The sequence below is a fragment of the Phyllostomus discolor genome, chromosome 1 (assembly GCF_004126475.2).
Source record: "Phyllostomus discolor isolate MPI-MPIP mPhyDis1 chromosome 1, mPhyDis1.pri.v3, whole genome shotgun sequence".
NCBI lineage: Eukaryota > Metazoa > Chordata > Mammalia > Chiroptera > Phyllostomidae > Phyllostomus > Phyllostomus discolor.
This window is the reverse complement of record NC_040903.2, coordinates 135,750,918-135,858,377: the sequence shown is the minus strand read 5'-3', so window position 1 is coordinate 135,858,377 and position 107,460 is coordinate 135,750,918. Positions and strand designations below refer to the sequence as shown.

At 35.4% G+C, this 107,460-nt stretch overlaps 1 protein-coding gene and 1 pseudogene across 4 annotated transcripts; one reads left to right on the top strand and one right to left on the bottom strand.

Moving 5' to 3' along the window:
* The first annotated feature begins 5,850 nt into the window (after positions 1-5,850).
* ARHGAP5 (Rho GTPase activating protein 5) lies at positions 5,851-90,008 on the top strand. Of its 4 annotated transcripts, none has more exons than XM_028505467.2 (7): positions 5,851-6,004; positions 18,481-22,371; positions 45,276-45,423; positions 78,585-78,662; positions 80,816-80,947; positions 82,778-82,883; positions 86,574-90,008. In XM_028505467.2, exons 2-7 carry the CDS (start codon positions 18,652-18,654, stop codon positions 86,857-86,859), a joined length of 4,470 nt encoding a protein of 1,489 aa, XP_028361268.1. In that variant the 5' UTR covers positions 5,851-6,004; positions 18,481-18,651; the 3' UTR covers positions 86,860-90,008. The 4 variants fall into 4 exon arrangements, with proteins under 4 accessions (XP_028361268.1, XP_028361270.1, XP_028361272.1 ...); XM_028505469.2 differs by having other exon boundaries at positions 5,993-6,381; XM_028505471.2 differs by lacking the exon at positions 5,851-6,004 and adding an exon at positions 6,151-6,381 and having other exon boundaries at positions 45,279-45,423.
* Positions 90,009-97,523: 7,515 nt separating this feature from the next.
* On the bottom strand, positions 97,524-97,640 carry LOC114493511 (annotated as a pseudogene).
* Between the last annotated feature and the right edge of the window lie 9,820 nt (positions 97,641-107,460).

Here is a 107,460-nt window from a genome sequence, read left to right as displayed (position 1 = left end):
AGATATATAGACAATACTACTGACAAAATTACATAATTAAAATAGTCATTAATATAGTAAAATGTTCTTTGCTTAATATGTTTTGGTCTGTAAAAACTTAACAAAAATAATCAGACAATACAATCCAGTGGTAGCAGTAATATATTTGCCTAAACCATTTCTTTCCATTACATCAGAGGTTGCTGCAGATAGAAACAGGTAATGACAAGGTAGCCTGTAAAGAAAGGTCTAAGAGATAATTAAGACAGAAGGGAAAGAACAAGGAAAAAAAGTAAAAAGAAAGGAAAAAGAAAGAAATATCTAAAGGAGAAATAAGAGAGAATAAAAGAGAAAAGAAAAGGGAAGAATAAAAAAGAAAATAGAGATATACATGGTAGGCAGTTCAATATCTTTAAGACAATTTACTTCATTCTGCTTTATACAACCTAAATTTTCAACACCACTATAATCCACATTTTTATTGCACAGTAAATATGTTCACCATAAAAAATTTTTAAATACAAAAAGCCCTGGCTGGTGTGGCTCAGTGGATTGAGTGTGGGCTGTGAACTAGGCATCGCTGGTTCAATTCCCAGTCAGGGCATATGCCTGGGTTGCAGGCCATGGCTCCCAGCAACCACACATTGATGTTTCTCTCTCTCTCTTTCTCTCTCCCTTCCCTCTCTAAAAAAAATAAATAAAATCTTTTAAAAAATTTTTTTAAATATAAAAAAGCAAAAAGAAGAAAATAAACATCAGCTATAATCCCACCACCTAGAATAAATCTTTATTAATATGTTGGCCAATATTGTCATCTTGTTTTTAAAATATTTTATTTTTACAAATATAAAACTAAGCACTTTTATTTTTTTGTGGCCTGATTTTTTTCACAGAAAGTATTGTGGATGTTTTTCTACCTCAATACATATATATGTTTAAAATATTTTAAATATTTGCCTCCATTTAATTTTATAAGACTTTAATTTATAGGATACATATAGCTGTCTATGAATTTTTGCTATTTTACTTTTACTCTGCTATCATGTTTGTAAAATCTCAGAATGTCTAATGTAAATGCTTTTTTGGGGAAAGAATGAAAAAGACATTCAATGTCTATTACTATGGGAAGCAAAGCTAGAAATAAATGAAGTGTATGTTACAGCCTGAAGAGAGATGTGAAGCCTGTTAGGGGAAAGATGAGTATTATTATTCCTCACCATGTAGATGTGTTCAAAGAAGCTATGTGTCCATCAGAAAAATCAGATTGTTATTTGAGGATCTTTTTGAAGACAATGCAGAAGCATGATTTGGCAAAGCAAGTATCCACTACTTATTTCAGCTTATAGTGACAGGAAAAAATGAGAAAGCCTTCATTTTGAGGTTATTAGACACTTTATTATTGATTTCAGAAATTCTAAGGCTTCACTAGTCCTTTAGAATGTTCCCTGATGTTTTAGATCCACAGTTATTTGTTGCTAATGGTTCACATTTACGTACTAGAGGGATGTTATGTGGAGAAGTATGGGTTGTGCTTGGTGAAGGACATCTAACTTGACTTTCACAGAATAATTCAGCGATTTCTTTAAATGATTTGTATTTTCCAAGTGATTATTTTAGCTGGTACTTCAAAATATAATCTAAAGCCTTCTGTTAGTAATAAATCTACAGAAATCCATATAACCTAGAGTGTTTCATATTATTATTATCAAACATTTATTGAGCTTTCTACCAATGATATTCTAGTTATTGTATAGGTTCAAACATTAATTTGTGATCCCTATCTAGAGGGGCTCACAACCCAAATTTGACCTAAAAAAAGTGGGAATAAGGGATATCCACAAAAATTATGTTCTGTGGTTAAATAGTCAAGCAATATATGTTCCTGCTACCCATTGTAATGGTTTACAAATGACAATGGTAACAACCTCGGAGAATTCAGTTAGTGGCCTTTCCTTTGTAATTATTTTTTAGCTTTATGGGGTTAACTGTATTGAGATTGATTAAATTCAAGCTGTGATCTTTTATAAAAACTCAATGGAGGGTCCAGATGGCCCAACAATACCTCCTTTCGTGAGAGGAAATAACTTGAAATTTTTGTCTAATTAAAGTATTTGTGCTGGTGGGACCTGAATGAATTGTTATCCCTTTAAAAGGAGTCTACATTACAAATAATCTTTATAAAATACTAATTATTCAAAAATAGAGGTCTACTTTCATTATTTCGGTTATGTCCTAGGACCAGAAGGGCATGGACATGACATTTTGAAGCTGGACTCTGATACCATCTTTGGGATTTCAGTCTGAAAATACAATTCTGGAAAATCAGTGGAACAAGGCTCTGTGAAACAAAATGCAATAGCCAGGAATGTCAATGTATTAACTTTCCTACTGTTCTAGACCCTTGCTCACAATTACCTAACTCTTGTCAAAATATTTTCTACAGTAACAGCCAAGACATAATTAGCACCTTTTCTTCATGCTGAAAATATTACTGGTAGACATAAAGTAAGTTTGGAGAAAACCTTTCAGTAACTTAAGTCAGCAAATGACCGCTATGATTATTGGTATATCTTGATTTGCCTCCTATGGGAATTGCACCCTATCTTACCCTGCTTGTTCTCCTCCCATCTGTACAAGATAGGGAGAAAGAGAGAAGTCTAGGCAGGAGGTGGAGTGGGGCAGGGTGGGGTAGAAATGAGTTGTGAAATTCAATAAGAAATTAGACAATGAACAACCATTCAGTGCTTTATTTAGTCATCTTCATTATTTTCCAATTTTGTATACTTTGTCTGTAATTAAGGTGGTATTCTGAGGTAGTCTGTTCCCCAAAGTGTATTTTGTATCAGACAGGCAAAATGTAATGGTCAATTTTGTCATGAATGAAAAGTCTATTTGGCTTTTTATACATTCTTGGTTGAGGCTACAAAAGCCAAAGTAGTTATGATCAGAAATTTCCAGCAGGGGGTGTAATTGCTCCTATAGGGTAAATTTTTTTGCAGCTAAACCACATCAAATACCAGAATCTCCCAGTGTTACCACAGATGGTCAAAGCTGGAATTTTGATTACATTTATATGGTTCTCATCTTTTTTGAGCCCCAAAAAGCCTGAATATTAATACTTTATTAGATTGTGTTAAAGAATAGAAATTTGTGGAGGATATTTAAAAATGTAAAATACCTGACTAAAGTCTTTACTAATTTTTTCAAAGTAACTAAGAACAAAGCTTCGGGTGATTTTACCTATCCACTACAGTAGAACAAATGCTTACTTTTTTTTTTTTAAGATAAGACTAAGAGGGCTTGGTAATATTTTTTCTCTCGTTTGTGCATAATAAACTATTCTCTCAAAATCTTTTTTTTTTTTTTTGGATGGTGAGGGAGGGTATTTTTCAGAAGACATGGCTCCTAATCAATTTAAAAAGATGCCATCTTATCCTTTGGTTTTTCTTATTTTCTGCTCTTTATTTCCTTTTATTTGTAGATACTTGAGCATTTTCAGCCATAGAACTTTGCCTCTCCCAATTCCTACTTTCAGATTTTTATTTGTACTGAAACTGTGTGCTTCATTTTTTTAGAACACCAACTAACATACAAACAATAAAACTGTTATCCTGTTTGTACTGGTAAGCAGCTTTAGACTAACAGTATCAACAAGGAACAAAGTCCTAAAGTTCCAGGTTGATTGAATCCAAATGGATAATCTAGAATGACTGAAATGTCAGTTATAAAAATTATTGCTCAAAAACCATGGCTTTTTTTTTTTTTACATTTTCTGGTGTCTTAATTATAAGAAAATAAATCTTCTCCTTTCTCCATGCCCCTCCACCCCCATAATATCATGTCTTGATTCTTCAGCATCATGTGTTTTAGAGGAAAGGTTAAAAGAAGGTGAATACTTTCTTTATATGTTAATGTGTCCTTGAAAAGCCCCAATTTGACTTTGCTTTATGTCTATACATGTCCATGGTTATGAAATTTCTGATTTGGGAAATAATTTTTAAATATTCTAGAGATGCTAGAATACTTAACATTTCAAAACCAAAGTTATGACTTTAAATTGGCTTCTTACATTTTCAAAGGCTTTTAATACAAAGGTCAAGAAATGCATTTAAATTCTTGAACATTCCAACCTATACAAGCAGTATGAGTACTAGTACCACACTTTGAAGTTTTCACTCCCTCTCCCCAATTTCCTCCCCTCTATGGTTACTTTTATTGCAAGTTTTCTTTAGCCTCTTCTTCCCTGCCTATGGCTTGTAACCCAAAGAAAGAAGTACCTATAGACCTTACTTAACCTATTAGTTACCATTCAGATAAAATGGAGTAGCTGCAACACAGAATTTTAGTGATACCTTTCTAAAATTAGAGAGTAAGAGACATAGAGAAATTAAACATCCCTCTCTTGCTTTTGTCTATTAAGATTACCTTTGAGAAATACAGAGAGTAGAGAGGTTGGGGTGGGGAACAAACAAACTGAACTTCTGCTGGAATTATGAGACATTTACTAAAAAGTATTTTCTACCCAAAGGCAGATTTTTGTTTTTCTTTACTCAAAGACATAACTGTATGTGGTTGGCAGCAGCTGCATCCTAACACTAAAAAGCAACCTTGACTAACTTCAGTACCTTATGTAACACAGAAATAAAGAATAACCTCAATGTAACGGACTTTTTATATGTTTACTGATGATGAACTGTTTTCAATGTAGGAAACCAATCTTTCCCCACAGAGAAATTCTAACCTAAATTGCTTTTCTTTTAGAATTAACGACAAATTGGGGTAGATTTATTTTTGCTCATTCTTTTATCCGTTGGCAACTATTTTGAGACTTCTAAATAAAAGATTCTGTTGACCTTGGGAAAGTCACAAGACCTCAGTTTCAATGGCAAAAGGAAAGGCGTTTTCTGCTGTGGTTTCTTTCTCCACCATTCAATGCCAATGCCCAGATGAGAAATACACCGAAAACCCAGGAGCCCAGGTGCCCCCAAAACTTGTGAAGTTTCAAAAAATATTGAATATATGTAAGGCAGTATAATAAAATCCAGGTTGAACTGGTAGTAGTGTGTGCAGGGGTCTTTGGGCCACCCTAAAACCCACCCCATTTGGCATCGCGCTCAATTTCCATGAGAAAAGACTAAATCGAGGGCCTGAACCTCTGGGTGCTGTAGGGACAGAGAAAAGGATTCTTCTGGCTCCCAAGGAGTTTTGCCTTCTGGGTGAGTACGTCACCAGGTCCCAGGCGGGTGATGTCTGTAGTTGACGAAGGATCCCCAGAAAGAAGGCTGGCTGCTCACGAGCAAGTCTCTGCTAAAGAGCTTGGGCGTATTCCTCCTTCGAATTCTTGAATGCTCTCATACTGTAGAGGGGTTTATCGAGAACCAGTCAGCGCCCTTGCGATGTGTTGCAAAGGCTAACACAAAGTAAGGTTCCTTTGCAGTATTGTTTGCTGTGTTTCGGCCAGAAAACGGAACAGAAGGAAAGGGAGAAAGCAAGGGAGGGTTCGGAGGCAACCTTGCCCTGGACTGCACAGTCTGCAGCTTCTAAATCGTGGAGGATGGGACACAGAAGGAGCACACTACCGAGACAGGGGAAAGCTAAGGAAAAATACTCTCGCCAATGGGTAAAAGGGAAAAGGTGAGAAGGAATGGAGTAGGAGAGGGAACCAATGGATGAGAGAGGCGGAGGAAGAAGGGGGAGGGGCAGAAGCCAATGAGGGAGCCGGGACGCGAGCGAGGACGGAGGACGCGGCCCCGCGCTGGCTCTCCTCCCTCCGACTCCAGAGCTCGCGCTTTCCCCAGCTCCCGGGAGACGAAGGCAGGGGCGGGGCCCAGCCCAGCGCGCAGCGCGGGAGGCGTAGCGAGGTGAGGACGGCCGGGGTGGGTGGGGGGATTGTGGAGAGGGAGGCGCGGGTACGCGTGCGCGTACCCTGTCGAGATTGCTCGGCCGCTCCACCCCCGGCCTGGTGTGTGGCTGCGCGCCCGCGCGCGCGTGCGTTCCGGCGGTGCGCGCCGGGAGAGATGCTGAGGTAAAGTTCGGGAGAGAGAGAGAGAGAGATCCGTCAGCTTGAGGGAGCCCGAGTGGCCGCCATTACTGAACCCCGCGCGGCGGCAGGCGCGGGGAAGGGGGGAGGGACGGGGCCGCCTTTGGTGGCTGGGAGGGAGGGTGGGTTACCCGGTGGCGAGAGCCGTAGGGCTTAAGGTTTCGGGGCGTGTGTGCTGGAGAGCGCGGGGGAGGTGGCTGAAGGGACGCGGAGCTCAGAGAGCGCGCCGGGGAAGAGAGGCGAGCAGAGAGTGGAGGAGGAGGAGGCGGCGGCGGCGGCGGGAGCGCTCCCCAGGAATGTCGCTGCCGCCGCCACCTCCGGGCCGCTGCCGCTGAGGAGACGGAGGAGACCTACTGTGTTAGGTAGGACCATGCGACCCCCCTTTTTCGCTCCTACAGGCCTGCCCTCTCGGCCCCTCCCCACCCCGCCAGGGACCCTCGCTGCCCGGCTTAGTCGCCGCCACCGGTTGTAACCAGTTCAAGGGGCTGGGGCCCCGCAGCCGCGGAGAGAACCTGGCGCCGCGCTCCGTCCTCGCGGGCGAGGCGGGGGTGGGGGGAATACCGTCGGCGTGAAGGGCAGAGAAGCCGGGGGAGGGGGTGCTTTCTCCACAGGTGACGGGCTGGGGTCGGCGAAGGCCTGGTGGTGGCCGGGTACGCGTCGGCTCCGCCAGCCGTCCGCTCTCTCCGGTCGCCTTGACTTGCCCGGGTAAGTAGGGTTGTGTCTGTGGGCTGGGTTGCCTCTAACGAGTTCCACCTGGAAGGGGGAGATGGGCGGACTCGTATTCGCGGAAACACGATCTTCGTTGCAAACTTAAGCGCCTTTCAGGGGACTCAGCCCTTTCACTTTTCCCTTTCTCCCCCACTCCGCCTTGGGTTCTCTTCACCAATTTCCCAGCCGCTGCTAAAACTCGGGGTACAATGCGAGAAGTTGCACTGCGCCACCAAAACAGAGTCCTATCGATTGACTCAGTGGGTTAAGGCTTCGATATTGAGTTTTCGCTAGAATGATAGTCTTCAGATTCTTCCTCTGTTTCCACTAAAGAAAAGTATCGGGGTGGGGGTGGGGGACCGCTCGGGAGCGCGCGCGCACTTATCCACACAGAAATACACTCACTCCCTCACACCCTCCCTCTACAGCGTTATTAGAAATGCAAGTAAGGTGAAGACTCGGTGTAGCTGAAGCTGAAAGGTGCTCAGAAGTAAAAGCAAACTGTTAGGACGTTTAATGAAAATGCGAGAAAGTTGTAGGGGAGACGCTTGTACTTTGGCCATATGACAGAGATCCACTTTGGGCCCGTGCTTGTATATAGGAATTTAAATCTTTTAAAGCTAGACCAAAAGAGGCGTGTAGATGGTGTGTACGCGCGTTTTTAAGTTTAAATACCCAATGATACCATTAAAAGAATGTTCAGAGGTAAAACAGTGAAATACGTCGCTGTATTTACTGGTCTTTGCTTATGCTGCCTTCTACAGGTGTTGGGGGTGGGGGTTACTGGTTCCATTTAACACTAATGCAGAACCAAAATTCAGTCTGAGCAGTACATTAGGGGGTGTTTGTTGACAGTGAGGATCTCATTCAATTCAGGGAATATTTCTCTAAATCTCCATTTTAAAATGGTTCTTTTAACAAAAATGCTGTATTTAGATGCAACTATTCAGAAAAACATTTGGTTAAATAAGATATTATATGTTTGGAAATATTCAGCTGTCAATTCCAGTTTGACTTTAATGTGATAGGATTGTGGTCTGTTTTTAGATATATATACGGACCATATAGGCAACCTACTAGACTGCTTCCATTTTTAATTGTTTTCTCGTTTGTGGATCTTACATATATTCTTTGTAGTTGACCCACATTTCTTGTATCTGTCATAGAGTAAAGGAAGAGAGTGTTAAGTGACGACCAAAAACTTATATAGGCCTTGGAGAATGTATGACTAAACATAGGATTGATTGAAAAGCTGGTTATGCCTCTGCATGTAACTTCCAAGAAATAGAACTACTGATCTGATTGACTTAGAGCAGAAATTAGAGTGGCACTAGATAACAATTGATTTGGCTGTCATGTGAAAGCCACGTTTTTTAACCCACTCTAGCAGGTCTTATGTTGTCATTTTTCGTACAAGAGCTTTGTGGAATGGGGTGGGTTACACTTTGATAGGAGAATTGTCAGAATTCTGATATTTTATCATATTTTTAGCGCTTCCATTTAAATTACTGTAGCAATTTAAAAAATGTATTGCAAAATTACTATCTTAATTCTGTCACATGGTACTTATCCTGTATGTTTTAAAATTCTTTCCTCCTCTCCCTTCTGTTTGAAAGGCAGATTTTAATACACTTAATCTTTTAGAGAAAATAAATTATTTTGACCTTGCAAGTTAAAGAGTTTTTAAGGAGTAAAATACTGTATTTACATCCCTTTTTGGAATTTACCCATTGTGGTCCATCTTAGAATAATAGTTTTGTAACTCACTTATTTACAATGAAGAAAAAGTTATGTCCCATACAATACTTTTATAGTTACGCCCCATACTAAACTGTTTCAACATTAGCAGGACTTAAGGTGAAGTGTTGCCTTTAGTATTTACTTTTTTAATATGAAATGGCATGATAGAGATTTTTTTGGTAGCTACAGAAGTTTTAATTGTCATGATTTCAGTTTTCATTGAAACTATTTTGAGTTATTTGGGCTGTGAGAACCATGATTTTTTTCATTATGCATCCATAAGTTATGCAGATAATATAAATTGACTGAAGAAGCATTGTGAAATATTCTGCTTCAGTAATGTTTATGTTCCTAAAAGATGTTTGTGAAACAGATTTAAAGTACACCAGGGGAATTTAGTTTTTAGAACTGTGAAGAAACTTTTGATAAAGTGATCTATCATTTGGTAATTTGAGTAATCAAGCTCCTATTTGTTTAACTGAAGGTTGTTACAGATCATTTTATCAAACCAGGAAAAGCCATATTAGTAAGAAAAATAGTTACAATGGTAAGAATTTTAATTTTAAATGTAAATTATTTGTTTCTCTGACTGTTTGTTGGACCCATTAAGGATTTTTCCAGAGTATCTTGAGACTTCCTCTAACAACCCACCCTCCCAAACAAGGGCAGCTTCTACTTTTCCGTTAAATGTATTGTACTTAAATATAAGAATTCCTTTGAAAAAAGAAATCACCTGCACTAAAAAAATTTTAAAGCCTTGGATTTGTTATACATTAATCCATATTACCTTTATTTAGCACTTATCGTGTGCCTGACCTTGATAAATTAGAGATGGTGTAGCTCAGACTTACTTAGTTGAAGAGGTAGTTAACTATAGTTACAGGAGTTGAAGAGGTAGTTAGCTGTAGTTATAGGAGTAAATAGTTACAAGTACTAAGAGATGCAGAAAAGAGAACAGCTATTTCTCTCAAGGCCTCTTTGGGAATCCTGTAACAGAAGAAGAAAAAATTGAATTTGGATGTTTTAACTGCAGAAGTTTGAATGTAAAAGACAATAAATAAGGTTGGTCTTTCATTATATTTTGGAGGTTGACTGTCCACAACATTTGCAGTCAAATAAAATAGGTTGTTAATGTTTGGTCATGTTTGTGTGTTTTGTTACTTAGAATTAAAACTATTACTTGTGAAAAAGAGTTATGCATAACTATTTTTGGGGTTAAATGTGACTAATGTGTCACTTGGTTAGTGTTTCAAGCTTTTCATTATGAAGAATTAATGATAAAAAGTTTTCATTTTTCTAGCTTCATATTAGATTTAGCTTATTTTATTATCCTTGACCAATATTTTGTTAAGAAGTTGAGCACTGAGTGATACAAAGCAAATACAAATTATTACTCCCTTAAGAGAACGTATAGTTTGGGGAGTTTGACAATTTAGGAATTATTAAATGCCATTTCAAGGTAGAGTAGAACTATGTACAAGGCAGTACATACCGATTTAAAAATCAGTGCTAAGGAATTTAGATAAAGGAGATAACATTTGGAAGTTTCATAGGATTGGGATAAATGAGGTGGAGAAAGGCTTTCAGGTAAGTTGGTGACATGGGACAAAAAGCAGAGGGAAGTGAAGGATAGGTTGGCAGTTGAGGGGAAAATATAAAGTAAAAAGGTAATAGCATAGATTTGTACTGTATGAGCCAAATTGAGAGATTTGGAGAAAAATATTAGAAGTATCAGGAGGAATGATAGAGAAATAAATAATGTTTGCGTTACTATCTGGTCTCTGCTGGATTTTGGCATTGTTAAACAGCCTTGGAAAAACGCCTACCATGGCTGCTTCTGATTAAGAGTATAGCTCATTTTCTTCTTGTTGATCCAAAATTTTATGTTTCTTTTTCTACACTTAGCTTTTTAGAGCCAAGATAATTTATCTACCTACCTATTGGTTGACTACAGAACTAGTGAAAATTAACATTCCTGTGATCTGTGAAATTGAAAGATTCATATTTTATTCTTTTTTACTATGTAACCCTTTGGATGTTTCTTTAGAGTATTAAATCAAATGGTCCCTTAAATAATTTTCTAAAGTTTCTGTTCTTTATTTGTGTTACTAATCTTCACCTTGCCTCATTTCATTAAGTGTATTTTCATTTGTCTTCAGAAAATAATGTTGCCTGAAAGTCAAGTGATACCACTACTTATTGCTAAAACTGATTAGTTTGTCATAAAGAAATACTGACTTTTTTGTCTTTATTTCTTGTATGGAGCAGCTGATCATCAAGCTCTTTGCCTTGATTTGCTCTTTTTAGTTCGGTGATAGTTTAGGTGCTTTAAACCTCCAGTATCCGTCCATCTCTTGAACCTTGTGCCCCAGCAAATCTAATTTTGTATTCCACGTCTAGTCTATAATGTCTTATTGCTTATTACAAGGTCTAACTTGTTTTTGTTCTTGAAGACCCTCTATAGTCATATCTTGTATCTTCAGAAATAAAAGAAATATGTCTCTACTTTCCAACATGGCGATTGTGCTCTACCAATCTATCCTAATCACATACCTGGAAGGACTTCTGTTTTAGATCCAAATCCAATTTATTTTTCAAAGTTTACTCAGATCATTTGTCTGAGTAAACTTTGAACTGAAACTTGGTCTGCAGATTACGGCCTCTGGGCAAAATTCCCCCTTCTGCTTGCTTTTGTATAATGGGTTTTTACATTTTGAAATGGTTAAGGAAACAATTAAAATAATATTTTGTGATGTGTTAAAGTTACATGAAATTCAAGTTTCAATGTCCATGAACATACCATGGTCATTTACTTATGAGGTATTATGTATGGTGGGGTGGTTTTTTTGTTTTGTTTTGTTTGGCTCTGTGAGTGCAGATTTGAATAGTTGTAACAGACATTGTATGGAACACAAGACCTAAAATATTTACTGTCTGGTCTTTTACAAAAAGTTTTCAAAGCTCTGATCTATTTCAGTTAGTGCTGATTTTTCATTTATTTGAATTACTATTGAATTTATCACTTCTATTACTTTTGTTTTCAGAGCTTCTTAAAATTAGTGGGTAAAGTGTTTTTGAGCCTATTTTTTAAAAAAACCTGTACCACCTATTTAGTCTATACCTCTTCCCAAGATTCTTATTCGACTTGTTAGTGTCGCCATCATTAGGAAAATTTGTTAAACTACTTAATGTAGTTTGTTAATGAAAGTAATGGTTTCCCTCCTGTATAGCTTTGCACTATTGAATGTCAGGTTACTGTACATCCTTTTCCCTGCTTCTCATTTCTCCAAAGTGAGGGAAAGGAAGGGACTCAGTCCCTTGGAAGGGAGGTGAGCATGTTGATAGCACTGGTTTAGTGGACTTCTCTATACATACCTTTGTACCCTCAAAACCTCTTGACATGAAGCTAAAGAGAGATAGTGGCTAAGCCCAGTAAATACTTAATGAGTTGTTTACATAGGTTGATAAAAATGAAGTGACCTTTGGTTCACCACAGAATAAGGAAGTGGTCTAGAGAGTTTAGAATAACTTTCACACTAAGGCCTGCCTCAGTGACAACATGTTGAAGCAAGTATTGATTAAATAATAAGGTAGGCAGTTAATCTATTTGGGAATGGTTTAGGATGGTCATTGGTTCTCAAATATTTTGTTAAGTGAAACTTTTTTTTAACTAGTACATTTTTAAAATATTAAAAGGTAAAAATGGGTAAAAACAGGATTAGGTTTGTCAAGTAGGGCTTTTGGGGAGCTTCTAGGGTACTCCCTGCTTACAACCTCCTGGAAATCTTTCCATTGAACTGTGAGACATACAGTTTATAAATCCATAATTCGAGTTAATGAGCAGACTGTAGTTCTTGGGAAAAAGCTGGACTTTTTATCAGAATATTCTGCTATACCAGACTTTATGGGCCCATAGCAGTATGTGATTTTTGTTAATTGTGACTAAAAATACGAGTTAAGGATTGCTTAGTGGCTTAGGATCTAAATCTGGAGATTGATTCATTCAATCACCAAATATTTGAGCACCTGCTGTGTGTCAGGCACTGCTCTGGGTTCTGGGAATATGGATAAAAAACAAACAAACCAAACTTTCATCCTAAACGTTTAATCATAAATCCTAACAAGATATGCTTCCAGGTTATTTAGTTACTATGTAAATTGGTAAAATTTTTAATAGATTCTCTCTTTATTCACCTGATTATAGTCTTATCTAAAGATTAATTCATAGAAATGATGACTTTTTTAGTGTTTCTTTCACCCTGAAGATTGTGTACTTATGTACCTTGGTCAAAAAAAATATTATGGAATGCGATCAACTCTCTTACAGGTATTACATTGTTTGTTTACTTAGCTACCTTATATATGTTAAAACAGCTTCTTCATCTCCTCTTCTAATTTTTCACAGCATTGATGGATTTGTCAATGAAAATGAACAACATTAAGAGAAGTAACAGTATGTCAATATTACACCATATTCATCTTTTAGTACCATTTGACATTTTTGTTCTTAAACTGTTCTAGATAAGTTTACCTAAGATTTTGGGATGTACAGGGTCTGGCACAAATAACACCACTTTTTATTACAAACTCACGAGCATGTAATTCTGTAACATAACAGTGTCGCAGTCAAGTACACCGTATGACATTTTAGGTGAAATGTTCAAATTAAAACTATAAATTTTTATACCTATATTATTACCCTATGAACCACACTCAAGCAAGCCTTACTTCTGTTGGACCCTGTATGATAATCTTTGGGCTTGGGTGTTTCTTCTCTCTTGGATATCTGTTTATATAAGGGATATCTCATTTCACTTAAAGAATATGGAACACATAATTATAATTATAAAATTACACTTTCTGTGTAATTAGGTCTTAAAAAATGTAATTTCCTATATGAAATATTTGACTTTTAAAATGTGTCAAAAATAAAAATTAGATGATTATTCTGGCTGAATTAATTGTTATAGATCATAGTCTTCATTCTGATAGTTTAATTTTTTGACTAAATTTTTAGTGCCTTAAAATTTGTACATATTTCCTCCATAGTTTTAGAAAACATTTTAGATTAATAAATTATAGCACTTATTTAGTAAACATAATATACTTCACTTTTTGTTTGCCATGGAATGAAGAACATTTTTATTTTAATATATGTTACAGGATTCATGCATTTATTGAGTAGTTCCTGTGTGGGAAGACCCTTTTGTAGGCTCTTAGGATGTATTGATGAAATAAAAATATGCATCTTTGTGAATTTTTATTAAACCTGAAGTAGGGTGGGGAAAGGGATAGAGTTAATAACAAATAAAATAAGTTGTATAGTGAGTTAGGAGGTAAGGAGTTAAGTGGGGGTGGGGGAGTTTGGTGGGGGGTATTAGGAAAAGTAAGTGCAAACATAAGAACATGCTTAATGTGTCAAGGAACTGTTCCGTGTTCCTCATTGTGCCTGGAGCAGAATGAGAGTGGGGCCAATAGTAGCACACAGAGTTGGGGAAGGAAGATCTTACAGTAAGTCATTGAAAGGACTTGTTTTTTCACTTTTAGGAGCAACTGGAGAGTTTTGAGCAGAAGAATGGGAAGCTCTAACTTATGTTTTAAGAGGAACAGTCTGGATGTTCTGATGGGAATAAACTGGGGAAGGGGAGAAGGAGTGGAAGTGGGGAAGTTAGTTTAGAAGGCTTTGGAGTATTCTGGGGCCAGAGATGATGGTCAGAGTTACAGCACTAAAGGTAGTGAAAAATGATAGATTATGGACATATTTTGAAGAGAGATCCAGTAGGAATTTCCTGACGCTATAACTTCAAAGGTTAAAATATTTTTTAAATTATAGTTATTATTAATGAATGTAGTTTTGAGGAAAGGTACAAACAAAATTTTAGTTTAAATCCAAAATTACTAATGATCTGTCTCTTTTTTTCTTTTCTTTTTTTTTTTTGGAGTTTCCAAGATTCCTTATACAACTTCAAAAAAGGTTGTGTTTTTTTTTTTGCAGAAAGCCACTTCATGTTAAAACTGCAATAAAAGGAGCATGTTACATTTGCATGGCTTAGTAAAAATGTCTTAGGAAACTTAGTTGTAGAGATAGCTTTATTTCAGCAGACAATTCTAGGACAGTTCCACTCAAATTATACATTGTATTCATTTCTTTAAGGATAGTTAATCTAAACATTTCCTTGAAATAAGATTATCTAAATTATCTAAAGGCAAAATGAGAAACTGCATTGCAGAGTAAGTAAAAGCTTAGTAACAAAAATGTTCTAATCTTCAAGTAAAAATTATTCATTGAGAGATTCTTAACTCTAACTTTGAGTATGTCATTGCTCCTCTTGTCTTGGTTTACTCGAGTAAAAATAAGCATAATGCTAGAAGTTAGAAAATGAGGTTTTATTAAAGTTATATCAAATGTAGAAAAGAAATATGTGATTGACATACATATTACCATTAAACATATTTGAAAGGAATTTTCAAAGTAAACATCCCGCACGTAGACATTGGCCATTAGTTTATTACTGGTGGACATAACAAAACAATGGATTCTTTCTCTGCATGGTAGAAAAAATACCTTGGTTAGTGAGTAGAGGGCAATTTTGACTTGGATGTTGAGGGCCAGTAAATTCATGTATTTATAAAACTACCCAAGTGTCTGAAATTAAACTCCCTTTTAATCTACTAACAGCTAACCTCATGAAAGCTGTCTTTCTCTGTGAGGTGTAGTACCATACTCACCTAAACAAATGACAGAATATTTTTGAGGGCAGGGTGGTGGCAATTTTTTTCTGGTCTGGGGTTTCTAAAACCTTTTTAAAATCTGAAAACACTTTGAGTTAAGTAAACCTATAAATCAGATAAAGAAAGTACTGCTCTTTTGAGAGTTGAAAGGAGAAAGCAATACTATTTGCTCAGTATTCTTTCCTACCCCTAGGTGAAAGAATTTTTCCACAGTTTGAAAATCACTACCCGGTGACTCATGACATAAGCTCTTGGAGCTGACTTTAGAATACCAGCAGGTAGCCCACCTGTGAGAGCATTGTTAGAAAGGACATGGATGTTCCTTACTGTATCTAATTGGTAGTTTATTGTGAATTTTCTGTGAAAACCATAAATGTCATGCAGATCTAACTTATTTTAATTAAAATTTTAATATTCATGATTCAGAGACTGCTGCTATCCAATTAATTGCAGTCTGTCAAAGCCTTAGTATTAAAATTTGTTCTCAATATAATACAGTTTTATTTCTCTTTTAGATAAAAAGCCTCCTAGTTTTCAGTAACCAATGAAAGGGTGATGACTTCATGACCCCATTCATCTTTGTTTTAAAATACATTTTGTGATAGTGTTTTGTTTCTGCTCTTATAATCTTAAGATAGAAAGCTATCTCATTATTTTGAGGTTTATGTTATAGGAGAGCAGAAATGAGTTTTAATGTGTTTGGATAAGCATAAAGAAATATTAATAAAAATATGACTGGCAAGGATTTGATTTATAGTTGAAAAGTGTCTGCAGTACTCAGGTCTTTATGGGATAGTCTTATTATATCTCTATTAACAACTTCATCTTCAACTGTGGAAAAGGGGACTGTCTTCGAATTGCTCTTAATTTTTAGAATAGGTATTTATTTAAGAAAGGGTTTTATGTAGTTCTGTTGTATTGTTTAATATAAAAATTCCCTAAAGTAATCACTAGATAAGTTTTCTTTCGATGTACATTTTAAAGTGTATTGTCTGTAGTATTTTGTTTTTCTAGTAAGGAAAGCTAGACCTCATATTCTACTGTTTTCAGTTGTTTTCCTTGTTAGCTATCGATTCATGCTGTTTTCACCAACTAGTTTCCCTTTTTATCACTGTGTAACTTTGTCCAGTTAATTCACTGTTTTCTTTTTGGTCAATATCCATAAATAAAGTAGTACAATTGTTATTTTATTTAGGTTTAGATAACCTAAAGTTTAGGTAAAGAATGTTAAACTTGTTGCTAAGTGCAAACCCCAATTTGACCAGATTAAGATTTTAAAAAATTTTACTAAAAAAAAGAAAGTTAATGCAATTGGATGCGATAGTCCTAATTTTTTAAAAAAATTCTTCACCCAAGGATATGTTTATTGATTTTAGAGGGGGAGATTAAACACCATTTTTTTGCTAGGCAGTTAACATTTGAAAAAATTATTTAGTTCTTAAAATTTGTATAGATAATGTAACCCCATTTTATAGATGGGGGAACCATGCCTCAAGAGATTTAGGTCTTTACTGTTGTCATAAATGAGGATATAATAGTCCTACTTGTAATTGGTTGTATTTATTTGTAGTTTTCTACTTCTTTTTTTGCTTCTTCAACATAATAATCTATTTATTACAGAGATGAACCTAATAAACATTTTGTTTGAATATCACATGGCTGATATTAATATTTAGTTGAGGCTAATAAACTTCTGAAATACAAGTATAAGGCTGAAGTTTTATTTTTAAATATTTTACCTGAAATGATAGTCAAAAATTTAAATTACGAGAACAGCTTCTCTCTATCATTTGTTGTTAGTATACCAAATATGCAGCATAATCTGAATAGATGTTTACTTGAAGTTGAGGTCAGTGGGGAAGCGAGGTATTGGGGGCCAGGTGGTAGCTCTTTCCTTACGTTTATTTTTATTGTCATGTTCTTTATATTCTTTACGTAGATTAAAGATAACTTTAACATATGTTGGTATATATAACTGGATATTTTCCCTATCCTGTAAAATTTTGATGTGGTAGAAATGATGTATTGCTTTTAATTCAACATCAAAAGAATGTGAAGACTCTCCCAAGTAAAATTACTTGAGACTGAGTCATTGCTTCCATATAAATAACCTAAATTACATGGAATTCTTAAAAGTTATTTAATGTTGCTGCTATATAAAATACTTCTAAAAGATTGTCTCAAATGTATACTTTTAAAATTCTTTGTAGCTTGGTGCTACTCAAATGTGGCTCATGAGCTCTTTGTAACTGAAAGAAAGAAATGTAGAAATCAAGGACATTTAGAAATAATTTGACAGTAATTTTATGTCTCTTGGATCTAACAAGAAATTGGGGCTTAGATTTTTAAAAAATGTTATTTATGCCCTGGCTGGGTGGCTCAGTTGATTGGAGTGTCATCCCATACACCAAAAGATTACCAGTTCAGTTCCTAGTCAAGGCACATACCTAGGTTGTGGGTTCGATCCCTCGTTGAAATGTGTAGGGGAGGCAACTAATTGATGTTTCTCTCTCACATTGTCTCTCTCTCTAAAATCAATAGGCGTATCCTCAGGTGAAGATCTTTTAAAGATGTTACTTATTTTACAAAAGTGAGCTTATAGATAAATAAGTAAAAAATTGATTCTTATTTACCTTAGTGTGAGAAGCATTGATCTAGTCAAATATTGTCATTATTTGCACTAACTGTCCATTTATTTCTATTTCCACTTGTAAGTATTTGAATATATTAATTGTCTTTGGGCATAATATTTGATGGACTTCAAAGGAGTGTTGACATTTCTTGAAAATTTTTAAATTCTAAAATCTTGGTAATAAATTCATATGAAATTTCATTTTAGGGAACAAGTTGTGAGAGATCAGGTTAGAAAGCATGTTGTTTAAAGGTTGTGAGGGAGTTGTTAAAGCAGTTACTAAATATACTAGTTAGTACATTTTAGTTACAACAAAGCATAATCCCTAGTCATTGAAGGTAGGGGAAAGGGCTAGTTGTTTTTTTAAACTATAGGAAAGACTAGAGACAAAATGCACATTTGGTTAATAGGGCTTATTTTAAAGATTGTGAGATTAAATTTTGTATTAGTTATATTAATTGTTAGAATTGCCTTAAATTTTGAGGTCGTTTTCCATTTATAACAATATACCACAGACTCTTTATGATGATTTTTAAAAAATACATCCAGTGTTAACTTGCATGGTGCTTTGTTGTGGCTATCTTAATATGTATATAATTTAATGTGTGTAATTCGTGATTAAGATTTGTCCTTTTTCTCTTCTTTCTAGGAAGATGATGATCTATATGATTTTGAAGACCTTCCTGCACAAAAATGAGGGAAATACAAAGAACCAAATATAGTTCTGAAATTCAGGATCTATATTTTGAGATGATTTTATTTTCAGAATGAGAAGTATATCTGGTTACCTTTATGAATGTAGAGACATGAGAAGAGGGTAATGATGGCAAAAAACAAAGAGCCTCGCCCCCCATCCTATACTATCAGTGTAGTTGGACTCTCTGGGACTGAAAAAGACAAAGGTAACTGTGGAGTTGGAAAGTCTTGTTTGTGCAATAGATTTGTACGCTCAAAAGCAGATGAATATTATCCAGAGCATACTTCTGTGCTCAGTACCATTGACTTTGGAGGACGAGTAGTAAACAATGATCACTTTTTGTACTGGGGTGACATAACACTAAATGGTGAAGATGGAGTAGAATGCAAAATTCATGTCATTGAACAAACAGAGTTCATTGATGACCAGACTTTCTTGCCTCATCGGAGTACAAATTTGCAACCGTATATAAAACGTGCAGCTGCCTCTAAATTGCAGTCAGCAGAAAAACTAATGTACATTTGCACTGATCAGCTAGGCCTGGAGCAAGACTTTGAACAGAAGCAAATGCCTGAAGGGAAGCTCAACGTGGATGGATTTTTATTGTGCATTGACGTAAGTCAGGGATGCAATAGGAAGTTTGATGATCAACTTAAATTTGTGAATAATCTTTTTGTCCAACTATCAAAATCGAAAAAACCTGTAATAATAGCAGCAACTAAATGTGATGAATGTGTGGATCACTATCTTAGAGAAGTTCAGGCCTTTGCTTCAAACAAAAAGAACCTTCTTGTAGTGGAAACATCAGCACGATTGAATGTCAACATTGAAACATGTTTCACTGCACTGGTACAAATGTTGGATAAAACTCGTGGCAAACCTAAAATTATTCCCTATCTGGATGCTTTTAAAACACAGAGACAACTTGTTGTCACAGCAACAGATAAGTTTGAAAAACTTGTGCAGACTGTGAGAGATTATCATGCAACTTGGAAAACTGTTAGTAACAAATTAAAAAATCATCCTGATTATGAAGAATATATCAACTTAGAGGGAACAAAAAAGGCCAGAAATACATTCTCAAAACATATAGAACAACTTAAACAGGAACATATAAGAAAAAGAAGAGAAGAATATATAAATACCTTACCAAGAGCTTTTAACACTCTTTTGCCAAATCTAGAAGAGATTGAACATATGAATTGGTCAGAAGCTTTGAAGCTGATGGAAAAAAGAGCAGATTTTCAGTTATGTTTTGTGGTGCTAGAAAAAACACCTTGGGATGAAACTGACCATATAGACAAAGTTAACGACAGACGAATTCCATTTGACCTCCTAAGCACTTTAGAAGCTGAAAAAGTCTATCAGAACCATGTACAACATCTAATATCAGAGAAGAGGAGGGTAGAAATGAAGGAAAAATTCAAAAAGACTTTGGAAAAAATTCAGTTCATTTCACCTGGGCAGCCATGGGAAGAAGTTATGTGCTTTGTTATGGAGGATGAAGCCTTCAAATATATTACAGAGGCTGATAGCAAAGAAGTGTATAGTAGGCACCAGCGAGAAATTGTTGAAAAAGCCAAAGAAGAGTTTCAGGAGATGCTTTTTGAGCATTCTGAACTTTTTTATGATTTAGATCTCAATGCAACACCTAGTTCAGATAAAATGAGTGAAATTCATACAGTTCTGAGTGAAGAACCTAGATACAAAGCTTTACAGAAACTTGCACCTGATAGGGAGTCTCTTTTACTTAAGCATATAGGGTTTGTTTATCACCCCACTAAAGAAACATGTCTCAGTGGCCAAAATTGTACGGACATTAAAGTAGAACAGTTACTTGCCAATAGTCTTTTGCAGTTGGATCACAGCCGCTTACGGTTGTATCACGAGAGTACCAATATAGATAAAGTTAACCTTTTCATTTTAGGGAAGGATGGCCTTGCCCAAGAACTAGCAAATGAGATAAAGACACAATCCACCGATGATGAGTATGCCTTAGATGGAAAGATTTATGAACTTGATCTTCGACCAGTTGATGCCAAGTCGCCTTACTTTTTAAGTCAGTCATGGACTGTCGCCTTTAAACCACATGGGTGCTTCTGTGTATTTAATTCCATTGAGTCACTGAACTTTATTGGGGAATTTATTGGAAAAATAAGAACTGAAGCTTCTCAGATCAGAAAAGATAAATATATGGCTAATCTTCCATTTACATTAATTCTGGCAAATCAGAGAGATTCTATTAGTAAGAATCTACCAATTCTCAGGCACCAAGGGCAGCAGTTGGCAAACAAGTTACAGTGTCCTTTTGTAGATGTACCTGCTGGTACATATCCTCGTAAGTTTAATGAAACCCAAATAAAGCAAGCTCTAAGAGGAGTATTAGAATCAGTTAAACATAATTTAGATGTAGTAAGCCCAGTTCCCACCAGTAAGGATGTATCAGAAGCTGACTTGAGAATTGTCATGTGTGCCATGTGTGGTGATCCATTTAGTGTGGATCTTATTCTTTCACCTTTCCTTGATTCGCATTCTTGCAGCGCTGCTCAAGCTGGACAGAATAATTCCCTAATGCTTGATAAAATCATTGGTGAAAAAAGGAGGCGAATACAGATCACAATATTATCATACCATTCCTCAATTGGAGTAAGGAAAGATGAACTTGTTCATGGATATATATTAGTTTATTCTGCTAAACGAAAAGCGTCAATGGGAATGCTTCGAGCATTTCTTTCCGAAGTTCAGGACACCATTCCTGTACAGCTGGTGGCAGTTACTGACAGCCAAGCAGATTTTTTTGAAAATGAGGCCATTAAAGAGTTAATGACTGAAGGAGAACACATTGCGACAGAGATCACTGCTAAATTTACAGCGTTGTATTCTTTATCTCAGTATCATCGGCAAACCGAGGTCTTTACGCTGTTTTTCAGTGATGTTCTAGAGAAAAAAAATATGATAGAAAATTCCTATTTATCTGATAATACAAGGGAATCAACCCATCAGAGTGAGGATGTTTTTCTGCCATCTCCCAGAGACTGTTTTCCTTATAACAACTACCCTGATTCAGATGATGATACAGAAGCACCACCTCCTTATAGTCCAATTGGAGATGATGTACAGTTGCTTCCAACGCCTAGTGACCGTTCCAGATATAGATTAGATTTTGAAGGAAATGAATATCCTATTCATAGCACCCCCAACTGTCATGACCATGAACGCAACCATAAAGTGCCTCCACCTATTAAACCTAAACCAGTTGTACCTAAGACAAATGTGAAGAAACTGGATCCAAACCTTTTAAAAACAATTGAAGCTGGTATTGGTAAAAATCCAAGGAAACAGACTTCCCGGGTGCCTTTGGCACATCCTGAAGATATGGATCCTTCAGATAACTATGCGGAACCCATTGACACAATATTCAAACAGAAGGGCTGTTCTGATGAGATATATGTTGTCCCAGATGATAGTCAGAATCGCATTATTAAAATTCGAAACTCATTTGTAAACAACACCCAAGGAGATGAAGAAAATGGATTTTCTGAAAGAACCTCAAAAAGTCATGGGGAACGGAGGCCTTCAAAATACAAGTATAAATCTAAAACCCTGTTTAGTAAAGCCAAGTCATACTATCGAAGAACACATTCAGATGCAAGTGATGATGAGGCTTTCACAACTTCTAAAACAAAAAGAAAAGGAAGACATCGTGGAAGTGAAGAAGATCCACTTCTTTCTCCTGTTGAAACTTGGAAAGGTGGTATTGATAATCCTGCAATCACCTCAGACCAGGAATTAGATGATAAGAAAATGAAGAAGAAAATCCACAAAGGAAAAGAAGATAAAAAGGTAAATTTTATTTATGGCCAGTAATGTTTATAAAGATATTTGTTTTTACCTTAAAAATTTTTTTTAAAGATAACGGAATTGGTGTCAGTGAGAACTTAAGCTGCATTTTTATTGTAAATAAAATTATCAGCTCTTTAAATTTTTCTAAATGTTTTATGAGGGTATTTTTTTGTTGCTGGTTGTATTGAATTTTGATTATTTGTGCTTTATCTTATTTGGTGTAGTTTTATTTCATATTCAGCATGAAAATTCTAGTTGAATATATTCTTTATAGAAATCCATATATCCACAGTAATTTTGTTCTTTGTTTCATTTTGTAAGCATCCCATTCGTCTTTTTTTCCTGCTGACCAGTTTTGCAATATTAATTTCATATACGTGTCTCACTCAAACATATTAATAGTACAATAAAACTAAAAATGTATAGACTTGGAAATTTAATATCTTATCCAGAAAGCTTCTTTGGATAGTGGTATACTGCCTAAAGGCTTGCAGAAAGGTTTCTTAAATTTGAATTACAGAATTCTGTCCAAATAGCAAGCTTTTTCTATTTTAAATAGTTACTAATTTATCTGATATTAAGCATTAGAAACCTAAGTGTGTGTGCTATTAAAGTTTAATAGTTTATTTTTATTAGATATTTTTCACAGTGCTACTTAAGCAGCTTCACTTTTTTAAAGTGTATTTTAACGATTATGCTATTACAGTTGTCCCATTTTTTTTCTCCGCTTTCTCCCCCTCCTTCCTGTAACCACCCTGCCTTCCAGCATTCCTCCTGCTTTGTTCATGTCCATGGGTTGTACGTATAAGTTCTTTGGCTTCTACATTTCCTGTGTTATTCTTAATGTCCCCATCTATTGTGTACCTACCAATTATGCTTCTTATTCCCTGTACCTTTTCTCCAATTCTTTTCATTCCCTGCTAATAACCCTCCATGTGAGCTCCATTGCTGTGATTCTGTTCTTGCTCTAGTTGTTTGCTTAGGGTTTGTTTTTTTTTTTACGTTCAGTTGTTGATAGTTGTGAGTTTGTTGTCATTTTAATGTTCATAGTTTTGATCTTCTTTTTCTTAGATAAGTCCCTTTTAATATTTCACATAACAAGGAGTTGGTGATGATGAACTGCTTTAACTTGACCTTATCTATGAAGAATTTTATCTGCCCTTCCATGCTAAATGATAGCTTTGCTGGATAGAGTAATCTAGGTTATAGGTCCTTACCTTTCAGGACTTTGAATACTTCTTCCAGCCCTTTCTTGCTTGTAAAGTTTCTTTTGAGAAATCAGGTGATAGTCTTATGGGAATTCCTTTGTAGGTTAAACTCTCTCCTTTCCTCTTGCTGCTTTTAAGATTGTCTCCTTATCTTTAATCTTGGGTAATTAATTATGATGTATCTTGGTGTGTTCCTCCTAGAATCCAACTTCTTTGGGACTCTGAGCTTTCTAGACTTGGACATCTAGTTCCTTCACTAGATTGGGGGAGTTCTCCATTATTTTTTCAAATAAGTTTTCAATTTCTTCCTCTTCCTCTTCTCCTTCTGGCACCCCTATGATTTGGATGTTGAAGCACTTAAAGTTGTCCCAGAGGTTCATAAGCCTCTCCTCGTTTTTTTGAATTCTTGTTTCTTCGTTCTGTTCTGATTGAACGTTTATTTCTTCCTTCTGTTCCAAGTCTTTGATTTGAGCCCCAGTTTCCTTCCCTGTACTGTTGGTTCTCTGTATATTTTTCTTTATTTCACTTTGCATAGCCTTCACTTCTTTATTTTGCAGCTGTACTCAATCATTTCTGTGAGTATCCCGATTACCAGTGTTTTGAACTCTGCATCTGATAGGTTTAGCTATCTCCTTATCACTTAGTTCTTTTTCTGGAATTTTGATCTGTTCTTTTATTTGGGCCATATTTCTTTGTCTCAGCACATCTGTTAGGTTGTAGGGGGAGGAGCCTTATGTATTTGCCGAGGTGGGGCAACCCACTTGACTGCATTGTGGTGCTATGTGTGGCAGGGGGCGGGTCAGAAAGGTAACAATGTCACTTGCTTGGTTCTTGCCCTGCCTTCAGTCACTTTCTTTGCTTCCCAGAATCGGATTGTGCCCCTTCAGTTGCTGATTCCCAGGTAGGTGGACTTGTGTATGTTCTAGGATCCTGGTAGGCCCTTCCAAAGGACTCTCCTGTGAAAATGAGAATTTCTCCCACTACTGTAACCTTCACAGGTTTTTACAGCCAGAGGTTTTGAGGCTTTAGTTTCATGTGCTGGAACCCTGGGTTGTATGTGTTTTGTCTCACTTCCTAGTTGTTCCTCCAGGCTTATTCCCCATGTGAATGTGGGATATCCTGGTCTGCCAGCTGCTGCCTCAGCCACTCCCTCACCTGCCCCCTGGACCACCCAGTCTGCCCATCTGCAACCTTGTCATGTGTCCTCACTGCCTGGGCTTCCCATCTCCGCCCTTTCTGCCAGTCTGGGTGAATGTTTCTTTAAGTCCTTGGTTGTCGGACTTCCATACAGTTCAATTTTCTGGCAGTCCTGGTTATTTTTGTTTTTAAATTGGTTCTTATCCTTCTTTTGGTTGTTCTAGGAAGCAAAGTGTATCTGCCTACAACCTCCATCTTGGCTGCAAGCTGTCAGTGCCTTTACTTTTAATGCTATTGTATTTGACACTGGAGTGTACATAAACTTTTTTTCATTATATAATACATATGATTTTTTTTATTGTCATTCTATTATAGTTGTCCTGATTTTTCCCCCTTTAACTTTTATTCAAGGTTTTTACGATTTTCAGATGGCATTCAGTAGTCTTTTATTCTACGTATTGCTAATTTCTTCATTCAATAAGACCATCGCCGTAATATTTACTCCAGCTGTCTGCTGTTTATTAAGCCCAATTGAAGATACAGATATTTTGAGTGAGTTTTCTTACATATAATAATTGCTGCCCCATAGTTGGGTAGACCTCATTTTACTTTCTAAATTTAAGTTGCAATATTCCCTTATTTTATCGTTGTTTTTTAGATTAGGTATTTAAACTGTTGAAATAAAGCTCATCTAGATCTACACCACAAATTCTGACTCAAGCCACACAGTTAACTAAATATCTCTGGCATTTTTTCACCTTATTATCACTAGACCTCACTATATATATTATCACTGCCAAAAGACTTCAGTGTTTTTCTTTTAATTTGCTTATGTTATTAAAATTACTTAATGTCTATTAACAAAAATAAAGCATCTACAGTCTTTCTATTTTACATTGCTTTTATTTTTCCTTTTTTTAATAGTATTTATTTATTTTCAGAGAGAGAAGAAAGGAGGGAGAAAGAGAGGGAGAGAAACATCAGTGTGTGGTTGCCTCTCGAGTGACCCCTAGTGGGGACCCGGCTCATAACCTAGGCATGTGCCCTGACAGGGAATGGAACTGGTGACCTTTTGGTTTAATCCACTGTGGCTTAATCCACTGAGCCACATCAGCGAAGGCTATTTTTCCATATTTGATCACAACTCTACTTAATTGTTTTGCTAACTTTTTATCTTGATATAATTTCAACTTAGAGAAAACTTGCAGAAAGAGTAAAGAGTTTAATTTTGTATACCTTTTACCGAGATTTGCCAATTGTTTACATTTTGTCCTACTTTCTTGAGCTGTATGTGAGTTTTGGGGCAGGGGGGTGTTTTTTTCCTGAGCCCTTTAGCATCAAGTTGGAGATATTGGACTTTTTTTTTTAACCGTTAACTGCTTTATTGTGTACTTCTTAAGAACAAAAATATTCTCTTAAGTAGCAACAGTACAAATACCAAATTCAGGGAATTTAACAATGAAACCACACTATAGTATTCCCCTTTGTCTGTGAGGGATGCATTCCAAGACTGCCAGTGGCTTCCTGAAATTGTGGATAGTACCAAATCCTATATATTGCCGTGTACATACCTATGATAAAGTTTAATTTATAAATTAGCACAGTGAGAGATTAATAATAACTTATTATAAAATAGAACAATTATAATAATATACTGTAATAAAAGTTATGTGACTATGGCATTATTGAGTAAAATAAAGGTACCATATTTTTTCGGACTATAAGATGCACTTTCTACCCTCCCCCCACCCCCACCCCCCAAAACTTGGGAGGAATAATGATTGTTAATGCTGCTGTTGAGTTCTGTTTACATTTACATTGATGAAATATTACATTATTTATGTTATTAAATATTTTACCACATTTTTTGTTTCAAAATTTTTTTCCCTATTTTCCTCCTCTAACACCTATGTGCATCTTATGGTCCGAAAAAAATGTGGTACTTGAAAATAAGCACTGTGATACCAGGATACTTGATCTGCTAACCTAGCTGACTATAAGTGAGGAGTGAATAGGTGGCATACACAGTGGAGATGCACTGGACAAAGGGATAATTCATGTTCTAAGCAGAATGAAGCAGAACAGTGAAAGGTTTCATTACGCTAGTCAGCACCTGATTTGAAACTTATGAAATGTTCATTTCTGGAATTTTCCACTTAATATTTCTGGACCAAAATTGATGAAAGTAACTGAAACTGCATAAAGGGAAGCTGTGGATGTGTGTATGGGGTGGTCAACTACTATATTATTTCATCTCCAATCTATGTTCAAAAAGATAAAAACATTTTTGGAACATAGAGTTTTGACATTTTGAACCTATTTTCCAATGATCTTTTTATCTTCCAGTACACCTAATTTTTATTTAGTTCGAATCATTGTATACATATATTTTTTTCACTTAATTGTATTTTGCCATATCACTTCTTAGTCTTTCAAATTATACTTTGTCATTACATAGTTCTCCATTTAGCAAATTATATCAAAACTGGATGGTTAGGCTTCCAAGTTTAAAATTTTGCTCTCTTTTATTTAAGTGGCTAATTAATTTGCTTTGAAGTTTGTTCCATTTGGATTATATCTTTAGGATAAATGTACAAAAGGCATGAGTATTTCCATGACTTGATATTATGACTATAGATCTTTCATTGTTAATTTCTTTACTCTGAGCACTGTGAGGGGAAGGAATGTACCAAATTTGTATCTATAGTCTGAAATTTCAGTGTAGTTCCTGGTTCCAGTCAATTAATGATAATGTTCTTTAAATTGAATTAAATCTCTTTCCATCTGATTTGTCCTATCTAATTAACTATATTTTATGAATTCTAAAATTTATTTTTCTAACTTTTTAAAATCTCAAATCTGGATATGTCTAACAATTGATGGCGTGCCATAATTTAAGTAACAGGTTTGGTGGGGTTTTTTTTTTTTTCTTTTAGAGGAACATAAACAGTAATGGGGTTTTTGGTTTTTTTAGAGGAATATAAAACATGGTTTTGTTTTCAGTCACTGGCATCTTATATTCACTTATTTCAGTAATTTGTCCTTAATTTTTATAATTCCTAGCCACATTTACAAATAGGAATTAATATCAGACCTAGATTGTCTTTCTCTACCCTTGCAGATTGTTCTTATATTTGATTCAGTGTGTCATATAATATACTTCTTTTCATTTGGTGTCAGTCTTTTCCTTGTTTGTATTGAAGTGGTAAGTTGACTTTGAGTTGTACTTATAATCTGCTTTCTGTTGATTTTACTCTGAGTAGTCTTGGCTGTCTTTTAGAGCTGTTAGAGAATCTCCTTGCACTTTTGTGTACCATTGTTTTAATTTTTAGAGTCATGTGTTATGATACTGGAACCCTAAGGAAACTGGAGAAATGATATTTTAGAAACTTTTAGGTTTATAAGTAATTTTTAAAATCTGCAGATAAATTATTAATATTGATATGAGTTAGCAAAATAGCTCAATATAAGATCAGTAGTCAAAAGTTGACTGCATTGCTATACATAGCAATAAGCAGCTAAACACCGTTTACAAAAGTAAGACAGAGAGTATCAAGTTCCTGGGAGTAACTATAACATCATGTTCAAATCTGTGGGAAAGTATAAAACTTTATTGAAAGACATTAAAGAGGAACTAAATAAATGGGGAGCTAGTGCCTTTTTATCCATCAATATGGCATATCATAAAGAAGTTCTTAAAACTGATGTCTAAGTTCAGTGTTTCATTCAAAGTGTCAAGGGTTTTCAAGAAATATACACTTATTCCAGTCTATATATGGGAAAGCAAAGAACCTAGAATAGGCAGGACACTAATGAATAAGGAAGAAGTGGAGTGGTGATGATGTGTATGTACTTATTCAATCAGATGTAAAATTTAATATTTAAGGCAATGTGGTATATAGCATTGGGATAGGTGCATTGACCAATAGAACAGAATACAGAGCCCCCAAACCACAGACCTCTGGCTTGAAGCTGTCCTTCCAACATGGTAGCTAGATGAGGTCTTGGATTGAGATGTACTGGTCTAGAAGGTGAGAAAAGGCTTCCCTGAGAAGTGTGGTTTTAAGTTAGATCTGATAGATGAATGGGACTTAACTAGGGGACTATTTCATTGGCTGGAAGACGATTTAATGTTGAATGCATAGAATGTTCATGTGGTGAGAGGGAAATATGGTATGTGTTCTTAAAGGAGGTCACTGCATCTGGTCATTGATCTAAGGCAGTGTTGGCATACTTTCTGTAAAGAGCCAGATAATAAATATTTTAGGCTTTGAGGGTAATACAGCCATTGTTATAACTACTAAAATCTGCTGTTGCATTACAGTAGCAGCCATAGAAAAATTTTAAATGGATGAGTTATGGCTATTTTCAAGTACAGGCAGCAAGCTGAATAGAGCCCCCAGGCCATAGTTTTGCTGACCCATTATCTGTGGGAGAGGATAGTATAAGGAGAGATTTGAGAATAGGGACTAGACTCAGATCTTTTTTGCAATGTTAGGAATTTTTGTTATTTAGCCTAAGAGTAATTTGAAACTAGACAATGAATGGATTTGAAATCACTTGGTTTTACTGTGGAGAAGGGATTGAGTGATACGGAAAATCAGTTGGTGTATTATAGTAGTCTAAATGAACCATGATGAAAGCTTTGAGTGTTGGAGGGAAAATATTGGCAATGGATAGAATGGGGTGGATTGGAGAGATACTTAAAATCCATAGTATTTGGTGATGATTTGTATATGTGGGGGAAGGATGAGGATGATGAAAAAAGATAGGAAAGGTAGTTTGTTGGTTTCTAGCTTGTGCAGCTTCATCAGTGCTGATGCTGTTAATGATGTAAAGCATTGGAAATCTACCCAGTTTGGAGTTGGGGTGTGGAAATTATAACTTTGGTTTTAGAGTTCAAGGGGAGATGTCATTTTGGCAGTTCGATATATGAATTCTCAGAGGAGGGGTCTGAGTTGAAGATACATAATTAGGAGGCAGTGAAGGTAGTGAGGGCAATAGGCGAAATGACCCAAAGAGTGAATACAAAGAAGTGTGTATCAGAGCATTGAGGAACTGCTAGTGTTGAATAGACAAGTGGCAGACATGATTCTTAAGAACAGTAAGTGGAGAGTAAGAATAAACCACTCACACTTTCTTAGCTGGGTCCTTCACCTGTAAAATAGGAATAACAGGTAGACCCTGACTTACAATGGTTCAACTTGTGATTTTTTTTTCTTTATGAGGTAATACACATTTAGTGGAAAACATACTTCAGATTTTGAATTTGATTGTTTCCCAGGTTAGCAATATGCTGTATGATACTCCCTTATGATGTTGGGCAGTGGCAGCAAGCCACTGCTTCCAGTCAGGCACACAGTCACAAGGGTAAATAATCGATACTCTACAGTGTACTGTGCTTCCAGTGTTCTGAGCACATTTGAGGCTAACCTATGATGTTCAGTAGGTTAGGTATATTAAGTGCATTTTTGACTTGTGATATTTTCAAACTCATGATTGGTTTATTGGGATGTAACCTCATCATAAGTTGAGGAGGATATGTATAATTCTTGGAATTGTGCTAGAAATTGGAACTATGTGTTTCAAGTGCCTGGCATATAGCAGCGGTCAATATATGCTATTATAGTGTGCTTCAGGCCTGTAATATTTCCAGTATACTCTGCCTGTATTTTAGAATAGTCCTTTGTCCTTTTGCTGGATTAGTTTTGTGACTCATTTATAAAAAAATAATTCTGATTTCTGATCCTGAGTTTTTGTACTACTTAGCTTGTTTTCTCTTAAGAGAAAAATGATATCTTCATTGTATTATCTCCATTATTTGATTCTAAATTGAGAGCTGTAGTCAAGGAATTTTTTCTTAAACATAGAAAATCATAACTTTTGGGCATTGGTGGCATATAAGGAAGGCTCAGAGATTGTTTCTCTTCAACAGCTTAGTTGTTATTCCTGCCAGTCAGAGAGGGTCTTGTGCTTGATGGTCTTTGATTCTGTACTCCAAAGTGAGTTTAGTGTTAGTTACGAAAAGAAAACCTCTAAGACAGTTTCTGATCGCAACCATCAGTGGAAGTTTTTTTTAATTATGACCTATTTATACTTGTAAATACTTCCACAATAGATGAAATCTCACAAAACAATACTTAATCTCTGCTGTGTACATTATTTTGATTTTCTATTCTGTTACAGTGCGGGGGGGGCGGGGGGAGTGCTGGTTGTGACCTACCAAATTAATTTTGTAACCTGCTGTTTGAAAACAGTGCTTTAAGAGAATAGACTGAATGATACAAGTTTTGGAGATATTGATAAAATTGCCAGTGTTTAAACACATCCATTCATTGAAGTTAGTTATATCTGTGTTTAAAAAGCTAGTTTGTTTTTTCTTCAGGATCTGTTTCAGTGCTGTCAACTTGATTCAGATAGATAGTAAATAGTAAAATCCTTGATGATTCATGGTGCATTAGAGTTAAGTTGATATTCTGATGATTTTCATTTTCAACTTTTTAAAATTGTTTTCCTATCTTGTTTTTAGGTCCTGAATTTTTTCGTACTCTTATTTATATCAGCAACTACCAATTCCTGATTTAGTCTCAAATGTTCTTTCCAGTCTGTATTATTTTCTTTGTATTTTACTGCTCCCTTGTTACTAAACCCCAATAGTATATTAGAAGACTCTGCTGCTTTAGCTATTGTAATAGGATTTGGAGCATGTTTGGGAATGAATACTAAAATAGGCATGTTTTCTTTAAATGCTGAATATATATATATATATGTATATATTGAGTCACAAGATAGTTAATTTTAGTAAATAGTGAATTGATACCATGCTATTAATTTGGTAGGTCATTTAGAATGTAATAAAATCTTATGTTTAGAATTATTTGACTTCTGCCTGCCAGAACCTTAGTATTTATTAAGTAAAATGCCTTTTTAAAACACTGTTAACCCAACAGTGGTGGCTATAATTTTCTTTTGGTCCATAAATTGTTCATTTAGGTATAAAAGTAATTAGATATGAAAACATGTCAGTATTGAGCTTTTGTTTATACCAAAGTGCACTAGTTATAGGGTAAGTACTTTTCATTTTTAGTGTATATCACTTAACCTTGACAATCAATTTCAAGAAACTAGGTTCTTGAAAAAATTACAGTTAAAGCTAAATAAAAATTGTATACTAAAAACTTTGTGTAGAAAGAGCAATACTTAACAGATCCAATACAGATAGGGTAAGCTTGCACTTGCTTAATTGGCAAAGTCTTTTACAAAATCTTAAGCTGCTTGAAAGTTCTCAATTTTTTTTAAACTTATTTTTGGGGAATACCTTGGTTAGATTTCTTGGCAGTTGATATAGGATCTCTGTTATATGCATTACCTGCAGACAGTTCCTTTAGGGGAGAGATCTCTTGTGAGGGTAACTTTTGTAAAAGTAGTATGTTCAGAGGAATGAGAAAACTGCTTTCCCAGACCCCTCATCCAGTATCTTTATCAGCCTCTTTGCTTTGAGTTGGGTCCTGTATCCATCCATTCCTAACCAGTAAATTCTGGCCAGAGGAATAGAGTTATGCTGTTGAATGTAGACCCGAGGCTTTATCCTTGGGCCTCTGGATGAAGTTGGCTTTCCCCACATTATGATGAAATTTCTAAAGGATGAAAACCATAGTGTATACTATAGGCAACATTTATATCTTACTTATAATTGATCTCCATGGCCTAGCACAGTATATTATATTGTGATGAGTTTAAGTCAATATGAATATATAGCTTTGTTTTTGTACTGATAATAAAAGAATGGTTTCTGTGTTTGTTTAATAACTAGAACTTATTTTGATTCAAGAAAGCTCTGATTTTATATTCAGCAAGCATCTTACTGAATGCCCACTATGCCTAAACACTGTCTGAAGCTAAGGATGCAAGAGTGACTTAGTTATGGATTCTCCTCTCAAGGAACTCGGTACTCAGTCTAATAAAATTGATTTTGTTGAAAATTACACTTAGAAAGTATTTTTAGCAAGGTTAGCTAAATTTCTGGTTCTTTTTCATTACATTTGGATAGCATTTAGTGGGGAGTCTTTAAACCATTTCTATTTTTTACTGGCTAATTGGCTAACTTGGTCTGATTGATGAGTTCTTTGGTGTTTCTAAAATTTCTCATCATCTTAAAATTGGTTTCTTTGGTAGTATTTCTGGTGCTGGCTACATCAATTTATGGGATTATATAAATGTAGATACATAATGTAAATGTTTCTGCCAATATTTTACTATTCGCTATGTCTTCTGTGCTGTCTGACCATGATGTTTTACTTTTCAAATTATGATTGAAATGTGACTAAGTGGTCAATTTTTAAAGTATAGTTTTAATTCATGTGTTCTGTTGAGACTTAATTTAAATGATTGTGTCAGTGGTATGCTTTTTTTCACTAATTTAAAAGCAAGCGTAAATTTCTTAAGTTTGGCTTTCCATTCAAACTTTCTTTTTTTTTCTTTAGTTTTTATAGTACATTGAATATTTAGCAAAAACTGACATAGCACAAATTATTGAAATTACTCTTATTTCTGCATCATATTATTATAATTTTTAGAATATATTTAGTTCACATATTAAGGAGACACTTCTATAACAGCAGAGATTTTCAATTGGTATGCTGTAGGAGGCACACTGCTGTGCCACCAGAATTTTAAAAATGTGCAATACCTGACTGTGTAGTCAAGGGCACTGACCTCTTTTCCCTTAGATTGTTAAATTAAAAAAATGACAATAGCCAATGTAACAATAGCTGTCTGGTATGGATGAATCAAAATTATAGCAATTTTTTTTGTCAGATTGGCAAAAAATGTAGTTTTTGGTATACTGCAGAATTTCAGTAATTGGTTTGTGTGCCATGAGATAAAAACGGTTGAAAATTACGTGTTCTTGTGTTCTTATTATAATTTTATGTCAATAAACAATTGTTACTATTGCAAGACTTATAGGTACGTTTATAGGGTGGTCAATTTTATGTGCTTCAATATTTGGTACACTTACATATTGTTCCACTCAATCCAGTTAGAATTATTTTTACAATTGGTATAGTTTTATGATTTCTAGTTTTGTGTTTTCTTGTCATTTCCACTGATGTTGTGAAAGAATCCTCATGTAAATAGGGCTTAATTTATGTGACTATAAAGAGAAGCCCCAATAGAGAATTGCTTTTTAAAGCAGTAATTTTTGATGTTTTCAGTTCTTAGAGCAAAATAAAATGGCATGACCAAAGAGATCTTGTGATTTTTTTATCTTACTTTGTCCAAATAGAAAGGCACCTTCCATACTTTGTATAAAGTAATATGTTTTGAGCTTTTTGAAATTGTTCTTAGCCTTTAAAAATCTGAGGACAGATTTAGGTATTTTCCCTGGAAAAATGCACATTCACAAAATTTTATTGGAGTTTTAAGGGTTTAATATATTTGCCTAAGGTGTGAACTAACTTAAGAACCTCTGTTGATGTTAGGGAGGAGGAAGACAATTGAAATTTTTCTTCATTCTTTACTGATGTTCTGACTGGCAAGCATTAGAGTAACAGAAAGCACGTAACAGCTGAGATGGGAAACAAAGGGATCAAGAATGGTTTTAAGAATGAAATGCTAGGTATAATATAAAACTTACTTTAGTTTGAATATACTTTTAAAATATGTATTTGGAAGGCTGGGAAGAAATGCACCAATTATTCATTTGAATAGCTAGGTGTTTTTGCTAGGTCCCCCTCCAGATGACTTGAGGTTTATATTTTTGTTTGTGAAGTTGTTAAGGGCATTTATAAAATACTTGCCAGTTAGATGGTATATGTTGAAATGCTTAATGGGAACATGCTGTCTTAGAGATTAATTAATGCTAGGACCAGTTTGTCTGTTAATGTATACAAGAATCCAGACCAGATTTATTTACCCATAGTTATTTCTTTTCACTCTTTTCACCTCTGTTAGCTTAAAGGGTATGAAAGAGCCTTCACAACATCTCTGATTTTTGAAGTGTGTTTGTATTCTCATCCAGCACCTACATCCTTCGTAGACTTTTAAAAGGGGGTTAAGTAAACCTTTATGGAGTCCTGGCTCCCACTAAAGCCTTCTTTCTTGTATTGATATGTTATGCTATGGTGTAATAGTTGATTCCTCCCACCTGAAGTAATCACTTTATAGTTTTATCACTTTGTAGTTTAATGTTTTGTTTTTCTTACTGCATTGTAATCTTTTGAGAGCAATTATGATTAACATCAAGTATTAACCTAATTTAAAGTTAAAATTCTCAGACATCCCAAAATATATCTTTGGCTATCTCCCAAACATGGGTTTCTTGGTTTTTGTTTGTATTAACTTAGAACAATGGTTCTCAACCAGGGTCAATTTTGCCCTCTAGGGATCATCTGACAAGACATCTGGAGATATTTAGGGCTGTTAAAACTGGGATGGGGAGTTGCTACTGGTATGTATTGGGTAGAGGACAGGGATGCTGCTAAACCTCCTATAACAGTCCACAACAAATGATTATACAACCCAAAATGTCAGTAATACTGAAATTGAGACATCCCGTATATAGAATGTGGTCTTTAATGAAATTCCTGTGTAGTTCTAGAAGTCACCCATACAAGGCATGTTTGTACCCGCTTGTTAGGAAGAGAGGTTTTTCCTTCACAGGTCATAGATTTTACTTCCCTATCCTCACCATGATAGGGTAGAGATATGTTTTCAGGGAGGAACTACTGTAGGTCAAAGCTACATGCTATTGCTCTTATGTCCTACATAGCTGATCTGTATTCCACTGCAAAATATGTTTTAATTTCATTGTCACAGTTGGCAACCTCATTGTCACTTGAGGTTGCCATCACTTCTTAAATTATTGCAATGACTTTTGAAAAAAATCATTTTAATTTGAGATTGACATGCCATTGATTGTAGATTGACATGCCGTTGTAAGATAATGCAGAGATTCTATGCACCCTTTGCTTAGTTTCCCACAAGGGTAATAACACCTTCTAAAATTAGTAGTGGCAGAATTATAAGGGTGTTGACATTAATGTGATCCACAGATCTTATTTAGATTTCCCCAGTTTTACTTGTACTCATTAGTGTGTTTGTATTTAGTTCTGTGTAGTTTTCACATGTAGGTTGGGGTATCTACCATCACAGTCAAGATACAAAAGAATACTGTCACCAAACAGGTCTTTCCTGTTTCCTTTTTATATCCATGCCTTCCCATCTCATTTCTTTCAGTGCATAATCCCTGGCAACCCCTAATTGGTTTTCCTTTTTGTCATTTTATAATTTTGCCAGTTTCAGAATGTTCTGTAAATGGGATCATAGAGTATGTAGCTTTCTGTGGTTGATTTTTTTTTCATTCAGTGTGATTCACTTGAGATTCAGACAAGTTGTTGAATAAATGAATAGTTTGTCTCTTTGTATTGCTGAGTAATATTCCATGTATGAATATAGCACAGTTTTTTTAACCTGTTGAAGGTCATCTGTATGCCCTATTTGGGGCTATTATGAATAAAGTTGCTATAAACAATCAAGTACAGGTTTTTATGTAAACATAACTTTTCATTTCTCTGGGATAAATGCCTAAGTGCAGTTGCTGGGTCGTATGGTAATTTCATACTTAGTCTTATAAGAAACTTTTGTAGAGTAGGTGTACTAGTTTAAATTCCTGCCAGCAATGTATAGTGGATCCAGTTTCTTGGTATCCTCACCAGCATTGGTGGTGTAGTAACTTCTTAATTAAGTTTCTGTGTCTCCTGTTAACCCTTGTTTGAAACTATACTTTTATGTTGCTTTCTGGGAGATACTGTTAATGGGCATGCCTAATCTCTCTCTCTATAAAATACTACTTGTAGCCTCTATATCAAGTTCAGATTCCTTAGAGACCTAAAGCCATTTGCATTGTGGTTCTTGCCTACTTTTCTAACCTCATTATGTATTCCAATATATATATATATATATATATTTAGTTCCAGGTGTGTTGAAATAGATGCAAAATTGTAGCTGTTTCAGAGCTCTTGTGATGATTAGATTATGCATATACTATTACAAAGTACCTAATATATAGTAAGCAATAAATGAATAAATGATAGTTTTGATAGTTTCTAGTAATTCCTGAGTGCTTATGCTGACATATGATAGGCTCTCAAATGTTTGGATGAGTAAATGACCTATAGATAGATTCTCTGTAAATTCCTGGACTGTCCTTGACCTCATCTCTACTTTTGAAGTCTGGGTTTAAGCCTTAAACCTAATTATTTTGACACTTAATCATATACTGTCGTGTATGTGCTACTAATTAAATGACTGTTAGTGAGATGTTTACTCTTCGTAGATTATCTATTTCTTGAGGGTGTTTAACTTTACTTCCACTGATTATTGTATTCTGCACAATACCTAGCATACTGCACATAATTGCTCAGTTCTTACACACTGTTGAAAGTATCACTTTATATCCAAATGAATTCACAGAGTTGGTTGTTTAATTCTTCTTGTAATTTTATAATAATCATTATTTTGAATGAGTCCTGATTTTATTAGTTCAGATGCTTAAGTTTAGGCATACCGATACAGTGACTCCCCTAGGAATGAAGAATTAGATATAGTGAAACTGTTTGCAGAAAATGATAAGTAAACCAATAATACTTTGTGTATTTATTAACAAATCTTAAATGGTAAAGGCTTTCTCTGGTTCCTGTTTAAAATTGTGTTTGTTTCTGTCAATATTTACTGAGAACGTCTACTATATGCTAGATATTGTGTAAGGCACAGGTACCAAAAATGGAAAAAGTATACATATCTTAGATAACATTTACCACCAGGGCTTATGCATTTGTTTTGGAGTGGAAAGGAAAAGGGAAAATAAGGTTAACTGTTGTGGACTTATGCTTTAAGCAACTGGGTGGGTTTACTGAGATAGTGATGACTAAGGGTGAAGTGTTGCAGGTCAGATTGAATCAAGACATCTGTTTTGTGCCCTTTTTTTCTTTTGAACTTTGTTTGTTTGTTTATTATTTGGAGAGAGGGGATGAGGGAGGGTTGGAAACAGAAACATTGATTTGTTCCACTTATTAATGCACTCATTGGTTGCTTCCTATGTGTACCCTGACCGGAAATTGAACACCAGCCTTGGTGTATCGGGATGACGCTCTAACCAACTGAGCTACCAGGTCAGGGTTGTTTTGTGCCTTTTATGTTACATTTAAAATATGTTGACATCCCAGTGGAAGTATAAGAGATTATGAGTCTGATACTCAGAGGAGGAGTCATCAGGATGTAAAAGGATTTAAATCTGTGGGATTAAGGCTGCAATGAACATAGAGGTACATATATCTTTATGAATAAGTGTTTTCAAATTTTGGGGGTAGATACCCAGAAGAGGGATTGCTGGGTCATATGGTAACTCTATTCCTAATTTTTTGAGGAACCTCCCTGCTCATTTCCATAATAGCTGTACCAGTTTACATTCCTATTACATTCCTACCAGCAGTGTATGAGGGTTCCTTTTTCTCTGCAACCTCTCCAACACTTATTATTACTTGTCTTGTTAATAATAGCCGTTCTAACACATGCGAGGTGTTACCTCATTGTGGTTTTTATTTATATTTCCCTAATAGCTAGTGAAGTTGAGCATCTTTTCATATATCTGCTGGCCGTTTGTATATCTTCTTGGAAAAAGTGTCTGTTCAGGTCCTCTGCCCATTTTGTAATTGGATTGTTGGTTTTTGTGGTTGTTGGATTTGTGAGTTCTTTATGTATTTTAGCTATTAACCCCTTATCAGACGTGTTTGCAAGAATATTCTACCATTTGGTTGATTTCATTTTTATTTTGATGATGGTTTCTTTTGCTGTACAGAGGCTTTTTAGTTTGATAGTACCATTCATTTATTTTTGCTTGCAGTTCCCTTGCTTTTGAAGTCAGTCATAAATAAAATTCTAAGACCAAAGTTCATAAGTTTAGTACCTATGTTTTCTTCTATGTATTTTATTATTTTGAGTTAATTTTTATGTATGGTGACAAGTAGCCATCTAGTTTCATTCATTCGCATGTGGATTTCCGGTGTCCTTCAGTAGGTGATTGGTTAAAGAAGATGTGGTACATACATACAGTGGAATACTACTCAGCCATCAGGAAAGATGAAATACTGCCATTTGTGACAATATGGGTGGATCTTGAGGATGTCATGCTAAGCAAAAAATTTAGGTGGAAAAAGCCAAGAACCACATGATTTCACTTGTATGTGGTATATAAAACTGAAAGCAATAAATATATAAGACAAACAAAAACTCATAGACACAGACAACAGTATGGTGGTTACCAGAGGAAAAGGGGGCCGAGGGATAGAAAAGGGTAAAGTCACTCAAATACATATATAGTAACAGAAGGAGACTTGATTTTGGGTGCTGAACACACAATGCAATAAACACGTGTAATCTATATGATTTTATTAACCAGTGTCACCATAGTAAATTTAATGAAATTTAAAAAATAAAGCTGCAGGAATAGATATATTCATGTAAGGGGAGGGTACAGCTAGTTAAGAAGAGAGGGATCAGAACTAAGTTTGAGTAGACCAAGAAGAGTTGTTGGCAGATGAAACAAAAGGGAATCCTGGTAAGAAAGGAAAAACTAATAAAAGTAGTGACATGGGAGCCAGGAGAGCAAATATTTAAGAAGGAAGTAGTCAAGAAAGAATGTTGCTGAGAGCTCAAGAAGGAAGATGAGAAAAGTTACTTTTTGATATGATAGTACAGAAAGAAATACCTGACCTCAACAAACAGAACAGTGGAACAGAAGAGAAAAACTAGATGGAAATAGGTTGAAGAACAAATGGAATGTGAAAAACAGGAATAGATGTAGACAACATCTTCAGGAAGTTTTGCTGTGAAAGAGCACGAATTGGGGAAGAAACTGGAGATCAATGTGAGATCAGAAGAGGGTTTTCATGTTTTTAAAAAGGAGAGTTATTAGAGAATATTTACACATTCATAAGAATCATCAAGGAGAGGGACAAATTTATGCTATAGGAGAAAAGGGATAGGGAATGGGGGGGTTAGTTGTATAGTTGAAAGTTTTTTTGCCTTGAAGACATCTCCATTGTTAACATTGCTCTTTTAAAAACAAGAAGTCATTACTTATCCTATTATTTTCAACATTGGGAAACTCTTGTTTCAGCATGTGGTTAGTCAGGTTTAGTTTTGTAACAAGTCTGAGAACCTTTTGTAGCTGATATTCCATTTATATTTCTTTTGACAATTTTCACGTTTTTGTTTTCTATTTTTATTCATTGGTAGCAAAAAAAAAGAAACTATTAGTTTGTGTGCTCCTTATTTTTATTTCTAAATTTATATTGAACCCATATTTCAGTTTATTATCCTTACTCTCCCATAGTACATCATAATACTCCATAATGCATTAGTATAATTACATTATATCTTTTATTTCCCTCCCCACCCTTTAGAATAGGTTGAGACTTTTGGTTCTGGCCTGTTATCAAATTATTTTATATTTCGTAGCTTTATCCACAAAATGTAGATTATATTTTACAATATTTAACAGCTGTACCATTGTAACTTAGTTTTATGTTTAACTGTAATACAATTGACAGTATTTCATCGTGTGTTTTAAGATTTTTCAGGAGTTTGAGAGTGCTGTATTTTAAATACTAACACATATTTCAAATCTTTAAAAAATCTATAATTGTTTGTTATACACATCTGATGAAATACTGATAAGTAAAGAATTCCTGACACATCATTTTTCAAGAACGTTCCTGAGTCTTCTGCCGTCCCAGTTTTCCTGAGAACTTTGATGCTGGTCTGGTATTTTGCCTCCACTATTGGCCATTGTTTTCTTCTGCGTGGATGCATTTAAAATCTTTGAAGCTTACTGAGTCCAGCATGATGTCTGTAACTTAATGGTTCACATCTATTGTTTATCTTTCATAGTACATGGTGAGATCAATCTACAAATTAAAGTTTATTATTTCAGAAGATACCTCAAATATATTTCTATTTGTTTCTTGATCTTTGGAGTATGTTGATGAACAAAGCAGATAAATTTTTCTGCCCTTGTATGAAGCTTAAATTCTCCCAGGGAGACACTAAATAAAGTAACTACATGAGTAAGTTATGTAATGCAGGCAGAGAAATTAATGTAAGAGGGATCAGTAATACTGGCAGGAGCTAGAGGAAGACAGGCTATAAGATTGTAGTTTCTAATGGGATAGTCAATACAGACTTCATTTAGAAGGTAGAAAGAACAGCCACTGCAAAAGACCTAAGTCACCCTGGCTCGTGTGGCTCAGTGGATTGAGCGTGGCCTGTGAATCAAAGGGTCCCTAATTTGATTCCCAGTCAGGGCACATGCCTGGGTTGTGGGCCAGGTCTCCAGTAGGGGGTGCTTGAGAGGCTGGCACATGAGAGGCAGCTGCTGATGTTTCTCTCCCTCCCTTCCCCTCTTTCTAAAAATAAATAAAATCTTAAAACAAAAGAGTCCCAAGTCAGAAACATGTCAAGGCATGCCGAGATACATTTGTTTAATAGTTGGAAATAGGATGAAAGGGAAAAGAGGGGTCAAGGGTGACTCCCCAAAATTTTTGCTGAGCAACTGAAAAAAATGGAATTGCCAGCAGCTGAGATGGAGAAGGGTGTGGATAAAGCACATTTTAAGAAAATCACCAGGAGTTTAGTTTTGCACATGTTAAGAAAAATATACCTGTCTCATAGACATTCACAGGAAGATGTCAGGTAGAATGTTTCAAGTAAGTCTAGAGTTCAGGAGAAGCTGAACTGGAAGTATTAATTTGGTTTATTAGCATATGGATGGCATTGCCAAGAGGGTGAATATAGATGCTGAGATAAAAAGACAGTCAAGGACTGAAGACTGGGGTATTCACAACATTACAAGATGGGTGAGGAAGGACCAGCAAAGAACACTAATAAGGAGAGGGCGAGTGAGAGCTCCTGAAAAGTCCAGTGAAGAGTGACTGCTGAAAGTCAGGTAGGATAAGCTGAAAAACAGTCGCTGGCGATACTAACTAGAACATTTGAGGGTAATAGGCTAATGTGAATACATAGTAAGAGGGAATGGAAGGAGAGGAATTGGAGACTTCTAGTATAGATGACTACTGTGGAGTTTTTCAGCAAAAGTAAGTTATACATTATGGAGCATGTATCTAAAATGGAGAGGAAAATTGAGAATTCACTTAAAAGTGGGAGTAAAGAGGAGTTTTGTTTTGTTTTGTTTGTATGTAGCACAGGAATACAGGAGAAATGTGACCTCTGATGATCTTTCCCACTTTATTCTGATCTTTTCAATCATGTTGAGTCTTTTACTAAAGTTTTCATTTCTTTAATGGGGGTTTTTCCTTCCGTTTCTTTACATTTTACCTCCTGTTTTGTTTCTTTTATTTCAAGAATTTCATCTTGAGAGAATAGAGAAGTCTATATTATTTTCTGGATTGATTCCTTGAAAGTTTTGTCAACTGCTTTTTGCTACTTAAGGTTTCTTCAGGTTGTTGGTTATAGATGAAGAAGTTGAGTATTGTGTTTTGTAAATGTTACTGATTATAGTATTTATTTGAGGATTGTTGCTTAGGTGCCCTTGTGGTGGCTGATATTATTACATCAGAGAGCAATTTTTGGAAAGAGGTATTTATTTACTTTTTCCTGGTCTTGTTCACTTATGCTGATGATAGTTTTTAAATATTTGCTGGACACTTAATTGATAATACTATTTATATTATCTGTTATTGGGATGTTTTTTTTTACTATGGATATGCTTTTGCAGATCTGAGATTTACTTAAGTGACCAGAAAGACTGTGGGCATTTGCTTAGGCAAAAGTTAAGATACATGTGAATGTGGTAATGAATCAAAAGTTGGATTATCAGTAATTAGATCTTGTTTCCCCATAGGCACAGTTATTTAATTGGGGGCTGCCATTTCTGACTAATGGTTGATCATAAGCTATAAATATAAATGACTAAATAACTGTACTCATCTTTTTCTTGCATTTCAGAGAATCTTAATGGTATTTAATAGCAGTTGTAATCATCTAGTCTTAAATGGTTTAATTTATGAAATAGGTTTTCAATTATGTATATTATTTTGAATTGGTATAAATTTATAGCTATAGATCAGCAGCTCTTAACCAAAAAGTGGTGTATACCATAATTAGGAGAGTTATTCAAAATCCATATATGTTAAAAGAACTCCCTGAAGGGATTCTAATGCTTAAAAACTATTACTTATAGAAAAGAGGAATTGTATATATTTTTATTCATTATAAAAGGAATGTCTAATCCAAAACTGTTTTTCAGCATAGAATTTTCTTTTATCAGTGCCAATTAGTAGAAAAATTAGTAAACTCACATAAGTTTTTCTGTTCTCTCCACCAATATATGTGAATTATAACATTACTGTTGGGGAAGTTCTCTTAGTAAATTACTCCTTCAGAGTTTGCCAGAAACTCCATGCTAGAAGCAAGCCACTTAGCTTTTCATGATCTTAGATTACTAGCCCTGAATATTGATGTAACTGCAGAATTAAATAACTTACCCTTGTAACTTTATGGACCTTGGGGATATTTTTTGAGCATTTGCCAGAGAATCTACATTATTTTGCTTCCCTTTCTCCACTCCCCAATTTGAGTAAAAAATTTAAGGGATTCGTAGATAAAGATTACACTTTTCTTTTTCCTGTAACCCCAGGGTAAGAGTGGGATGATTTCAAAGTCATCTCAGAATTTAGATTGCTTCCTAAAAAGCATTATTAAAAAGAGGTTTCTGAAGAGTTCATTGGAACAGTTAGGACTTGATAGCTTATTTTTAAAACTTTAGGTAGCATTGCAAACTGTTAAAATACTTTTATTTTTTCATTCCTGTTGTTCCTGCCACAGGCTAGGCATTCCTATTTTCATTAATACTTAAGTGTAATATTTTCACCACTGTATTATCTCTCCAAAAAATCCATCTTTGCCTCCGATTTCACTTTTCTAATCAAATGGTGCAACTAAGTAGTTTGCAGGCTGGAAATAGAAAGTACCTTAGTGCTCCTGAGAAAGAGAGGACTTAGCCAACACACCCCTACCTGAGCTCTGAAATGATAGTCTCTTTATTTCCCCATCCTTGCACATGGTTCTCTTTTGGTGGTGGTGGTGGTGGTGGTGGTGGTAGTGGTAGTGGAAGGACCCTTTCAGGAGAAAGGATCCCCACTACTTCATTTTGCTGGGTTAGTTCTTGAGCCAGAGCAAATACTCCAATGCTCTGATGGCAGCATTCCAGACATCTAGTTATATTGTATGTAATCTGAATCACCGGAAAGTGATAGTATGAGGATTTAGAAATTGGATTTAAAGAGCTCTAGAGGATTGCTAGGTGGAACAACCTGAAACTGAAAGTAAGAAAGGACTTAGTTTAATTATTCAAGCTATCCAGAGACTTAGAGGAATACATTGGGGGATCCATCCAAAGGAGATAACTCTTCCAGAAAGAATGGGGAATTAAGATGAGGATTGTTGCTTTTAGGCCTTGGAAGCTCTGCCTGTGGTCCATCCCTCACCAAACTGCACTTTTCTGGTTAGAAATGGTATGTTTTTATCCTGTTTGTAAGTCAGTAATGATATTTATGACAAATATGAATAGGTTTGTTACTTATACCAGAGAAAATAAAAATTTGTGGATAAAAATTAGGCTGAAAAGGAACAGGGGCTTGTCAGTAAAGGTGCTCTAAAATCTATGAGTTTCTGAACACTCTCCTCATCTTTCTGTGTTTGAGATTCTCAATAGGGAGTGCACAACAGAATCAAATGTGGTGATGGTTACTATGCCCTACTTCAGAAAGACTGGCTCAGAATGTTCTCATCAGTTCAATTCCAGACAGTACTTCCTTAGGTTTTTGAGATGGTCACTCCCTTGTTAAGAATCCATTTTCTCCCAATGCTAGATTAAAGTTAAACCCTGAAACTTACTTAATTTTTTTTCTGTTGTGAAAATGTTTGGTTTATTACTTGTGAAAATTATCTTTAAGAAATAGTCAGTAAATAGAAGAGAATGGGAAAGTAAAGGACAAATGATTTGACTAAAAGTTTATGAAGTTATGTAACTTCATTGTATAATTGGTAATTAAAGCTTTATTATGTTCTTACAAATAGAGCTATGCACAAAAACCCCTCATGATCCAAAGGCCAAATAAAATTAACAGACCACACCTAAACTGAATTGAGCATTGCTTACTCCTAGTTTTTCCTTTGCATTGACATTGAAAAATGATCTTTTCTAATCTCCCTACCTATTCAGTTTCCATTATTTTCCAAAAGGGAACATATTTTTTTCTACTCAGCCATTTTTTTTCTGTATACTTTTTCTCTTTCCATTGTTCAAGCCACTGCTTCTAGCAGAATTTATTTAATGAGTCCCATTTTGATGGGCTTAGTTGAATGTGACGTTTTAGTATGTCTTTTAATACAAAATGTGTGTTTGCATTGCTTAATACTAATGTTATTCTGAAGGACATTAATTTTAACAGTTTTAACTTGAATATGTTTTCTTAACAGCAGAAGAAGAAAACTAAGAATTTCAATCCACCAACACGTAGAAATTGGGAAAGTAATTATTTTGGGATGCCCCTCCAGGATCTGGTTACAGCTGAGAAGCCTATACCGCTCTTTGTTGAAAAATGTGTGGAATTTATTGAAGATACAGGTAGGATAGACGTTATCATTGCAAGAGATTTGATTTAAAATTTCACTTTTGCCACCCCAACCGTTTGTCATGTTCATGATTCATTAAAGCTAAGTTTTGAAAGAGGTGTATAGTTCTCATTATTAGGATCATCTTGAGTATTAAACCTAGATGTAACATTTGAATATGCCTGTAGTCATCTGTTTTTCCTTCAACAAAATGTGTAAGGTGCAAATTTACTGTCTATACTTCTGTTTATCTTTAGCATAACAGAAATGCAAAGGTTCTTATAATGTTTGCTTCCTTTTTAAGCTTCAAGAATTCTCATTTTCTCTAGTAATATGATTAGGCCTTATAGATATGACTGAACAATTAGAAAACACTACTTTTTTATTAGAAAATAATAATAAGTAATAATTTAAAGCATTTAATATATTTTTTATAATTAAAAATACCCGTTTCTTAAATATTTTGGTAGTAGTTTAGTGATTTGGTTTGAGGATTTCCATGTGTAAGATAAAAAAAATTGTAGTTCAAATCTTAGCACAGTTTGAATTATTTCAGTCAACTGACAGATAATTTATATAATGAAGTGCTTTGATAGAGGCATACTGAGGTACCATAAGACCATAAGAATAGTTACATAGAAGTATAAAGCCAGTTCTTTGGTTGTTGTATGTTGTTTATTTTTATTACTTATTAATAATAATCAGTTTTATCAAAAATTCCCACTTAAGAGTTCATTATTAAATTCTCAATATAGATTGTAGCACAGCCATCTTCTAAGGTTCACCTTAAATAATGCAAATATATATTAAATACCTATTAATTAAAAATTATACATTATTGTTTATAAATCCTTAGACATAGCGGTATAAATGAGCAGTACTTTTGTTATAATCAACACTCTTGTTTAAAGAAGTAAACTTTTTTAAACAACCCCTAAGAAAATATGGTAGATTTAAAAAATCAACTTTTTGGTATAATTTACATATAATAAAATTTACTAATTTTAATTGTACAGTATGAGTTTTGATAACTCTGTGGTTATAGTCACATAAGGACCACCACAGTCAAGATACGTAAGACATTTATTTTCATCACTCCAAAAAGCATGCAGTGTTTCATCAATAAGTATTATTGGTAACTGTTGGTTTTTTGTAGATGTTCTTTATGAAGTTGAGTACTATTGTATGCCTGATTTGTTGAGTTTCTGTCTAAAATTGGTGTTGGTTTTGTTGTGTGATTATTGTGCATCTTTTGAGGTGATCATATATAATTCTTTTAAAGTCTGTTTTTATGGTGACGTATTAATTGATCTTCGGATGCTGTTATCTAATCTTGCATCCCTGGGATAAACCCACAATGTTTTCTCCTTTTTCTGTATTCTGAATTCAGTTTACTAAAATGTTGTGAAGGATTTCTGCGTCCTGAGAGATACTGGTCTGTAGCTTTCTTGCAATGTGTTTGACTAGTTTGGGTATCACAGTGAAGCTGGTATTATAGACTATTTTCTGGAAAACTTTGCATAGATTGGTAATATTTCTTCCTTTAATGTTGGTAGAATTCACCAGTGAAACTATGTGGACCCGGCATTTCATTTGTGAGGAGGTTTTTACCTATGGATTAAATTCTTTTAATAGGTGCAAGGTGGTACAGATTTTTAAATTTCTTTTTGAGTAAGCATTGGTTCTTTTCCTCTTTCAAGGATTTTGTCCATTTCAGCCAAATTGGCCTAAGGTTGTTGTATTCATTTCTTTCTTTCTTTTTTATTTATTGAATTTATTAGGGATGACACTGGTTTAAAAGGTTTTGCGGATTTCAAGTGCACAATTTCACAACACATCATCTGTACACTGTATTATGTGTTCACCACCCCAAGTCAAGTCCCCTTCCATCACCATTTATCCCCTCTTCTACTCTCTCTCCACCTACCCCCAGGTCTCTTCCACCTGGTGTTCACCACGCTATTGCCTGTGTGACATAAAGTTTTTTTATAGAATTTCTTACTCTTGTGATGCTTGTAGCACCTGTAGTGATGTCTTGTCTTTTGTTCTTGGTATGACTAATTTGTGTCTTTTCTTCCCCCTCTTGTTAGAAGTTTTTCAATTTTATTTGTCTTTTAAAAGAACCAAGTTGGTAGGCTTTTTTCTCATGTCCATTTTTTATTTCATTTAATTATATATTTTTTATTTCCTTACTGTTTTCATTGGGTTTCTTTGTAGTTTCTTAGAGTCCTAGGTTAATGATTTAAGCCAATCTTTTCTACTATAGTATTTAAAATTTTCTGTATGCATTGTTTTAGTTGCATACCACAGATTTTGATGTTTTTCATTTCCACTCAGATCAGAATACTTTGTAATTTCCCTTTTGATTTTTTAAAATTTAACTCATTGGTTATTAAATGTTTTATTTCTAAATATTTTTAGATACCTTTTCTGTTACTCATTTCTAGTTTAATTCTATTGCAGTTGATAAACAGTTTGATTTCAGTGTACATTTATTGAGATTTGTTTTATATCCCAAAAATACCCATTTTGAAGAATGTTCCATGGGAACATGAACAGAATGTTGATTAGGCTGTTGGTTGAAGGGTTTTATAAATGTCAGGTCAAGTTCTTAGAGTATTGGTCAAGTCTTAAGTATCCTTACTGATTTTCTTGTTGATTTGGGTTTTGTTTTGTTTTGTTTTGTTACTTAATGAGTATCATTGAAATCTGTAGTCTTGATTGTAGATTTGTGTCTTTCTCCTTTCAGTTCCGTTAGATTTTGCTCCATGTGTTTTGAAGTTCTTTTAGTTGCATTTACAATTATGTCTTTGTGAATTGACTCATCATTATGAAGCATTCTTTTTATGCTTTCTAGTATTTTTTGTTCTGAAGTCTACTTTGTCTAATATTAATATAGCTAATAGTATTTTTAGAAGTGTTCATGTGATAACATCTTTTCTTTTACTTTCAGCCTTTCTGTATCTTTGTATTCAAGGTAGTTTCTTGTAGACACCATTTTATTGAATTTGGCAATCCATTTGTTTTCGTTGGAGTATTAGATCATTGACATTTAATGTAATTATCAGTATAATTGGTTTTTAATTTCCCATCTTGTTTTTATTTTGTATTTGTCACATATGGACATAAATTCTATTTTAATTCCAATATCAAGTTATTTTATCTCAGGTTTTTAGTGGTGCTCTAGCTTTTGAAATATGCATCTTCAATTATAGTTCATCTTCAAAATTATACTACCATAATGTGTAGTTTAAGAACCTTATAACAGTATATTTAACCCTCCTATCCCTTGTTCTATTGTTGTACATTTAATTATACAGTGTTTTAAACATCATAGTACATGTTTATAATTTTTGCTTTAAACAGATAATTACCCTCATTTTTGAAAGATACTTTCTTAGGTTTTAAGTCTTTTATGTAACAACTTTATTGAAATATAATTCACATACATTATAATTCATCTGTTTAAAGCACACAGTCTGTTGGTGTTTTGGTATATTCACAGTGTTATGTAACCATCAGCACAGTCAATTTTAGAGCATTTTCATCATCCAAGAAAGAAACTCTACCCAGTAAGTAGTCACCCCTTGTTCCTCAGACCCACTCACCCTTAACTTTTCTGACTCTGTAGATTTTTACCTGTTTTGGTCTTTTGTGACTGCCTTCTTTCAGTTAACATACTTTCAAGGTCCATCCATACTGTAGAATCTATCAGTATTTCATTCATTTGTATTGTTAAATGATTTTCCGTTGATGATAATGTGGGTTGTTTCCACTTCTTGACTATTGGTAATAGTGCTGCTGTGAATATTTCTATAGAAACTTGTATGGACATGTTTTTCACTTCTCTTGAGTGAATTGGTAGATTATATGGTAACTCTATGTTTAACCTTTTGGGAAACTACCAGTCTGTCTTCCAAAGTGGCTGCACTACTTTATGTTCCCACCAGCTATATACAAGACTTACAGTTTCTCTGTATCTTTGCTTATTTTCCTCTTTTTTGATTATAGCCATTCTATTGGGTGTGAAATGGCATCTGTGTTATTTTAATTTGCATTTCCCTGATGACAAATGATGTTGAGCATATTTTCAAATGTTTATTGGCTATTGTATATTTTCTTTGGAGAAATATCTATTCAATCATTTACCTGTTTGTCTTCCTATTGAGTTTAAGAGCTCTATATATTCTAGATACAAGTTACTTTCAGATATTTGCAAAAAACTTTCCTATGTTTGGGTTGTCTTTCACAATTACTTGATGGTATCCTTTGAAGTACAAAAGTTGTAAACTATATTATTTGATTAAGTTTTTAAAAAGTGTTGATGCTGTATGCATGGTAATATATGTAAGAAGGTTTTGCCTAATTTAAGATCATTAAGAGTTATTTTTGAGTATTCTAAGAGTTTTACAGTGTTAGCTTTTACATCTGTGATCCATGAGTTAATTTTTCTCTATGGTGCAAGGAAGGGTTTCAGCTTGATTCTTTTGCATGTGCGTATCCATTGTCCAAGTATTATTTTTTTTATTGGCCTTGGCATTCTTTTGAAAATCATTCGACAATAATCATCGTTTCTGGACTTGGACTTGTAATTCATTGATTTATATACATATCCATATATATGGTAGCACTCTGCTTACAGTACTGTAGCTTTGTAGTAAGTTTTGAAATTGAAAAGTATTTAGTCCAACTTTTTTCTTCTGGGAATATAGTTCTAGGTTAATAGATTTTTTAAAAAATTGTTTTTTATTTGACTTTTTAAAGGCACTTCTTAACTTCTGCATGATATCTAACAAAACATTTTGCTGTTATTCTAATTTGTGATCTTTTATGTAATGTGTTCTCCTTTCTCCCTCAATCTGCAGGTACTTTCAAGATTATTTTCTGTTTTTTAGCAATTTTATTAAAAATGTGACTTAATGTGTGCAGGTTTTTAAAAATACTTTCACTTGGGGTTTCTGGGGCTTCTTGGATTGTTGGTTTATAATTTTCAAGTTTGGGAAATTTGCTGTCATTTACTCTCCTGTCTCCCATACTTCTGCTTCTAGAGTGTGGTTATTTGTGTGTTAAACATCTTAAAATTGTCCCACAGCTCACTGAGGCTGTGTTCATTGCGTTTCATTTTGATTAGGTTATATATTTATTGCTGTGTCTTATTGATTTATTGCTGTGATTTATTGTTTTCTGTGTGGTCAAATCTAGATGTTTTATTTAAGTCTCTTTTGTATTTCATTTTTCTACCCATTGTGTTGATATTTTTTTTTCCTTTACATCTTTGAATATACTTATAAAATTTGTAACAGCTGTTTTAGGATCTTTCTGTTAGGAATTTCGTCATGCTTCATTTCTGGGTCTGTTTCTCTTTCTGTTGATTTTTCCTGTTTGTGAGTTGTTTTTTGCTGCTTTGGTAGTTTTGATTTGATCACACATTTTGAATTTTACATTATTGAGTGGTTAATTTTCTACTGTTCTTTTAAGGAGTGCTGTATTTGTTTTGTCACGTGTTAAGTATTTTCTGCAGTTGGCTGATCCTTTTTTCTAGGCTTGCTTGTAAGGTTTTTGTTTGTGTGGGTCCACAGCACCTTTTATTCTAGTATATTTTTATTTAGATTTACAATATGGTATGAAGATTTGACCCAGTGCTCTTTTGAGAATAGAACCTGAACTATTCTCAGCCCCTGGCCTAAGGAAGTTTTCTCTCATACATTTGCAGTGTTCAACCAAATGCTTGGCTCTTTCTCCATGTTACTTCATCTTCTTTTTGAGACTCTACCTTATAAATTCTGGTCTGCTTGTTCTCATAGCAGTTTTTATAATAGGTCTTTTATAATAAGTTGTGCCAAGTTATTCCCATTGGGAAATGACCCTTGAAATATTAGTATAAATTTAAAGTAGACAAAAGAGGTAATGCAGAGGAGAGAGACTGAAAAGTAAGAGAACAGCCTTGACTGTGTGGCTCAGTTGGTTGGAATGTTGTCCGACACATCAAAAAGGTTGCAGGTTTGATCCCCAGTAAGGGGGCGTATACTGGAGGCAACCAATGGATGTTTAATTCTCACATTGATGTTCCTCTCTCTCTCTCTCTCTCTCCCCCTCCTGTTTCTCTCTAAAATCTATAAATTTATATTCTCAGATGAAGAGTTTAAAAAAAAAAAGCCCTGACTGGTGTGGCTCGGTTGGTTGATCATCATACCACAGAGCGAAAGGTTGCTGATTCGACTCTTGTTCAGGGCATATGCCAGGGTTGTGGTTCTGCCCCCAGTTGGTGTGTGCACCCGTGTGCGACAGGCAGCCAATGAATGTGTTTTTTTTTTTTCCACATTGATGTTTCTCTCCCTTTCTCCTGCTCTTGCCCTCTCTCTAAAAATAAAGAAGTAAAATCTTTAAAATTAAAATAAGAAAACAGAAGTTCTCTCTCAGGAATTTGTATGATAAACCTGATAGAGGGTTGAAAGAGGACTCAAAAATGCCTCTCTGATTGTTTTGTTAAGCTTTGTAGGTGGTATATCATTTATGAAATTAGAAATGATATTATGAAAAGCAGATTTGACATTTTGATATAATGGATTCCTGTTATATACATGTAAAACCTTAAGATGCCTGTGGGGTATCCTTATAAAAGCCCAGGACTCATTTGAATATGTGATAACTATGGATCTTTGAAAAAAATGGTTTGGTCTTAAGATTTTGGTCATTGGCATTGTATAGATATTCATGTAAGCTATGTGTTGATTAAGTTCAATGAGAAGAAAATGCAAAATGAGAAGAAAACTTCACAATGCAGATAGGTCATACAAAAGAGTGGAGCCCTGAAAGACTGAGAAGAATATTTTTAATAAGAACAAAGCATGGTTATCAGCATTGAATGTACATAGATCAGGTGACTTAGAATGATACTTTTTTCATATAACATGAAAGTAAACCATTTGAAAATATATACAACAATTAACTGGCATGCAGTACATGTACAGTATTGTACAATCACCACCTCATCTAGTTCCAAAGATTTTCATTACCCCATATAAAACTCTATATCCATTATGCAGTTACTGTCTTCTCTAGTTCCCTCTTGTTCTAGCCTCTGGCAGCCACCAACCTGCCTTCTGTATCTATGGATTTACTTATTCTAGCTGTTTCGTATAAATGGAATCATACCAATATGTGATCTTTTGTCTTCACATAATGTTTTCTTCACACAGTGTTTTCGAGGTTCATTTATGTTGGAGTATGTGTCATTGTTTGGATATACACCACATTTTATGTATTTACTCATCAGTTGGTAGACATTTGGTTGTTTCCACCTTTTGGCTATTGTGAACAGTGCTGCTATGAAGTTCATGTACAAATAGTTGTTCAAGTAGGAGTATAATGGTGGGTCACATGATAAATTCTGTGTTTAACTTGATGAATAACCGTCAAATTGTTTTCTACAGTGGATGCACCATTTTACATTTTCATAAGCAATATTCAAGAGTTAGATTTGTCCATATCCTTGGTAACACTTGACTATATTCTGTGGGGGGGTGTGTGTGAGTTTTAATTCTAGCCATCCTATCCCATTTGATAGGGATTGTATTTTGATCTGTAGATCACTTTGGTAATATTACCATTTTAACATTATTAACCCTTCCAATCCGTGAACACTAAAGGCCTTTCTATTTATTTAGGTATACTTTATTTTTTTTCTTTCCTGTTTTATAGTTCTCAGTGTACAAAGTCTTGCATCATTTTGGTTAAGTTTATTCCTAGGTATTTATTCTTCTGAATGCTGTCATAAATGGAATTTTTCCTTAATTTCATTTTTAGAGTGTTTGTTGCTGCTGTATAGAACTGATTTTTGTGTGATCTTTTAGCCTACCACTTTGCTAATTTTTAAAAAATATTTTATTTATTTTTAGAGAGGGGGGGAGGGAGGGAGAAAGTGAGGGACAGAAACATCAATGTGCGAGAGATACACTGACCAGTTGTCTCTCACTTGCCCCCAACTGGGGACCTAGCCCACAACCCAGGCATGTGCCCTGATTGGGAATTGAACTAGCAACCTTGGGTTCACAGGCCAGCACTCAGTCCACTGAACCACACTAGCCAGGATGCTAAGTGTTTTTTTATTAGCTCTATTTTTTTGTGTATGTGTCTGTTGTTTGGGATTTCTGTGTGTATATGGTCATGTCTTCTGTGAATAAGATAACTTTACTTCTGTCTTTCAAATTTGAATGCCTTTTATTTCTTTTTCTTGCCTAATTGCTCTGGCTTAAACTTTTATAATTTTAAATAGCTGTGGTAAAAGCATGTGCTTTCATTCTTTCACCATTGTGATGTTAATTGTGTTTTTCATAAACACTCTTTAGAGTGTTGAGGAAGTTAAGTTCCCTTCTGTATTAGTTTCCTGGAGTTGCCATAAAAAAAGTCCCACAAACTGGGTAACTTAAAACAATAAAAATTTATTTGCTCTCAGTCTGAAGGCAAGAAATCTGAAATCAAAATACTAGCTGAGTCATACTCCCTCAGAGACTAGGTATAATCCCTCCTTGCCTCTTGTTCTCTTCTGGTGGAGAGGATGTCAGTCCTTGGTGTTCCTTGGCTTGCAGCTATATTATTCCCATCTCTGCCTTCCCAGCTCTCCCTGTGTGTCTCTTATCATATAAGTATACTAGTCATTGGGTTAAGAACTCATTCTACTCCAGTATGACCTCATATATCTGCAATGCCCCATTTCCAAATAAAATCAGTTAGTTGAGTATTTTTTATTATGAGAAGGTGTCGTATTTTGTTAAATGATTTTTCTGTGTCAACTGAGGTGATAATGTGTTTTTTTCTTTCAGTCTGTTAATGTGATCAGTTACATTGATTTTTTTTTATATATATTGAACCACCCTTGCATTCCTGGGATAAAAATAGTTGGTCATGGGGTATAAACCTGTTAATATGCTATTGGATTCAGTTGGCTAGTATTTTGTTGAAGATTTTTTGCATCTGCATTCATATGGGACATATCTTTTCATGTCTTTCTCTTGGGCTTTAATATCATAGGAGTTCAGAAATGTTTCCTGCTTTAGAATAGTATTTTAATGAGAGTTTTTTTCCAATTCCTAAAGTGTGCTATCTTTAGAATCTATTGAGGCATTCCTATGTTAGAGACTTTAAAAATTTTTTTCTTCATTTTACAGTTTTTTATTTTTAGGCTTTTTTTTTTTTAATCAGTGTACCTCCTGATGATAATCTTACTTTGCTTTCCCAATTTGTAATTTCTAATCTCCTAAATCAGGAGAACCTGACAGTTGGCTTAAATTGTCCTTTGGATTAGGTTAAATAGAATTGGGAAAAGCAGAAAGGGTTGTTCCTATAAATGAAATAATGTATTTTAGGGCAAGGGCTTTGTGACCTCTTTTTGGCTATTTATTGACCTTTTTGTTTCTCTATCTTTCAGTTATAGATTAGATGATCAAATGACCAAATTATAAATGAGTGAGGAGTTTTTTCACCTCTATTTGCCAGAATTTACATTTGTGTGTAAATGTAGTTAATCTGGAATGCCCCCACTATTACAAATGGATTGTAATGAAATAGAGACTGCCCTGACCAGTGTTGGCTCAGTTGGTTGAGTGTCATACAGAAAAGTGAAAGGTTGCTGATTTCGATTCTGGGTCAGGGCACATGCTTGGGTTATGGGTTCAGTCCCAGTCAGGGCGCATTCAAGAGGCAACTGAGTAATGTTGCTCACATCGATGTTTCTGTCCTTCTCTTCTACCTCCCTTCTCTACTCCCTAAAAATAAATTAATAAATAAAGTATTTTTAAAAATAGAGACTGTCTGTAAAACACAAAGGTTATATTTCTGATATGAGTTAGAATTAATGCCAGTGAGATTCTTTAAATATAAGTCTAAAAATTGTGTGTTGCTCCAACACACCAGTGATGATGGAATAATTGAGGTGAAGTAGGTGAATGAATCTTTGTTTTATTCCAAGGTAAATATAATTTTTAAAAAAGAAAGCGTTTTAATTTAAACTTCATCATTTCCACTTGATGTTCTAAAGAACTTCCTATATTTCTAAATCTATTTTTATGTTCATTCCTTTGCATACCTCCTCAACCCCTACCATATTTTTCACTTGGCAAAACCTCAACTTTAGTTAAACTAACTCCCTGTCTACCCTGTGGTTGGACCAGAAAGTTATTATGGTTGTAGAAAAATATAAACCATACATTTCACTTTAAATATATGACCACAAATCTGAATAATCATCCCATAATTCCCTAGTCAATTTGTTCTCTTGCTTTTATAAAGGATTATTTTATTTTTTTAAATAACTGGTTTTTATTTTGTTAAATTTTAAGGTTTTGAACCTTCAGAAATGTGGCAAGAATAGTATGATTAAGCATCCTTTCATCTAGATTCAACAGTTATTTACTTTTGCCCACATTTCTTCAATTTTTTTCCCTCAATTGCTTTAGAGTAAGTTATAGATAACATGACACTTTACTCCTAAATCTTGCATCTACTAAGAACAAGGACATTTCTAGCACATAATAAAATACAAATATCACCTTTAGGAAATTTAACTTTAATAAAATCATATTATTTAATATTCTATCTATATTCAAATTCCCTTCATTGTCCCAGTAATGTCCTCTGAAAGCTTTTTGTTCTTTCAAGTCAGGATCCAGTCAAAGATTATAATTTATATTTCATGTTATATCTCTTTAGTTTTTTTAAATTTAGAATAATTCCCTAACCTTTTGTGTGTGTTTTCAAGAATTTAAGGCTTAGCCAGTGTAGCTCAATGGATTGAGTACGGGCTGGGAAGCAAAGGGTCGCCAGTTCAATTCCTAGTTAGGATGCATGATGGGTTGCAGGTCAGGTCCCCAGTAGGAGGCACGAGAGAGGCAACCATACATGGATGTTTCTCTCCCTTTCTTCTCCTTCCTTTCCCCTCTCTCTAAAAATAAAATCTTTTTTTAAAAAAGAATTTAAGTCTTTTTTTTCTTGAATGTTCTTAAAATTTAATTGTCTAATTCCCAGTCAGCTCCAGTTAAACATTTCTATATGGAATGTATCCTTCTTAATACATCACAGAATGCGTTAGGGGACAAACGATGTCATTTCTTAAAGGACCTTTTATGTTGCTTTTGAAACTGGGCTTTTAATAACCCTAATAGTGCCATTCAGATATGTGTTAAAAGTTTGTATCATTGACATCTTAAGATATTTTCATGACTCAAGTGTGACCTTTTTACTTTTGATCTAGCGAAGAGGAATTCTATATTAGCCCTTAAAGCACTTCTTGAGGTGGTTTTAGTATGCCTGTCTGGCAGACATTTCTTAATGTTTTCTGGTATATTAATATTACCATTTATGGTTTCTAGCTTTGAAGTATGTTTTTATCTGTCACAAGAACATTGCCTTCTTGAAGTAGCTGGTCATCGAGTCTTAGCTAATGCTTTTTTAAAATGTTTTTTTTACATCACAGCCTTTCAACTATAACCTTCATGAGATTAGGCACCCCTTGTGCCTAAAACAGTCTATAATTAAATTCTTATTTAACAAATGTTTAAAAACAAACTTCTTTTTTTTTTTTAATTTTCCCGAAGATATGTTTATTGATTTGAGAGAGAAAGAGAAACATTGATTGGATGCCTCCCAGAGTGTGCATCCCAACCAAGGTTCAAACCTGCAGTCTAGGTATATGCCCTGAGTGGAAATCAAACCTGCTGCAACCTACTATGAGCCACTCTGGCAGGGCTAATTACAGGTGATTTTTGATAACAGGTTTTCTTTTCTTTTTCTTTTTTTTTTTTTAAGAACTATTTCATTGTAGCAGGGGGAAAAAATACAGATATTATGTCCATTAAGAAATAGAACTGAAAAATCACCTGACATTTCATGATCAAGAGATAAATTTTTCTTTTTCTATATATTTATGCCACATGTAATACACATTTAAACATATACAGCCTTTTCAAAGGGGGGAAATTGAACATGGTTTTGTAATTCATTCATTCATTCATTCATTCATTCATGTATTTATTTATTTATAGCAGAAGGGAGGGAGAGAAACATTGATGTGAAAGAGAAACATCAGTTGGTTGCCTCTCATATGTGCCCCAACCAGGGGCCTTAATCCACAACCCGGGCATGTTCCCTAGCCAAGAATCGAACAGGTAACCTTTTTCTTTTCGGGACAACGCCCAACCAACTGAGCAACACTGGTCAGGGCAGGCTTTGTAAGATTTTTAATACATGAATAAATTCATTTCATGAGATAAGACACTTATCCTTGGAATTACTTTTTATGATTTATTATAACATATTTTAACATCTTGATAATCAATTTATTCAGTAATCCCCTGTATCTGAACCTGTCATCTTCATATGCTTATGTTTTTATTTTCTAGGAAAAATGTCCAAAAATGAAATTGCTATGCCCCACCTCAGTGAAATCATGCTCAAAAGGAAAGCGTTCACCATAAAACAAATGGGGAGGCATTTCAAAAATATATCTCTAATGTATTAAACAGAATAAACTAATATCCCTAGTTTGCTCAATGTAAAACCTTTAGCAAGTCACTTTACTTTCCTGAGCTTGTTTTCTTATCTTTAAATAAGGCCTCTTGCCAGTTATTTTGAAGATGGGATGAAGGCAATGCATATTATTTTTACTTTGTGAACTTTTTAATCATGTGTAAAGAAAGTAAGAAAATGAAAGATAGGAAAGCTATTGTGGCTTTTTCTTAAAAATTTACTGGCTAGAAAGTAGTGACTGACATGTTTTAATTCAGTAAATTCAAGCTTTCAATATATACATCCCCCCAGTTGAATTTTAAAATACTGTTTTCAATTCATTGAGAAAACAAGACTGTTGCCTTTAGCTTTATTATTCCTGTAATAATCTTGTGCCAAAAGCATCACTGCTAAAAGATTCATGCCCTATTGATGTTACTGTATCCTTATAAGCTGGATATGTAGATATATAGCTATATGTCCGTCTTTCTTTAGAGCAATTTTATGTTTACAACAAAATGAAGAGGAAAGTACAGAGATCGCTCATATCTCATATATTCCCTGCTGCCATACATGAACTCTCCCCATGCTTTGTTGCCATCATCACTCACTGAAGTGGTACAATTTTTTAACCAAAGATAAATTTGACCCATCCTTAAAGTCCATAGTGCATATATTAGACTTTAATCTTGCTGCTGTACATTCTATGGGTTTGGACAAATGTAAAATGACATATATCCATCATTGTACTAATATACAGAGCGTTTTCACTGCCCTAAGAATTTTCTGTGCTTGTCCTATTCATATTTCTCTCTTTCCTCCACCCCTGGCAACCATCATTTTTTTTTCTTCATACTTTTGCCTTTTCCAGAGTATCACATAATTAGAATCATAGTGGGTATTGCCTGTTTATTTGCCTGCCCATCTGTTTATCTTCCTTGATAAATGTGTCTGTTAAGGTCTTTCTCCCATTTTGTAGTGGACTTGTTTGTTCTCTTAATACTGAGTTTTAAGAGTGCATTGTACTTCTGGACGAAATGGAAGTATAGGTAGACATGTTTCACCTCCTCACACTTGTGATCCATAAGAAGGATCACAACTAATCTGAAAAAAAAAAAATACAACCAGAACTGCCCCCAAATTGAACTGGATGGAAATCCAACAACCAAGGATCTAAAGAAGAAATTTTCATCCAGATGGTTAGGAGGAGCAGAGACGGGGAGGCATAATGGACAGGATGCTGTATGGTGGCAGTCATCAGGCAGCAACAGCTGGTGGAACAGGAAGTTGGTCCCATATTCAACTGTGGTAGGTAAAATCTGGAAGGGATGCCTGGGGAGCAAGCCATCACAGCCCTGGGCAGACCACACAACCCAGGGTTACAACACCAGGAAAATAAAGAATCACAACTTAATGGCTGTAAAATCCACTGGGGGTTGGGGCTGCAAAAGAAACTGCCCGTCTCTTAAAGAGAGTCTGTTCAAAGGACCCACATGGTCCTAGGACATACACAAACCCACCTTCTCTGGGATTCAGCACCAGGACAGCAGCTAGATGGCACCAATCACACACAGGAACCAGGTGTAAGTGACTGGTAACAGGGCAAGAGCCAAGCTAGTGGCATCATTCCCTCTCAGATTCCTTCCCCAAATATAGCACCACAAAGCATTTAAACTGGTTGCCCAACCTGGCAAATACCTAAGGCTACACCCTTTACAAAGTAACAGGTGTGCCAAGATGGAGTCAAAGCAGCACTACCCAATACATAGAAACAAAAGGAGGCTACCAAATTGATGAAACAAATAATCAGAAACAGAAATCAGGAAGAAAACTCTCGCTTGCTATAATAACAAGAAAAATAAAGTACCTAGGAATAAACCTAACCAAAGAGGTAAAAGACTTATTTTGTTTATCTTTTCAAAGAACCAACTCCTGGATTTATTGATCTTTTGTATTATTCTTTTAGTCTCTATATCATTGAGTTCTGCCTTGATCTTGATTACTCCCTTCCTTGTAGTCACTCTGGGCTGTGTTTGTGTTGTTTCTCCAGTTCTTGTAGTTGTAGGGTTAGGTCGTCTATTTGAAATGTTTTTCTTTTTTAGGTAGGCCAGTGTTGCTATGAACTTTCCTCTCAGGAGTGCCTTTTCTGTGCCCCATAGGTTTTGGACTATTGATTGTTCATTTTCATTCATATTCTGAAACGTTTTGATTTTTTACTTGATTCCGTTATTAACCCAATCATTGTTTAATAGCATGCTGTTCAGTCACCATGAATTTGAATGTTTTTGAGTTTTTTCGCTGAATATTGTTTTCTAGTTTCAAGCCCTTGTGATCTGAGAAAATGCTTGATATGATTTCAGTTTTCTTGAAATTGTTGAGGCCTGTTTTGTGTCTTATCACGTGGTATATGTTTGAAAATGTTCCATTTGCATTTGAAAACAATGTTTGTTTCTGTCTTTGGCATGAAAGGCTCTATTTATATCAGTTAAGTCTACTTGATCTAATGTGTCGTTCAGTTCCACAATATCCTTGTTGATATTTTGTTTGAAAGATCTACCCATTGTTGACAGTGGGGTGTTCAAGTCCCATAGTATAATTGTGTTGCTGTCTCTATCTTTCTTGAAGTCCTCCATGATTTTTCCTTATACATTTGGGTGCTCCTATAACATGTTTACAGCATTTATGCTTTCTTGATGGATTCTTCCCTTCCCTTGAGTATTTTAGTGTCCTTCTGTGTCTCTTTATGGCATGCATTTTGAAGTCTGTTTTGTCTGAAATAAGTATTGCTATCCCAGCTTTTCTTTCCTGTTCATTATCTTGAAGTATTTTTTTCCAGCCCTTCGCTTTCAATCTGTGTAGGTCTTTTGCTCTGAGGCATCTCTTAGAGGCAGCTCTAAGAGATATGTGTAGGTCATGTTTTCTTATCCATTCAGCTACCCTATGTCTTTTGATTAGAGCATTTAATCTCTTTACATTTAAGGTTATTATTGATAGGTACTTACCATTGCCATTTTATCTCCTTTGTACCTGCATTCCTCTCTCACTCCTTTTCTTTATCTTCTTAAAGCAGTCCCTTCAGCATATCTTGCAGTGCTGTTTGGTGAAGATGTGTTCTTTTAGTCTTATTTTGTCCAGGAAGCTCCTTGTTTAGCCTTCCATTTTCATTGAGAGCCTTGCTGGTTAGAATCCTCTTAGTTGCAGGCCTTTGCTTTTCATTACTTGGAATATTTCTTACCATTCCCTTTTGGCTTGCAGTGTTTCTGTTGAGAAGTCAGCTGTTATAGGCTTATTGGAGCTCCCTTGTATGTTGCTTCCTATTTCTCCCTTGCTGCCTTTAAGATTCTCTCTTTGTCTTGGAATTTTGCCATTTTAATTATGATGTGTCTTTGGAGTCAGCTTCTTTGGGTTCTTCTTGATTGGGACCATCTGTGCTTCCTGGATTTGTGGGGCTCTTTCTCATCAAATTACAGAAGTTTTCCATCATTACTTTTACAAACAGGTTTCCTATCCATTGCTCCTCTTCTCCTTCTGGTATCCCTATTAGACAGATATTATAACGTTTCATGTTGTCCTGCAGTTCCCTTCACCCTCTTCATTCTTTTTGGGTCTTTTTTCCTTTTCTTGCTGTTTCTGGGAGTTTTTCTCTACCTTGTCCTCCAGCTCTCACTGATTCACTCCTCTGCTTAATCTAGCCTGCTTTTGATTCCTTCTCCTGTGTTCTTCAATTCAGAAATTGTATTCTTCATTTCCTCTTGGCTCTTACTGATTGTTTCTATGTAGTTTTTCATGCTGATAAAGTTTGCAATAAGTTCCTTGTAGCTTCCCTGTAGTTTTGGGTAATTCTCACTGAGCTCATTGAGCTTCCTTATAACCATTGTTTTGAACTCAATATCTGATAGTTGACTTGCCTCTATTTCATTTAGCACTCTTTCTGAGGATTCCCCCTTTCCTTCTGATGGGGGCTTGTTTCCTTGTCTTCCTATTTTGTGAGACTCTTCCTGTTTGCTTCTCTTTCTTAAATTCATCTCTTTTGAGTCCCTCAGTTTGTGGTGTGAACTTCTATGGTAGGAGACCTGTGAGATTCAGTGGTGCAGCCTCCTTGATCTCCTGAACTTGATGCTCTTGGGATACCCTTTATGCTGTTTCTGTTGGCTCTCTAGATATAACTGGGTTTTGATTGTTGTTGGGTTACTATTTAATGGGTCCTTCTCTCCAGCTGGTTGACTGAGGGTAACTCTGCCCACCATGTCTTGTACACTTTTTTTGTAGGGGCTGCTAGAACAAAACCACAAAGCTCAGGAAATAAAACCACACCCACAAAAATAACTTCCCCCTGTAATCCCAGTATCAACAGTAAATAAACCAGCATTAATAAGGGTAAAGAGAGCAAGAGTATTATAAGAAAGGAGGGTGAATATGAAATGACCTACTGAAAGAAAAAATGATGTTGAGAGGGTGGAAGGAGGAGCACTAATAAGAGTTGGGAGTCAGAACAATACGAAGAAAGTAAAATTTAAATCATAAATAAAAGGAATGAAGAAGGTAGAATGGAGTATGAGAAGGGAAGCGTCAAGTATTAGGTTTAAACAATTTAAAAGGAAATGAAGTGAGAGAAAAATGAAGGGGGAAATGTAAATAAATAATAAAAATATAGGAGCCAAATTGGAGAGAAAGATTCACCACAGCACTGTCAACAACAACTGAATTAAAATTTATATAGTTGGGATGGGAATAAGATGGACAATAGAAAGGAAAAGTTAAGTGATGTTTAGAAGGAAAGGAAGTGATTTTTGAAATGGGGGAGGGAATACTAAGAGTGAGGAATGAAAATGAAGTTGAGACAGAGAAAAGTTAAAATTTGAGATGAAAAGAAAAAAAGAATAAAGAAAAAAGGATGAAAGAGAAAAGGAAGAAAGGAAAACAGGAAAAAATCAGGCTAAAACACGACAAAATTAAAAATTTGAGATGAAAAAAGAGGAGAGGGGATGGTTAAAGTTTGAGAGATTTGAAATACAGAATTAATGAAAATCTAGAGATAAAGTTGAAAAAATGCAACACTACTACCCTGTTCACAACCAGTGAACAGAGAATGCTAAAGATGCAGAGAGAGCACCAGTTTTTTTTTAAGAACAGGCAGAAAGGGTGTGAAGTGACCACTCACAAGAAAATTGGTTTTGTGAGGCTGGATGGGGGAGAAATAATAAAGTGTGTGGAATAGGAACAAGTTGTAGTAAGAGAGAAAACAAATTTTAAAATGAAAATAGAGTAAAGAAGAAGGTAAAATGGGGTCAGGGAAGGGAAGGGCAAAATAATTTAATTGAAATAAACTATAGTATAAAATCTAGTTCCTTAATATGCACAACTTGATGGACAAGAAAGGAATGTTAAAAAGCTATGCAGGAAAGAAAAGATTGCAAATCTTGGAGAAGACCACAGTGGATTTTGTCTAGGTAGCCTCTAGTATTTACCAGTTTTTTCTGCCTCTGGATCTGCCTCTGGTGATGTCAGTTGTTGACCCTGTCTGAATTTAGGCAGCCTGCTTTGAGATTACCAGGGATCTACTGTCTGAGGCTGACTCCTTCAGTTAATTGAATCACTCTGAACTCGTCAGGCTTAAGCACCATAGGGCGGGGCAGAATCCCTCCTGAGGATGGGCCTGTTGTTTCCCCATCAGGCTTCCTGAGCATGATGGCTGCTGCCATAGGGGTGATGACTCAGCACTAGAATCCAGGTGTCTACTTTTCTCCCCAATGCTTTCTCTTCCATCCCCATTCTCTCCCCAGGTGTCTCCAGCCCACTCTGCCCCCACCTTTTCCAGAGCCCAGGGTAAGTGGCTGCAAGTGAAAAATTGTGCATTGGCCATTTAAATGGCTCTTTGCATTTGCAGTCCTTCATCTCTGGCAGAGAGCAACCCTGCTGCTTTTCTCTGCTAATTGTTGTCTTTATGCTTTAGGGGGCTCTGGTGCTGTAGACTGGGGATCCCAACTTAGGTTTTAGACCCCACATTTCTTAGGGGATTCCAACTGGTTGCTTAATTACCCCTCTGGCGCCGCTGCCTATGAGTGCCTAGTCAGCCTTTTCGAGTCTCCACCTCACTCCTTACCAGTCAGGTTGTGCTGAAGCTGATTCTTCTTTCTGAGGTTGTAAGGCTTCTCTCTCAATATTGTTCAGTTTGTTTCAGGTGACTTCTTCCCAATTTAGTTGTAATTCCAAATTGGTCCTGGGAGGAAGTTAGTGTGGCTTTCATTTATTCCTCTGCCATCTTGCACCCTTAGCAGTTCATTTTTATATATTAACTTTGTCTTACAATCTTGCTATAATTACTGCTTTCAGAAGGTTTTTTGTTTGTTTGTTTGTTTTGGGGTTTTTTTGGGGGGGTTTTGGGGTTTGTTGGTTTTTTGGTTGTTTTGTGTGTGTGTGTGTGTGTGTGTGTGTGTGTGCCTATGCCTATTGATAGTCTACATAGATGGTCATGTCCTCTTTGTAAAAGTAGTTTTGTGTCTTCCTTCCCCATCTGTACCCCTCTGATTTCCTTTTCTTACCTTATTGTTAACATAGACTTCCAGTACAGTGTTCAAAGGTATGATGACAGGAGATTATCTTGGCCTTGTACCTGATCTTAGTGGGAAAGGTTAGGCTTTCTCACTGTAAATATGATGTTAGCTGTAGATGTTTGGAGATAGTCTTTATCAAATTAAAGAAATTACCCTTCACCCTGGGTAGCTTGGTTAGTTGGGGCATCATTCCAATATGCCAAGGTTGTGGGTTCGATACCCAATCAGGGTACGTGTAAGAAGCAGTCAATGAATGCATCAATAGGTGGAACAACAAATCAGTGTTTCTCTCTCTCTTAATTAAAAGCGATTTTAAAAAAAGAGGCCTCCCTCTATTCCTAGTTTGCTAACAGTTTTTATCATAAATTTTAGATATCGTCAGAATGTTTTTTCTGCATCTATTGATTATGTGATTTTTATTTAGTCTAATAATGTTATGAATTCCATTAATTGATTTCCAAGTTTTAAACCAACCTTGAATACCCGGGATGAATCTTACTGGGTCGTAGTGTATAATTCTTTTAATACTTCTTTTTATTCAATTTGCTAATACCTTATTGAGCATTTTTGCATCAATGTTCATGAGAAACATTGGTCTGTAGTTTTTCTGTAATATCTTTTTCAGGTTGTAGATGTTTTTTTTTAGCATGTGCAAAAAAAAAAAATCATTTCACTCAGGTTGAGATTCCTGAACATACGCACATAAGTCATTGTTATAAGACTCAAAATAAGCCCTGGCTGGCGTAGCTCAGTGAATTGAGTGCGGGGTGCGAAGTGTCGCATGTTCGATTCCCAGTCAGGGTACATGCCTGGGTTGCAAGGTATGACCCCTAGCAACCACACATTGATGTTTCTCTCTCTCTCTCTCCCTCTCTCTCTCTCTCTCTCTCCCCCCCTCCCCCTCTCTCTCCCTCCCTCCCTTCCCTCTCTAAAAATAAATAAATAAAATCTTTAAAAAAAAAAGACTCAAAATAGCTAGCCTACTGACCTATATAAACTGTGTCATAGTAAGAACAGTATATTGTCTTATCACACATGCATATTCTAATATGCAGCACATTGTAAGCATTTTATTAAGAAACATATCCTGTTCCAAATCAAAACACATCATACTATGTCTCCATATGTTCATATATTTTGGGGGTCAACTAAGTACACTTTTACTTAATTTCAACAAGTTAGGGCCATCTCATTTAGTGTTGATTTCATTCATGCATACTTGGTTTCTATTTAATTTTGTATTTAGGTCATCACATCTATGAGAATGATTCCCAGATCTTTTTATCACACCCCACTGTTTTCTTTTATTCCTGACTACCTGCTGTTTGGATGTAATATCTTAGACTTAATATCAAAATCTAATTCATATTCCCCCAGGCCACTTCCTTTTCTTGATTTTTTTTCTAATCTAATGTCTTTCTCAGTTAAGCAAGCAAAGGCATTTCATTAATGTGACTTCTCTTTTACCCTTTGTACCTGCACACAATTAATTAATGACTTTGGCCCTTTCTTAGCAATATTTTTCCTTGTATCTATTTTTCAGTGTCATTACCACATCAAGATCTGTTATATCACTTTTCTCCTGCCTGTGCTTCTTATCCCATTGTCTTCCTACCCCCAGATGTCTCTCGTACTTAAAAATACTGAGTGCTTGGGGTGGGGGGGAATAGATCTAAATTTCATAGTCTTTTTAAGTCTTTTTAGAGATTAAGTCTTTTTAAATCTAATTATTTTGGTTGCAAGAAATCAAATATAAAAATATATACTTAAATTGGAATGAAGGCTATCCTATGGAAACCAAGAACATGTAATCCCAGAAGACTAGAACTCAGGATGTATTGTCATCTCTGTAATTGTTTCTCATTTTCTCTATCTAGACTCATCTGTCCACAGAGGTAAGATTTATGTCTCAGGGGTTTTTTTGTTTGTTTGTTTGTTTTTTAATTTTATTTTAATCATTGTTCAAATATAGTTTTCTCCCTTTTACTCCCAATCCAGCACCCCCTCCCACCCCTCCCCACTTCCCTCCCATTACCACCCCCCCCTCAGTTTTTGTCCATGTGTTTGTTTTTGTCTTCAAGTTTGTTCCTGTGAACCCTTCCCAATGTCCCCTGAAATTCCCTCTACTCTCCCCTGTGGTCACTGTCAGCCTGTCCTCTATTTCAGTGTCTTTGGTTATATTTTGCTTGTTTCTTTGTTTTGTTGTTTAGGTTTCTGTTAAAGGTTATGTCTCGGTTTTAACCACATCCTGAGCATAACCAGGTGTCTTTGAATCCCAATTCCAGATTTTCAGAGATAGTAATCAATTTTTTGATAACTAGTTAATGTGGAATATGTTTTAGTGTTTTAAAATGCATATTTCATTATATAGTTTTCTTGAAATAAGACTTTGTATTCATATTACCATTTACCCATATACCTTCTTCTCTGGTCCTTAAATTTATATCAGGTTAATAAGAATGCACATACAATTTTGTTGCAACTAGCCTGAATAAGCTTGTATAATACCAATGCTTGATATTTTTTCCCCCGGCATTGCTTTTACTTTTTTGTTTTAGTAAAAATCACATAATATATAATTAACCATTTTTAAGCGTACAATTCAGTGACATGTAGGACATTAATGTTGTATAATCATCACTTCTTTTTAGTTCCAACATACTCCAAAGGGAAAATCGTGTACCAGTTAAACAGTCACCCCTCGTTCACCTACTCCATAGCCCTTGGCAATCACCAGTCTGTTTTCTGAGTCTGTAGATTTGCCTATTGTGGTTATCTCATATAGCTGAAATCAGAACGTGTGTCCTTTTATGTCTGGCTCTTAAGTGTAATGTTTTATCAGTACTTAATTCCTTTTATCACTGAATAATATTCCATTTTATGGATATACCACATTTTCTTTATCCATTGATGGATGTTTGGCTATTTACACTTTTTGTTTGGCTAATGTGATGTGAGTACCTGTTACAGGTTCTTTAAGTTACATGCTTAGGAGTATGTTTAACTTTTTGAGGAGGAGGCTGTACTATTTTCCATTCTTACCAGCAATGTATTAATATGAGAGTCTTATTTCTCCACATTCTTACCAACACTTGTTTTCCATTTTTTAAATTATAGTTGTCATTAGTTATTTTGGAGTGAAATACCTCATTGTGGTTTTGGTTTGCATATCCCTAGTGACTAATGATGTTGAACATTTTTTTTTTTTTTTTTTTTTTTTTAAGATTTTATTTATTTATTTTGAGAGAGAGAGAGAGAGAGCGAGAGCGAGAGCGCGACTCCAGCCAGGGCTATGTTGAACATCTTTTTGTGTGCTTATTGGCCATTTGTATCTCATCTTTGGAGAAATTATTTTCACTTCTTCTGCAAATTTTTAGCTTATATTTTTTGTCTTGCTTGGTTTTGAGAGTTCATTATATATTCTGGGTACTAGATGAATGATTTGCAAATATTTTCTATTTTATAGGTTATCTTTTTTATAATGTCCTTTGATGAACTAACAATTTAAATTTTGATGAAGTCCAGTTTATTTTTATTTTCTTTATGTGTTGGTGCCATACCTAAGAATCTATCACCAAATCTAAAGTCATGAAAATTTTACCCCCTATGTTTTGTTCTAAGAGTTTCATATTGTTAGCTCTTAAAATTAAAGTAATAAGCAATTAGGGATAGTTATACTTCATTCCTTTACATTTCAGGTTCTTTTTATTTTTTTCTTGGCTAATTCTAGCTAGAATTTTAGTACAGTGTATATTTAGAAGTGGCCAAAGCAAGCAGGCTTTTCTTGTGATTCTTCTGTTTTCCTACTTGATATTTTATTTATATTCTTAATATTCATTTTAATTTTTATCATTTCCCTTGTTCTTCTACCTTTGACTTTAGTCTGTTGTTCTTTTTCTATTTCCTTACAGTTAAACTAACTTGACCTGACTGCTGCATTTTTTTGCTGCAAAAATGTTTTTGCTGCATTTCTTAGATTTTGGTATATTGTGTCTTCTTACTAATCTCAAAGTATTTTCTAATTTCACTTGTCATTTCTCTTTTGGATGATCCACTGACTATTTTAAGAGTATGTTTAATTTCCACATTTGTATGGTTTCAAAACCTTTAAATTTTTTAAATTTGTTTTGTGACCTAACATCTAGTCTGCCCTGGAGAATGTCCCATGTGCACCTGAGAGGCATGTATATTGTGTTGTTATTGAGTGGGAGTGTTATTTTTATTTGGTTTAGTTGATTTACAGTATTAAGTTTTCTGTTTTCTTGGTGATCTTCTGTCTAGTCGTTCTATTCATTATTGAAAAGTAAGAGTATTAAAGTCTCTAACTTGTGTACTTGAACTTTTTCTCCCTTCAATTGTCAATTTTTTGTTTCATTTATTTTGGTACCCACCCTTTTACCATTGTACAATGTCCTGACTGTCTCTTACAACAATTATTGTCATGGTCTTTTTTTTTTTTTTCCTGAAATTATAATAGCCACCTAGCTAGCTATATGGTTATTGGCATCAAATGCATTTTCCCATTATTATACAACATATAGTGTCTGACACAAAAACACCCCTTTTTTATTACAGAATCTTTTATTAAAAAATCATAAGCATGTGATTCTGTGACATAACAATATCACATTCAAGCATACCATATGACATTTCAAGTGAAATGTTCAAATTGCTGTCCATCTTATGTGAGATATTCACACACCTTACCAGCCACACTTAAGCAAGCTTTATTTCTGCAGGACCCTGCATTTGTTTGTGTCATTGAATCATAGTGAGTGTCTTAGAGACTTCACATGGTTGGGTTATGGTTTTTTGTTTAGTCTATTTACTTTTAAAGTAATTTCTGAGAACTTAGTTCTACCATTTTCCTATCTTTTTTATATGTTAAACTTTTGTTCCTCAATTCCTGCACTGCAGCTTTCTTTTGTGATTTTTTTTTCCTAATGTACCCTTTTAATTTCTTTCTTGTTTTTTTCTGTATATTTTTAATTTATTTTCTTAGTCATTATCTGGGGATTACAATTACTATTTAAACTTTATAGCAATCAGACTTTAATTAAAAACAACTTGTTTGAATAGTACATATATCTGAACTCCTTGCTTCTTTATAGCTGTTCTCTATTGAGAACAGCTATATATTGCTGTTGTCACAAATTATGTGCTTATACATTTATTCCCATAACATGGATTTATAGTTATTATTTTATGCATTTTGTAGTCATATAGGAACAACAGCAGTTGTTATAAATCAAAAGTACAGTACTACTACTGGTTTATACACTTATCTCTGTAACTGCTTTTATCTTTATTTTTCTGTATGGCCTCAGGTTACTGTGTGATGTACTTTCATTTCAGTCTGTGGCGGACCCTCATTAGCATTTTTTAAAACGTTTTTATTGTTGTTCAAGTACAGTTTTCTGCCTTTCCTTCCCACCCCTCCCCACCATCCCAGCCCTCCCCACCTCCCTCCCCTGTCTCCACTCCCTCCTTGTTGTTGTCCATGTGTCCTTTATAATTGTTCCTATAAACCCTTCACCCTTCTTCCCTATAATCCCCTCCCCCCTCCCCTCTGCTCACTGTCAGCCTGTTCTCAAGTTCGTGTCTTTGGCTATATTTTGCTTGTTTGTTTGTTTTGTTGTTTAGGTTCCTGTTAAAGGTAAGATCATATGGTATTTGTGTTTTACCGCCTGGCTTATTTCACTTAGCATAATGCTCTTCAATTCCATCCATGTTGTTGCAAAGGGTAGGAGCTCCTTCTTTCTTTCTGCTGCATAGAATTCCATTGTGTAAATGTACCATAGCTTTCTGATCCATTGATTTACTGCTGGGCACTTAGGTTGCTTCCAGCACTTGGCTATTGTAAATTGTGCTGCTGTGAACATTGGGTTACATAGGTTCTTTTGGATTGGTGTTTCAGGGTTCTTAGGATATAATCCCAGCAGTGGAATTGCCAGGTCAAAAGGCAATTCCATTAGTATTTCTTGTAGGGCATGTCTACTAGTGATGAATTACCTCAACTTTTTTTTTTTAATCTAAGAAAGTGTTAATTTTTCCTTCACTTTTGAAAGATAGTTTTGCCAGATACATAAATCTTGGTTAATAGTTTCCTTCTAGCATCGTTTTTTTTCCTGAAGAGAAATAGGCTGTTAATTTTTTTTTTAAATTTCTTTTCTTGTTATTCAAATACACTTGTCTCCCATTTTCCCACCACAACTTTCCCCTGCCACACCTACCCCCACCTCCCACTCTCAATCCTATGCCCCTTTGGCTTTGTCCAGGGGTCCTTTATATATGTTCTTTGACAATCTTTTCCCTTCTTTCCCTGGTTATCTCCTTCATCTCTTCCCTCCGGTTACTGTCAGTTTGTTCTTAATTTCAGTGTCTTTGGTTCTATTTTGCTTGCATGTTTGTTTTGTTGATTAGGTTGGTGAGATCATATGGTATTTGTCTTTTATCACCTGGCTTACTTCCCTTAGCATAATGCTCTTCAGATCCATCCATGCTGTTGCAAATGGTAGGAGTTCCTTCTTTCTTTCTGCTGCATAGTAGTCCATCATGTAAATGCACCACAGTTTTTTGATCCACTCATTTACTTATGGGCACTTAGGTTGCTTCTAGCACTTGGCTATCGTAAATTGCGCTGCTATGAACATTGGGGTGCATGGGTTCTTTTGGATTAGTGTTTTGGGGTTCTTAGGATATAATCCTAACAGTGGAATTGCTGGGTCAAAAGGCAGCTCCATTTTCAGTTTTCTGGGGAAATTCTATACTGTTTTCCATAATAGCTGCACAAGTCTGCAGTCCCACCAACAGTGCACTGGGGTTCCCTTTTCTCCAAAACTTTGCCAGCACTTGTTTATTGATTTGGTTATAATAGCCCTTTCTGATTAGTGTAAAGTAGTATCTCATTGTGGTTTTAATTTGCATCTCTCTGATGGGTAGTGATGCTGAGCATCCTTTCATATGTCTCTGGGCCCTCTGTATGTCCTCCTTGGAGAAGTGTCTGTTTAGGTACTTTGCCCATTTTTTAATTGGGTTGTTTGTCTTCCTGGCATTGAGTTGTGTGAGTTCTTGATTTATTTTGGAGATCAAACCCTTGTCTGAGGTATCATTTGCAAATATATTTTCCTGTACAGTTGGTTTCCTTTCATTTTGCTGGCGTTTTCTTTAGCCATGCACACGTTTTTATTTTGGTGAAGTCCCATTTGTTTATTCTTTCCTTTATGTTCCTTTCTTGAGGGTACATATTGGTGAAAATATTGCTGCATGGAATATCTGAGATTTTCTTTTCCATGGTCTCTTTTAGGACTTTTCTGGTGTCGCAACTTACATGAGTTTATTTTTGTATATGGTGTAAGTTGGTGGTCGAGTTTAATTTTTTGTCCAAAACTTACGGGACACAGCGAAGGCAGTCCTGAGAGGGAAGTTCATAGTGATACAGGCCTACCTAAAAAAGATTCAAATAAACAACCTAACCCTACATCTACAAGAATTGGAGGAACAACAACAAACAAAGCCTAGAGTAAGTAGAAGGAAGGAAATAACCAAGATCAGAGCAGAATTAAATGACATAGAGACTAAAAGAACAATTGTAAGGATCAATAAATCCAGGAGCTGATTTCTTCGAAAAGATAAAATCAACAGACCTTTAAGCAGACTCATCAATAAAAAAAGAGAGAGGACCCAAATAAACAAAATCAGAAATGAAAAAGGAGAGGAGATTATAACAGATACCACAGAAATACAAAGGATTGTAAGAAAATACTACAAACAGCTATATGCCAAGAAATTTGAAAACCTAGGGGAAATGGGACAAATTTTTAGAAAAATATAATCTCCCAAAACTGAATCAAGAAGCAGAAAGCCTGACCAGACCGATTACAGCTGATGAAATCAAAGCAGTAATCAAAAAACTCCTGGCACACAAAAGCCTTGGATTGGATGGTTTCACAGGAGAATTTTACAAAACATTTAAGGAAGAGATAACCCTTGCCCTTCACAGACTGTTCAAAAAAATCCAAGAAGAGGGAAGAATAGGCTGTTGATTTTATTGTGGATTTCTAGGATGTGATAAGTCACTTTTCTTGAAGTTGGGTTGGTTGGTTTCTTTTTGTGCAGCTCTCTTTAAGTTTATCCCACTTGCAGTTTGTTGAACTCCTTGGATGTGTGCATTTGTGCAGTTCTTTTCAATATTTTGGACATTTTTTAGCCATTATTTCATTAAATAATCTCCTTTCTCTCCTTTTTACCTGGGAAAGCCTTTGTGTATACGTTGGTATGCTTAATGGTGTCCCAGAAGTCTCTTAGGTATTTATTTTTCTTCATTATTTTCTCTTTTCAGACTGGATAATTTCAATTAGCCATTCTCTAAGTTTGCTGATTATTTCTTCTGTCTGCTAAAATCTGTTAACCCTCTCTAGTGAATTTTTTAAAAATTTTATCTATTATACTTTAAAGTCTAGTAAGTACAATAACTGATTTTCTCATGGACAGTTTCTGTTAACTTCTTTTTGTCCTTGAATGTACCATCCTATATTGTTTCTCTTTATGCCTCTTAATTTTTGGTTGAAAATAAGAGGTTTTGCATATTATAGGGCATCTCTGAAAATCAGATTGTTTCCCATCACCAGGGTTTGCTGTTGCTATTTATTGGCTATGTTTACTTGTTCTGAGACTTTTATAAACTATGCTTATAAAGTCTATATTCTTTTGTGACCATTAAAATCCTTATTCTATAGTGTAATGGTTGGCTAGTGTTTTTACGGTTCCCTTATATGCCTGGAACCAATGAAAAGAAATGTTTTTTCCAAGTCTTCTCAGATTGGCTCTCAGACAATCTTTCAACATTTATAGCTGCCTGAGCCTTTGCACCTTTCATGCCCAGCTTGGGAGAGCCTATGGCCATTTAGAGATGAAAGTTTAGAATCTCACCAGGCATTTTCTGAATATGCTTCCAGCCCTGAGCATTCATATGGGTTTCTCAATTCCTTGGTATATGCAGAGCTTTTAAAAAGCCCTATTTTCCCACCATCTCCTTTCCCTGTATCTTCCCTCCTAGGCTTTTTAGTTTATTTATTGCTGATCCTAACTGTTGCCGCTTTCCCCACATTGGTACAGCCAATGTTTGTGCCTTTAATTCTTGGGAGAAGCTATTCCAGTCCCAAGAACACTTCAAGTTGAATAAAAATATAGATAAGCTCTTATGCTGTCCCTTCTAGGAGCCACTCAGGTCAAAATCCACAGCCACAGTACTTGACAGTTCCTCATGGACATACTTAATTTATGGATTATCTACATACCTTACTCTTCATCCTTTGTAATTTCTGATTTATAATTATTTTGACATTAAGGTATACAGAAGTAAGCGGTAAAATCCTTGTATTATATATGTTAGCAACACAAAAGAACTCAAGACCATTTCAGAACTTTAGTTATCAAGAATTCTGTGTTAGTTACCTGATAAAAGGAAAAGATGGTAATACTTGGTTAAAAGGTATCATTTTAAATTTCTACATTTAAGGTTGGAATAGTGGGATAAACTTCTAACTTGTTTGTAGGCCCTGAATTGAATCTTTTGGATTTTAATGATTTAAGTCTAGGTAAACCTTCAATAATTCACATCTAGGTAATTGAGTTCATGTTTTTGTTTATTTTTTTTCCACACATTCAGTTATTAGTGAATGGAAGGCAAGATTTTTGGCATGGATGATTAAGTATCTGATATTTTCACTTAATAATAACACTAAAGGCTTATCACTGTGTCAGGATTTCTCAGCCTCTGCATTATTGATATTTTGGACTGTTTATTTCTTTATTAGAGGATCACTCCATGATCTAATCTAGGTGCATTGCATTTAGTGATGATGTCCTTGTTAACACCTTTACTTCTTGCTTTATGTTTTATTGATTATGCTATTAGTTGTCCTGGTTTTCCCTCTTTTTGTCACCCTCTAACTACCAGCCCCCAATCCCTCAGTCAATCCCCCCACCGTTGTTTAGGTCCACGGGTCATGGGTGTAAGTTCTTTGGGTATCCCATTTGGTATACTGTATTTTACATCTATAACTACCTATTTGTATTTCTTAATCCCCCCACCTTTTCACACATTCCCCCATATACTCCTCCCATCTGGCAAGCATCAAAACGTTCTCTGTATCCATGATTCTCACTCTGTTCTTGTTTGCCTAGCTTGTTTTTTAGATTCAATTGGTGATAGATATGTATTTGTTGTCATTTTATTCATAGTTTTGATCTTCTGTTTCTTAAATAAGTCCCTTTAACATTTCATGTTAAACCATAATGTAGTTAAACCATAATGTTTAACCATAATAATGGTTTGGTGATGATGAACTATTTTCATTTTTTTCTTGCCTGAGAAGCTGTTTATCTGCCCTTCAATTCTAAGTGATAGCTTTGCTGTGTAGAGCAATCTTGGCTATAAGTTCCCTGCTTTTCATGACTTGGAGTGAATATTTTTTGCCAGTCTCTTCAAGCCTGCAAAGTTTCTTTGGAGAAATCAGCTGACAGTCTTATAGAAACTCCCTGATAGGTAACTGACTGCTTTTCTCTTGCTGCTTTTAAGATGCTCTCTTTGTCTTTAACCTTTGGCATTTTAGTTATGATGAGTCTTGGAGTGAGCCTCTTTGCATCCATTGTGTTTGGGACTCTCTGTGCTTGTTGAACTTGCATGTGTATTTCCTTCACCAAATTGGGGAAGAGTTCTTTCACTATTTTTTCAAATAGATTTCCAATTTCCAATTTCTTGCTCCTCCTCTTCTCTTGATGTGTATGTTGGACCTCTTGAAGTTGTCCCAGGGGTGCTAATAGTGTGCTCATTTTTTGGAATTCTTTTTTCTTCTTGTTCTAATTGGTTGTTTTTTGCTTCCTTATGTTCCAAATCATTTATTTGATTCTTGGCTTCATCCACTCTCTTGTTGTTTCCCTGTTGATTGTTCTTTATTTCAATTAGTGTATCCTTCATTTCTGATGAGGCCTTTTTTATGCTGTTGAGGTAATCACTAAGTTCCTTGAGCATCCTCATAACCAGTGTTTTGAACTCCGCATCTGATAGATTGCTTATCACCATTTCATGTAGCTCTTTCTCTAGAGTTTTGATCTGTTATTTCATTTGGGCCATGTTTCTTTCTCTCCTCATTTTGGCAGCCTCCTTGGGTGTGTGTGTGTGTGTGTGTGTATTATGTAGAGCTTCTTTGACTCTATGTCTTGGTAGACTGGGCTAGTGTAGTAGGTGTCCTGTAGGGTCCAGTGGCACAACCTTCCCTGTTACTCAAGTTGAGTACTTGAGGTGTGCCCTTCTTGTGGGCTAAGTACAGCCTCCTCTTGTAGTTGAGCCTTGGTTGCTGTTGGCAGATCAATGGGAGGGATTTATTCAGGTCAGTCCACTGCAAGGACTAGCTGTGACTACTGACCACCAACCTCCACCCTCAGCTGTGCAGGGGCAGGTCAGTGGTACTCCACTGTGGTCTATAGCTGTCCATTGGGTGTGCTGACCCTGGGGTTTCCCAGGTGGTGCTGGCCAAGGTCAGCTCCAACCTTTGTTTTGCCCAGGGTCACCCTGTCTGAGCTTTAAAGCAATCTGAGGTGGCTGCCAGACTTGGAGATTCCCAGATGAAGCCAAGCTATGAATATAAGCTGTGTGCTGCTAATGCCAAGCCTGAGGCTCATTGGGCCAACTTTTGCTTGTTTGATAGCATGTAGGAAGCTGTGAAGCATGATCCAAGACCAGGCATTTATATGTAAAAGCACCTTGGGTGGGCCATACCATAAGTTGGGTGGGGTGCAGTCTCTGGGGATTTCCAAGGAGAGTCAAACAGTGTTAGCCAGGTTGATGGAGTCACAGATATGGCACGAGCTTACCAGCTCTGTGGGTGGAGGGTTTAGCAAAGGGATAGTGGTCTTTGCTCATTTTGATGCCAGGCACTTCAGTTTCTCCCTGTATACCTTTCAAGTTGGCACCCTGGTGCTAGAACTCAGAGAAAGTAAGTCTGAATAGGTGAGTCCATGTGTGGGTTATTTAAGAGAAACGGCTTGGGGCTCTAGAAGTTTCTTGCACCAACTCAATCCCTGTTAGTTTTTGCAGCCAGAAATTGTGGGGACTTAACATATTTTGCCATGTATAACGTACATTTTTTTTTACCCACATTTTTGAGGGGGAAATAAGGGTGCACATTATATATGGGTGTAATGAGTGTATGCCATGGGGATAGCGGATATAATTTCATATATAATGCGCACAAAAACATGAGGTGCGCATTATACATGGGAGCACTTTATGCGTGGCAAAATACAGCATCTTCTAGTCACTGGAAGCCTGGGCTGAGAGGCCTGGTATGGGGCTGGGACTCCTCACTCCTGAGATATCCCCCCTGAAATTTTATCCACCACACATAGATGTTGGACTATTCTGTGTCTGCCTTTCTCTTACTGATCTGGATGGATGTTGTTTCTTTATTTCTGTAGTTGTCAGACTTCCATTCAACTCAGTTTCTGATGGTTCTGGTGATGGTTATTCTATATTCTAAATGTAATTTTGATGTGGTTGGTTGACATGATGAGCCATGTCTGCCTATGCTGACATCTTGACTGAAAGTTCTCGACGCCTTTAATTTAGAAGAGTTCCTGAACATTTGTCTTTCTTGACTTTGAGACTGTTATACTTGTAGCTACTAGGTTTAGTCTCCATTGATTTTTTTTTTTATCCTTACCATTCTGTGTTTATTGGCTGGCATTTTACTGTATGAGTGAACTTTTCTTTCTACCTTGATTTTACTTTGTCTTGTTTCTTCATTATTATATTGGAATTAATGCATTTTTGTTACAAATACCAATAAAACAATGTTCTATCCTTAGAAGTGTATTGTATTTGTTGAGTTGCATGTCAGTTTGTCTCAATATAGGTGATATTAATTTTGATCAAATGGTCATTTCTGCCAAACTTGTTTGCTGAAGTTAAAACTTTGGCATGGATTCTTACTATATTCAATGAGTTATTAATCCACTCGTATCCTTTTAAGATTTGTCCCCATAAGTCTTTAACCACTTTCTTAACTATCTGGCACAGGATATATCCTGATCCAGCCTTGGAATCTTTGTGTTGGTGACTGTTAATTGTCTTTTCTCATTCAATTTGAGATTTTCTTTCTTCTTGGTATGGCGAATGATTTTAGTTTTTTCATTATTATTGTATTCTGGATATTTGGGATATTTTTCTGTGAGTATTTAGATTATATTAAATCTTCTATTTAGTTGGCCTGTCTTGACACTGCACTATCAGGTGAGGAAGGAAGGCTGTCTTGTTATTGTAAGGTGGGGGTGGCATTCCAGACTCTCAGCTTGGTCTCCACTGACCTCTTCTGACACTACTATGATAGGAGGAGAAAGGGTGCCCCTTCCTTTGGGATAGGGTGGAACTTCAGGCTCTCTTAGCCCCTGCTGACACTCCAGGATGTGAAGGGGCATCTTAGTTACTGCTGGGCAGAGGTAGAATACTAGTCTCATTACTTGGTCACCACTGATAAGTGTGAGGAGTGGTGAATCCATGGAATTTGACTGTAGTAAAGTGATTATAATTTTTTTAAATGTTTGTTTTGATTGCTAAATCAAATGTTTGTTGCTGTACCTTTTCTAATTCTTTAGAGAAAGTCAGCTTTTATTGTTGGTTTTCTGTGTGTTGTTTTGTTGTTATATTTTGCCCATGCTCATTGGTATTTCTGGGTTGCAGGCTTGTCTCTTGCCAGGTCCAGGATATGTAAGAGGCAAGAAGACAACCCATGGAAATCACTGTCATTTTGTTCCTCAATATCCAGGGTCATTAGCCCGTACCCTTCTCTCCTCCATTCAGGGCCTTTTGCAGTTTGTTTTTTATATATTCTGTTCATTAATTTACTTGTGTTTAGTAGAAGAAATAGGGAGAAATATGTTTTCTCTTATCCATGGAGCTGGATGTCCTAAATGGTTTGAAATTAAAAAAAGAAGTCTGTTAAGAATTTACTTAAAATGGAATGCTCAAAAATACTTAATTCATTAAAATATTCTACTACCTATTTTTGTAAGTCACTAAAATGTCCATAAGGTTATGTATACCTCTTTTTTCTTTTAGGATTATGTACTGAAGGACTCTACCGTGTTAGTGGAAACAAAACTGATCAAGACAATATTCAAAAGCAGTTTGACCAAGGTAAGGTGATAATTATATAAATTAAAATGATTGTTTTATTATTTTCCTTAGTGAAATTTCATGTTAGGAAGACTGATTTTCATATGAAAACCTTCTAAGGGTATAGGTGTTGAGAGAGTGGGATTAGAACTATTTCATAGAAGAGATACTACAGTCAAGCAACAGGAGAACTATAAATCTATTACCAGAATTGAAAACATATTATAGTAAATTCACTTATAACACATTGGCATCTTTGTATGTCACAGAGAGTATTTATTTAAAAATGCAATTTAAGAAATTTTTCCGTGACATTGGGCCAACTAATTATTAGGAGTAAAAGCAGTTGAATTCCATATACTAAAGTAAGTTTTACATAAGAACAAAAGTTTAAGTGTAAAAATGAAAGCTATATGTACTAGGAAGAAAAATGAGTGAATAATTTTTATAGTCTTAGAGTAGGGAAAGCCCAAAACTTGATATCAACCTTGGAAAGTATCGATAAGATGATAAACTGAACTACCTAAAAGTCTAAAAATTCTGTATGAGGCCGTAGGCAAAACATAAAATTACTTAAGAAAGGGTAAATTTGGAGAAAGGTATGAAATGTCTATGCTAGATTAAGGAATTCACATCACAAGATAGGGGCCAACATATATATGAAAATATGTGCTACCTTTATCAGTTATAAAGAAATAAAAATTAGAAAGATTGTATTTGTTTTATTATTACAGCGAAAAAGATTGTTGAAATGGTGTAGGCAAGCCAGTATTTTATATACTGTTGGTTGCGTGTGCCTTTTGATTATTTAATTAAGGTTCAGTAGCTTTGTTAGAGATGTTCGATTTGTAAATATTTGTGTCAGAAATCTTTGTGTAGGCATACCAAGGTATACTCATAAGGGCATTTATTGCTGGGTTTTTTGTATGTAATGTTTTTAAAAAGGAAGGGGGCTACCCATGTGTTTATGAGTAGAATACTAGACAGCCATGTAAAATAACTTAGATTTTTGCTGAAATGGTAAAATGTCAGTTATTGATTTCTGTGTGTTTGCCTTGCTTTGAAAGAATATTGTATATAGCATGTTGTTTCATTTTTCAAAAATATTTTGTTAGAAAAACTGTTCAACCTTTATAACATAAAATTAGTGCAGTTTTACTTCCAGTAATAAAGGAAGGGTAGTTGGTAGTCAATGCCAGGGCCTTTTGAATTAGACTTCCTGGTTTTGTTTTCTGATTCTGCCACTTAATTGTCTTTAGTGCTTGAGGAAAGTTAATCTTTCTATATGTCAGCTTTTTCATGTCTAGAATGGGAGTGTTAAGAATAATGAGGAATGATGAGATAATTTATATGAATGGTTTGCCGTGTCAGGCACTTATATTAAATGTTTGTTGAGTAGCTGTTAGTACAAGTAATGTAATCTTAAGGAAATAATCTTCAGTACACAAAAGGTTTATCATAGCATCTTTGTTTTTAAATGAAATACATCTAAATGTTCAGTAATAAGATATTATGTAAATTGTTCATTCTGCAGGATATTATGTAGCCTTTAGAAGTTATTTATGTAGAGCAAAATGTTAATGAATGGTGATTAAATTTTTTTTTGTTTGTTTTTAGAGAGAAGGGAAGTGGGGGAGAAAGAAAGGGAGAGATGTACGAGAGATACATCGATATGTTGCCCCTCACACTCCCCCAGCTGGGGACCTGGCCCACAATCCAGGCATGTGCCCTGGCATGTGTGCCAGTATTGAACTGGCAACTTTTTGGTTTGTAGGCCAGCACCTAGTCCACTGAGCCACATCAGCCAGGGCCATAATTCCTGTCTTTTACCTTTCTATTTCCTTGTGGCCTCTTTTAAATAGCTTGTGTAAAGAAAATATTTTAAAAGAAGGTAGGTATTAGTACAAGCTAATGTTCTTCAATATACTAATAAGCCTAAAAACATTTTTTATTGTAACAAAAAAATGCTTCTTGCTTGGTCCTCTCTTCCGTTATCTATGTAGTTTATCTCTATTAAAACAATGGGGGAGAGATGAATCAGCCTGTAAAGAAAAGTAGCTGATGAAAATACTTAAGTATCTTTGAATGTACAAGTACCTTTTAGTGTACTTCTATAATAACTTAAAGTTTTATTATATAAATTGTAAATTAATATTTTAATTTTTGTCTCATAGATCATAATATCAGTCTAGTATCCATGGAAGTAACAGTAAATGCTGTAGCTGGAGCCCTTAAAGCTTTCTTTGCAGATCTGCCAGATCCTTTAATTCCATATTCTCTTCATCCAGAGCTATTGGAAGCAGCAAGTAAGTATAAGCCACCTTTTTTTTTTTTTTTGAGAGGGATGACGGATTTTTTTCATTGATTGTTAAGTGTTAGAATTAGCACTAGAATGTGTAGCTAATAAAAATTTAGCTTACTAGCACCATTTCTAAAAGGTGCTTTTCTTTATAACATCAAGATATATAAGTAAAACATCAAGAATTCCTGGGATTGGCCCCCAGGAATATTTAGTTTTAGTTAGTCTCCCAGGTGACTCACTGTTCCTAGAAGTTTGAAGATCATTGTACCAGAAGTTTGAAAGTTGTGTTTTTAATTTATACGCAGAGGCATTTTAAGAAAATTAAGTAAACTTTTCAAATGAATGTGTGTATAATGCACCTCAGTAAAACATTAACCTGTGTATGGCCTGTAGACATATGTATTTAAATTTTTTTAGTCAAATTTAACTTCAGCCACATGTCTAAAGTCATTTTTTGAAAAATAAGGCAGGGAAAAAAGGTACTTATTTCTGCTTTGGCATCATTCATCCTGATATTTCTGTTAAATACTCATTTGTTACCTGGAAAAATGATACAGAATATCTATTCAAGTATCAAGTAACTTGGTGCTTAATCCACATTATGTTGTCGGTTGGCTAAAATGGGCATTTCTAAGTATTTCTCTTTATTTTGATGACAAGTCTTCAAGCTCTTCAGTGAGACTACTTTCTTGTCACTTTGATTATGTTAAAGTTCTTAGTTAATTTTCTTTTCATTAAAAACCACAATAAAAAACAATGTATTGTCACAAGGTACAGTTTGCCTTATACAGACTTTCATATGTAAACTGGGAAAATGGTTCTAGAGTTTGATAGCTTAGGTTTTCTTAATAAACAGTAGCTTCAGAATTTTCCTACTTAGGAAATTTTTGAGGACTGATTTAGAAGTAATGTGTGGCAAATCAGATTTCTTAGTACTAGGTGATACTACATGCCTTGAGTTGGTATGCAGATTGGTCTCCTGCAGAGGAACCTGTTACCTTTTGGAAGAATCAAATGCATGAGGAAGAGCAATAAAAGCACTCTGTTGTATCCTATTTACTGCAGAACCACATTTCAGTTATTCTGTTTCATAATTTACATAAATTTGGAGAGTAACTGAGTTAAATGCTTGTCCTGCTTGTGAAGAAAGATTTTCAATAAGCAAAGTGTATTATAAGTAAGTATAGGGTGGTGATTTTAAGTCAGGTATTGGCAAACTATGGCCTACAAGGCAGATTTAGCCTGCTATCAGTTTTTGGTAGGTGTTTGCAAGCTGAGAATGGTCATTACATTTTTAAATGGTTAAACAAAACTAAAAGAAAAAATTTTGGTGACACATTAACACTATATAAAATTCAGGTTTTAAAAGTTTTATTGCAGCAGAACTACACTCATTTGTTATATATTGTCTGTGGCTGCTTTTGTGCTACCACTGCAGGGTTGAATTGTTGCACCTACAAAACCTAAAGTATTTACTCTCTGGACCATGAATATTAAGAGCCTAACAGCTTTATAAGTAATTATTTGATTCTAAATTAATATATAGTTTATAAATTGCTTGAGCAAGTTGCAAATATACTCTTTTCTATTTACCACCTCTGAGTCACTTTGCTGTTTAGCTTTATTTGCAAAAAGGCTGTTGCAATAGGTGATAGATAGATAATGTGTTTTTATCAGGTTCTTTAGGACATTGTCTTTGTTTTTGCTTACCTATGGTAATATGCTTCAAACACATTCTTGATTGTTTATTTACAATAAGCATAGTAGGAAGCTTTCTCAAATATTTTTAAACATATGAGTTTCACACAAATGCCTTAATACTTTAATTTTACAGAAATCCCAGATAAAACAGAACGTCTTCATGCATTGAAAGAAATCGTTAAGAAGTTTCATCCTGTAAACTATGATGTATTCAGATATATAATAACACATCTGAACAGGTATTTTTATTTTTACAAATAAAATGCAGTACAAGTTCAAATATAATTTTATAAACTGGTAATTAAAACAAAAAGGGATATAAACTTATTTAAACATGTTTAATTTTAGTTCTCTAAATTATTTTTCCTGGATTTTAAGATAGATTTTTGGGGTTTTTTTAAATCAACTTGTTTAAAGAAAGGTATGTGACTCTTATATATGTGATGATTATATAAGTAGTGAGTGTGGTGAGTGCATTTTTTTTCCTGATTACTCAGACATCACATTTTCTTATAATCACTGTTATTCTTTAACAGTTCTCTTTTATAGAATCTTAGAATTTTAGGTATAAAATGACAGTTAACTAAATCAGCCTGCTTGAAGTTGGAAAAATTTAAAGAAGGAAATTTTATGCCTAATTTTACATAATTAATGACACATGACTAGAATCCAAAACTTAAGAGGTTCCATTTGCTTTTTTAATCTCACTGTGTTGCTTTTGTGTAACGCTAATTTTGTTGAGATATTTGACACAGTGAAATTTTATCAGAAACTTGAGTTCATATTATCCACCATGACTATTACCTAAGATGCAGGACATTAATCCTATATTAACAGTCTTACATATGTTAAGCTTCAAGTTTATGCTTTTGTCTAAAGATACTCCTCCCAAAGCCATACATTAAGTGAAAGGCAGTATTGTATAATAGCTTAAATCTCAGACTATGGAATCAAACAGGCTTGGTTTTGAAACATTTTTAGTTCTCTGACCTTGGGCAAATTACTTACCTTGCTAAGTCTTTATTTTCTCAGCTACGAGAAGAATGAGATTCACAAAATTGTTCCTGGGACTGAATATAATCATTAGTATTTGTTTTTGTTTGTTTGTTTCAAAAATCTACTCTTTCATATTTTTTACTGACATTTTTATGACCTGAAGTTTGTTGTTTTAACTAATAATGTCAATGCCCAAACCAAGTATATTTCAGGCTTTACCTCTTAGGAGAGAATATTAACCATCACTTAAAGTTTTGTTGCTATCATTATAGAATAAAATTATATTAGCATATCTGGTACTTATTCTCTGAAGTCTCTCTCCCCGAGGAAATATCTGTATACACATTATTGTAGTATAATTATGGAATTTCCTGTTTTGAAAATTACCATACAAGCAATTCATGGTAAAACTGAACAGGGTGCTATAGGATTCTTTACACAATAAGGAATATAGGGCTGATTTGTGACCATATTATTGTCTGGCCTGATCAGAGTGCTGAAATAAGAATTATTCTTCATTAAAAAGTATAGGGGAAAAGGGACAAAGGGAAGAGCATATTGAAAGAATCACAGTGGTAGTCCACCATCAGTATTATTTTACTTGCTGTCTTTGGCTCCAGTGATACAGTGACACAGACAAAAGCATAGTTAATTTGTTGTGGAACAGCAAAGAAGGCCTATGTGATTTAAGCAGAGTGAGGGAAGGACAGAGTAAGAGATAAGGTCAGAAAAGGAAGGGGACCGTGTCAGATTATATAGGACAGTACCTCAGCTAGCTTTAGTCCTTATAATGTTTTACTGACAGAAGAAGAATGGTGATTCATGTATGTCTGTCACTAAGCACACACTGTAAAGTTAACTGACATTTATTTGGAGGAGGCACAAGACTTTCACAATGAAAATAGCATTGCATGTTTGTTACTCTGAATGTTTATGGGGAGCCACTGGAGAGTAGAACAGAGAAATAGATTATAATGGCTACTCTATGCCAGGTACTCTTTTAAGTGTTGTAGACACAGCAGTGAGTAAAGCAGTCACCTATTCCATGTAACTTACATTCTGGTATAGGATATAAACAAACATATATACAGTGGATGATTGACAAATTACAAAAATTAGTCCATGGAGTTATTTGGTTATAGTCTTTCTCACCCTCCATATATAGTGAGTTATTGCTTCAGATCAGGTTTTTTTTCTTACAATTATTTTTCCTTTTTGTTTTTCTACCACAACTTTAGTTGAGGCTTTATCATTTCTCATTTGGGGAACTTGTTTCTTTGTAATTGAGCTCTCTTGCTGCTAATTAATACCCTGTGTACTAAAGAAGAAAAACCAAATTGTATAATGTTAGGTTGGCTTACTTTTAACTTCTTCAGTTACATTTTCTATATTTTTCTCCCATGCACCAAGTAAGTGCCATTTATTATTACACTAACAGCAGTCAACCAAAAGATTCAGTCTGTGACTCATCCCTCATAACATCTTAACATGACTGCTTCAATCTCTCAAAATGCAGTCCTCAAGCCAGCAGCAGCAGCAGCAGCATAGCCTGAGAACTTGTTAGGAATACAAATTATCAGGCCCCTCCTCAAGCAGAGCCTTCAGTTTCTGTTTCAACAAGCCTTCCATGAGGTATCTATATACACTGAAATTGAGAAAAACCATAGTTGACTGAATTATTCTTACTTCCTACCATTTTTTACCAAAGCCCATCACCCTGGACTCAGCTGAAACATCACCTCTTCAAGGAAATTCCCTGGCCACCCTCATGTCTAACTGATTGGATACCTTTTCTTTGTACTTTTTGATTCAACAAGTAGACCTGAGGCCCATACTCTTGACATCTTTCAACTTTATAGGAGTTTTCCAAATCTACACTTGCCTGCTGTATAAAAACCTGTGTGGGCTCGCTGTATGTTAACAAAAGGTTGATTTTATTCTAAATATTGTACATTAGTATCTCAACAAACAGCCATAACTTTTACCACACAACACATGTTTTAGGGCACATATTGTACATTAGATGTGCAACTCCTGTGTTGGATTGGGGTTCCTTTGGTTTAAATTTTTTGATGTGCACATTTAAGTATAACGTTTTCCTACTATCTTGAATACTGGGTTATTTCTTAATGTGTAAAATGAGAGGGTTGGATAACATACCTAAGATTCCTTCTCAATTTAATAATTTTGAGTTATAATTCAAGATAATTGTCTCATATTTCTTGCATATTATAGGTGATGGTAGAAGTGCTTACATATTTAGAGGACTGGATGCAAATTGGTTAATGATGTTTATTTATACCTTTATCTCTATATGTTTATATTAAATTATTTAATAATTTTAAGGTGGAATGTTTCTATGAACTATTAGCTTTCAGATTAAATTTCTAACAATGTACAAGATATTTAATGATCGAAAAGATTGTTTTTTTGGAATACTGGCAACTAATTGTTTTGAAAGTTGGAAGTTTCCTGGTAGAAGGATATGTTAAAGCGACTTTTCTCAGAGTTCTGTTTTTCTAAGGTTCAAAGAGATGGCATACTATGGTTTGTCTTATCTCTCACAATATTCAAGTAATTTCGATATGCAATTAGAATTTTCTGTTTCTATTGCCAGGAAACTCATCAAAATCTGTTATGTGTCTTTATCCTGAGGTAAAGGTTTTTCACATAAATAAGATAGTTTCTGTAAATACATTATAAACCCCAAGGTACATTTTTAAAGGCCACCTTTGATTCCTATAAGGAATGGATTTTCTTCTGTCTTCTGTTACCAGAATGTAGTTGAACATAGAATGCACAAGAAGAATATTTTAAATTTTAAGTTAAAAGGTAAAAGTAAATCATCTGAGATCAATTTCAGCTCTAGGATTTTTTAATTGTAATGAGTTTTGATTGATTTTCTAATTGTTTTTTTCCTATTATAATTTCAGGGTTAGCCAACAAAATAAAGTCAACCTAATGACAGCAGACAACTTATCCATCTGTTTCTGGCCAACCTTGATGAGACCTGATTTTGAAAAACGAGAATTTCTGTCAACCACTAAGATCCATCAATCTGTTGTTGAAACATTCATTCAACAGTGTCAGTTTTTCTTTTACAATGGAGAAATTGTAGAAATTGCGAATACTGTGGCTCCTCCACCACCTTCAAACCCAGGACAGTTGGTGGAGCCAATGGTACCGCTTCAGTTACCACCACCACTACAACCTCAATAATACAACCACAGTTACAGACGGATCCTCTTGGTATTATATGAGTAGGAAGTGATTGCAGACAGCCTGAAAATGGACAAAAAAGCAAATCTAGACATGCATGTTTCAGGGTTCAGTAGTATACTTCATGTTTCTTACAGATAATTCACATTCAAAATGATGAGACATTTTCTCTTTGAACTGTATGGTATTCCTTATTCATTTAAATTACAAATCTAAGACCATGTGATGAGCATGACTGGAGAGGTTTAATTTTTATAAACAAAAATAGATATAAATACAAACTGCTGTTGCATGCAACCTTATTGCAATCAGTATATCATTCCTGTGGCATTTTCTGTCACATTATATTGTGAATAAAATTTTTCTATAGAAATTAAATGATTTAAAAACTCACATATATGAAACATTTAATGCTTTTCAGCCTGCTTTATGGCTGGTTTTGTTATTTGATGTGCTAATTTGGGCAACCTAATTTTCATTTTAGCAGTCTATGTAGATAATTAAAAGCCCAGTTAAGTATTTTATAATTTCAGGCTACTTATGCCATGCTCGGGATGTTGTTTGAAAGAAAGAAAAATACACTCAACATTTCTGCACCTTCATCTCCACTACTAAGTCAACCTGTGGATGATATGATGAGGGGTAAAAGAATATATTTCTTGTACACACATACAAAGGACACACTTGTGGCTAAAGTGAGTTGATAATGTTGTGCAAAGGATAATTGTCACCAACTCATTTCTTTATGGTCCATAATAAAATAAACATCTTGTATACTGTTAATTCTATAAACAGGTGCATGTTCAAAAGATCTATGATGGTCTTGTAATCTCAATCTAATATATTTTAGATATTTTAATTTTTTTCCCTCTTGGGAAATACATTTAGTATAGTGTAGAAAATACTTCATGACATTTTCATATAAGGTTATATAACTTTTCATACATAAACAAGGAAATTTGTTGTAGAAAATTCTTTAAACCAAACATTTTAATCTAGGACTTCAGTTTAATCTGTTCCTTGAATATATTTTTATGTGGCCCTTAAAAACATCCAAAAATCCATTGCTAATATAGCAATAAAAAATACTTTGGGTACTGACAGCCTCTTTGGAGTGTGTATATATATATAATTGCAAACTTGTATTCTTATTCTTTCCTGTGACATGTTGTACTAAAATCTAAAGTGGCTTTTGCACCATTTTTTAAACCAGTTTTTTCCTTTGATGTTGGTACCAGATTTGCTATAAGTGACTGCTGCTTATGGAGTTAAACATTTTGTTAGTGAAGCTGCACCAGAACACTAAATTATGGTTAAAATATTCAGAATAGGTGGCATAGGTAAATTTTTAGGCTTTATTCAAAATTTGTCCATTATCAAACCATGCCTTTTTTTTCTGGAAAGGAAAAAAAGGATCTGTTTTTTATTGCTAGGTGATACTTTGTGTAGTGAAGAGAAAATTCTTTGGTCCATGTTGTAATCTACATTCATACTGCAATTTTAAGGTTGTCTTATGTGTATTATAGTAAATAGATGATTTTGAGATTCCAGGCTCCTAAGAGTTTGATTTGCTCCATTTTTTTTCCTAAAATAATGTTGTCTTTCCCAGCTGTTACGTTCTAGGTATTGTACTTCTGATTTTAACTTCATAATCAAGACGTCAACATGAATGAGGCTGCTGTTGAAGTACATGTATATTATAAATTATCTTATTTGTGTTATACTCCTACATGTTATTATCTTTTCTAAGAAAACAAAGTCCCTATTATTCCTATTGCAAAGCACACAGGAATTAAGAAAGTACAGTAATTTTTAAAAAGAAAAATCCGGTAAATGTAGTATTCTTAACTTGTTCTATATTACTTATACCTGTTGTCTATATAGCTTTAATTTATAGCTGTCAGTTAACATTGGCATGTTTGGCAAAGAAAATTAAACTTTAAGAGTTTTATAAACTGTTTCTAGGTTGCTAAAGAATTTATTTTTCTACTATATATGGTATAGACAAAGCTCAAAACTATGTACAGGAAAAAAGCCTGACTGTTTCTTTGGAAGTAGGCTGAAAAGAGAATTTTCAGAACTGTTTGTGTCTTCAGTTCACTCGCTCATAACTTTGCTATTGTAATATGCGAATCCCAATTTATTTAAGCTATTCTCTTTTATACTGTGTTAATTTAACTTTCATGTGCATTTGGTATCGTTTTTGTTATTAAAACTAGCATTTATCATTTTCTACATTAACTACCTTAAACCTTCCCTAAAACTTATCTCCACTTTTCTATGCATTCTCTAATTGATTTGAAAATCTTCATAGTGAGTCATTTAAAAATCTACATTTGGTTCACCTAACCAATAGGTTACAGTTAATTGAAAATTAAAGTGTGGTTTAAAGCTCAGTCTGTTACACTGAATTGATTGTGTTTGCTTTGCCAAGGGTTTAGATATATTTTTAAATATTAGAAAAATAAATTCTAAGAATAGAATAATATAATTAAACTTTTTCTGGTAAGTTACTGGAAGATTTCATCATTTAGGGACATATATGTGAGACTTCTTAAAGGATGAAAAGTATATTAGATAGTCTCATAATTATGGGTAAACATTAAGGCATTATATTTTACAATTTTAAATAAAATTCATCTACACACATGTTGCCATTGTTTCATTTAAGCTTGCAGTTATTACAACAATATTATACTTAACAGTATCTAGATTAGCAATGTGAAGAAGCATAGTACTCAGTTTCAAATTTTCATTAGATTTATTGGAAGTCAAATTCTTTTCAACAAACAGGATATATAATTAATTTTAGAACAAAATTTCAGGTACAATATATTTCTATTTGAAATATTTGTTAGTAGTACTTTTTTCTCCCCTAACATTTACAATGTAAATACTATAGGTAATAGCAAGCTAACTTAGCTGAACAGCAGCATTTATTTTCCGTACTGTTTGTAAATAATGTAGACATTTTCTTTGAGGTACTGGAGTTTAATTTCTAATATCTCCTAGATCTAAACAAAAGGGAACAATTGGAATAAGAACTTAGGCCTTAGCTTTACATGGTGATTTTTTAGTTTTTTTATACAGTAATAATTGTGATGCTATTTGTCAACTGGATACAAATATATAAATTTTGAAAGTCAAAAGTGCTTTGTTTTTTGTTTATGATTAATATCATTTTGTGCTTTACCCACAGGATGCTTCAGTAAATTAAATATTAGTGAAGCTTCTTCTGTATAAAGAACGCTATGAATAAAGCATTAAGAAGCTGTGCAGTTCTAAGTTTTAGTTGCCTGTGATTTTACCATTTCATTGGTAAAGATCAACTAATTTTTTGTGCATAAAGTAGGAAAATAAAAATAACTTCAGTTGATGTCAATACGATGAAAGTTTTATTAGGGAGGTGTATTACTGAGCTTTTACGGTACCATGACAGGAGATTGAAAATTCATTCTGGATGTATACATACAGATGAGATTTCATTTTTTTAAATGTTGAGGAAAAAACAAAGTTGCCCATTTTTGTAAGACTCAGATGTTACCTGGATTTGGATTTTAAGCTATAGCTAGACATTCTTTTGAACCACAAGATACATTTTGAAGCCTGTTTTAGTTTATAGCAAAGCTGCTTATATCGAAGAAGTTATTTTTGTTTTCATGATTTATGAATATTAAGCCAAACTTTATGGGCATATGTTGTCAGATTCTATGGATCTAGTGAGGCCTGTTCGACTTGAAATTTTATATATGCTTATCGTGAATTTAATCGTTTTAACTAAGTACCTTAATTCTTAGGCTGAACAATTTCTGACTTGTTTGAATACTTACGGGATGTGTTTAATATTACATTGTATTTGAACTCCTGAAGTTCTCATTAGCCTTTTCAAGTTGATCAAATGTCTGAAAATAAAATTTTCTAGATTTAATACAGGAAGGAACTACTCTTTAAAATTGATTTCTTATGGTAAGTGACATCTGTGTGTAGTTGGGAAGGTTGTGCAAGCATTACTAGCTTGTATCCAATATCCAATTACTGGATAACTATTGGATATGAGATACTAATGTGATATCTCATAATGTGATAATGGGTTATTAATGGGGGTCCAAGTACCTTGAGCTCTTTAAAGCAGTTACCTACTAATTAATGAACTTTGGGAATATTTACTAGTTATTTGGATCTCATCATCCTATGAGTGTGGTTGCATTTTCCCTCGTAATGTTTTATCTCCTAGGGGTGGAGGAATCCATAGTTCTCACATTGTTCAAATCTTAAAAGTGTTTAATTAGTCCTATATAAATTTTGTAAGCAGTAGCAATAATTTGGAAAAGCTTAAAGGTAGTCAAAATTCCAGTTATTACTAAGTTTAAAATACAAAGTATAAGCCTTGGAATTACTACAGTGCTGGCAGTTCTGGTTTAGTCATTTTCACCACAGTAAGGAGTGCTAAGTCTTGTAATATGTGAACTTTGAGTAGTTGTCAAGGCATTTGTAGTTAAGAAACAATTTAATATTTGTTTATTCCTATAGTGCAGATTTTCTATCAGTTTTATTTGCCTCAAGTAGTAAAATTGTTACAAACAAATTGATAATGGCTTTCCTGTTCTAATGGTTTGCCTGATTTTTAATTAAAAATTTATTAATGTTACAACCTATTTACTAAAATTTATTTCTGCTTTGCATTAAATGTTATTTAATATAAGTGATGTAGTTTTAGCAATTAATCTACTTTTCATCTCTTTATTAATTCATCTGAATTAGTTTTATTTATGTATCTGCTCACCAGATCATCTTCTTGTGACCTTTAACAGTATTTTGTCCTAATCAGTCATTTAATATTTTTAGAGCTTGGCAGTTTTTAAAATATCTTATACCAGTTTTAGATTTGGAGCTCTTAGTTTCCTTTTTCCTTAAATTCTTTTATTTCATTTTATTCCTAAAGAAAATCATCTCTTTTAGTTGTAGGTAATGATTAAATGCAGACAGCTACATTAGTTAATAGTTTTAAAAGATCCTAGTACTTTAAAAAATTGCATTTGGTACATCAGAACAAAATTGCTTTCACAATCTTACTTGTATTCTTAAGGATGATTTAAAGTACTGTATTTTGCCGTGTGTAATACGCACTTTTTTGCCCAGATTTTTGAGGGAAATGTAAGGGTGTGCATTTTACATGGGTAGTACTAATTCCGTATCTACATAAATGTTTTTAATTCTTTCATATATGCTAATGCATTAAAAGTGTAACTATACAAAGCAATACTGAAACCCATATGCAAAATAATACCCTGAAGTATGATAATCAATTTTATGTATAAAAAAGTTGAATTAAAAAATGAACATGAAGGATATTTTTTCTGAAATTTTGGGGCAAAAACCTGGGTTTGCATTATACATGGGAGTACATTATACATGGCAAAAAGCAGTAATGTTCTTCAGGACCATAATTCTATTTCCACATACTATATGCTAATCATCAGTGTAGTAAATAAATGAATTGTCACAAATTAATAAAGTGATTAATATTTTTAAACTAGCCCTAAAATATCAAAATCACATTCATAATGGATTTAGAAGAATGTGACCATTATTTAATGGATGGTCTCTTCAAAGTGTTGTAGTTCTCTGCCTTTGAAATCTTTTTGACTGTTTTTAGAGTATTTAAGTGCTTATATGAGGCAAATCTTGACAAATTCAGTCTTCACTGTAAACAAGTTCCTTTAGCTAATAATAACCTTAGAAGTTTTAAGAATGTGCAGGCTTTTGTGTGTTTTTCTGTTCATAGCAGTGGTTCTCAAACATCAGAATCACTTTTGGAAACTTTTTAAGAATCAAGCTCTCCAGCCCTGGCTGCATGGGTCAGTTGGTTGAAGCATCTTCCTGTACACCAAAAAAATTGTGGGTTTGATCCGCATTTGGGAGACAGTTGATTGATGTTTCAGTGTTTCTCACCCTCTGTCTCTCTCTAAACTAATAAACATACCCATGGGTGAGGATTTAAAAGAAGAAAAAAACAATTAGTCTATACAGAAGCCATTAACTATAAAAATTTCTGCTGAGATGCAAGAATAACAGATTTAGTCCCAGTTATGTGCTTATACATTGCATGAGTTTCTGAAAGAAATTGTTCAGTGGTAAGTGTTAAATACAAACCTTGGCATTCAAATTTAAACTTTCAACTATGTCAATATGTAGACTTTATAGTTACTAAGCAATTTTATAAAAATTGAAATTAGGTTATTTTCATGGCCGAGATTGAGGTATGTTAGTAAGGCAGTTTTTCGTATCTTCTACAAAACTTAACTGTTTATAATGCCTTCTCCCCCTTAACTGATTAAAAGGAGTCTACTAAAGAAACAGAAGGGAAACTGATAATAAAAGGAATAGGGAAGGAACTGGAGGAGGAGAGTAATTTTTATTATAAAAATGTTTTTAGTATTCTAATGTAACTTTGGACATCCTGGGTTTTCCCAAGTTACCATTTTTCATTTTTCTACCACTTAAATATTTGCCATACAAACATGGAGGTTCAGTTTTCATAGGTGTAGGTCATACCATAGAGCAACACAAAAATAACTTTAAAAAGCCTTATTTTAAAAGGCACCAATGTGACACAGAAATGAGATCTAAAGCAGACTTGGTTTCATGAAGGGCAGAACTATTAAGCGGTTAGTGGAAGATCAGAAAACTTCCTTTCATTTTCTTTGCAGAAGCTGGGCTCAGTCTGGTAATCTGGATTTAGTCCAGGCAGAGGGCCAGGTTAAGAGAATTAGAAGTCAGCTGTGCTTTTGATGATTAAGGTCAGAGTGACAAATACGGACTTTGGAAAGTCCCTGAGAGAATAACCAGTCTGTCAAATACTTATTAAATGTTGCCTAACAGAGGAAAAGGGGACCCTCTAAAGAGGAATTGGAGCCTCTAGCTTTTTTATACACAATATCCACATAAAAATTAACTAATGAAGCAATAATCAGATGACAATGGAGGGATGACAAAGTATAGCTGATTCAGTGATCCAGATCTAAATTGTGGAGTTAGGCAATGACTCTTAAATTATCCTGATTAATGGGGGGGGGGGGGGGGGGGGGGGGGATGACTGAAAAGGTTGACAAATGGATGAGTAAAGTTTTTGAATACAAAAATTTTGATTTTATTGTTTTAAAAGGACATTCTAGAACCAAAAAAAAAAAGCCACAATAATTCCCTAGGCCTTGGCCATGTAGCCTGGTTGTTTAGAGTGACATCCTGATAAACCAAGCTTGCAGGTTTGAACCCTTGTCAGGGCACATAGGGGAATCAACCAGTGAATGCATAAATAAGTGGAACAACAAAATCAGTGTCTCCCTCTCTGTTTTCTTGTTTATAAAATCAATAAACTTTTAAAATTCCCTAGAAGAGGGAACAGATTGCACCAGAAAACTGAACTGGAAGACAAGATGGTTAGTACATAATAACAATGAAACGGTATGTCTAAAACGTCTTTCAACATGTAATTTGGAGTCAGAGAAAATGGAGCAGGAACTGTTTGGAAATTAATGGCCAGCAAGTTTCCAAAATTGGTAAGAGCCCACAGACTAAAGCTCAGGCAATTTCAGAGCTAAATGTTAAGAACTACACTTTATGTGCCCATGGCAAAAATGCTGAAAATCGAAGACGGAAAAGACATCGCTTTTTAAAATAAATTTTATTAACTATGCTATTACAGATGTCCTATTCCCCTCCGCTCTGCACACACCCTCCCAGCTGCATTCCCTCCCTTTAGTTGATGTCCGTGGGTCATACATACAAGTTCCTTAGCTTCTATATTATACTATTTTTAACCCCCTGCCTATTTTCTACCTACCATTATGCTACTTATTCCTTGTACCTTTTCCCCCTCTCTCCCCCTCCCAATCCCTTGCTGATAACCCTCCATGTGATCTCCATTTCTGTGATTTTGTTCCTGTTCTAGTTGTTTGTTTTTGTTTTTAGGGTCCGTTGTTGATAGTTGTGAGTTTTGTTGTCATTTTACTGTTCATATTATTGATCTTATTTTTCTTAGATGAGTCCCTTTAACATTTCATGTAATAAGGGCTTAGTGGTAATGAACTCCTTTAACTTGATCTTATCTGGGAAGCATTTTATCTGCCCTTCCATTCTAAATGATAGCTTTGCTGGATAGAGTCTTGGATATAGGTCCTTGCTTTTCATGACTTGGAATACTTCTTTTCAGCTTCTTGCCTACAAGGTTTCTTTTGAGAAGTCAGCTGTTAGTCTTATGGGAACTTCTTTGTAGGTAACTCCTTTTGCTGCTTTTAAATTTTTCTCAAGTCTTGGCTTATGTAATTATGATGTGCCTTGGTGTGTGCCTCTTTGGGTGCAACTTTGGGACTCTGAGCTTCCTGGACTTCCTGAAAGTCTATTTCTTAGGCCAAATTGGGAAGTTCTCCATTATTTTTTCAAATAAGTTTAATTTCTTGTTCTTCCTCTTGACCTTCTGGCCCCCCTATGAATTGGATGTTGGAAAATTTAAAGTTGTCCTGGAGGTTCCTAAGCCTCTCCTAATTCTTTTGAATTCTTGTTCCTTCATTCGGTTCTGGTTGAATGTTTCTTCCTTCTGCTCCAAAACATTGATTTGAGTCCTGGTTTCCTTCCATCACTGTTAGTTCTCTGTACCTTTTCCTTTATTTTACTTTCATAGCCTTCATTTTTTCCTCTATCTTGTATCCATACTCAACCATTTCTGTGAGCATCCTGATGACCAGGATGTGCATTTGATAGGTTGGATACCTCTTTATTGCTTAGTTTTTCTAGAGCTTTGATCTGTCATGTGGGCCATTTCTTTTCCCTCTCGGTGAGCCTGTTATGTCGTAAGTGGCAGAACCTTAGGTGTTCACCAGGATGGGGCAACCCACCTGGCTGCATTGTGATGCTGTCGGCGGGGGGTCCGAGAGGGAACAATGCCACTTGCTCCTCTCTCTGCCAGCTTTCAGTTACTTCTGCAGCTACCCACAAGCAAATTGGGCCCTTCTGGTGCTGATTCTCAGGTGGGTGGGTTTGTGTGCATTCTAGTACCCTGTGTTACAGACCCTGTGGGTCTCTAACAAACTTCTATGAGGCTGGGAGTTTCAACGCCACAAGCTTCACAGATTTTTTCAGTCAGAGGTTTGAGGCTTTATTTTCCCATGCTGGGACCCTGGGTTTTACAGTCTGTCTCACTCTCAGTTGTTCCTCCCTCTTCATCGGCATGCAAATGTGGGACCCACTGCTCTGCCACCCTGGCCCTCTCCACAACCGCCACCTCACCTGCTGCACCAGCTGCTGCCTTGCTGTGAGTCCTCCCCTGGCTGCCCATCTCCACCCCTCCCACCAATCTGGATGAATGTTCTTTAACTCCTGATTGTCAGACTTCCATACAGTTTGTTTTTCTGGCAGTTCTAGTGTTTTTTTTTTGTTTTTAAATTTGTTATCCTTTTGGTTGTGCAAGGAGGCACAGAGTGTCTACCTATGCCTCCATCTTGGCTGGAAGTCAGGCACATCACTTTCAGTTGAGCACCAATAAGACTAAAGTCGCCTCAGTAGAAGTGATCAAGGACAGAAGACAATGATGGAATGACATCTTCAAAGTGCTGAAGTGGGGGAAAATGCAAATGAAAAGGTTCTGGTGGTATAAAGATGGCTCCAGACAAAAGCTAAGGTACTTGGTCACCAGCAGGCCTTCAGTAAATATTGTAAACACTAAGGAATGCTGAAGTGGTTCTCAGGCAATTTAACTAACGTGGTCATTGAGAGTTCCAACAGTTTCATTCATGAGAGACTCTGAGCATTAAATCTTAAGTTCCCTCTAAGATCCGTAAGATTTGGAGTTTTGAATATCTCAGGTAAAAACAAGTAGTGTAGTGGTCCCCAACATTTTTGGCATCAGGCTGGTGTCAAGATGATTTTTCCACGGACGGGCTGGTGTGGCTTTGTGAAGATTCAAGCACGTTACATTTACTGTTCACTTTATTTCTATTACTGCATTGTAATACATAATGAAATAATGATACAGCTCACCATAATGCAGATTCAGTGGGAGCCCTGAGCTTGTTTCCCTGTAACTACACGGTCCCATCTAGGGGTGATGGGAGACAGCGACAGCAAGAAGTGTATTGCTTATGTCCAGTCTACTTGGTAATCTCATTTTGGTTGCTGTCACTGCAGAAAAGTCTTCTTCACAAAGATAGGATGTTGGAAATGGAAGTAGGCTTTTCACTGCTTTTGTGGCAGTCTTAGGATATTCCACCTTTAATCTAAAATGTAGGGAGATTTGAAGTTGTCTCAAACAATTTTAGGCCACTGTCATTTGCAAGCTCAACAGTTGGTCTTCCTCTAGCACAGACAAAGTCAATTCACCTGGCTCATTCACAAATGGGTCACGGATCCGTTACTTTCCAATTCAGTGGTCTTTTGTGGTTGGGCAGTATGCTCAAACTCTTGAAAGCTGAGAGAGATGATCATGCACCAGCAGGGAGAAACAGCCTTGGTTCAGTGCCTTTCAAAATCTTTGCTAATGTATGAAACAGGTAAAAAATCGCAATGTTCATTTGTCACCCCCATATTTCCAGTTTGGCTTTAAATACAGCCCCTTGATCTGCCAACGTGAGCACAGTTGTCATTCTCCCAGGAGATGACAGATTGAATTCATTGATCAGGTTGAGTCACACAAGTTTTGTGACCCATCCTATATCACTGAAATGTGCTGCCAGTGGTGACTTTTTCTAGTAACAAACTATAGAGATGATCCCTGAAAGTATAGTCTTTGGTGACATTTTCTAAAAGAAATGTCTAGAACAGCTCTTATAACTCAAAAACTCTGGCCAGTGATCTGTCTTTAGAAAGTCACCTCACTTCTGAGTGTGTGCTCAGAGAAGTGTGTGCTCTGTCCATTTCACAGAGCTGTGTGCACAGACGTGAATTAAGGGCGTGTACTTTAATGTGGTTGATAACTTTAATCACATCCTACAAAACATTAAGTTCAGGTGACATTTTTTGGCTAGCCAATGTTTCTCTATGGATAACACAGTATGTAGACTCACATTCAGAAGCGACCTCTTTGACCTGAGTAGTGAGACCAGAAAGCCATCCAGTCATGGCAGCCACTCCATTCATGCATATACCAATGCAAAATGACTGATTCAGTTTTCCTTATATGTAATCATTCAAAGACTTGAATAGTTCAACTGTGTGGCATTGGTAACAAAAGTGCACATAACATATCTTCATGCTCATCCTCTTGAAAAATATATCACACAAAAACAAGCATTTTTGCCTTTTCCTTGTCAACATCGGTAGACTCATCAACCTGGATTTTGTATCATAGTAATTTATAACTCCTCTAACAATTGTGCTACAATATCCTTTGCTATTCATCAGTTCATGTAGTTATGGTGCTAGCTGAAAAAGGAATGCATGCCACCTTTTGAACTGCAGCCTCCTGAAACTTCAGGCAAATGTCCTTAGCAACAGGCAGTATCAACTCTTCACCAACAGTAAAGGGCTTTTTAGCTTTAGCAATGCTATTAGCCACTAAGAATGATTCTCTCAGTGCAGACACATTTGATGAAGTGGTGGCCTTCAGTAATTGCTTCTGTTCTTGGTCACTTTTTTTTTAACTCCAAAGGTCTGTATATTTTTAAAGATGTTATTTATTTATTTTTAGAGAGGGAAGGGAGGGAGAAAGAGAGAGAGAGAAACATCAATGTGCGGTTGCCGGGGGTTATGGCCTGCAACCCAGGCATGTACCCTGGCTGGGAATTGAACCTGCGACACTTTGGTTTGCAGCCCGTGCTCAATCCACTGAGCTACGCCAGCCAGGGCTAAAGGTCTATATTTTAATGTAGGATGCATGATCTCCATGAGACGAAGCAGTTTTGAAGTTTCATGACTTCATTGGTTAGCTGGTCACCACATATTACAAAAAGCAGGCTTGGAGAATGTGAATCACCTCTTGAAGTGAACCCATAACTTAAAGTAAGAGTCTTGGTATTTTCTTTTAAATGCAGCTTTTTGTTTGCAGTCTTAGAGTCTTCTGCTGTCGTATCATTGGGGCTTTCCCCCTTTCCCAAGAAGCTCTCCAGCGACGTTTGTTTTTTACTCATTTTGGCTAGGGTTAGTTTGTGGGCTTCCTGAAACTGTGACTTAGACAAGGGCACAGTGCGGGAAAGAAGTGTGGACAGAAATGGTAAATAAAGGGTGGGCCACATGTGGGCTAACGTAAGTGTCAAATTCTGACTTAAAGCCTACCAACAGGCACAGCTGCACAACTGAAGTACATCAACTCACTTGCCACTATGAAGCCTGCCACCAGATGCAGCTTAATTGTCACTTACCACTCACTAATAGAGTTTTGATATGAATATGCAAGCAATTGATTTATTATGGTCTCTGTGCAGTCAAACCTCTGCTATTTACAGCCACTCCCCAGTGCTAGCGTGAGATAGCATCACCACCTGAGCTCTACCTCAGATATCCGGCATTAGATTTCCACTGGGGGTCACCACCTAGATCCCTCACATGCGCAGTTCACAGTAGGGTTCGTGCTCCTATGAGTATCTAACATTGCCAGTGATCTGACAGGAGGTGGAGCTCAGGGATAATGCGAGAGATGGGGAGGGGTCATAAATACAGATGAAGCTTCACTCGCTCACTTGCCGCTCACCTCCTGCTGTGCAGCTTGGTTCCTAATAGGCTGCCGTCAGATACGGGTCCATGGCCCAGGAGCTTGGGACCACTGAAGTAGAGGCTGTGAGATCATTGTTGAGACTAGCCTGCCTCTTCCAGCAGCTCTGGTTGAAACAGTCAAATCACCTATAGGCTACTGTGGAAAGTAAAGTTGAAAAAGTAATGGCTAAGGTGGATAAAGTAGGAAAGACTTCACTTACCAGTCAGTATTCAGGTTCCTTTGAAGAATTCATCTACAAGAGAAATTGTATGTGTAATAATGTGAACAGGCCTTCGTCTGGAAAGACACATTTGTACATCAGAGAATTAGTACTGGAGAGAAACAATATAACTTGAAAATTCATTCAAGCCCCACCTTAGTCAATCAATATCTGCAAACATTTAAGAGAGAAATCTTATTCATGCATTAGGTGTGGGGAGGCATTCACCAAAAGATCACTTATATTTGTACACTGTAATGCTCACACTGGAGAGAGACCTGTAGCTGTACTGAATTTGAAAAGGCCTTCACCTCTAAGTTAGTATTGATTGAAGTTCAGAGTATTCACACAGCAAGAAGCCATTTGAATGCAGTGCCCATGGATAAGCCTTCACCCAGAAGTTACAGCTCAGTGGACACCAGAATTTCATACTGAAGAGAAAGTGTTAAAGGCCATCAACCATAGGTCAAACTTGCTTATTGAATGGTAGTCAGCCTCCAAGATGGCCCCCAATGGTACTGGCTCCAGGTATTCACATTTTTGCATGGTCTACTTAATTTTTACCAAGATTGGTCTTGTATGACAGCAGAAGTGATGGTATGTTAGATCCAAGACTAAATTATAAGACTGGTTTTTCCTTTTGGGCACTATATCTATGATCTCTTGCTCTGAGGGAAGCAAATTTTCATACTATGAATGGCCCTATGGAAAGTCTCACATGGGTGAGGAACTGAAGTCTGGTTAGCAACAGAGGAACTAAGGTCTACCAATAATTATTTGAATGAGCATGGAAACTGCTTCATCTTCCCCAGCTGGCACCTTAAATGAAAAATCACCAGAGAACCTGAACCAGCCTACATACCCAGCTAAGCTATTCCCAGATTCTTATCCCTCAGAAATGTGATGAGTGTTATTTTCATCTGCTGGGTTTGAGGGTAATTTATGCAGCAATTAATAACAAGTACAATTGCACATTAAAGTTTATAATGGGGAGGTACTTCGTGAATGTGTACACTTCCAAGTCACAACTCCAAGTGTATCAGAATATTCACAGTGAAACGGAAACCATATATATGTACTGAGTAGGGAAACACAAGTGCTAGATTCAATCTCCATATACAGGGTCCGGCAGAAGCAAGACCTGCTTGAATGTGGTGGTAGGGTAATAATATGGGTGTAAAAATTTATAGTTTTAATTTGAAACATTTCACCTAAAAGTGTCCTATGGTTTGCTTGAGTGTGATATTATTATGTTACAGAATTACATGCTTATGATTTTTTAATAAAAGACTATGTAATAAAAAGGGGGTATTATTTGTGCTGCACCCTATATATCAGAAAACTCACTGGAGTGAAAAACTATTTGTATTATTTTGCATGTAGGTGTCTAGATCTCCCAACATCATTTGTTGAAGAGGCTATTTTCACTGTATTTTTATGCTTCTGTGCCCTTTGTCAAATATTAATTGACTGTAGAGAGTTGGGTTTATTTCTGGGCTCTCTATTCTGTTCCATTGATCTATGTGTCTGTTCTTATGCTAGTACCCAACTGTTTTGATTACAGTGGCCTTGTAATATAGTTTGATGGCAGGAATTTTGATCCCTCCTACTTTGTTCTTTTTTCTCAAAATTGCTGTGGCTATTCAGGGTCATTTATATTTCCATATACATTTTTGAAATGTTTGTTCTAAATCTGTGAAATATGTCATTGGTGTTTTACTAGGGATTGCATTGACTCTATAAATTGCTTTGGGTAGTATGTACATTTTAATGGTGTTAATTCTTCCCATCCATGAACATGGTACATGCTTCCATTTGTTTGTGTCTTGCTTAATTTCTTTCTTCAGTGTTGTGGAGTTTTCTGAGTACAGGTCTTTTACCTCCTTGGTTAGGTTTATTCCTAGGTATTTTGTTTTTCGTGTTGCTATGTCAAAAGGGATTTTTTTCCTGATTTCAGTTTCTGATTTTTCATTGTTGGTGTACAAAAATGCCTTCAATTTCTGAATATTGACTTTGTATCTCACCATTTTGCCAAATTCACTTATTAGGTTGAGTAGATTTTTGGTAGAGTTTATAGGATTTTCTATGTACACTATCATGTCATCTGCAAACAATGACAATTTTGTTTCCTCTTTTCCAATTTGGATGCCTTTTTTTTTTCCTTTTCTGATTGCTGTGTCTGGGATTTTCAATATTATGTCAAATAGAAGTGGTGAAAGTGGACATTCCTGTTTTGCTCCTGATCTTCATGGGAAAGCTTTTAGTTTTTGGCCATTGAGTGTAATGGTGGCTGTAGGTCTCTCATATATGGCCTTTATTATGTTGAGGAATGCTCTCTCTGTTCCCACTTTGTTGAGTGTTTTATCATAAATGGGCACTGTACCTTATCAAATGCTTTTTCTTCATCTGTTGATATGATCATGTGATTTTTGTCTTTTGTTTATGTGAAGTATTACATTTATTGATTTGCAAATATTGTACCATCCTTGCAACCTGGGATGAATCCTACTTGATCATGGTTATGATCTTTTTAACATATTGCTGGATGCAGTTTTGCCAATATTTTGTTGAGGATTTTAGTGTCTATGTTCATCAGCAATATTGTCCTGTAGTTTTCTTTCTTTGTTGTGTCTTTATCTGTTTTAAGGATTATGATGATGCTGGCTTCATAAAAAGAGTTTGGGAGTCTTCCATCTTCTTGGGTTTTTTGGAATAGTCTGTGAAGGATAGGAGTTAGCTCTTCCTTAAATGCTTTGTAAAATTCTGGTTTGAGGTTTTTGTGTGCCATGAGTATTTTGATTACTGCTTCAATTTCATCAGCTGTTATTGGTATGTTCTGGCTTTCTTCTTCTTTTTGTTTCAGCTTTTAAAAATTTTATTTTCCTAGAAATTTGTCCATTTCACCCAGGTTTTTAAATTTCTTGGCAGATAGTTGTTTGTAATAATTTCTTACAATCCTTTGTATTTCTGTGGTAGCTGTTGTAATCTCTCATGTTTCATTTCTGACTTTGTTTTTTTGTGGTCCTCTCTCTTTTTTTCTTAATGAGTCTGCTTAAAATCCTGTCAATTTTGTTTATCTTTTTAAAGAAATCAGCTTCTGGATTTATTGATTGTTAGAATTGTTCCTTTGGTCTCTGTGTCATTTAATTCTGCTCTGATCTTGGCTATTTTCTTCCTTCTACTTACTCTAGGCTTTGTTTGTTGTTATTCCTCCAGTTCTTGTAGTTGTAGGGTTAGGGTGTTTATTTGAAATGTTTCTATCTTTTTTAGGCAGGCCTGTATTACTATGAACTTCCCTCTCAGGACTGCCTTTGCTGTAACTCATAACTTTTGGACAAAAAAATGAAACTCCAAAGACCACCAACTTACACCATATACAAAAATCAACTCAAGATGGATAAAAGACTTAAATATAAGTTGCAACACCAGAAAAGTTCTAGAGTAGAACATAGGCAGGAAAGTCTCAGATATTCCACACAGCAATATTTTCACTAATATGTCTCCTAGAGCAAGAGACATAAAGGAAAGAATAAACAAATGGGACTTCAGCAAAATAAAAAGCTGTGCATGACTAAAGAAAACATCAGCAAAATGAAAAGGGAACCAAATGTATAGGAAGATATATTTGCCAATGATACCTCAGACAAGAAACTGATCTCCAAAATATGTAAAGAACTCACATGACTCAACACCAGGAAGACAAAAAAACCCAATTAAAAAATGGGCAAAGACTGGAATAGACTTTTCTCCAAGGAGGACATACAGAGGACCTAGAGACATATGAAAGAGTGCCCATCACTAGCCATCAGAGAGATGCAAATTAAAACCACAATGAGATACCACTTCACACCAGTCAGAATAGCCGTCATAAACAAATCAACAAACAATAAGTGCTGGTGAGGTTGTGGAGAAAAGGGACACCTGCTGCACTGTTTGTGGGATTGCAGACTGGTGCAGCCACTGTGGAAAACAGTATGGAATTTCCTCATAAAACTAAAAATGGAACTGTCTTTAGGTCCGGCAATTCCAGTGCTGGGATTATACCCTAAGGATCCTGAAACACCAGTTCAAAAGAACCTATGCGCCCCAATGTTCATAGTCGCACAATTTACCATAGCTAAGAGCTGGAAGTAACATAAGTGTCTAACAGTAAATGAGTGGATCAAACAATTGGTACATTTACTCAGTGGAATACTGTGCAGCAGAAAGAAGGAACTCCTACCATATGCAACAGCATGGATAGAACTGGAGAGCATTATGCTAAGTGAAATAAGACAGGCAGTGAAAGACAAATACCATATGACCTCAGCTGTAAGTGGAACCTAAGCAGCAACAACAACAATAACAACAAACAAAAAAATCAAAATATAACCAGAGACACTGAAATTAAAAAAAAAAAAAACCTGACAGTAACCAGAGGGGAGGTGGAAGGGGATAATGGGGGGAGAAGGGGGAAACAGTTGTCATGGAACATGCATAAAGGACCCATGGACAAAGCCAAAGGTGGGTAGGATCAAGGGTGTAGGTGGGGATGACTGGGGTGGGGGGAAAATGGAGACAAATGTATTTGAACAACAATAAAATTTGTTTTAAAAACCCTGTTTTTATTAATTAAGAGAGGGTCTTCATAAATAAACATGTTTAAATATATATCAGAGAACCTATACTAGAGAGAAACCTTATGAATGTACTGACTGTGGTCATTGCTCTGGGAAATACCGCAGCCACATCAGCAGATTCACAAAGGAGAAAAACTGTGTGTGTGTGTGTGTGTGTGTGTGTGTGTAGGAAGGTCCTTTGAATATGACCAGAGCAGTCATACTTGACTCACCATATGCACTAACTGTGGGAAAGGCCTTCCAATCAGCTCCCAGTATATATCAGAGAAGTCATAAATTAAAGAAAATCTCTTTCTTGAAAATGAGAAAGCTGTTCACAAATTTAGGTGAAATTTCATGTTATGGATTTTATATAGCCCAGAAAATATATGAATATCTATTAAAAAAGACTATTTATAGAAAACACTATATAAAGAAAGAATCCTGGTTCCTTCTTTATCTTCAACCGTCTGAACTTAGGGATGAAACTTTAAAAAAAAGTTTAGCCCTGGCTAGTGTGGCTTAGTGAATTGAGCACCAGACTGCAAATCAAATGGTCGCCAGTTCAATTCCTAGTTAAAGCACGTGCCTCTGTTGAGGACCAGGTCCCCAGTAGGGGGTGCTTGAAAAGCAACCGCATGCTGGTGTTTCTCTCCTTTTTCCTCCCCCCATTCCCATCTGTAAAAATACATAAAATCTTTTTTAAAAAGTTTTTAAAATGTGTCTAGAATTTAAAACTAATTTCAGAACATCTTTTCTACTTTCAAACTTCAACAATATTTGATTATATATTTAGTGCCAATTTCAATTACACTATAACTCTAACTCCATGTTGAAATACATAATACAGCTTTACAGAATCATCAAGTAATATATTGGCTTTCAAGAATTGCTCATTGGCAGAGTGTATAAGTACGAAGCCTGACTTTACTAAACTACCTTATTTCATACTCTTGGCTCCCATTTACTGTGTGCTGTGTCCTGATTTCAAAGATATTAAAATATGAAAAAAGGAATGTTCAAGATTTACATAATTTAGTTGTAAACAAAGGTTAAGTATTTTTAGAATATACTTGTGTGAATTGGTATTATCTGCATTAGTCAAAACACAGAAACAGATTAAGTACAGAACTGAACCTGAGGCTACATCTGTCAACTATCAAACCCAACATTAGTGATTCAGCTTTAGCCAAACACATCATCTACTGAAATAAATTAATATTGTTAATTTGAATTCCATTGACTTGTAGTTTAATTTGCATTACATTGACTTCCAGTTATAAAACAAATCAATATAACCAAAACTAATATAGTTGAATTTGTTTTTAGTGTATAACAGCTATAAGAATAAGTTTATGCAGTTTAATGTTTATACATATTTAAATAACAATATAATAGAAATAATTTTAGGAACACTGGAGATCTAGAGAGAATTTATTGCTTTAAAAGAGTTCACAAGTAAATCGCCTGTGAGAAATTCTGCTGTTTTTTTTTAAGCATATTGTGCGGCAGTGCCATGACTCTAAAAGTATAATTTTTGCTATTTCTGTACACATTGGATAATTTAGAGCCATTATATAGATTTCCCCCCAAGGATTGATGATCTCACCAATCTTCCCCCCCCCCGCCCCACCCCCATGTGGCAAACATTTTTTCTCTTTTCAGAATATAAATCATTTAAACATGGTCATCTAGCAGTGTAGCCTGACTTAAGGAGTAGAGAAATCAAGTTCATGACTCTGGAACTCTGACCATCTTTCCACCTATAGATTTCTTTCACCATGTATCCTTTAATATTCCCTTTGGTTGTAAGGTTTCTAAAGAAAATGTGAAGGGTTTTAGATGTATTTCTTAAAATCATAAAATTGAATATCAATTTATTAATAGCCCTGAAAGCAGTAATAGTTTATTGGAAAGATAGGCCATTACAAGAAATACATCAAAGCAGACTTTACTTGTGATTGGACAATTTACTCAACAGGTGTATGATTTTTGCTTAATTTTTTCCTTGGGGTCGGGGGAGAACACAGTGTTTTTATACTTTTCAAAACGTTGAAAGAGAATTATAACCACAAACATAGATAGGTTTAGCAATAATCCCTGTAGTCTTTCTGTTCCTCTTCTATTTTTGTCTTCATATACCAGAAACTCATATGGTTTCACACTACTTTCTTCTTGTACATCATAAAATTGTGTACTAATTTAAAAACTTCTCAAAATTATTTGTTTTTCACAGGTTCCAAAGCATTGTGCCGTAGTTTTGGAGAGAGGTAGGATGACCAAATGGAGAAAAACAAAAAAGCGAAACTGCACTTATACTATAAATATACCGTATTCCTTATGAAAGGTACCATCCTAAGCAGGCTAAGCTAACCTACGCTCTTCACTTTCCTTCAATATTTGGAGTAGTGCAACTACAGCAATACCAGAGGCTTTCTTTCACCTTTGGCCCTCATTTCACAAAGCACAAGGCTTTAACTTGAGCGGTATGATTTTTGCAGTTAAAATCATATTCTTGAATACTAACGGTGCGGTATTTCTTGCAAGTAGGTCTGTCCTGCCCGTTTTTTATCATAAAAGGGTTAGGGTCAGGGTGCAGGGAAGTATAAGGAACTACCAGAATGATGCTCCAGTTCAACTCTAATGGTGTAATTCCTTGAATCCACTTCTCAGGGCAAAAATGTGGGCTTCAGCATGTTATGTGTTTCAGCTAGTTGGCAACCAGAGTTCAAGCTGGCCCCTAGGCCTTAGGGGAAGCACACCTATGCAAGGAGTGGCCGTTCTTCTGGGCACCTGCAGCCCTTTCCCCATCACGCTGGCGCCTGGGCATAATGCACTCAGGCCGCGGACACTAGTGTCAAAGTTTGCTAAGCCCAACGGACAGTGTGCTGCTGATGATCCGGAACCGAATGGGCGAGGCACTGAGGGGAATTTTCTGAAGGGCTGAACGCTGAGCTCATTTCGCCAATACCTTTTGCAACAGGCACAAGGCCCCTGTGTCACGGGCGAAATATCCGTGATATATTCCATATATTGGTGGGAGGACCCGTACTGGACCCAGAGCCCTAGTAGCCCAGCAGGCTAACCGATTTGGGGAGAGG

What these genes read in the sequence shown, in the direction of transcription:
- ARHGAP5 (XM_028505467.2), top strand. Translation starts at nt 18,652, where the DNA reads ATGATGGCAAAAAACAAAGAGCCTCGCCCCCCATCCTATACTATCAGT. An exon ending in TCAAAAGCAGTTTGACCAAG is followed by an intron (nt 78,663 to 80,815) that starts GTAAGGTGATAA and finishes TTTGTCTCATAG; the next exon opens with ATCATAATATCAGTCTAGTA. An exon ending in AGAGCTATTGGAAGCAGCAA is followed by an intron (nt 80,948 to 82,777) that starts GTAAGTATAAGC and finishes TTAATTTTACAG; the next exon opens with AAATCCCAGATAAAACAGAA.